The sequence below is a fragment of the Myxocyprinus asiaticus genome, chromosome 12 (genome assembly GCF_019703515.2).
Source record: "Myxocyprinus asiaticus isolate MX2 ecotype Aquarium Trade chromosome 12, UBuf_Myxa_2, whole genome shotgun sequence".
Taxonomy (NCBI): Eukaryota; Metazoa; Chordata; class Actinopteri; order Cypriniformes; family Catostomidae; genus Myxocyprinus; species Myxocyprinus asiaticus.
In genome coordinates, this window is record NC_059355.1 from 44,222,731 (window position 1) to 44,366,909 (window position 144,179).

The 144,179-nt window shown below is 37.8% G+C and overlaps 4 protein-coding genes across 6 annotated transcripts; 2 read left to right on the forward strand and 2 right to left on the reverse strand.

Annotated features, from left to right (window-relative positions):
• The first annotated feature begins 1,318 nt into the window (after positions 1 to 1,318).
• Positions 1,319 to 13,289, forward strand: LOC127449356 (mitochondrial glutamate carrier 1-like). Of its 2 annotated transcripts, XM_051712720.1 has the most exons (10): positions 1,319 to 1,426; positions 3,283 to 3,389; positions 3,835 to 3,960; positions 4,702 to 4,757; positions 6,164 to 6,254; positions 6,376 to 6,494; positions 7,705 to 7,897; positions 7,985 to 8,139; positions 8,240 to 8,315; positions 12,119 to 13,289. In XM_051712720.1, the coding sequence occupies exons 2-10, from the start codon at positions 3,373 to 3,375 to the stop codon at positions 12,276 to 12,278; spliced, it is 993 nt and encodes a 330-aa protein (XP_051568680.1). In that variant the 5' UTR covers positions 1,319 to 1,426; positions 3,283 to 3,372; the 3' UTR covers positions 12,279 to 13,289. The 2 variants fall into 2 exon arrangements, with proteins under 2 accessions (XP_051568680.1, XP_051568681.1); XM_051712721.1 differs by lacking the exons at positions 1,319 to 1,426; positions 3,283 to 3,389 and having other exon boundaries at positions 3,871 to 3,960; positions 5,435 to 6,254.
• A 3-nt stretch (positions 13,290 to 13,292) lies between these two features.
• Positions 13,293 to 49,422, reverse strand: LOC127449359 (tetraspanin-2-like). The gene is made up of 8 exons (XM_051712725.1): positions 49,195 to 49,422; positions 45,550 to 45,652; positions 19,570 to 19,667; positions 18,890 to 18,964; positions 18,704 to 18,787; positions 18,540 to 18,605; positions 17,159 to 17,242; positions 13,293 to 16,704 (listed from the first exon to the last, which is right to left on the reverse strand). Exons 1-8 carry the CDS (start codon positions 49,261 to 49,263, stop codon positions 16,639 to 16,641), a joined length of 645 nt encoding a protein of 214 aa, XP_051568685.1. The 5' UTR covers positions 49,264 to 49,422; the 3' UTR covers positions 13,293 to 16,638.
• A 5,657-nt stretch (positions 49,423 to 55,079) lies between these two features.
• LOC127449361 (nerve growth factor-like) lies at positions 55,080 to 80,718 on the reverse strand. Its single transcript, XM_051712726.1, has 3 exons — positions 80,571 to 80,718; positions 56,543 to 56,655; positions 55,080 to 56,028 (listed from the first exon to the last, which is right to left on the reverse strand). Exon 3 carries the CDS (start codon positions 56,012 to 56,014, stop codon positions 55,415 to 55,417), a length of 600 nt encoding a protein of 199 aa, XP_051568686.1. The 5' UTR covers positions 56,015 to 56,028; positions 56,543 to 56,655; positions 80,571 to 80,718; the 3' UTR covers positions 55,080 to 55,414.
• Positions 80,719 to 124,197: 43,479 nt separating this feature from the next.
• Positions 124,198 to 132,953, forward strand: LOC127449346 (potassium voltage-gated channel subfamily A member 3-like). Of its 2 annotated transcripts, none has more exons than XM_051712711.1 (3): positions 124,198 to 126,568; positions 129,658 to 129,780; positions 132,528 to 132,953. In XM_051712711.1, exon 1 carries the CDS (start codon positions 124,945 to 124,947, stop codon positions 126,490 to 126,492), a length of 1,548 nt encoding a protein of 515 aa, XP_051568671.1. In that variant the 5' UTR covers positions 124,198 to 124,944; the 3' UTR covers positions 126,493 to 126,568; positions 129,658 to 129,780; positions 132,528 to 132,953. The 2 variants fall into 2 exon arrangements, with proteins under 2 accessions (XP_051568671.1, XP_051568670.1); XM_051712710.1 differs by having other exon boundaries at positions 124,199 to 127,603.
• The last annotated feature ends 11,226 nt before the right edge of the window (positions 132,954 to 144,179 follow it).

A 144,179-nucleotide genomic window follows, 5' to 3' on the forward strand; every position in this document is an offset into this window, starting at 1 on the left:
AATTAGAATGGCACAAAAGCTCTCTTGACAACAACACACGAGTCTATGATGTGGAAATTCAATGCTCTGATATAATAATACATCAAACAATAAAGTTGTTGGAATCTGGCTGCTCAGCAGTCTTTTACACGGTTGGTGGGGCAAACATACCTAGTCCATGTGTTCAGCGCCAGTGGCATTTTTGTGCCGCATTCCTTTTGCTAAAACTGGCTGGACTTGAAACATAAAACAGTGTTGAAAAGCCAAAGGCTGAATTTCAATAGGGTTGATGTGACTGCAGACCATTGTTCGAATAAGTTAAATAGTGATCAGTGGTCTTTAGCCATCAGTCTATCACGTATTCCCAACTGGGTCTGTAAGCTTTATTATGACCTAAATAACTCGACAAGTCTCAACAAGTCTTTAACTAAAAAGAAATGTGTCAGAGTTTTAGAAAAACCAGGGGAAAAAAACAAAACAAATAAACTATAAATCTGTTCGGCAAGTTCAATAAAACTGTGCGGGAAGATCATATTGAATAGAAATATTAAAATGAACATTAGCTCTGTATGTCTAAATTTGATCTGATCAATAGCTGTGGATCACATGCTTTGAGTCAATGTGTTAATAAAGCTGTTACTGATGCGTGAGTAAAATAAATAGATTTTGACTGATTACCTCACTTGTGCTGATTGCCATTTAAGTTGTGAAAATTTTTATATTGCACACATAGCTTCATTACGTGTTATTTTCAGGGATATGAGTCAACTGTTTGCTCAGTTTAGAGTTGTATTTCAATCTCAAGCAGAGAAACAAAGATTATCAACTTTATCTGTGCACTTTCTAGAGATTAACTTTAATCTCACAGAGGACCAGCGGTATTAGATTAAAAACTTCCAGGAATGTACATGCATCATGCTCTGTATGAAGGAAGTAACAGTGTTTTAAATGTCTTAATTACAGTTAGGCTGCTTAAACCAAACATGTAATCTGCAATATTGTGCCTCAAGACACAGTCTGGAACCACAGGTGAAGAAACAGGGGTGTTTCAAATAAAAGAAGGAACTTGCTTTCTTTTCAGGCTTTAACTACAGTCAAATGTTTACCTTTTCTTATTATTTTCTCATTTCTTATTATTATAATAGCAGAAACTATTAACACGTTACTGAACTAAAATACCCTTGGCTTTTCATAAGGTCAGTGTAATTTGAAGCCGGAGGGCCCGTGGCCACACGGACCCCTCTGATTGGAGTTCATGAGAGGCGGTACTTAAAGCTGACCAGCGAATGGAATCGCCCTGAATCGCCCTGAAGGCCCCGCCTCTTGTTTTAAAGCCGAAAGGAAATTCACGCCATTCATTCAAATGTCCTGTCGCGGAAGGTTCCAGAAGACTTGAATTCATTCAAATATCTGAACGCTCCAAAAACGATTTCTGCTCATTTCTGAGGTGGGTGTTTACATAAAAGACAGGTGCTATGTTCTAGTCGTAATATAGAAGTTGAAATAATAATAATAATAATAATAATATCTGTTGTAGAAATGCTATGCAGCACGCTAGCAGTTCAAATGGTTACCAGTCAACGTTAGTTTACTTACTATCAATATCTTATTTAGATAAGGTGAAAAATGTGTGCATTAACGTATTTGATTTTTTTTTTGTTGTTGTTGTTTTTTTTTACTGGCTTTGGTAAATCGTTTATTCAGACCGTTAGGCGGTAAACGGAGGTACTTCCGCTTTTCTAGAAAGGTGACCGGCTGACTTGACTGCATTTTCGCAACCAGCTTGAGAAGTATTGCTTTTATAGTTACTAAAATTCAAAAGCGAATTACCTAAGAAACACTGTGTCTGTGAGAATTTGACCATTTGTGTGAGGATATGAGTCAAAAATGTTTAAAAAAAATATATTTGTGAGGGTATAGTTTAAAAGTATTGAAATGCCAAAGGAAGAACAAAGACTTGCATTTGTATGTGAGCAAAAACGGGCGTCTGTGCGAGGAATGTCATTATGAAACATGCCAAGTCTTGATGTTAGCTTGTTACATTCCTGAGAAGTGAAAGCCAAGAGCACTAGGCCACTAACTCTACACAACAGAAGCAGGGATGCTGTTACACGCCACAAAGCCAAACCCCCCGACTGAACATAGGCGTAGTACGCATGCGCGCGCACAGACTCGCGAGCCGGTCTTATTTTACCTTATGAGTCAGTGTTTTGATCAGGAGGTTATATTATAGCGTCACCCAAAGCGTAGGAAGAGCTTGATGAAAGTGAGGTGTACGTTATTTTTTTCCCTGTTGTAGTGTACTAGTTCGTGTCTACAGGCTTATGCTATTATTAACCCTTGTGCGACCTTCGGGAAATTTTTGTCTTTCATTTTTGTTTTTTTGATCAGTTTGGCTGTTAATGCCAACGGCATAAATTTGGCCAAAGGTGTGTGTTTTGGGGGGAATTTTGATATTTCAACCTCAGTTTCTATAATACATCTATAATACACTGTATACAAAAAAAATATTACACTCAGGACTTTAAGGACAAAAATTTCCCCACTGAAACCCATTAAAACGGCAATATTTGATCCCAGTGCCATTAAAGTATAACATTTTGAATTGTACTATATTATGCTTTCATTCCGGAGTCCTGGCTTCAACGTTTAAATTAATATTTTCCACCAGATGGCGCCATTTGTCTCATGTTTTGCCTATGGAGCAAATAAATTTTTTCCTATTTTCTGTTTGCTGTATTATAGAGCACTGCAGGCCATTTGAATCATTGATGCAGCTAAAATTGTGTGGGTGTGTTGCTATGGATGTCTGTGTGTTTTGTATGTGTGTTGAGAAATTTGTGTGTGTGTGTAAAAAAACAAAACAAAAAAACAGTGCCATTATGTAAACAAACTGGCATTTGAAGGGTTAACATCCTGAAAATGAATGAATATTTGGTAGTTATGATCAGGACTGATGTTGGTTAAAAAATCTAAGTCAGTGAAAGTGGAAAATAATATTCATATATAACATTATGGCAGTTTTTTGACATGGACATTTTTGTCCTGTAAGGTCCTGAGTGTGTGGGGATTTTTTTTTTATTTTATTTTTTATCTGACTGCACAAAAAATAAAAATGCATCAAAATCAATGTTGTTGCTAATCATTGACATATCCCAGATACCACTGACACCATTTTTTGTTTTTGTTTATTTCAAACAACAGTGGCATTATATAAACTAAACTTATATAGTTTCGGGTAACTTTTTTTTATTGTTATTGATGCACAAGGGTTAAATAGCCATTGATCTGTCTTTCCCCCAGGTCTCTGCATTAGTGTGCACATCCTTTATCACTCACTGCAAGAAGCCATTTCACCACTTTTCTCCATCTTCACATTGCAGAAGTTCCATAATGTCTCAACAGATCAGGTACTAGAGGTTTTATAGGATTTATATTCAGTAAAATAATTAATTTTGGATTTTTGAAAAGTGATCCATGTTTTGGATTCAGAAATTGAGTGTACAGTATTGGAAAGGACCCCTTGAACTATTGTTTTATTTATTTTTTTGTATTCTTAAATCAGCTATTAATTTATCATTTAAGAAATATACATTTCATAAAACATTTGTATTTTATATATGCTAAATATTGGCACATTTTTATCAGTTTGTTTCCCCCTTCATCTATCCTTTGAGTGTACAGTATTAATTAACAGAAAGAAGTCCCCTTTAATTTTAAATGAAAAAACAGTTGTTTAATACATTTATTTTAGATGTAATAAAAATGTTTTATATATTATTTTATATGTATTTTAAGTAATCATATTAATTTTAAATATAGGCATGCTTTTTATTTATTTATTTTTTTCCATAGCCTCCCTGCCAAACTGATCAATGGTGGCATTGCAGGCATCGTTGGGGTCACTTGTGTGTTTCCCATTGATTTAGCCAAGACCAGACTCCAGAACCAAAGACAAGGCCAGCAAGTCTACAAGAACATGTAAGAACCATCCTCAATTTTTTTTTCTTTTTTAGATCTTTATACTTTAAGCACAATCTTTTTGACTACAAGATCTATAAATGCATTTAAATTTGTTCATTTAGTGTCTTTTATCCAAAGTGACTTGCAAAATGAAGAAAAACACAAGCACGTTTTTGTTTGAGTTAACTAAATTAGCAATGCCGTAATACTAAATTTCAATCGTAAACCAGAACAGTGCCAAAGATAGGGCTGAAGTTAAATTACAGAACAGCAGAGAAAAGGAGATTTTTCAATTTAAAGTACTCACGGAAAATGTGTTGTCAGTCGTTCTGTTTAAAGTTTTGATGGTCTCAGCAGATCGAATGGAGGCTATATAGGTTTTATAACTAATATATATATATATATAATGAACATACATTTATAGTTCAACAAAGGGTCAATATTATAGTATCATCAGTGTCATATTAGAAACTCCTACTTTTCTATTGGCTGTGTGTCAGCCTTTGATCTGATTAGCTGCCTCGCATCACTTGCTAATTCTAGTGGAATATGTGATGCATGGTGAGACATTTAATTCCGCCTGACATATGGCTTCAATGTCAACGGTCACTGCCAAGCCTTATTAGGATTAAGGCCAGTTTATGTCTCATGTATGATGTAAACACATACTGGGCGTACCACACATAATAGGTTATTTAGAGGAAATTACTAATGTAGAGTGATTAATTGTATAATAACATGTCTTTGGTTGATCTTCAGGATTGACTGTCTCATCAAAACGGTACGATCTGAGGGATACTTTGGCATGTATAGAGGTAAGATGCACTCATTTATTTATTCACAAGTGTCTTAATGCATAGTTAGGCCTTATGTAGATTATTATATATACTAGTATAGTCCCCTATATGGCATGATGGGTACACATGAATAGACTTGAGGAATCCAGTCAATATTGCTTTGGTGAACGAACTAGAATAGATTGGCTTGTGTTGTTAAATTGAAACCAAGCTACATTTTCCTTTCTGCAGTAATGTCTAGGTGGCAGTGCTCTGTATTTAACACTATGCATTAAAGATATTTCACCCAAAAATTCAAATAGTCAAGCTCATATTGTTCCGAACCTAAATGACTTTCTTACATGGAACACAAAAGGTCACCATTCACTTTCATTACATTACATTTTTCCATACAGTGTAAGTGAATGGTGACTGTCATTATGCCTAATATCATCTTCTGACTGTAGGCTGTCAGTGCTGCCATTTACCAACTAGAGTAGTATATATATAAATCCCTTATTGTTTAATTTGGGGGAAAAAAAAAAAAAAATTATATTTGGTAGTTCTGTGTGGCCTTGGTTATTCAGTAGACCAATTCAAAGTGTCCTTGAACGGAATTATCTGTAGTTTGGAGGAGATTGGAGTTGGAGATTTGTGCCGGGTCTCCGTTTCTGTGAGGAATGCTGTTGTTTGCATCTGTGTTTTTCATGTTACAGACATGGGTCCCCGCTGGGATAGTGAAGGCTAGCCGATAAGGCGCAGCCACGCTGGAGGCAAATCATTTATCCTGGTTCTTACCCACTCTGCTCTATTACAATTAGGCACCAATTGTGTTTATTTTGTGTTACATGTAGATAATTGTTGAAACATTTGGATTTTTAAGCTTGTATCTTTGTAGTTGGTTGTTATTTTGTTTTTCCACTTTCTTCACTGTCCTTTGTCTTGTCTTATTTGGTAATAACCCATCTTGCCATGTTCTGTTAACATCAAGAATTATCTTTGTTGGATATCCATCATCACTCACTCTAATTGCTGTTCTTACCTTTTTAAGATCTGTCTGGTCATGTGTACAACTACTGTTCTTTGTCTTTAAAGACAGTGGTATCTTAATATGGTCTGAATCTTTCTGGAATGTGCCTGCATTCATTTCTTTGTCTCATTCTTCTACTGTATATTCTGACATTTCTATCCTGTTTCTTGATATACCAGTTAAAGTTCATGCTAAATCCCCCTCCATCATCAGCTCACAGTTCTCATGAGCTTTGCTTATATTGTTACAATCTGTTAGAGACATTTTATTTTAAAAATCTTTTTGAATTGTATTATTTGATAAGTTCATGCTGTAGATTTCTCTGGTTTGATGGTGGTGGGGAATGTGTGTTGTTTACTGATCTGTGATCAGTTGTGGTGTGGATTTCCTTTACCCTCTGATTTTTGGCTTTTAGGTGCTGCAGTTAATCTGACATTGGTCACTCCTGAAAAGGCCATCAAACTGGCTGCCAATGACTTCTTTCGGCATCACCTCGCCAAAGATATGTACGTTTGCCTCGTGCCACAGTTATTAAGTTGTTATTAAATAAAATATAATATTAATGCCATATATCTGTGGGGTGTCTTATTTAATATCTATATGTAATCTTTGCATTGTTTATTACAGGAGAGGGCTGTCTGTATTTAAAGAGATGTTGGCTGGATGTGGTGCTGGCATGTGCCAGGTTATCATCACCACTCCGATGGAGATGCTGAAAATTCAGCTCCAGGATGCTGGGAGACTAGGTAAGATTGTAACCATGCAATATATTACTTTTAAAAGTCAAAATACCTTTTTCTTCTGTAATGTGACATATTTCCAAGTAGAACAGTCTATTCTGTGGCAAAAAAAGAAAAGAAAAATGTAGAACTGGAGGACTTGATAGTTTAAATCCGCTGGTAATTGAGGACAGGATTTATTGTGTCAGAGGTGGAGCAAGTTATTGCAGGTAGATAAAAAAAAAATTTGTAAGACAAATTTGTTTTTGTTTTTTCTGTGGAATAATGTGTACCAAAGACCAGGATTGTGATAACTGGGAAATTATGATTTCATGTTGACTTAATTGAGTCATGTTGCGTATGAGATTACTCAGAATTATTGTTGTTACTCGCAGGGTTGGGAGGGTTACTTTTTAAATGTATTCCACTACAGATTACAGATTACATGCTGTAAAATTACTCAAGGTCAGTAATGTATTCTAAATACTTTGGATTACTTCAGCACCGGTATATTTTTTTTCACTTGTTTTGACTATAAAAACTCTGCCAGTACAGTAGACAAAATACACATGTTAAAAATACATTCTCTGGAAAACCTAAATATCTTATGCAGCGTTGCTGCTAAAACAAGATAAATCAAATTGATCTTGTTTTAAGGATTTTTAGATATTTTTACAAGAAAATAATACAATTTTCAAGAATACGATTTTTGCCCTAAGATCAAAGGTCTTACTAGAAAAAAAAGAAATTATGATCCTAACGTGAATTTTCTTGATAAAATATGATCGTGTCTGGTAACGTGCATGTAAAATGGCTAGAAATAGCATTTTAGCTTAGCGTAAAGCTGACAATTTACACAAGGTTTGTTTCTATTTCTTCTGCACCAAATTTACTTCACTGTTTCACCGCTGTTCAAATGCACTTTGGATCGCATCATTTATATGTATAAATGTTTTCCATCTGAAAGGACTAAATATTAAATGAAACAAATGACAATAAAATGCAAAGTAATCTCTTCAATAATCAAAATACTTTTTGAATGTAACTGTATTCTAATTACCAATGATTTAAACTGTAACTGTAGTGGAATACAGTTACTTATATTTTGTATTTTAAATATTTAATTCCGTTACAGGTATTCCGTTACTCCCCAACCCTGGTTACTCGACAATCAGAGCCAGGTACACTCAGTAGTGGTATATTAACTCTATAACAAACTTTCTGATTTTCTTCACAGCTGCACAGCAGAGAAAGCCAAGCATCATCGCTCCCACTAGACTGGTGGCCACAAACACAATGTTGAGTCGCTCCTATAATGTTGTGCCCAACTCCGCACCCAGGGCTGTATCTGCTACCCAGATTGCAAGAGAGCTGCTGCACACTCAAGGCATTCAAGGGCTCTATAAAGGCCTTGGTGCAACTCTACTGAGGTAATGCAAATATACTTTAAAATCCAAAATATGCAGAAAGTGTAAAACATGTTGACTGAGACTAATTTTTTGTTTCCTTCCTTTCAGAGACGTACCATTCTCAATTGTCTACTTCCCTCTCTTTGCAAATTTGAACAAAATGGGTAAGCCCTCCCCCGACGGTGCGGCGCCATTTTATTGGTCGTTCCTGTCTGGCTGTTTGGCGGGTTCCACAGCTGCTGTGGCCGTTAACCCATGTGATGGTAAAAAAGAATTCTCAGTCTCTTTGGCGCTCTTTTGGAAGGAAATGCACTAGCTCACTTTTTTTTTTTTTCTTTTTTTTTTTTCTGTTCCACTTTTCAGTGGTTAAAACCAGACTGCAGTCTCTGAACAAAGGCGCCAATGAGGACAGCTACAAAGGCATAATTGACTGTTTCAGGTAACACGCATGCATAATACTTGTCTTAAACATTACAATTTAAAGACTCCATGAAATCAAAATTGTGCCCTTTTTAGTTCATGTCTGTTAGCTTTGAAGCCATCTATAAACTAGTGTACTATTTGAATTGAGTAACAATATAAATTTTCTGATGCATCGCAATCTTCATTTGATTTTGATATCGATTCTTAAAACTCAAGATCAATCTTTTACAAACCAATGTTTGTAAAATTTTTAGATTTCACCAGTGATTGAGTGGTATATTGAAAAATTAGCACGGATGGGGTAAAGAAGCCATTCGAAGACTCTTGTTTATGTACGCTCAACCAAATCATGGAGACTCGCTGAACTTCCGCTATTCTTAAATTTTTTTTTTTTCTACAAATCATTGTAAATTCTACATACACTATATTGCCAAAAGTATTCGCTCACCCATCCAAATAATTGAATTCAGGTGTTCCAATCACTTCCATTGCCACAGGTGTATAAAATGAAGCACCTAGGCATGCAGACTGCTTCTACAAACATTTGTGAAAGAATGGGCCGCTCTCAGGAGCTCAGTGAGTTCCAGCGTGGTACTGTGATAGGATGCCACCTGTGCAACAAGTCCAGTCGTGAAATTTCCTCGCTACTAAATATTCCACAGTCAACTGTCAGTGGTATTATAACAAAGTGGAAGCGATTGGGAATGACAGCAACTCAGCCACGAAGTGGTAGGCCACGTAAAATGACAGAGCGGGTTCAGCGGATGCTGAGGCGCATAGTGCGCAGAGGTCGCCAACTTTCTGCAGAGTCAATCGCTACAGACCTCCAAAGTTCATGTGGCCTTCAGATTAGCTCAAGAACAGTGCGTAGAGAGCTTCATGGAATGGGTTTCCATGGCCGAGCAGCTGCATCCAAGCCATACATCAAGTGCAATGCAAAGCGTCGGATGCAGTAGTGTAAAGCACACCGCCACTGGACTCTAGAGCAGTGGAGACGTGTTCTCTGGAGTGACGAATCACGCTTCTCCATCTGGCAATCTGATGGATGAGTCTGGGTTTAGCGGTTGCCAGGAGAACGGTACTTGTCTGACTGCATTGTGCCAACTGTGAAGTTTGGTGGAGGGGGGATTATGGTGTGGGGTTGTTTTTCAGGAGCTGGGCTTGGCCCCTTAGTTCCAGTGAAAGGAACTCTGAATGCTTCAGCATACCAAGAGATTTTGGACAATTCCATGCTCCCAACTTTGTGGGAACAGTTTGGGGATGGCCCCTTCCTGTTCCAACATGACTGCGCACCAGTGCACAAAGCAAGGTCCATAAAGACATGGATGAGCGAGTTTGGTGTGGAAGAACTTGACTGGCCTGCACAGAGTCCTGACCTCAACCCGATAGAGCACCTTTGGGATGAATTAGAGCGAAGACTGCGAGCCAGGCCTTCTCGTCCAATATCAGTGTCTGACCTCACAAATGCGCTTCTGGAAGAATGGTCAAAAATTCCCATAAACACACTCCTAAACCTTGTGGAAAGCCTTCCCAGAAGAGTTGAAGCTGTTATAGCTGCAAAGGGTGGGCCGACGTCATATTAAACCCTATGGATTAAGAATGGGATGTCACTTAAGTTCATATGCGTCTAAAGGCAGATGAGCGAATACTTTTGGCAATGTAGTGTATTTTACTACATGCATGTAAATATTATTGTAAATAATACAAATTGTGCATGTTAACAATAAATGTTTTTTTTATATACTGTGTGTGTGTGTATGTATGTGTGTGTGTGTGTGTGTGTGTGTGTGTGTATATATATATATATATATATATATATATATATATATATATATATATATATATATATATATACAGGTGCATCTCAATAAATTAGAATGTCGTGGAAAAGTTCATTTATTTCAGTAATTCAACTCAAATTGTGAAACTCGTGTATTAAATAAATTCAATGCACACAGACTGAAGTAGTTTAAGTCTTTGGTTTTTTTAATTGTGATGATTTTGGCTCACATTTAACAAAAACCCACCAATTCACTATCTCAAAAAATTAGAATACATCATAAGACCAATAAAAAAAAACATTTTTAGTGAATTGTTGGCCTTCTGGAAAGTATGTTCATTTACTGTATATGTACTCAATACTTGGTAGGGGCTCCTTTTGCTTTAATTACTGCCTCAATTCGGCGTGGCATGGAGGTGATCAGTTTGTGGCACTGCTGAGGTGGTATGGAAGCCCAGGTTTCTTTGACAGTGGCCTTCAGCTCATCTGCATTTTTTGGTCTCTTGTTTCTCATTTTCCTCTTGACAATACCCCATAGATTCTCTATGGGGTTCAGGTCTGGTGAGTTTGCTGGCCAGTCAAGCACACCAACACCATGGTCATTTAACCAACTTTTGGTGCTTTTGGCAGTGTGGGCAGGTGCCAAATCCTGCTGGAAAATGAAATCAGCATCTTTAAAAAGCTGGTCAGCAGAAGGAAGCATGAAGTGCTCCAAAATTTCTTGGTAAATGGGTGCAGTGACTTTGCTTTTCAAAAAAACACAATGGACCAACACCAGCAGATGACATTGCACCACAAATCATCACAGACTGTGGAAACTTAACACTGGACTTCAAGCAACTTGGGCTATGAGCTTCTCCACCCTTCCTCCAGACTCTAGGACTTTGGTTTCCAAATGAAATACAAAACTTGCTCTCATCTGAAAAGAGGACTTTGGACCACTGGGCAACAGTCCAGTTCTTCTTCTCCTTAGCCCAGGTAAGACGCCTCTGATGTTGTCTGTGGTTCAGGAGTGGCTTAACAAGAGGAATACGACAACTGTAGCCAAATTCCTTGACATGTCTGTGTGTGGTGGCTCTTGATGCCTTGACCCCAGCCTCAGTCCATTCCTTGTGAAGTTCACCCAAATTCTTGAATCGATTTTGCTGGACAATCATAACGCTGTGGTTCTCTCGGTTGGTTGTGCATCTTTTTCTTCAACACTTTTTCCTTCCACTCAACTTTCTGTTAACATGCTTGGATACAGCACTCTGTGAACAGCCAGCTTCTTTGGCAATGAATGTTTGTGGCTTACCCTCCTTGTGAAGGGTGTCAATGATTGTCTTCTGGACAACTGTCAGATCAGCAGTCTTCCCCATGATTGTGTAGCCTAGTGAACCAAACTGAGAGACCATTTTGAAGGCTCAGGAAACCTTTGCAGGTGTTTTGAGTTGATTAGCTGATTGGCATGTCACCATATTCTAATTTTTTGAGATAGTGAATTGGTGGGTTTTTGTTAAATGTGAGCCAAAATCATCACAATTAAAAGAACCAAAGACTTAAACTACTTCAGTCTGTGTGCATTGAATTTATTTAATACACGAGTTTCACAATTTGAGTTGAATTACTGAAATAAATGAACTTTTCCATGACATTCTAATTTATTGAGATGCACCTGTATATATATATATATAAAATAATAATATTATTATTAAGTAATAATTATACAACTTTTTTTTTTTTTTTTTTTTGCCATTTCAAGCCATCCTATTTATGGATAGAATACATGGATTTTTAATTATGATAATTCAAAGCATTGGCTGAAAGATAATTTCTTTCATATGAGTCAAATGGAAATCTCTTTAAATATCCAGCCTAGTGTACTACTAAACATTGACAAATTTCACTTTTAGCTGATATATGCATTTAGAATTTACAGTCTCTCTCTCTCTTATCTGGGAATACAGAAAAAAAATTTTGGTGACTCGTACAGTACTCACTTTTCAAATGCTCTCTAGAATGAGAACATAACCATTATCTATTTTTCTTTGCTTCTACAGCAAAATCATGAAGCGAGAAGGGCCGTCTGCTTTCCTAAAGGGGGCGAGCTGCAGGGCTCTAGTCATCGCACCGCTGTTCGGCATTGTTCAGGTCATGTACTTTATCGGGGTTGGAGAGTTTATCATGAGCCAGTCCCCCCTAAAACTAATCTCTGACTGAACACACTCTAGTACCTCTTAAAGAGTCTACCAAGACTTTGGCAGCTACACAACCAACTGTACACTTACAACAAAGATAAACATTAATCAAGATTGTAGAGTTGCTGTGAGAAGGGCAACTTTAAACTGGTTATGAGTTTTTCCAGCCTTACCACACTTCCTCTATGGTTTACAGGCTTATTTGATGGGCTGTGTATTGCCAGAATTTGCACTTGTTGGTAAGGATATGTCTGGACAAGGGCGCTTAAGATGTGCTTGTGTTTTCTAGAAGCATATGTGAAAGTGTTCCCTCAATGAGGGAGACTGGTGTCGTTGTAATGACACTAAATTCAACAATTATAGTTTTTGTTGACTTATTTTCATCAATCCACTTTCAACAACCCTCTTTTTGTAACAATATGTGTGTTTTGTTCCCATGTACATTGTCACTGAGAAGACTTCTGATGTTTTAACAATTGGATGCTTGGAAAGCTTTTTGAAGCCTTCAGACTTGAATTGCTTAGTTTTTGGGAAATGTCATAAAGGTCATTAACTTTCATTTCACTGCATTTCATTCCACCAAACAACCTGCATCTGTTTCTGTTCTTGAGATGTATGTTTTTTTTGGGGGGGGGAATCTACAAAAAGGCTCCATGGCCTAAAATGCGGGAACCAGAATTACCTTGACGACTATCCGAAACAAATATTTGATGCATATCATTTATGCAATTATGTTACACTGACAACATGTATCTTTTTTTAGATGGACCAGCACATGTGCTATTGTTGTTCAGTTGTTTTGCTCTCTGGGATTTTTAATCCCAAAGCATAGGTCATGTTTTTTTGCCTTAAATTAACATGGTGAATAAAACTGCACAGTGGTTGGAGGGACTTAAAAGCTGGATATTTAAATGCTATATTGTTTTGACTAAACAGTATTAACATAACCACAATATGTAACTTTTCAATGGAACATAAAATGAAATACTGTGATTGAACATTGCAAAAATGAATAATAAAAAATAAATCAAAACCTTGTGTGTGCCCTTCAACATTTCAGTTTTATTGTTGTTCAGGGGATTTTATTGCCCTGTGACCATATTTCTTGTCAAAGCAATATACATGTGACACAATGGAATTTAAAAAAAACATTTTTTCCAAGTTGCAAAATCACTTTCAGAAGCTAAGAGCAACTACGAACATGATGGTGCGAATTATTGCTATTGCAAACACATTTAAAGTGGGGCTTTGTTGATTAGAAAGGCACACAATAGGTCATATTCTTGAGTTCAAGTAACTGAAAAGCAATAGTTGAAGGTAGAGCTGCACGATTAGAAGATTGCGATCTCGATTATGACACCCATGTGCCCACATTTCTAAATGACAACGATTCTGCTATGTATATTAACGCTCCATTGGCATGCATTTGTAAGATGGTCAAATGCCAATTCGAAATTCACTTAAAGACGCATTTTTAAATGTTGATAAACTATATTGCATCTACAAAAGAGCGCTCCTGCATGAGATGCTGGAAAAAAAACTAAAACGCAACCGCCAAAGACGTCTGTCCAGCACAGTAGTTTACAAACTGCAGGGTGCAGCCACGATTAGCTAGGAGTGTGACAGAATCTCTGTTCAGTTCAATATTTTAATAGCCACCGATGCTTAAAAAAAAAATTACGGCATTACCAAGATCTGACTAAATTCACTTCCCGTGCGCTGTTTGATTACAGCCGGCTGCTCTCAAACGCTCACATGCATGTGTCTGCTCGTGTGCTTGTCTTGTGATGAATGCAGCACTCCTGCATGATACTCTGCACTGTTTTTAATCAAAATACCTCTCTTTAGGCAATATTAATGTAAACACAGCTGTTAATGAATTACCAGTGTAAACAGACGGGATTAAAATCTGCGCTTTATTGATGAGATTTTAAAGCAAACACAGCCATTAAGGTATAAGCAGATGAGACAAATTCTTCAAAATGTTAGATCTGTGTGAAGTCTAAATGTATACAAGCTGCATGCTGTCTGTTATAGGCATTCTTACTGCATCAAATCAGTATTAATGTAGATCTAATAATCACACAGTAAAGAGTGTCAAATATTTAAGTAGCTTAGTTTTGCATTAACCTTTTTAATGTTTATATTATTATTATTGTTTAATTGCTACTGTTGCTGAAAAACTTAAAGCATTTTGTACTCTGTTTTCTATTTTATTACTGGCTGTTGAATAATTCCTTTATAAGCTTGAAGCAATGTTTACAAGAGAAACACTGAAGGCCTCATTGTTTTAATTTAGTTAATATTATTTTAAAAACAACTTTTGTAAAATAACAGTTTTATTGCATATTTGCTTACAAGTGCAATACCAAGTTAACATAGAACTGTTAATGAAGCTTTTTTCTGCTCGTTTTGATTTTTTACTTTGCATGTGAGAAACAGGTTAAATATATATTTTTTTAAATTATTATTATTATTATGCGGTTTTTTAACAGGAGTTTTTAAAAAAAAAATGTTTTTATTTTTTTTAGCAATAATCACAAGGTGCTGTTTGGTTTATAATGTATTCGTTGCGCCCTCTTGTGGACATTTTAAATTTATATATTTGATTTACAACTTTATTGCATTTTTGCATAGATTGAAGCAGAAAACATTTTGTCAGAATCTCTAGTAAATTACATGTTACTTTGTTTAATACCCTTTTATCCAGGTTTTGTAAATCACTGAAATAAGAATTTTTCTTGAGAATCGTGATCTTTATTCTAAGCAAAAAAAATCATGATTCTCAATTTATCCAGAATCGTGCAGCTCTAGTAGAAGGCTTGAACTTGCTACTTGGTTAGGATGGGTTTTTGTAATTTTACTTTAAAAACTTCAAATTCCTTTGACTTCACAGCTTTTAAATGAATTAGGTTTACACTAAAAGAAAACGATTAAGTGTTCAGTAGTTAAACAAGTGACACCTCACTTAAAGTCAACATGAAACCCATTTTGCTTCCATTTACTTTCAAGTGAAACAATACCAAACATAAAAATGCAGAGCATTAACGTGATTTTATCCATCATAAATTGATTGGATTATTATTATTATTATTGTAAGTTGTATTTCAACATCAACAGGCATTAAATTACCATGTTAACTATTGGCTTGCATACAACAGCAGCCTAAAACAATGTCTAAATCAATGTCTGGTGACATTAGCCTAAAAGGAAAGTCTTTTCAGAGACAGAGCAAGTTATTACATTTTGGCAAAAGATTACGAAGACATTCGAAACATTTTTACGAAACAAGATTACAAAACATTTTTGGTTTTTTTGACTAATGTGGACTGATGCATAAGGCGCAATAAGGCTAAAATGTGTATTAAAAAGTAAATAGGTTCTATTTGATTTCATGTTGATTCCAAGGGTGACGTAGGGTTTAGTCAGAGGTTTTGGTTACGCTTTAGTCAAAAAATTGTGAAATCTTGGTCGGTTTTCATCTTATGTGGAAAATTAGCAAATCAAAGCCTTCTGACAAACATTAATAACCAATATGTCATGCAAAAAGGCATTAACGTTTAATCAATATGGCCCATGATCTAAAAAACCTAGATTAGCTCAGAAAACCTGGTCTAATTCACACGATAAATAACATTAAAAGAAGTTGATCATTGAAAGGCATCAGAAAGCTTATTTACATCAGTAGATAACTGTCCACTTCACTAAGTCTTAACCTTAAAAGTATAGTTAGATGGATAGTGATAGATCACTTACTCAGCCTCATGTTGTTCCAAACCCTTTTGACTTTCTTTCGTGGAACATGAAAAGAGTTAGGAAGAGTATTAAGCTCAGTCACCATTCACTTTCATTGTACAGAGAAAAAAAAAAGATGCAATGAATGTGAATGGTGACTGAGGCTAGCATTCTGCCTTACATCTCCTTTTGTGTTCCACAGAGGTAATAAAGTCATATGGGTTTATAACAACATGAGAGTGAGTAAATGATGACAGGATTTTCTTTTTGGGTGAACTATTTTTTAAAGAGCTCGATACAAGAAGAGACCATAAGTTTTAAAGTAAAAAAAAAAAGGGATTTACACTGCCTAGAAATTACCCCTTGTAATCATATTAAGGATTTAGTAATAAATAACTGAAGACATGTTAATGTAAAGGTTAACGTGGTTATAGTAGCAGTAATGGTCCATGCAGTGGAGGTAATCTTCAAACAACACAGTGAAAATAAAACGAAAGAATCAGATACAGAATGCTGTTCACAAAATAGTATCACAAGACCCACACTGCCTTCTCCCTTTACCCAACCCTGTACGTGATGGTCTGATGAGGTTAGAGAACGTGGGCTTTGAGACAGTCCAACTGGGCAAGAAGGGAACCATGAGGGACCTAAATAACTTCTCTGCTGTTCCGAATGGCACAGCATAGGACCATGCTGAAGACCATGCCAGTTATCTGTCAACACAACAGTGAGGGAGAGCTTTACATATACAGTGACCTCAAAAAGTATGTGGACACTTTAGCCACAGTTAAACATGTATGAATGTCGTTAGATTACATAATGAAGTTTAAAACAAGTGGCATTTATTTTAAGGATAGCTCAAGCTAAATATTTCACAACAAGATGTTTATTAGATGTTGCCTTGATTTGTGAAACTTTTCCGGTTGTCAAACGTTAGTGGAACATGTCCATAGTTCATGTGCTGAACTACACCTGTAGTTACTCTGCTAGGACACTTGTGTGAACTTGATGGGAACCAATTTCACATAGACCAGCTGGATAAAATTAACTGCAAAAATGGCTCAGAAAAGTGACGTTAGTTCTGAGAAAAGGTCTTTTTGGGGCCACCGAATAAAGACAAAAAGCTCAGCACAGTAACTTTCAAAATATAACACAAGTTTGTCTTACCTTAACTCCTGCGATGCCAATGCCAACATATCCGATGATGAAGAGTTTTTCATTGAAGAAATCTTCTATAGCTTTGATACAATCCTTGACAATAAACAAAAAGAATAGTTTAGTGTGACATCCAGGTATAGTGTGTTAAATTAAAATAACAAGTATGGATATATTATTATAATGTCCATTTTTCATTCAACTATATTATAAAACCGCTGAACAATCGCTGATATACGCACACCTTTGACTGCACATCGTAAGACATGTTAATGTGGTTATTATTATTAATTCACTAATGTATTTATTGAATATTGGTGTCTTATATATCTCAGTTACCACCATTTTATAAAAGCATTGCTTTGAATCATGCATAACAAGACACCAAAACCGTGGTAAAATCATTGTTCCAAACCTTTCTTCTGTAGAACACAAACAGTGGCAGAAATTTTGCCTTAGTCACCATTCACTTCCACTGCATGGAAAAAAGTTAAATTGAGTGGTGACTGAGGCTAAATTTCTGTCAAACATCTTTTGTGTTTCACAAAGAAAAGAAAGTCTTACAAGTTTGAAACAACATAAGGGTGAGTAAATGATGACAGAATTTTTATTTCAGGGTGACTATACCTTTAATTATTCCTTTCCTTCAGTGCATTATGGAATTTACCTGTAATGAGCTACAGCCACTTTAAACAGTATATTCACATGCTATAGCTCAATGTTCTTGATCTAAAGTGGTGTACTGATTACGATCAACTGATGGTATGAACTTGACAACTCAAGCTCGATGTGACATCATCTTCCGTTGCCAATCAATGTGTCTGCACACCTGCTATAAATATAATACTGGCGCCGTTGTGCTCCAATGGGATTATCGGATCAAGTGACACATGGGACATCTTGCCACTGTCTGCTTCATTTCACTCCCTAAGCCCCTCTTACATTCTCTTCTCCACCTTTGTCTGTTCCCACCCTCCTCCACCTCTTCTTGTGCAGAGGAACAAGGCTGCTGCCTACGGGCCTGAGTTAGAATTACTCTGCATTTGAAAAAATGCATCCTAGGAGGACTATTTATGGCAATGACTTATGTAGATTAATTGACACACAATAAAATCCACCGTGAAAATGCTTCCATTTCACACTCTTTTATAATTTAACACAATAGAAAACCATTACAAACTGAAATTTTGAACAATTTTGAATAATTTAATATACCTTGACAAATAAATGAGCATCACACCATTGAAATTGTAATGAAAATATTAGTATTAATAATAAAAAAGTGCAAAATACAAGCTTTTTCACTAGCAGACATGTGCACCCCACTGCATGTGACAGATCAAGTTGAAATCATTATGCAGACACAAATAATAAATATTAGCATTTTACTTACCTTGTAAGAATGGCTCTCAGTGCACAAAAAAGCAGGGCGAGAGGACTTAGTCCCACAACACTCAAGCTGTAAAATGAAAAGAACAGAATATGGCATGAAGACACTTCCACAATGGCCTAGACAATTTACCGCAAGTATGTTTGTACAATAAATTATTGACTTACCACATTGTGATACATGGAGGTAACCGTAGAGGCGTTCTCATTTTTCATAGCAAACTCATAATAGTTTTGGACATCTTTAATGATCTAGAAAAAAACATGTAAGGGCATCCACCATATCATGTCTTTTGGTGTCAGTTACTTTAATAATTATGCTTTCTAAAATGATTGATACAGTGAGTGAGATACCTTATCTTTGTTCAGAAAGCCAAAGACTCCAGCAGCAACCTCTGCGCCAAATATCACCAGAAGACAAGCGAAGAACTAAACAATACAGAAGTGACTTCACTTTATGTGTCCAATATCTTGCTTTATAGCAATTCAACAGTATCAGGAAATTGGGTTACTTTTAAAAGTTATTACTAACACAAATCGAATTATTGTAGAACTGTAAAAAGTCTGCATATAACTCTCCAAGCGTAAATGAAATTTAAGAGATTCAATGTCATTGTTATTTAACTGCAATGGTCCAAATTATTTGACTAGCACTATTCATTTTATTACATTATTAGACAAAATGTCAAACTAAGTGGCATCTGCAAACAAATGATGATCACAAATAATGTAACTTCACTTTCTTAGCCATTTTGTCAAATTCGTATTTAAATTTTGAACAGTATATGCATTGTTTAATATTGTATTTTATTTTTCCTGCTTTGCTTGAAAAGTGTGATTTTGGCTTGAGTCTTTGATATCTAACGCAACGACATTCATACACTTTGAAATTTTAGTGGGCTGCTATATTCTTGAATAAAGTAGTATTTTAAACCAGTCACATTATTTAGTGTCTGTGTAGGCAGCAGGTGGTGTTCGTGAAACAGTGTTTGGTTATGCATTAATTTGTTTACTGTTAGATAGTTCTTACCCACCAATCCCAGAAGACACTGTGACTCCCTCACTGCCCCGAAACAGCCGAAGAACCCCACCAACATCATGATACCTCCAGCTCCAATCAATATGTACACAGCTGTCAGGAAAACACAGTATATACAATGTTTAGCCTTATCCAGTATTTAAATTCAATCAAGTCAAAGTCCTAAGTTTAACTTGCAGTTCCCTATATAACCAGATGAGGGCAGAACATGAACATTCTCACAGGAACAGGCAATTCATACTCCACCAACTCTGACAGACTCATTTAAGAGTGCATATTAGAATCAGACATGAGATATGAGATAACCAATGGCGTTTGGTGTCAATGTCAAATCTGAGTCAATGCATTTTCATGCGTCAAGTTTGAATGTGCACAAGTGTGAATGAGATTTGAAAGTGAAATGGGAAGATTTTCAGCAAGTAACGATTTGAATTTTGGCCTGTTCCTCCAAAATGATGGTGCTCATGCTGCTTTCGAAATGTTAATATACCCTGAAATTGACCCCATTCTTCTGAATTTCTGTCAAGCCGAATCCCCTATCAGGCTTTTTGTTGTTGTTGTTGTTGTTTTTGCATCAATTAAAACATATTTACCTTTCCCTAAAGCACTACTGATCAGGCGTTGCACAAGCAATCACAGAGACACAGGTTCTGGTCCCATGGAAACCAATAAGTACTTGCTTTCACATTAACAATGGTGAGCGCGATTCAGAGGTTGCATTTTCGCTCAAAGATTACATTTGTACCCCACTGATGGTTAGGTTTAGGGTTGGGGTTTGGATTAGGGGGCAGATTTAATAAAATATGCAATCATTTTGACTGTATTAATTCATTTACAACTAAAAATAAAACTAGCTTTTGGCGCCACTCTGTGGATATTTCACATAGAAACTAGAGCTCACACTTGTCCGTACATTAAACTACACTTTCAGCTTTGGCCAGTGGGGGCAGTGATTAGAATTTTGCTAAGCACAGACCGATTTTAGTCTCCGGATTCATAGTGTGATCAGTCAGGTTCCTCACACAAACATATTGTATTACTATAGAAGACTTGTAATATAGTGCACCAGTCATCTAAACTACATTTATGATACTTTTATGGTACTTTTTTGGACTTTGACAGAATAAATCGCTATCCAATTTGGTGTATGTAAAAGAGCAGCTCAGACACTATACATATTATGCAAGATTATATGAACTGTTCCATGGAGGATTGAAAATCATACGAGTTTGGAACAACATTATGGTGAGTAAATGATGACAGAATACAATTTTTGGGTGAACTATTCCTTAAGATCGCTGATTCAAAATCAGTTCTTGTTTACATCAGTATTCTCACTTCATGGCGGATTATGCATGTAAAAAAAAAAGTGTGTACGTTTAAGATGACTGAGATTGAAAGTAGCTGATTCTTATTTCATAAATCTGTCTGGGCATTTCCTGACAGATGGTGAAAATCAAAATCACCCTGACATGTTAGGTACTTTCTCACTCAATGCAAACTACATTCCCACAAAAAATGCAGAAAAACTAAATGTTTGTTGAAATTCTAGTGTTTAACATCATACAACCAGGAAGGGAGGTCAAATGAAGTTCAAAACTGTATGACATGTGCAACCTCACGCAACACCAACAACCAGAGTGTCAAAGGCCATGGCTCAGTAGAAACAATTAGTCTTTGTGTATACAACACATTTAGCCACCACAAGCTTAACCTGCGGTGCCCTGAGACCCTAATCATTTTCATCGCTAACATCCACTTGATGCTCTCAAAAAAGATGTCCAAATGGATTACATGCAACAGACTATGCAACACCCTACACAATCTAGGGCCTGGAAAACAAACAGAAAATAGCTTTTTTTGTTTTTTTGAAACACTACTTGGGTGAATCTCACGAAAACATGTCACATTTCACCCCAAAATCAAAAGAAAAAGGACTTATATTTTGCATAAATATAATGAAGCCTGTATTTAGGACCATTAACAGGGTTCCCACTTTTTTTTTTTTTACCAATGCATTCCCTTTTGAGAAAATAATTTTTATAATAAATAATTTAGACAGATTTGTGAACCTTTTTGACTAATTCACTAAAAATAACTAACTCAAAGACTTGATTCACTGACAAATCAAGCATCATTATTGCTTGCACGCAAGTTTTGCGCCATACAAGAGCAATATTTAGCCAATTCAATATTTTACAGTGGTGAAAAAAATAGAAAAATATATATTCACTATAGAAATTTCCATGACTTTCCAAAGACATTTGAGATTGCATGAATTTCCATGGTTTTTCCAGATTTGCAAAACACAATTTTTAGATTCCCTGATATTTAGTTTTCCATGATAGTTAAATTGGAGTATTGTGGTTTTTAGGAATTTATCTTTTATCTTTGAGGCCATCTATATGCGAGTGTCCTCCTAAATGTTGATCAAATAAACTTTTAGCAGATTTATGCATTTACAGTTTACAGTCTTTCTCTTCTGGGAAAATGGACCAAAAATACTCAACTTGCACTCAAGCGTGTATCCAAGTTTTTATCCAATCAAATGCTCTCTAGAATGAGAATGTCCCTCCTCCTAATACCACATGCTTTGACTAGCAATAGAATGAAGCAAATAATAGGTCATGACTGTGATGTTAACTAAAAGCTATTGACATTTTTTTTTTTTTTTTTTTTAAGTGACGAGCATACGCTATGTCCCCTCTTTGATTATTATTATTATTTATTTATTTATTTGCATTGTTACATTATTTTAATGACAATTAAGCACACTTCTCCCAAATTCAATGTGTCCATTTTTCTGTTGAGTTTGTTTGTAATTCTCATTATTCCAACCTAGTCTTATAGAATGATCTAGTGTTGTCAAAAGTACCGGTACTTTGGTACCAAGTCGATACTAAAATAAAAAAGATGCAACGATACCAGTGTTTCTGCAGTACCGGTAGGACCGAGCACCGACTCATTCCGGTACCAGCGCACAGTATGATGACTGACACACAACTGCTTTAAAATGCTCACAGGCTTATTTTGAATGCTTGCTCTGTTACTCATTTTACACTGAAATTTATCAAGTTAAAATCGTGACATGTCCTAATGTTATTTATTAAACTGCTAACAGCTGCAATCTTAGCGTGGATGAGCTGCACACTTTAAATTAATGTATAAATCCGACCGCTCATACTCCACAGACACTGAGAATCATTCACATTGTTTAACATGACAGAGCAGAGCACTTATCCATTGTGAACCACAACCACATAAATATATATTTATATAATTAAATCACAGCATTTACGCTTTAATCTCAACTCAAACTTTATTTATGTAGCATTTAAAAAACAGAGTTGACCAAAGTGCTTCACAGTAATAAAATTAAAAACATAACATTTCAAAATTACCTCAAACACAAACACCAGTAATCTAAAATCCAAACACTCCAAAACCATGTCCTACATTTCATTTGTCAGACAGTGTAAATGGATGAGATTTCAGACGTGACTTAAAAGTCTTCAATGATCACATTGGGCCATGTCTTGTTTATCCGGTAAAGTGAAGCTTCCGGCAAAAAACATTAGTCATAATAAAAGCACAATTCAAAATAAAAGCTAGATGCCTGAAATTGAAGAAATTGTGACAGAAATATATAACAACTGCATAGTAAAATGTAATATTCACTGTAATAACAATAATAATACTAATAATACTACTAATAATAATAATCAAGCAATATATCACAAGCAAGACTGCTGTTGAATAAAAAATGCAATAACATGTTGAAAAGTTACATTTTCACTTGTTAAAAGTTGTAAGAATTAATTGATTAGACACCATTTTGATGATGAAATTAAATTAAACTTTAAATCATGGAAAATAATAATAATTATTAAAGTATAACCACCACTAGTTGTAGAAGTGGATGGGCTCACGGCATGCGAACAGGGAAGGTGAAAACGAGAGTTGGCTCGTGCTGTGTTCAAAAGGGAGGGCTCACACAGCGATTCAAAGGGGAGACTGTTCTAAAGAGAGAGAGGTTTAGCTCACGGCATTCGAACAATCGAACGGGGAAAATGAGAACTCACTGCAATTAGAACGGGAGACTGCTTCTATGGAGAAACAGAGCTCACGGCATTCGAACGGGTAAGCCCAGCAAGCAATCAAACGGGGGAGAAAAAAAGAGAATGAGAGTTGGCTCACGCTGCGTTCGCAAGGGAGGACTTACACTGTGATTCGAACAGGAGACTGTTCTATGGAGAGAGAGCGCTCACGGCATTTGAACGGGTAAGCCCAGCAAGCAATCGGACGGGGAAAATAAGAGCGAGAGTTGGCTCGCACTGTGCTCGAAAGGGAGGGCTCACACTGCGATTCGAATGGGAGACTGCTTTGTAGAGAGAGAGTTACGACATTTGAACGGGTAAGCCCAGCAAGCAATCAAACGGGGAGAATGAGAACGAGAGTTGGCTCACGCTGCGTTTGAAAGGGGAGTTGGGGCAGTGGTGGCTCAGCGGTTAAAGGTCTGAGTTACTGACTAGAAGGTCAGGGGTTCAAGCCCCAACACCGCCAAGATGCCACTGTTGTGGCCATGATATCTGCTCCAGGGGCACTGTATCATGGCTGACCCTGCACTCTGACCCCAGCTTAGCTGGGATCTGTCAAAACAAAGAAATGTCACTATATATATATGAAAATGTTTAATGTGTGACAATAATAAAGGCTTTATTCTTCTTCTTCTCACACTGCAATTAGAATGGGAGACTGCTTTATAGAGAGAGAGAGCTCACGGTATTTGAACAGGTAAGCCCAGCAAGCAATCGAACGGGGAAAATGAGAACGAGAGTTGGCTCCTGCTGTGTTCGAAAGGGAGGGCTCACAGTGCGATCTGAATGGGAGACTGCTCTATAGTGAGCTTCGAACGAGTAAGCCCAGCATGCATTCGAACAGGGGCCACTCTGTGTCTGAAATGGAAAGTCCATCGATCGCCTCGGAGGGAAAAGGCCATGAAACCCGGACGTGAATGAGCTTGCGCGACATTTGATCGAGAGGGCTATGCTGCGATTCAAACGGGAGGACTTCTGATTTAAATATATATATGTAACCGTATGCACGTGTGCATGTAGGATGTATCGAGATGGCGGTGGGTGGTGACATTTGTGACGGTGACAGGTGATACTGATAAGGGGTTAGCTGATTAGTGATTGATATGCTTTCCTGATGTAGAAATGATTGGATCTGATGTAGCTGTGATATGCGTCTGACGACCAATGACTGAGAGATTGAATTTGTTGTTCTGATAAACCTTTTTGGGCAGCTGTGGTTGCTGCAACGAGATGGAATGAATGACTGGAGTAAAATTTTGCCGGGATGCCGGAATGGAGGAGGTTTGACATGAGTTTATCGCACCATAGTTCACTGTGTCTGCTGTTACTGATACTGTTCAGAATAATCAATAGTGGTGGTGATTTGTGATTCATTTTAATGACTCAATTCGTCAGAGGGGATGGTCTATAGGAATCTCATCTCCGAACAGGGAGGTACCGGGATCAGAGTCGAGTCCGCCTCTGTAGCTAATGCTCTGAATTTCTGAAAGGAAAAGCAGGAAAGTGAGTCAGCAATTTGATTCTTTGATCCTGGTATGTGTCTAACAGAGATAATGAATTGGTTACAGGCTGCAATCCAAATTAGACGTCTTAGAAACGGCATGATTTCGGGGGCATGAGAACGGCCCTTGTTGATGCAATGAACTATAGCCTGATTATCATAATGGACTATGATGCTTTTTGAAGTCCATTTGATCCCCACAGAAAGGCTGTGACCACGATAGAGTATAATTCGTGCAGGGCTGACGAAGCTGCTGATTCTGGAAGGCAGGTGAGCTCTGGGGGTCAGGTGGAGGCGAACCAGCGACCTTGGTAGAATCCCCCGAAGCCAACGGACGGGGCGGCATCGGTGAAAAGTTGGATGTATTCAGGGAATGAGAGGAAGTTCTCGTAAAAGAAGGTAAGTCCGATCCATTGTTTTAGGAATGTATCCAGAGCTGGAGGTCAGCGCAGCAGTATGGGTTTAGGGTTACTGTGTCGTTTAGCACAGCGACGGATGAGGTGAGGGTGAGGAGGTACAAGATGAAGGGGCGGCCTTGGGGAATGATGCGCGTGGCGAAACTGAGATCCCCGAGGAGGGAGAGGAGCTCTCGTTTAGAGCAGCTTTTGTTAGATAGGAGGTTGGACATGATTATGATTATCCTGTTGATTTTTCTTTTGGCAGGGAGGCTTGAAAGATGTCTGTGTCGAGAATGATACCTAGGAATTCGATGGATGAGGAGGGACCCGCTTTTTCTCATGGGAAATTGGAATTCCTAAATCAGCAAAAAGTTTCTGGACGGTACAGAGGTGGGCTGCGGGAGGGGCATCGGGGGGCGAGATAAAGAGGAAAACATCTAGTAGGTGAATTAAGTGGGGAACGGAGTAGTTATTTGACAAGATCCGGCAGATAGCTTCGGTCAATAAGTCAAAAATCTTGGGGATGCTTTTGCAGCCGAAAGTAAGGCAGACGGAAAAATAATAATTCTCTCGCCATTGAACTCCGAAAAGATGCCAGAAATCATGGATAGGCATTATTTTAAACGCTGAAGTGATGTCGACTTTAGCTAGCCAGGTTGCTTTTCCGGCATTTTTTATCATTTGGATGGCTTGGTCGATGCTGTGGTAGTGGAGAGAGAATTCTTTGAGAGGAATTAGGCTGTTAATGCTTGAGAATTGGGATTCGTTTTCATACAGAAATGCAGGAGAAATGTGCTGGGGAATACAGTACATCTTAATAAACAATGTGAAAAAAAAAAAACAGCATAAAATGATCTGAGAAATAAGAGCTTTGGCTCTGTGCTGCATACTGATATGCAGGAGAAATGGACTTGCAATCATTACTGAAGGATTCACTTGTGGTCATTCACTCCTTTGGAGTATGACTGCCCCCTGCTGTACAATATATACGTCAATAATGCTGAGAAGAAGCGAGAGGCGTTGCAGGACGATTATGAATGAGTTGGGACGTGGTGCATGATGTTAATTAACTCCATTTCATGTTGCAATTGCTTTTAGGACACTATCGGTTAGGTTTAGGTTAACTTTTTAGGTTAGGGAGGTAGGTTTTACTCATTACAAACTCTATATAACATTAACCTTAAAAACTTCTTATTAGCCTATCACACCATTTCACTCACTTCTGGCACCCCCCAATGGACATTTCACTTGGGAACTGCAGCGAAACGTGTAGTGAAGCACGTAATTTTGTTTAGCAAACATGTTGCCACGGTCACGTAATTTTCATGAGATCAAGCATTATTCTCAAATCAAATTTAATGATGATTCTCATGATTCTGTTTATTGTATTACATTGAAAAAAATACTATGATTTTACAATTATATTTGACATTTAAATCTATATAATTTGAACACATAGCATTCAATATCTTATTTTGGACATTCATGTTAAGCAAATCTTCCTGGTATTGATGTCATTCACCTCTTCTGGCCAATTAACTCACCATAGCAACAACTCAGCCACCCCAGACACAGGGCACTAACACGTCTGCTTTGCCAGAGTCACTTGAGACTGTTGTTGCTAGGATGGAGCAATCTCCCTTGTGGCCAAATATGTTCCCTTGCCACCATCTCTGTGGCACTTTAGACAAACTAGTATCATGCTAATTAATGAAAAAAGATAAATGACAATGTAACTAAATATGGTATCTGTTCCTTCTGCCTCGCAACTGGGCCTAACAAATGAAGACTTAAGGGGACAGTTCAGTCAAAAAAAAAAAACAAAAAAAACAAATGGGGGTGGGGGGGGGCCTTGTTCCATCCAATATTTTATTTTACATTTAAAGTATGGCTCTATTGACATTCCATTCTAAACTGATTCAAAAAGGCCACAATGCTTTGGTAGCAGCCAAATAGCACAGGGCTGAAGCTTTTGCTTTTCCATTAGCACTGAAAAAAGACAAGAGTCACAATATACCATAATTAATCCCCAAGGGAGAAAATAAGATGTTGTTTTCCTAAGACAGGACAAAGGAGATTTGGCATGAGTCCTCTGAGAGTCCAACATGCTGAAAACACGAAACCCCTCCACCACCACTCCTCCTGAATTCCTAATTGCCAAATGGATGGAAAACATGCCTGCGAAGCAGTCACCATCTTATATAAACAGCCCTTCTGCTCTTCTTATACTATAAGCACTCAACATCTCTAAATGGACAGAAAGCTCTCTATTAAAGCCAGGCCTTGTAATAGCCAATTCAGCTGGACAATACCCAAGAGTACGCAAAATAGTGAGACGTTGAAAATAAACAGCAACGGTGATTACCAATGACGTAAATGAGAATCTGAAAAGCAACGACATGAGCAATAGAAAACCATGGCTCATCTTCAACAATCTCAATGTTTACTGAAAAATCACCCTGTTGCCATTCCTTCCACTTTTATTATTACAAAGATAGTTTCTTCCCTGGATGCTGATTGATCCAACATGATCAACTGGGAAATCGACATGTTGCTACCAAAAGTTCATGTACCCTGAAATCAACCCCATACTGTCGAATTACAGACAAATGCAATACCCAATCAGAAATTTTTTCATCAATTTCAAGAGTGAATACGTTTCCCTCTAGCCTAGTACTACTGTTAGCATGTTGCGCGAGCAGCCTCAGAGACACTGGTTCTGGTCTTGTGGAAAGCAGGAAGTAATCGCATTCCCATAAACAATGGTGATCGTGAATCTCAAGTTGTATATTCCCTCTAAAATTAAATTTTACCCCACTGACAGTTAGGTTTAGGGTTGGGGATTGGGTTACAGAGTAGAGTCAATAAATTATGCATTCCTCTTCACTGTATTACAGCATTTACAACTAAATATACAGCTTGCTTTTGGCACCACTCGGTGGACATTTCACCCAGAAACTTGAGCTGATGCACGCCCATATGTTTAACAGCACTTCCAGCATTAGCCACTGGAGGGCAGTGATTGTAATCAATACAACATCCAGCTATGCTAACATACACAATATAAAGCGTGAAAGTATGTTTTACAGTGTTCACTAGTGTATGGGATCCTTGAATGGCAATCTGATGTTGTTTTTCCTTTTACAATTTTATAAAACAAACAAAAAATTCTGGCCACTTCCGTCGTTGTGGTAGATGTAATTTGGGTAGTGCAAATGTTTGCATTCATGTGGTATCGACATCTATGCATATAGGAAAAGATGGCTGTATTTGCTAAAGTTTTGTTTTTATTGATCATGTCTTTGGTTACATAAAACCTTTTTTTTATATATAGTTTTCAAGCAGTCTGAGCTGTTTTAGTAGATTAAATGACAGCTTCTAGCTAAATAACTTATACAACAGCGTGTTAATAAAAGGGAAAGCCTTTTCCCAGAGGGAATATTTTTTTTTTTTTTTTTGCTTAACTCTCTATCTTGTTTCCTGTTTTTGTTTCTATGCTTCTATGTCACTGCTAAATCACGTTTTGGCACATAGTTGTTTGCCAACTGATATTCTGCTGTTTCTGGGAACAGAACTTGTTTGTTCCTCTAACAAGCATTATACCAGAAAATACTTGTTATTTTATAGTGTCTCAGTGATCGCTCCACACTGCAGGGGTTCTCTCACTTCTGCTTTCTGCTCACTTTTTATTAATAGAGTCGCTATCAATTTTGTTTTATCATGTTATCACTGACCTAAATACATTTAATACAGTTCAAACTAACTAAACATTAGCAGGGAAAAGCAGAGTTAGCAGGCAAACTAGTGGCTTGTAAATTGTGAGTTTACGATAAAGCCACAAACTTTTAAAATTGTGCTATTAAATTGTTCATATTTCCTGTTATTGTTCAAAGTGACATATTTAGTTTTTCAATAATCTCAGTTTATTGTGCAGGGCAACTATAAGTAAGCCATTCGTTGGTTGACTTTTCCTATATTAAATACCAGAAACCAGCACTGCAAAAGACCAATGAGGTGTGCAGAGACACTAACTTTCCATCCTACAGCAGCTCGCCAACGGGCTTCTCTGGGGACTAAACCAGGGCTGAAGGGGAAATAACTTTTCTTTTAATTCACTGACACCAGTTCCATGTCCTCTCCTGTGAGAAATCAGCTTTAGCCATTAGTAGGAACTATCAGTGTCTCTGCTCATTCATCATGGCTAAAATCAATATCAGATACACCTATACTGAGGACATTAGGGTCCCATGATGCAGATGGAGAAATTTCAGCCTGAAATTGCTTTTGGAGCACAGTATACTTTTAATTTTAGGTGTTGATGTTGCGTCTATGTCTAAAACGGCAAAGTATGAGTTTCAATGCTTGTAACTTAACTATGCAGCCTGATCTCATGAAAATTAGATGACTGTAGCACTATTTTTGCAAGACGAAATTATGTGCTTCATTACACTTTTAGCTTCAGTTTCCCAGTGAAATGTCCAGCAGGGGGCGCCAAAAAAACCTAAACCTAATCCTAAACGATAGTGTCCTAAAAGCAAATGAGAGGTAAACAAAACAGACATCCTTACCCTAAACCAACACCTAAATCTAACCGATAATGTCCTAAAAGCAAATGTGGCATGAAAAGCACATGTTCCGAAGAAACGACATCATTTTGTGTCACTTATGCCACTTTCCTCTCACGTGTCAGCTCGTGAGCTTGGTTTGGCTCAAACCTCGGTCTTCCGAGTACAAAGTCAAACACTCTATGAGGTGAGCAACCATGCAAACTAATCACATTGGAATAAGTATGTAAATGTAGGTGGGTCTGTAATACAAGCATTAAAATGTATAATTTTTCAAATGATACGTTAAGAGTAAAAGTGTTTCGATATCATAATATAGCAGTGTGTGTGTAATAGAGCAAAAGATAAGTGTATATATAGTCACAATCAGCCGATGTACTCGTGATTTGTGTGACAGTGAATAAAACAAACCATTTTTGTAGCACCTCTAGTGTTAATTTCACCAGGAAGCTGTGGCGAAACGTAAACGCTGCACGTACATGGTACGTAAAACTCAGTTTGCAAAAATGCAGTTATATTAATGTTCATTCTATGAGACTAAGTTGGAAGAAATTATGGTATCAACTGTTGCAGATAGACCTAATGCGGACAGTTATTCCATCAATGTGCGCTACCCTGGAGGCTTTTGCTGTTGCGCACTGTCTCCATGATAATATCCACGTCTCCCACTGAACGCATTTAGATGTACTCTACAATACGGAACAGCCTTTCTGTGCCCCCACCAACCATGACTGAGGGTGGATTTTATGTCACGCTGCCCTGCAACTAACTCTTCATTATCTGTTTATCCAGAAAACTGCATATCTAGTTATACAACCAGGTTAGTGAGAACTATAAACCTAAAAGGAGAATGGTAAGTTGGATTGATCGAATTTGAATACGCTGTGTCATGGTACAAATTTAGGTGCTTTCACACTGGCAGTTTAGTTCGAAACAGAGCACGGTTCGCATGAAAAATTGGTAATGTGAAAGCTGTCATGCGGACCGGGGAGCGCACTGCGGTACCGAACCCAATACTACCTGTAGGTGGTGGTCTTGGTTCGGTTGCAATGGAACTGTAGCGCGATTCACGTGAATGTGAAAGCAACTCGGACTCGGGTGCGCACTCGTTCAGGAAGTAAAGTAACCTGCACATGCGTTTTTCATTCCTGAAAGTCCAAAAAAAGTAATGACACCACAATGACATACAAATACAGTCAACACTATAAATACTGTCTGTCTGTCTGTCTGTCTGTCTATCTATCTGTCTATCTTATAAATACTATATATAAATACTATAAAAGGTTATAAATACAGGGTATAATAGGAGATGACAATGGCGATAACTTCACCTGGCGGGCGGCTACGTGTGTTGGGCTGGATTGGAACCCTCCACCCCCCCTGAACCTTCGCAGCCTGACGATTGGCTCACGGCCACGCCCTGCCCCGATCCCTTTCTTCCCGGAGGTGCATGAGGAGCTCACGAGGTCATGGTGGGCACTTTTCACTGCCTGGACCCAGTCTCTGAGCTCCTCCACTCTCACTACCCTCGATGGTGGGGCTGCCAGGGGGTATTCGGCGATTCCCCAGGTGGATAAGGCGGTTGCGGTGCACCTGTGCCCGCAAAACACCGCCAGCTGGCGGGGCCGCCTGAGACACCCGTCCAGCACCTGTAGGGTTATGTCAACTCTGGTGACTAAGGCCTGCGGTGCCGCTGGACAGGCGCCTCCACCCTGCACACCATGGCTCTTCTGCAAGTGCATCAAGCCAAGGTGCTAAGAGAACTGCACAAGGGTAGTTCTGACCCGAGATTGATGCAGGAGCTGTGCTCGGCAACCGAACTCACTCTCCAGGTGACGAAGGTCACGGCACGGTCTCTTGGGCAGGCGATGTCCACACTGGTGGTCCAGGAGCGCCACCTATGACTCAACCTGGTCGAGATGAGAGAGGATGACAAGGCACGGTTCCTTGAGGCCCCCATTTCCCGGGTCAGCCTGTTCAGCGACACCGTCGAGGACTTCGCCCAGCAATTCTTGGCGGTGAAGAAGCAGACGGAGGCTATACAGCACATCCTGCCCCGATGTGGCTCAAGACCCCGCGCCCCGTCTGCTCGTTGCCAAGGGCGTCCTCCTGCAGCAACAGCGGCCCGGCCCTGGCATGGAGCCCACCGCAGGAAGCAGACACCATCCGTCTCACGGCCGGCCGCCAAGAACTCAAGGAAGGCTTTGAAGGGCCCCTGAGACGGGCGACCCTGGGACGAGGAGACCCGCTTCTATGGAGCTGGTGGACAGACCACTTCATCCTGCGGTGGAGGGCCGGGAGGAGAATCTTTTGTCTCAATTTTCGCCATATGCCCAAGAGGCTGCGGTACCCAAAACTTCAACAAGAGTGGTTTTCTTGTTCCCTGGGTCACATGTCAGGTGCGCACGGCCGTCGTCACGACCACCGTCCACCGTCCCATTTTGGCAGGTTTGGCCCACACCATGTTGGTTCTGACGGACTGTGGGGATGATATTCCTCCTCCCCCCTCCTCGACCAATCTTATGGTGGGTGTCAGTAGCCAGGTAAGTGCTTCGATGTCTCTGGACTCAGCACGGCCACGGGGTTTGAGCCATCTCGACGTGGCACCTCAGGCTCCGCCCCGCCACGAGGCCCCACCCACCGGTATGTCTTGGTTCCCCTCGCCCGGAGTTTGGACATGTGGCTCGCGCTATCCAACCCGTCGCGATGGCTGACCCGGACCGTCCAACTCAGCTACGTGATTCAGTTCACCAGGCGCCCGCCCAGGTTCAGCGCCGTCTGCTTCACCTCGGTGAAGGGCGAGAACGCTGCTACCTTGCGTGCGGAGATTGCTACCCTTCTACGGAAGAGTGCGATAGAGTCTGTCCCTCCAGCAGAGATGAAGAAGGGGTTTTACAGCCCCTACTTCATTGTACCGAAGAAAGGCGGTGGGTTTCGACTAATCTTGGACCTGCGAGTACTGAACCGGGCCTTGCACAGACTCCCGTTCAAGATGCTGACGCAAAAATGCATTTTAGCGAGTGTCCGGCGTCAAGATTGGTAGACCTGAAGGACGCGTACTTCCACGTCTCGGTCTTACCTCAACATAGACCCTTTCTGCGTTTTACTTTCGAGGGCCGGGCGTACCAGTACAAGGTCCTACCCTTCAGCCTGTCCTTGTCCCCTCGCGTCTTCACGAAGGTCGCAGAGGCAGCCCTTGCCACGCTAAGGGAAGTGGGTGTCCGCATCCTCAATTATCTCGACGACTGACTAATCCTAGCTCACTCTCGGGATGTGTTGTGTGCGCACAGGGACCTGGTGCTCATGCACCTCAGCCGACTGGGGCTTTGGGTCAACTGGGAAAAGAGCAAGCTCTCCTCGGTTCAGTGCATCTCTTTTCTTGGCTTGGAGTTGAACTCAGTCTCGATGACGGCGCACCTCACGAACGAGCGTGCACAGTCGGTACTGAACTGTCTGAAGGCTTTCAGACAAAGACAGCGGTTGCACTGAAATTTTTTCAGAGGCTCCTGGGGCATATGGCATCCTCAGCGGTGGCTACACCGCTTGGGTTCAAATCATATCAAATCAAATCACTTTTATTGTCACACAGCCATATACACAAGTGCAATGGTGTGTGAAATTCTTGGGTGCAGTTCCGATCAACATAGCAGTCGTGACAGTGATGAGACATATACCAATTTACAATAACATCAAATTAACACAACACAATTTAAAGTCTAATATACACATAATTACACACAACACAATATACAAATAATAACATACACACAATATAGATACACATTATTCAATAAAAAATATATATATAGTATAATAGAATGTACAGTAGGTTGTATTGTACTGTATTGACATTCAGGCTGTCGGTTGATAGTAAGTTGTTAAGAGAGAATATAATATAATAATAATATAATTTATGACAGTCCGGTGTGAGATATAAGAGTAAGAGTAATAAAATGCAGTGCTGATGTATTTTGATCGTGGGAGATCAAGAGTTCAAAAGTCTGATTGCTTGGGGGAAGAAGCTATCATGGAGTCGGCTGGTGCGGGTCCTGATGCTGCGATACCGCCTGCCTGACGGTAGCAGTGAGAACAGCCCATGGCTCGGGTGGCTGTAGTCTCTGATGATCCTCCGAGCTTTTTTTTCACACACCGCCTGGTATATATGTCCTGGAGGGAGGGAAGCTCACCTCCGATGATGTGTCTGGCAGTTCACACCACCCTTTACAGTGCTTTGCGGTTGTGGGCTGTGCTATTGCCATACCAGGCGGAGATGCAGCCAGTCAGGGTGCTCTCTACAGTGCAGGTGTAGAACCGTGTGAGGATGTGGCTGTTCATTCCAAACTTCCTCAGCCGTCTCAGGAGGAAGAGGCACTGATGAGCCTTCTTCACAATGACTTCAGTGTGGATGGACCATGTGAGTTCCTCAGTGATCTGGACACCGAGGAACTTGAAGCTGCTGACTCTCTCCACTGCTGCTCCATTGATGGTGATGGGACTGTGTTCTCTGTCTTTTCTTCTGAAAAAGTTGATGCATATGAGACCGCTTCAGCACTGGCTTCAGACTCGAGTCCCAAGATGGGCATGGCATCGCAGGACACATTGCGTGGTCGTCACACCGATCTGTCACCGCCTCTTCAGCCCTTGGACCAACTTTGCATTTCTATGGGCAGGGGTTCCGCTAGAGCAGGTCTCCAGGCGTGTCGTGGTTACGACGGATGCCTCCAAGACGGGCTAGGGCGCCGTATGCAATGGGCACACAGCCACAGGCTCCTGGACCGGCCCGCGGCTGCATTGGCACATCAACTGCCTCGAGTTGTTGGCAGTACTGCTTGGCCTGCCGTTGATCCAGGGCAAGCACGTGTTGGTCTGGACGGACAACACGGCAACGGTAGCGTACATCAACCGTCAAGGTGGTCTACGCTCCCGTTGCATGTCACAACTCACCCACCGTCTCCTCTTTTCGAGTCAGCAGTTCCTCAAGTCACCCCCCTTGAGGTGAAGACATGTGCTTTTGACTCCCAGTCGTGTTCACAAGCTGTGATCCCTGGATGACTTTCCTCCTTAGCCCTGTGGCAGACGAGTTTGTGGAGAAACTCGCTGCCGGCCCAGTACGTGTGCTAATTTGGCCCTGTACTGGGGTAGGTGCTCCACATGTGCTTGTTCCCCATTGGTTATGTTTCCACTCTGCAGAATCAGACCACCCCGTGTAGACACACTGATGAGGAAAGGACTATTTCAGGCTGCTGGGTTAGTATCAAACTGTTAAAGGCTGTGGAGAAGGGTTATGATTTAACGAAGGTGGACGAGGTGTGGCATTTCCCTCAACGATCAGAAACCTTGTTTTGTGATTATGTAAAAAAATTTTACAGTACAAACAAGAGACCAGTGGATTCCCCATGCACATTGTGACAGATGCAGACAAAGAATCTTACATCGATGATTACTTTGAGAAAGAGGGGATTAAGCTGAATCTTGACAAGATAAGTCTTAACCCTGCACGCCGGTCTATTAATAAACTTCTGCTGAACTCACTTTGGGGGCGGTTCTCTATGCGCGAAAATTTGCCTTGCACGGAAATACTTTCAGACCCTGAACAGTTGCCCAACACATTTTTGCTGATGGTTATGACATTAAACACTTCTCATTCGTGTCAGACACTGTTGCACTAATTCAGTGGTGTTACTCGGATGGGAAAGGCGGTCAGACCCGTGACATTAATGTCTTTCTTGGTGTGTTTACAACTGCACATGCGTGTCTAGAGCTCTATGAATTAATGGATAAGCTGGGGGATAGGCTGTTGTACAGTGACACAGACAGCATCATCTTTACTTCTAGAGACGGCGCCTGGGAGCCTCCATTGGGGCCTTACCTCAGTAATCTGACTGATGAGGTTAGGGATGGGGATCACACTGTAGAGTTTTGTTCAGGGGGCCCAAAAACATACGGCTACCGCACTGCAAAGGGTAAGGTATGCATGAAAGCCAAGGGTATCACTCTCAATGCTGTAAACTCAAAAGCCATTAGGTTAGACTCTCTGATTGGACTTGTTGATCACTATGTCATGGGGGAAGATAATAGTCGTCATATACTGGCATACACCGATACTATTGTGAGAAATAAAAAAACACTTCACACTACACAACAGGTCAGTCGTTAAAAAGTTTAAGGTGTTGTACAACAAACACGTGCTGCTCCCTGATTTCACCATGCTCCCATATGGATTCTGACAATCTTTTTGGACATAGGGGTGTGCGAGACACAGGTGGTTTTGATTTCAGATTACAGCATCCGTTTTCATGTGTGATATGCGGCCCTTCAAACTCGGGAAAGTCATATTTTGTAAAAATGTTGTTGCAAAATGCTGTACGGTTGATTTCTAAACAAATTGAAAATATTGTGTATATTTATGATATTAAGGTCAGGAGACTGTGATGGCCACTCCAGAACCTTCACCTTTTTCTGCTGCAACCACTGGAGGGTCAACTTGGCCTTGTGCTTAGGGTCACTGTCATGCTGGAAAGTCCAAGAGCGTCCCATACGCAGCTTTCATGCAGAAGAATGCAAATTGTCTGCCAGTATTTTCTGATAACATGCTGCATTCAACTTGCCATCAATTTTCACAAGATTCCCGTGCCTTTAGAGCTCACACATCCCCAAAACATTAGTGAGCCACCACCATGCTTCACAGTGGGGATGGTATTCTTTTCACTATAGGCCTTGTTGACCGCTCTCCAAACATAGTGCTTATGGTTGTGACCATAAAGCTCTATTTTGATCTCATCATTCCAAATGACAGTGTGCCAGAAGCTGTGAGGCGTGTCAAGGTGTTGTTGGGCATATTGTAACCGGGCTTTTTTGTGGCATTGGCACAGTAAAGGCTTCTTTCTGGCAACTCGACCATGCAGCTCATTTTTGTTCAAATATTATGGTATTGTGCTCCTTGAAACAACCACACCGTCTTTTTCCAGAGCAGCCTGTATTTCTCCTGAGGTTACCTGTGGGTTTTTCTTTGTATCCCGAACAATTCTTCTGGCAGTAGTGGCTGAAATCTTTCTTGGTCTACCTGACCTTGGCTTGGTATCAAGAGATCCCCAATTCTTAATAAGTGATTGAACAGTACTGACTGGCATTTTCAAGGCTTTGGATATCTTTTTATATCCTTTTCCATCTTTATAAAGTTCCATTACCTTGTTATGCAAGTCTTTTGACAGTTCTTTTCTGCTCCCCATGGCTCAGTATCTAGCCTGCTCAGTGCATCCATGTGAGAGCTAACAAATTCATTGACTATTTATACACAGACACTAATTGCAATTTAAAAAGCCACAGGTATGGGAAATCAAACTTTAATTGCCATTTAAACCTGTGTGTGTCACCTTGTGTGTCTGTAACAAGGCCAAACATTCAAGGGTACGTAAACTTTTGATCAGGGCCATTTGGGTGATTTCTGTTATCATTATGATTTAAAAAGGAGCCAAACAACTATGTGGTAATAAATGGCTTCATATGATCACTATCCTTAAATAAAAATAAGTCATATTTTCAAAATCAATGCCAAAATTTCACAATTTCTGCCAGCGTATGCAAACTTTTGAGCACAACTGTATATTGTACAGAATTTATTTTGCCAGGGTAAATCCAGCAGGGCTATCAGCTTAAACACAAATGATCTGATGTTGTTTAAAAATCCCAGAGACACCATTCAGGTCAATGTACTAGGAAGGCAAATGTATCCCGGGAGCACAACATTTTTTATGGAATGTTATCAAGATGCAACCAACAAACCTTTCGGATACCTGATGATTGATTATAAAACAAAAACACCCAAACACTATCGGCTCAGAACAGATTTAGTTTCACCACATCCTGTAGTATACCTCCAGAAAAGAAGGTAGTGAAAAACTGTTGGATGGTGAAAATGTCAGCTAGAATTTGTAGAAACATTACTCTTTTAAAATTATTATTGAAAGCAACACCCAAACAAAGACGGGTTATTTTACAGTCTGCCACAGACGAGCTCATTGTGCCATTGTGTGAAGTAGCTCTTAATGTAATCTACGGCAATATACCACTCACGTCACAACAATACCAGAAGCTAAGAAGGAGGAAAAGCAAGATCAAATTTGTTGCAGATAAGAAGATTGGGGTTAAAAGAAAGACGGTTGATAAACCAACAGGGTGGATTTCTTCCCCTCTTAAGTGTCACAATCCCTTTTATCTGCAGCTTGGTTGCTTCTAGATAACTTTGGGGATGGAGTATGCAGAGAAGATGTTTTTAGTTCCACAGCATCAATTACATAAACTAAAGACTGGTACCCACCGCGAGTCTATTCAACAGGTTGTGGAGAATGATTTGGACATTACTATAAGAAGTATTTGTGTACAGTTTTGCCTTTTCATAATTGTCCAAATCAGATCTGTGCAAAATACGTCTTATAGTCATGTCAAAATCACGCTGTACACGGCAAATTATCGTGCATAGAGAACCGCCCCCAAAGTGAGTTCAGCAGAAGTTTATTAATAGACCGGCGTGCAGGGTTAAAACTTATCTTGTCAAGATTCAGCTTAATCCCCTCTTTCTCAAAAGTAATCGTCGATGTAAGATTATTTGTCTGCATCTGTCACAACGTACACAGGGAATCCACTGGCCTCTTGTTTGTACTGTAAAAATGTTCTAACATAATCACAAAACAAGTTTTCTGATTTTTGAGGGAAATGCCATACCTCGTCCACCTTCGTTATATCATAACCCTTCTCCACAGCCTTTAACAGTTCGATACTAACCCAGCAGCCTGAAATAGCCCTTTCCTCATCAGTGTGTCTACACGGGGTGGTCTGATTCTGCTGTTCCGCACATGTGCGGCAGAGCGGAAACATAAGCTTACCACCAGTCCTATAGGGAAGGACGGGGTGAAGCAGTTTTCGCGGGGTTAGTACTGTGGCTTTGACAAATCCATAATAATTTTCAAGAGGTTCAAAATCCATGAAAATTATTTGGGGGTGTCCTATGTAACCTACACTATGATCTTCATGAGTTTGGTTACCAGTTTCTATAGCAACCCCTGGTTTTAAATTCTAAAATATTAGCCAACTTTCCATAAAATGTCAGTGACATCTTCGGAGGGGCTTTCAGAAACACTTTGTTTTTAACATGGTCATAACCAAGACTAACCCGTCATGGCAGGTTTGCGTTGATCCCCCTGGTCAAAAAAACTATGTCATCATAATATCCAGTCTTTAACCTGTAAGGTACATTTGACATCTTTTGATCGCTTGTGAAATCTCTATCGCTTTGCCTTCAACAGGATATTCGATGATGTGTTTCTCACTATCTGTCGCCGTTGTTTCACCATAGTTGAGAATGAACGCAGCATCTTCCTCATTAAATGTGTACCATGACACAGGATATTCAAATTCGATCAATCCAACTTACCATTCTCCTTTTAGGTTTATAGTTCTCGCTAACCTGGTTGTATAACTAGATATGCGGTTTTCTGGATAAACAGATAATGAGGAGTTAGTTGCAGGGCAGCGTGACATAAAATCCACCCTCAGTCATGGTTGGTTTTTACATGAATGTGTGCGACCTATGTAAGTCTTTTGTTTTTATGGTTTTTGTACATCAACCAATTCTTTCTGGTCGATCCATGACGCGAATTTTGCAGGCCATCCGAGCCAGCGAACCAACACTAACGTTTTCCGGCCTTGTTTCTTCTTGTCCAAAATCTTTTCCACTTTAAATGTCTCGTTTTTGATCACAAATATTTTTTGTAATTCCTCCTCATAAAAAAACGCAGTCAATGACATCGCCGTCATAATCACACAATCTGTAGACAGGTGGGTTGCGTAGGATGCACACTGTTATAGTGAAAAACTCCTGCGTATAATTTTTTAGTGATTATTACAATGTGTACAACATGTATATATTTAGCTACTGTGAAAATGATTTTGAGCTTATTATATTTGTGTTGCTATTTTACAACACTGGTTGAGTCAGGTAGCATTTTTTTCATGGGTGGGGGGACACATTGCACTTCTCACATGTGCCCAAATGGAAAACTAATACTAATAGAGATATAATGTCTTTGATTATTCACTATAACTAAGTTCTAAATGTGTTTTAATTGTTAACATTTTGAATTTAGACCTGAATTGAATAAATTACTACATTCTAGTTGTAAAAAATGACACTGAACTGGCCCTGGGCTTTGTTTATTAGTCAGAAACAGTTGGGCAGAAACAGGTTTTGGAATGATTTAGGTGATGGCTCTTGCATTGGAATGAATGATTTAGGTGATGGTTGTTGCATTGTCCTGGGACAGGTGGGAATATTCTAAATGGTTCTAAATGTTTTAGCTGATGGTTGTTGCATTGGAATTAATGCTCTGGAATGATTAAGGAGTGAATAATACAATATTTTGTGAATATTGTATGAATAGTTTTTAAATAATTACTACTTTTCCAATTTCAGAATGCCACCAGCAAGGAAAGGACCTGTGTATAGTGTGTAGGATGTCCTTGCTATCATCCAAAACGGAGAGAGTGACCTTGAGTTGGATTCAGATGACAGTGATGCAAGTGATAGAGAAACAGATGAAGATGCCGGTGAAGTGGACAAAGAAAACCAACGACCCACTGAACCCACTGACTGCCCAGATGATGACTATGAGGTCATTGAGCTACAACCAAAGAAACCGACCATGCCCTGTGACCGGTATTGCTGGCTAAATTCAGTCTAAATTCAGTTTTGTAAAAACATTTTTTCCTGTTTTCCTATATTTTTAATTAATATATAACAATTCATAAAAAATATGACTGTTGTGTGATTATTTTTCATGATATATATACAGTTATGGGGCTACATAAGCAATCAACTGTGCAAATGAACACTTAGTTGTTCTGCATATTTGTTCAGACAATGCAAGTACAAATACAGGATTTCTGCTGCCCTCCCTGACCACTGTTGAAATATTACAACGTGTCATAAAAAAATTACTAAAATGTAAAAACTTTTAAAAAACTTGTTTTTTTCTGCATCAGAGGCCTCCTACAACAACATCTGAAAGGTACATTTGTTTTTTGCTCATTTATTTAAAAATTTGGCCTTTACTGTCTGTTGCCATTGTTTCACCATAGTTGAGAATGAACGCAGCATCTTCCTCATTAAATGTGAGGAACATAAACAACTACGGAAGCCCTGAACCACAAGGTGGAAAAAAAATAAAATAACGGTAAAAAATATATAAAATAGCGTCTCAGTTCCTTTCTGAGCCTAGGTCTTAAATTTTTTTCTCTCTTCAAAAAAAAATTTTTTTTCTCTCTTCAAATTGTTTTGCAAAAGTGTCTGCATCGGGTGGTGTCCCTCCCAAGGGGAAGACACTGCGGAGACCACACCCCACCCAAAAAGAGGGGGGGAAGATATCACATGGGGTCGCCTTCGGGGAACCAGCACATGTGGAGCACCTACCTCAGTACAGGAGCTCATTAGCGCACGTAATGGGCCGGTCAACGAGTTTCTCCTCAAACTCAACTGCCAGAGGGCTAAGCAGGAAAGTCATCCAGGGATCACAGTCTGTGAACACAACTGGGAGTCAAGAGCGCACGTCTTCATCTCAAGGGAGGGGAAAGGTGCTATGCGCAAGCGGTACACCCGGCCAGTTGTCCCGGAACTTATCTGTTCGTGCCTGCCAATACACGGGACAAGATCGGCTCAACCCAGAGATTGTAGAACCTTGCAAAGGTGTTGGGTGTTGCCCAGCCTGCTGCTCTGCAGATGTCTACCAAAGAGGCACCACTGGCCAGGGCCCAGGAGGCCGCCACACTCCTAGTGGAGTGGGCTCGTAACCCACACAGGGGGTGGCTCGTCCTGAGCCTGATATGCCATCGCGGTGGCATCAATGACCCAGTGGGCGATCCTCTGTTTGGAGACAGCGCTTCCTTTCCGCTGTCCACCAAACCAAACAAAGAGCTGCTCGGAGCTTCTAAGGCACTGCGTGCGATCCACAGCAACGCCAGGGCTGGGTCTGCCTCCTCCTGGGGCAGCACTTGCAGGTTTACCACCTGATCCCTAAAAATCATTAAGTTTGCTGATGATACGACGGTGGTAGGTCTGATTACTGACAATGATGAAACAGCTTACAGAGAGGAGGTGCACACTCTGACACACTGGTGTCAGGAGCACAACCTCTCCCTCAACGTCAGTAAGACAAATGAGCTTGTGGTGGACTTCAGGAGAAGAGAAAGAGAACACAGCCCCATCACCATCAATGGAGCACCAGTGGAGAGAGTTAGCAGCTTCAAGTTCCTGGGTGTCCATATCACTGAGGAACTCACATGGTCTGTCCACACTGAGACCGTTGTGAAGAAGGCTCATCAGCGCCTCTTCTTCCTGAGATGGCTGAGGAAGTTTGGAATGAACCGCCACATCCTCACACGGTTCTACACCAGCACTGTAGAGAGCATCCTGACTGGCTGCATCTCCGCCTGGTACAGCAATAGCACCGCCCACAACTACAAATCCCTGCAAAGGGTGGTGCGAACTGCCAGACACATCATCAGAGGTGAGCTTCCCTCCCTCCAGGACATATATACCAGGCGGTGTGTGAAAAAAGCTCGGAGGATTATCAGAGACTCCAGCCACCCAAGCCATGGGCTGCTTTCACTGCTACCATAAGGCAGGCGGTATTGCAGCTGGAGCGGTCTCATATGCATCAACCCGAGTGGTGTGGCCACCACTGAGGATGCCATATGCCCCAGGAGCCTCTGAAAAATTTCAGTGGAACCGCTGTTCTCCGTCTGAACACCTTCAGACAGTTCAACACTGACTTCATGAGTCCAACTCCAAACCAAGAAAAGAGATGCTCTGAACCGGGGAGAGCTTGCTCTTTTCCCAGTTGACCCGAAGCCCCAGTCGGCTGAGGTGCCAGAGCACGAAGTCCCGGTGTGCACACAGCAACTCTCAAGAGTGAGCTAGGATTAGCCAGTCGTTGAGACAGTTGAGGATACAGACACCCACATCCCTTATGCGAGGGGACAAGGACAAGCCGAAGGGGAGGACCTTGTACTGGTGCGCATGGCCTTCGAAGGCAAACCGCAGGAAGGGTCTGTGTCGAGGTAAGACCGAGACGTGGAAGAGCACGTCCTTCAGGTCTACCACCGCGAACCAATCTTGATGCCGGACGCTCTCTAGAATGCGTTTTTGCATCAGCATCTTGAACGGGAGTCTGTGAAAAGCCCGGTTCAGTACTCGCAGGTCCAAGATTGGTCACAACCCACCGCCTTTCTTCGGTACGATGAAGTAAGGGCTGTAGAACCCTTTCTTCATCCCGGCTGGAGGGACAGAACCTGGGCGGGTGCCTGGCGAACTGAATTGTATAGCCGAGTCGGATGGCCCGGGTCAGCCATCGTGACGGGTTGGAAAGTGCGAGCCACGTGCCCAAACTCCGGGCGATGGGGACCAAGGGAATGATCACGTCGGACATACCGGTGGGTGGGGTGGAGCGGTTGGGCAGAGCTCGAGGTGCCCGTGCTGAGTCCAGGGACATCGAAGCACTTACCTGGCTCCTGCCACCCACCGTAAGATTGGCCGAGGAGGGGGAGGAGGAGTCTCGTCCCCGTAGTCCACTGGACCCAATCCCGTGTGGGCATATTTGTGCCAAAGCTGGGCGCACAGGGGCGGGGGGACCGCTGCTGGAGCGCCATACCTGTAAAGATGGAACGGTGGACGGTGGTCGTGACGACGGCCATGCGCACCGGACATGTGACCGAGGGATAAAAAAAAAAAAACGCTCTTTTGTTGAATTTTTGGGTACCGCAGCCTCTTGGACATGCAGCGAAATTAAATGAAAACTAAACAAAAGATTCTTCTCCCGACCCTCCACCGGGGGATGGAGTGGTCTGCTCACCAGCTCCAGAGAAGCGGGTCTCCTTGCCCCTGAGTCGCCCATCTCAGGGGCGCTTCGAAGCCTTCCTCGGGTTCTTAGCGGCCGGCCGTGAGAAGGGTGGCGTCTGCTTCCTGCGCTGGGCTCCACGTCGGGGCCGAGCCTGGGACATAACTCCTCTTCTTCCCGGGCTCCGAATGAGAGGTCAAACTCACCCTGAGACGAGCCAGCGATGTCGTCCGAGCACCTGACCGGGCAAGCGAGCATGCTAGGGAAAGGGAGGTCTGTGGGGGGATACCCGGCGGAGGTGGTCCCAATGAGGTCCCCACATCGCCCCCAGTGCTAACTGGCACAGCTTCATGCCCGTAGGTAGAAGTACCGAGGCGGGGAGCCACTTGGGTGGCTTGCTTTCTTATGAATGCAAGCCGTGACTGCAACGTTGCCATGGTCATGTTCCGCAATGAGGACAAGACCCATCCACGAACGATGTCTCCGCGTGGGCAGCGCCCATACACATAAGATAGCGATCGAGAACAGGGGTGTTCTCTGCACTCCATGGGTGCAGAGGGGGAGAAGCCACTGAAATGTGCCGTAGAATCCAGCAGATGAGGTGAATGAACTTCGCGGATGAATTCAGCTTCAATGAAAAGAACCACTCGGCTCCGAAGAGAAAATCTGAATGAATGGTTGCATACCAGCTCCTTTTATACCAGTATGTCCAGGGGAGTGGCATGCAATTCCACTCGGCAATTCTCACTGGCCTTTTTTAAAAAAAGCAGAGGTGTTTGGGGCTCCCAAGGGTGACCCCTAGTGTCACTACGTCGACACAACGTTGAGTGAGTGACAGATAGGGAACCATTGACATCCGACAACTGGCCAATACATCCCAGGAAGAACATGTCCAAACATGTTCTTTAACATGTCTGGACTATCTTCTACCTGTCAATCACGAGTGACGGGGGGGGGTCATAAATCACATGTCACACATACCTGTCAATCAGGGGTGACAGGAGGGTCATAAATCACATGTCATAAATCAATCAATTTGACATTTTGACACATAGTATAGGTTATAACTACTTACATGATCTGCTTCCGTATTATTTGAACTTTAATAAAGCTATGACACATTAAATATAACTGCATTTAAGATGTAATGCCGGGGTGTTCCCTTTAGAGACAAGTTTTGCTTCAGCGGATCGGCAGCTCCAGCTCCACTTATTCCAAAACGAGAATGCTTCTGTATTTACTTATTTTGTATTTTTGCATTATAATTCCCTCATACTTTGCGATCTACATCACCTGAAGCTGTTTGGAAAGTTTGGAGTGCATTTGGACTGTGAGCTGTGTAATTCTTCCTCTCCTCAGTCAGGCGTGAGCTGCAGTGCTGCTCTCGCGAGTCATCATTAGAGTTTAATGTGATCTCATGTTACGTTAAATAAGATCAAACGACTATTCAACAACGGAAATTTTTGTCGACAATTTTTTATTGTCGACGTTGTCGATAACGTTGACTAACCGTTTCAGCCCTACTCACCAATGAAAAAGTTTTCAGGGGCATCATTTTCGCCTAGGAGGGAGGTCGTGTCTGGATCAAACCTCAGCCATAATCCCACCGCCAACACCAGTGAGCCTGACAACTGGAAACAAGAGTAATACAAATAATACAAACTTTTTATTTTTCTAAAAAAAACAAACAAACAACAACAAAAAAAAAAACATACAATGAAAGTGAATGGTGTCTGAGGCTGTCATTCTGCCTAACATCTCCTTCTGTGATCCACAGAAGAAAGAAAGTCATACGATGGTCATACGAGTAATTGATGACAGAATTTTCATTTTTTTGGTGAACTATCCCTTTAACAAGAAGAGAATGCTCTTTCTGTGACTTCTGCTGCTTTACTCTGTAACTTGTCATTGATTTAACATTCTGGAACAGACCTATTTAAGTACAAACACATGAGTGTTGAGTTTCAGAACAGGATACTTTGTAATTTTCCCATCACCGTAACTCGAGGGATAACCTTGACGAAAATAGTCCATTGATTGAAATTCTATAAGATATAAAAGCTGTTGTGATGTCTAGAAACAAACTTTTTGTCCATTTGTAAGGACACCAGTGGTGAAGTCTATTTGTCTTTTTGTTGTCCTTCTGTCTTCAGTGGAACACAAAAGGAGATTAAGTTAAATTAATGTTAGGGACGGACAGCCTCAGTCACTATTTACTTTCCATACAGTGAAAGGGAATCGAAAGTCATTCTGCCTGGGTGGTTTTGTGTTCTATGGATCATAATTAAAAAATCCAGCTGAAAAGACAGGGGGAAAAAATGATACATTTTGTGTCCACATTATGATTTACCCTTTGAAATTGTCAGTGAAGAACATAAATTATAAGAAAGTTCATAATCCCATAGTACACCGTAAAAAAATTTGTTGTAAGGTAACATAAAAAAGTGATTTATGGTAAAATCCAAATAAAGAGTTTTCAGTCCGTTAATTTTTTTTATTTTAACTGATTTAATTTACCTGACAAATTAGGTTACACCATCGAAAGTCATTTCTATGGATTAGATCAAGCAGAAATAGATCTTTGGGGTAACAATCACAGGTTATTAAATTTTGTTCAGTGTAGTGTTTGTTTTCATACTTAAAGTTGGATTTTCTAATATTTTAATAATAGTTTATTATAAACTACTTTTCTAGATGTTTTATCCAGAGTGTTCAGTCTGTTTTAGATTTTTTTTTTTTTCATCTGGAAAGAACCACAATCTAATTAATCTACTAAACATATTAAAAAGATCAGATTTACAAACTTCTAAATCATAAACAAAGACATCTTATTGACATCCAAGACCTTACTGACATACATCTTATTGAGGTATTGCAGATGAGTAAACAACATAAAAAAACATGTCTTTCAGATGTAAACACACACATCAAACAGACGTCTGGGTGATGTACATGTGCTATCAGGGATACATCTCCAAGATGTCTGTTAAAATCGTTTCATCTGAAAAACATCTGCTAAACATCTTAAAAAGATCAGATTTACAACCACTCCACAACCACAAAAAAAAAAAGAAAAAAAAAAAAGAGTGTCACGTCATTGACCCAAATATTAACTTTAATTTTGGTCTTTTCATCACAATGTTACCACAAGACTGGCTTCAGAAGACTTGGAATATAGCACACCAATCATAACAGTACAGCAACTATGAAACCATGCAAAATATGAAGGATTACATTACATTTTCCATGGAAAAAAGAAAGTCGTATAGGTTTGTAACAAAATTCTTAATGGGTAAATAATGACAACTTTCGTTTTCGGGTGAAACATCCTTTTAAATATGTTATTCTCAGTTTGTGAGGGCGTACTAAAAAAACGACTATGGGAAACAAACATAAACAAATGGAGTCGCAATAAAGCTGCACATTTTTTTTAAATATCGGCTATTATGATTCTGAAATATTTTGTTCACTAGAATTTGAGACACAGCCATCTGTCATCTGTCACCAACTGTACAATTATTTTGTAAGGCAGAGAGACCCCCCAAAAGACTGTAACCTATCAACTAAAACACATTTGTGCCAATGTAGGAAAAGCATCATACAGATGTTGTCCAGAGAAACAGGTAACAGCAAATGCATATCGGGTCCCCAATATTCAAATATTAATAACTGTTCATGCATTTAATCGTAGAGCAATGCATATACACTACCGGTCAAAAGTTTTGAAACACTTGACTGAAATGTTGCTCACGATCTTAAAAATCTTTTGATCTGAAGGCGTATGCTTAAATGTTTGAAATGAGTTTTGTAGACAAAAATATAATTGTGCCAACATATTAATTTATTTCATTATAAAACTAAAATGTAATAATAATAAAAATAAAAAAAAATGTTTTTGAAATTGATGACTTGGACCAAATAATAAAGAAAAGCAGCCAATAAGTGCCCAACATAGATGGGAACTCCTTCAATACTATTTAAAAAGCATCCCAGGGTGATACTACGGAAGCTCTGAACCGCAAGGTGGAAAAAAAAAACCCCCGGTGAAATAAAAAAAAAATTGTCTCAGTTCCTTCCTGAGCCTAAGTCTTAAATGATTTTCTCTCTTCAAAAATTTTTTTTTTCTCTCTTCAAAAAAATCAGCATTTTACATCGGCGTAACTGTCTAGCTCATGTTTAGACAGACCAACAATATTTGGATATTTATTTGACATTCTTCATCTGAAACTCTTCACTTCTGCAGTAGACAGTGTGTTTCAAAAGCATAGACAACTTGTTATATTAAAATATATTATTATAATTAAATTCCACCATGAAATTCTGCACATGACATCCCTGTTCAGTCGCGAGGATTTAATTTATAAATAATCTTTTCGTTTAGAAATTAGATTACTTACAACAATATTAACATTACCAGATGTACCCCTAACACTTCTAAAGGACAGACATAATAATAATTTCCCCAAGTTTCCTGTTTTCCTCAATACATTCCTTCGCTTCCACCATGTAACACTGAGCAAACGGCATAGATGGTTTAGAAAGACCAACAATTTCAAACAAAAAAATAACTCCAGTTGTTACACGACAACGAATGCCATATCAAACATATGTAACCTGATTTTGATTAAGGTTTGCAAACCCTTAAATAAATAATAGTGGCACCTGGTGGTCAAGGTTGGTACCGCATGCATTTTTGAATTGAAGAGAGAATAACATTTTTTGAAGAGAATAAAAAATTTTGAAGAGAGAAAAAACAAATTTTTTTGAAGAGAGAAAAAAAAATTTTTTTGAAGAGAGAAAAAAAATGTAAGACTTAGGCTCAGGAAGGAACTGAGACACTAATTTTTTTTTTTGTTTGTTTTGTTTTTTTTTTCCCCACCGGTTTTTTTTTTTTTTTTTTTTTTTTTTTTTTTTACCTTGCGGTTCAGAGCTTCCGTATGATACCTCAAGAAGTTGGTTGAGAAAATGTCAAGAGTACATTCTAGGCAAAGGGTGACTATTTGAAGATGCTAAAATATAACACAGTTTTGATTTATTTTGGATTTTGGAAATAAATAATAATAAAGAATGGGTAAGTGTTTCAAAACTTTTGACCGGTAGTGTAGATGTGACATCATCAAGCATTTATTTTGCAAAGCATATCTGTTATTTTTAAATTAAGTGCAACACTTACCCAGAATATGAAGTTGAAGACAAAAAGCAGGTATTTCACGCATTTCATGCCGCCTTGCACTTTGCCCATCCTGTCTGTTGTTTCGCTCAGTGCCTTCGGCGTTTCAACTAAAATGTTTGCGCGAATCTACAGGCCTGTCTCGGAGATGTTAGTCAGTAAAAATATTTCTCGAGCACAATTCACACTCGCAGACGGACAGCCAACAGCAACGCTGTTCGCTTGAACAGTTTGTCAAGTGAGCGAGAGCACAGATCAGCACCGCCCATTGGTCCAGGAGGACACGGTGGGCGAGTTCATTGTTTTTTCCCGCGTTTTACTCTGGCTGCTGTACTGCCTCTGTTGTCGGTACTTCTTTCTCATCGTAACCGGTTACAGACCAGTGTATGTTTCCAAAAATACAGGGGACAAATATTTCACATACACCCAGACAAAAACAGACAGACAGACAGACAGATAGATAGATAGATAGATAGAAGAGTGACAGACAGACAGACAGACAGATAGATAGATAGATAGATAGATAGATAGATAGATAGATAGATAGATGGACCGACAGACATATATAGACAGACAGACAGGTAGATAGATAGACAGACAGACAGGTAGACAGACAGACAGGTAGATAGACAGATAGATAGATAGACAGACAGATAGATAGACAGACAGACAGGTAGATAGATGGATGGATGGACCGACAGACATATATAGAGAGACAGACAGACAGATAGATAGATGGATGGATGGACTGACAGACATATATAGAGAGACAGACAGGTAGATAGATAGACAGACAGACAGGTAGATAGATGGATGGATGGACCGACAGACATATAGAGAGAGACAGACAGGTAGATAGATAGACAGACAGACAGGCAGATAGATAGACAGACAGACAGGTAGATAGATAGATAGATAGATAGATAGATAGATAGATAGATAGATAGATAGATAGATAGATAGATGGACCAACAGACAGACAGACAGATAGATAGATAGACAAACAGACAGACAGACAGACAGATAGATAGATAGATAGATAGATAGATAGATAGATTTATATATAATATTAATGTTTAATAATATTAATATTTTATAAAAAATAACAAAATATATCTTATAACAGTAAAAAATATTATCAGGAAAATATTCACTCTGTATCAAGTTGCCAGCATATCTTTTTCTAGGCCATGTTAGTGATGTTAGACATATAAACCTGAAGAGAAACATTTTCAAATCAATTCAAATGTTTTGTACAGCACCATTCACAAAGAATATTTTTCCAAAGCACATTTATTGCTTTAAAGCCTCCAGTGAGCAAACAACATGTTGACAATGTTGAGGAAAAACTATTCTTGAAAGTATGTACGAGAGATAAACACTCAGAAACTACATATGTAGAGCTGTTTTTATTTCTTACAGATAAAAATGTTGGCTGTCAATAGAATAAAATAATCACTTATTTATTTATTTATTTATTTATTTATTTATTTATTTATTTGTTTGTTTATTTATTTTGCACACTTTTTTCTCTGAAATCTTTTTGTGGACTCCCTAACACCCCCTTGCAGACCCTTTATGGTCCCTGTACCCCAGTTTAAAAATACCTGGTCTAATGTATTGCTTTTAGAAAGATAAATGTTCCCCAATTTAGAAGTGTAATTTACAATGCCTTCATGATGTGGTCAGACATTGAGGGTATTCATTATTGAGTCTCTTTCATAAGGTTTGTCTCTTTACACAATACATCAGTCACAATCACTGTCATCTCATTGGTCAGAAGATGCCATTGTCCGTTGTGTTTGGGGTTAAGCTCAGGGCATGCCAGATGATTGCCATAGCTGAGATAATCTTTCTTACATCTTTAGCAGAGACTGTCAAGGAAAATAATTACATTTTATTTAAATTAGCCTACGGGTGTATTTATACTTATTTATACATCCTGTAGCAGTGCAAAAATACAAGCCAAAGGCATTAGTCATAAGTAGTTATATACTTTAAAAAAGTTGAGTCTTTATATTTTGGAATGTCCATCTTTATTGAATTGTGCTTTGGTTTTGTAGTGGACTTTTAAAAATGATCTCTCCTGTTGAAGATGTAAACTTTAAAATTCTTTCATACAATGATGCCAAAACACAAGTGTTGTCAACAAAGAACAGATTAATATTGATGTAATTGTACTACCTCTTGAAATACAACACACTGAACTGAGTTTATAAAATATTGTAAAGCTGTAAAAGCGTATAAGTTGTACTAACCTTATAGACTTGTCCATCATCTGAGTTAATGATCTCACAAAAAAAAAAAATTCTAAATATGGCATTCTTGGCAGACCTTTGAAAGGATACAGACCCACAGTCTGTTTCAAAGGATTTGGAAAGACAAATACATCAGGTTCATTGGTTAAAATATTTTTAAAAATCAAGAAGACATACATTGGATTAGAGCCATTCATTGGTGTTAAATTTAAGTATATACATATACGTTGATATTTTATACATATGTTTCAAAATTACAGTTAATTTCTGTAGGAGTAAAACATTTTTAATATGGAAAAAAGTAATGAGTGCACCTTTAATAATAATTTTGAAACTTATGTATAAAATCATGACTATTGACATGAATTATTTAGATGAAGACTCCAGTCATATCAGTAACCTTATAAAAGCTGTTTAATTCTACATGGCGGGTCTTCTCATGGGGGCTGCCATGTTGTGATCACATGACCAAACCGCCCTCTTATTGGACACTTTTACTCATGGATTAAATTAATCATTGTTGAGTGAATACGTTTTGCACACACACACACACAAACACACAAACACACACACACAAAAAAAACGTAACATCACAAGGACAGTTTGTTAAATATGAAATAACAAGTGTCCATTATTGGAATTCGAAACTTTATGAAATATCAATGTTGTTTATGTCATATTTGATCAAGTTCAGTATAAATAGTTTTTATTTTAACTGTTGTACTTTATTTAAATGTACTAAAGTACGTTTCATGAGTGACGTAATATCTTGAATCGCCTTAAATTCTCACTCTTCTGACTTCTAGAAGGGAAATGAAAACAGCTACGCTTAAGTGTAGGCACGCCAATGAAGCACTAGGGGGCGACAGTTCTTTGTTTTTGAATTGTTTGCATAATTCCATCCATAACCGTTTACTGTAGACAATTAGCGCTTCAAAATGTCAAAATACTCTCTTACGTTAGCCAGGCATGCTGAAGGAAGGCATTTCCTTGTTTGAAATCTCCACGGTATGTCAGTACAAACCACAGTTCATTAATCCCATTAATATTCTTTGTGAATTAAACAAAAGGATGGGGCTCTCTTGGATTTGTTACAGCAGACTGTCCATAGGGAACTGTCCTACAAACAATCAAGAGCGAGACATGCTTGTTTATTCTATTGACATGGAAAATTCTCTCCCATTCTTCATCAGAGCTTTGAAACTGTTGAGTATACGGAGCTGTTTGAAATTACTTATGGCCATAAAGCATCTTGAGCTAATTAGCAAGAGAAACTGTGTGAAAATGATTTTGAAAGTGACTGCTTGACCCTCACTTTTACACTATACCGACATGCTGATGAAGGATATGCAAACCTAACAATCCAATCCATGATTCCACCCTAAGTTTGACTTTTGACCCCACAGACCCAAGCCCAAGGATTGCAGGCATCCAGACATGACTTCATCATCTGGTCATGCACCTGACCTTTGGCATGTCGTCTCCCTTTGTTTACACAATCAAACCTGAGGTGGGTCTAACACACCACAATCCATCTTTTTTTTTTTTTTTTGTAAGGTTTCCATGCGCTGCCTAAACAAATGTATTCAACAGCCTGATTGGAACAAAACACCTGTTTTTGGTTGCTAGAATTGGCTTTAAAGGGTTTTCACTTGCCAGGCCATTTTTCTAAGCATCACGTTGAAACATCTAAAACATTCCAGTGTAGGGCCTTTTCCATGTGTTGTTCCTCTGGTGTGAGAGGCACACCATCTGATAAGATGTGAGATTGGTGGGGCCTGGGTAGCTCAGCAAGTAAAGACGCTGACTACCACACCTGGAGTCACAAGTTTGAATCCAGGGCGTGCTGAGTGACTCCAGTCAGGCTTCCTAAGCAACCAATTGGCCTGGTTGCTAGGGTGGGTAGAGTCAAGTTGGGTTAACCTCCTTGTGGTCGCTATAATGTGGTTTTCGCTCTCGGTAGGGCACGTGGTGAGTTGTGCATGGATGCCACAGAGAATAGCGTTAAGCCTCCACACGTGCTAGGTCTCTACAGTAATGTGCTCAACAAGCCATGTGATAAGCTGAGCGGATTGACTGTCAGACGTGGAGACAACTGAGTTCATCCTCCGCCACCCGGATTGAGGCGAGTCACTACGCCACCACGAGGACTTAGAGCGCATTTGGAATTGGGCATGCCAAATTGTGGAGAAAATGGGAGAAAAAAAATGTGAGACTGGCCTCATGAACACTTTTAACAAATTCTCTGGCTTTTTTAGAGTATCTGCCAGCTAGGCTTATCTGTTTACTTTTTTAGCCTGATGAATGGAGGTGAGGTCATGCCTGAGTTGCATCGTTTTCACATCAAAATCAGAAAAATATGAAATATTTTCTATAACTCCTGAAAGATGAGGCCATGTGTAAGAATTAAGGACTCATCCCTTATTTATCAAAAAAAGAAGCAGTAAAAATTGCGGTTACTGTAACACATTTACAGTGGAAGTGAATGGGGCCAGTCCATAAATGCTAAAAAACACACAGTTTCAAAAGTATAGCCAAAAGATGTAAACATTATATGTGTTAACATGGTTTTAGTGAGATAAAATTGCTTTCCAACCCTATCTGTGTAAAGTTATATCCTTGTTGTCATGACAACAAAACCTTGAAAACCTTTTGACATATTTTGACAAAAACCTCCCATGCCCCTTCCTGGTATTCTTGCCAAGCAAAAGTAACTGGGGTTACATTTTTATAGCTGGTTTAAAGCTTGGATCTATGACTTTGCACTAGTTATCATGAGGCTGGTGTGATATGTACAGTGTTTAAGTGTATGGTTGTACTTGTACAGTATATGATGTATTTGACTTCCATTGTAAATATACAGTATGACTGTAAATGCATTTTTTGTTATCAATAAAATTATTGTAGGAGAAGCAATATTTTTTAGTAAACAAAATTATAATTATTATTATTAATATTATTAAAGATTCACCGATACATCGGGCAAACATCGGTATTGGCCGATAAAAGCAATTATCTGCACTATCAGACATCGGCCGATTGTTTAAAATCAGGCGATAATCAGTACTTATTATTTCCTATCAAAAGGGGATGGAAAAACTCATTGGAAACATGGAAAAACACAATAACTCTACAACTCAAACCATCAAACTATCGTTATTGGCAGATGTCGTCTAAATAATCGGGTATCAGTACCGCCACACAAAATTTGTGTACAATGGCACAGTTGCTGTTGATGGAGCTTCTTTAATCATTTGCTCACCCTTTAGCCATGTTAAACAAAGATATTCTAAAGTAATTCATAAGACTCAAGTGGTTTAAATTTCTAAAAGTTTAAATTTCATTGATACATTGTCTGGACAAAAACACCTCATTCAGTACATATTTCATAATATCTTCATTTGAGTTCCACAGAAGAAAGTCATACGAGATTGAGATGACATGAGGGGGAGTAAATGATGAGAGAATTATAATTTTTGGGTGAATTTGCCCTTTAAGTTCTATTTAACCCTGAATGTTCCATTAAAATTACTGAATGTACTGTTTTCTCCAATGATGAGGCTGTAGCTTTGGCAAGCTACTATATGCTTAGTACCCCACAATAAACTGGGCAATAATGCTTTAATAAATAACATTGACAACAAACAACAATGTATACACCTGTGGTCCAATCAAGAAACCACCATAAGTTCTCATATTGCTGCAGAGTATAACAAGTATTCCAAAACAGAAAAGTCATAAAGAAAAGAGAAACATTTGCCAAGTCCATTGTAGTTTTCAATGAGAAAAAGCACATCATATACAGTATTTCCTCCTTAGATGGTCTGTTTTATGTCATGAGTTGTCAATAATAGTGTGTTGATGAGTTGTCAGTTCGGTATCACACAAATTATTTTGGATGATCAAGTGTAATATTATAAGGCCGATATTGGCATAGTTTTAGACTAAAGAAGACTATAGTTTTGTCATTGTCTCCATGATTTTCGGCTGAGCACACACACACAGGCTACATTTATCCGAATTAATCGCCAAGCCACTAGGTTCTTAAATGAAGTCAATGCCCGCACGAACGTGTGTGAATTGGTACAATATGAGTTCCAATGCCGCGCATCGATTCCCAAACACCCCGATCCACCAGCCCGGCCACTGCTGCACGTTGTCTCAAAAAAGTACTGCTTTTTATTAACGTTGTTGATGTTTACATCTGGCAAGACTGTAACCTCATTGCCTGAGATGTCCGTAGCTTTGGTCTTATTGCCAACCCAAAGGCTAACGCTCTCGCAAACGGAGTAAACTCCACGGTGTTGAGGTTGTCCCACTTTCCTCTTCGTCCTGCTCCTTGTCTCTTGCTGCCCAGCGGGTTCTGAATCAGGTGGTTGCTCACTGAAAAGAACACGGAGTGAGCGATACCTTCTCTTATTGATGAGTTTAGGATCCACAGTTGGTACAGAGTTGGGTGCTACATCCTGTTCGTTATTGGTGTTTTGTGGGCAGATGTCACCTGGGCGTTGGGCAAACATCTGGCTGCAGGACAAGAGCAGCAGGGCTAGACAGGACCACCGCATGGGCTCAATGTGACCTGAAAACAACAGAGAATAAAATTACATTTGCTGTGGGCAATAAACAAAAACGCTCTAAAATAACCAGTAATTATTTTTATGTAATGGCCAATTTTATGAAAATTTATACATAATCAAAATTAGGGCTGCATGAATTTGACAGATTAGAATTGTTGATTATTTCCCTTGATATTTTAAATGTGATTATTCATTTCGATTAATAGAATTTACATAAATAATTTTTTACATATTTTTTTAATTGACATCATAGATTTTTATTTACATTAAAAAAAAAAAATTGTGCAACTGCATGCCATATTCATTATTTTGGCTAAACATGCAAATCTATTTTCCATCCATCCATCCTTTTTCACTAAGTTATATATAAATATAACATGTTTCAAGTAAAATCAGGCATCATAACATTATAATGGAGAAATGTTAAGTTGTAGCCTGTGCTTTATTGACACCTGAAAACATAAGGACTGGTATTTTATGCATTTAATCTTGTGCTTTAGACATTAGTGTGCTTACCTGTGAAATGTGTCCAGGTGAACTATTTTCTCCTGTCTGGCTTTAGTGTAGATCTCCTCTGCTCTTCATGGTACATGTATCGACCAGCGTGGCATCTTCTGGTTCCAGCTCCTCTGGAAAGTGGTTAAACAATGTACAGTTGTGCTCAAAAGTTTGCATACCCTGGCAGAAATTGTGAAATTTTGGCATTGATTTAGAAAATATGACTGATCATGTAAAAAACTGTCTTTTATTTAAGGATAGTGATCATATGAAGCCATTTATTATCACATAGTTTTTTGGCTCCTTTTTAAATCATAATGATAACAGAAATCACCCAAATGGCCCTAATCAAAAGTTTACATACCCTTGAATGTTTGGCCTTGTTACAGACACACAAGGTGACACACATAGGTTTAAATGGCAATTAAAGTTTAATTTCCCACACCTGTGGCTTTTTAAATTGCAATTAGTGTCTGTGTATAAATAGTCAATGAGTTTGTTAGCTCTCACATGGATGCACTGAGCAGGCTAGATACTGAGCCATGGGGAGCAGGAAAGAACTGTCAAAAGACCTGCGTAACAAGGTAATGGAACTTTATAAAGATGTAAAAGGATTTAAAAAAATATCCAAAGCCTTGAAAATACCAGTCAGTACTGTTCAATCACTTATTAAGAAGTGGAAAATTCGGGGATCTCTTGATACCAAGCCACGGTCAGGTAGACCAAGAAAGATATCAGCCACAACTGCCAGAAGAATTGTTCAGGATACAAAGAAAAACCCTCAGGTAACCTCAGGAGAAATACAGGCTGCTCTGGAAAAAGATGGTGTAGTTGTATCAAGGAGCACAATATGACTATACTTGAACAAAAATGAGCTGCATGGTCAAGGCCAGAAAGAAGCCTTTACTGCCCCAATGCCACAAAAAAGCCCGGTTACAATATGCCTGACTACACCTTGACATGCCTCATAGATTCTGGCACACTGTCATTTGGAGTGATGAGATCAAAATAGAGCTTTATGGTCACAACCATAAGTGCTATGTTTGGAGAGTGGTCAACAAGGCCTATAGTGAAAAGAATACCATCCCCACTGTGAAGCATGGTGGTGGCTCACTGATGTTTTGGGGGTGTGTGAGCTCTAAAGGCACGGGGAATCTTGTTAAAATTGATGTCAAGGTGAATGCAGCATGTTATCAGAAAATACTGGCAGACAATTTGCATTCTTCTGCACAAAAGCTGCACATGGAATGCTCTTGGACTTTCCAGCATGACAATGACCCTAAGCACAATGCCAAGTTGACCCTCCAGTGGTTACAGCAGAAAAAGGTGAAGGTTCTGGAGTAGCCATCACAGTCTCCTGACCTTAATATCATCGAGCCACTCTGGGGAGATCTCAAACGTGTGGTTCATGCAAGACGACCAAAGACTTTGCATGACCTGGAGGCATTTTGCCAAGACGAATGGGCAGCTATACCACCTGCAAGAATTTGGGTCCTCATAGACAACTATTACAAAAGACTACATGCTGTCATTGATGCTAAAGGGGGCAATACACAGTATTAAGACCTAAGGGTACGCAGACTTTTGAACAGGGGTCATTTCAATTTTTTTCTTTGTTGCCATGTTTTGTTTTATGATTGTGCCATTCTGTTATAGCCTACAGTTGAATATGAATCCCATAAGAAATAAAATAAATGTGTTTTGCCTGCTCACTCATGTTTTCTTTAAAAATGGTACGTATATTACCAATTCTCCAAGGGTATGCAAACTTTTGAGCACAATTGTATAAAGAAAGCTCAATATTTTTAATATTGTTTGCATATAATTATTGATCATGGACAGCTTTGTCATTTCACCTAATCACATGCTCAGACCTTTTTTTCTGAGATGTAGAAGACTTAAAAAAATCGCACTGCTATCAAGGAGAAGCAATTGAGATAATAAAGCGATCTAATTGTCATGTTTCTTTCCTACGGGAGGATATGCTTCATCTGCCCAGTGAGATGTTGGGAGCAGTTACACAAATATGTACAGTACGTAGGGCCTCATTTGCTTCAGTAAATGTATATGAGCATTTTCAGCTTTTTAAAAAGTGACAGCAATTACTCTCTAATTGGTGTTCAAGCGTCATACACACAGACCTTACAGACACATTAACTAGACCCAAAGACCAAATTTGACACTCTTCAACTTACACCCAACACCCAAACTATCCAAATGACACAACATACTGTAAACAAACCTGAAGCAAATTCTTATTTTTTAGGGAAATTGCTTTGGATTGCATCTCTTGTCTGTGTGGCTTTGTGGAGGTGGTTTGAAACCCTCAGCCACTGACCTCAAACTCATTAGCTGTGATAGAGACAATTTAACACGTTCCGTCTGGCATAGGCAGCGTTATCATGCTGACACAGAGAGCCGAGCCAGGCGGTGCTCTCCTTTCAAAACAGTGTGCTTTCATTTGGTAACAGTTCCTGGGTGGCATGGGTTTAGGTGTGTAACGTGAGCCCTTCCAAACCACACATACACACAGCCTTATCTTCAGCCTCAACGGGGCTATGAATTCCACCGCCTGGAGGGCAGCTTTCTCTGAGCACTCATGTGTGGCGGAGCTTAGGGCTTTGTGCTGGACCTAGGCCTGTGGACTTTAGTGCGTCAACTTTAGTGCATACTGAAGACTTGCACAGGAGCTGCAGTTGTGCTAGAATGTACATACCTTTACAAGAACCTGTCACAATACATAAATATAATGACAATCATCACAGTGTGGGATGAGGTTAAACGCCGGGCATGTTTGCACCATGCTACAAAGCTCCAAGGTGCTTGCTGACTGGTCCAAGTCAAAAGAGTCTTTTTCAACCGTTGTATCATCCACCATGTGAAAATCATAAGTCACTTAGAAAAGTAATAGCACATCTCTTCTCAACAAGTTCCACTATTTCATGTCTGTAGCACAAACAGTGCAGGACTAGTTACATTCCGAAGTGGAATACTTCGGGTTACGGGGGTGGTCAAATCCCTTACCTTATGTATGAGCAATATTAAAGGCTAATGCAGAGTAAAGCGAGTCAATATACAGTTCCACAATGATTGTTGCTTCCAAAATTTCACATACCCTGAAATGAACCTCATTCAGCCAAATTGCTGATATGCGCCATCCCCCATCAGTCATTTTTGCATCATTTCAAATGTGAAACCATTTTCCTCTAGTGCTACTGATAGCACATTGTGCGAGCAACCTCAGAGACACGGTTTTGGTCCTGTGGCAACCAGGAAATAATCGTGTTCCCATGAACAATGGTGAGCGAGATACGAAGGTTGCATTTTCACTCTACATTTATACTCCACTGAGGATTAGGTGTAGGGTTTGGGTTAGGTGCGTATGGTTAATAAAATATACATAGTATTTATTCATGCTAGCGCCACCTTTGAATTTTTTATGGGAATCACAACGAGGCTGTGAGGGATAGACTTACCATCTCTTTAATGGCACGAATGGTATAAAGCTGTATAAAGCTCCTAGATCACATCGGATTTTCCACAACTCATGTTGTCTGGAGTTCTTTGTATACTGAATGCTCTTGGACAGATATTGTATCAATGTTTTGTCCACGGAATGATCCAAAAACACTTTAAACTGCAGTACAGCCCATTGAAGACAATGTATGTCTATCCCTCACAGCCTCATTGTCATTTCCATTAAAAATCAAAGATGGCGCTGCTGTAAATAAGGTCTATTCCTGTTGACTGCATTAGATTATTAAGAACTAAAATACAACTTGCTTATGGCACATCTCAGTGCTCTCATTTCTCCCAGAAACTGGAGCTCACATGTGTCCATACGTTCAACAACACTTCCATCTGTAGCCGCTGGGGGCAGTGCTTCCAATTTTGGTAAGAACAGATCGATTTCAGCAGCAAAACTTTCAACCTACTGTTGTTGAATTCACAAGTCTGACAGTTCCAAGGAATACAGTATAATGGCTTTAAGATTGGTACAGTTATAAGAGAAAATATGTTAGGGTATATTTAACTATAAAAGACTTTATAGTAGTGGTACATTGGCTCACACAAAATGATGTAGCTATTTAGACCATAACAAATCAAGTATTGAGAAGACGACTAAGAAGATATTTCATTGCCATTATTAGTTTATCAATGCTTCAAAGACAAATTTATGATTGTTAATAAAAACCAACCAGGGACATGGCACACTCACATGCACACATACAGTGAGTAAATACATTCACACATCCAGATGGTTGTGCTTGGACAAGGTCTATTATGAAATAGTGTGAAAGATCGATCACTTTTACATGATTGACAATATCCAGATGGGACAATATATTCAGCCATGGTTCTAGAATTGTAACTGAAACTGGACATTCATAAAAGACCCATTTGACTGGACCATCAAAGTAAGTTTATGTAAACTCCATTTTAGCAACTATACACAAATTATGAGATCATCTCATCTTCTCTTAACATTTGCAATCATGCTTGACTTGGCATGCATCACCAAAATGTGCCCCAACATGTTTAGGAACCAGAATTTCATAAAGACTTGTGGGTGGGTGCTTTTGAGCCAGCAAGCAACCACTCAGAACACCTTAGCAACTACATAGAAACACCCTGGCAACCATCCATAACACTCTAGCATTCTGGCAACGAGTGTTACGCAGGCAAACGCCACTCACATTTTCTTGGATGCAAATTCAAAAATCTTGTTATTGTTAAAGCATGAAATTACTGCAGTCCATTATTGCCATAAAATTCTAATATTTCAGTTATTACTGTATTTGTATGTACAGTATTCCTTTTGGACACCAGTATTCCTTAAAGTATTCCTTTGGCCCTTAGTGACGTTTCATGCAACATGATCACACAGGAAGTTGGCATTATGTTTCCGAGAGTTCCGGTACCCTAGGATTGGCCATATCATGCCGACTCAACAACAAGCACCATCTCCCATCAGGCATTTTTGCATCAGTTCATGCGTTTACCTACACTTGTGGCATAACTGGAAGTGTGCTGTGTCAGCTGTGAGGGAGACTTGGGTTCGGATCCCACGTTGAAACCAGGAAGTAATCGTATTCGCAAAGTGACAAGCGCGATCCAGAGATTGCATTTTCCCCTCTAACATTACATTTTTACACCAGTGATTGTTAGGTGTAGGTTTGGGGTTTGGGTTGGAGAGTACAGTTTAAAAATATGCATTCCTCTTCACTGTATTACATCCTGTGCTGCTGAAAAGTACTGGCTTCACTGCTCGCTTTTGGTGCCCCTCTGTGGACATTTCAGCAGAAAAATGGAGCTCACACGTGCACATACGCCCAACAACACTTATTACTTTGGCCGCTGGGGGCAGTGTTTGAAATTTCGGAAAGCACACACCAATTTTAGCTTATGAAACCTACTGTTTCCGATTATTCCACTATGAGATCAGTCTGTTTTGTGACCCATGGTGTCCAAGAGTAACATCACTGAAACAGAAACATTTATCCATGCAGGAATTTCTTTTGCATCATTAAACACCTGCACAAATTAATAACCTAAAGAGATGTATAATTAAACACCTAATTATATATTTATTATGGCTTTTGGCAGTTTTCGGCTTGAAATGAATGTTAGAGGAACCAAACCCTGCATTCCATGAGATAGAATTAAGATATTTTTATATTATTTAATGTACTGAATTATCTCAGATGTAAAGAATCTATAATGAAAAGCAATGGAACTCTGAATAACCTAAAAGCAAAACTTTTTATTCAGTTAAAAACCCCACCATTAATGTGCTAAAATACAGTATTATACACATAATTGTTCAGGGAAAAATCCCCCTGTGTAGTTGAACATAGTCAGGATAAACTACCTAGTCTTCCTGTGTGGACAAGGACACAGAATGCATTGAACGCCACTTTCTCTGTCTGACAGACTTAACCAGAGGCGTACACTCAGTTTTACTTTACATCCTGTTAGTCATCTTTTGTAATCACTTTAACTAACAAAAGCCAGTTCCTTAATCCCATCTTTCTTCACGAACTGGCATCAGTTTTGGTGGGGAAACGACAAAAAGAAGTCAATCTGATTTCTGACAGTTTGGTACCCTTTAATAGAAACATGTCCTCCTTATATATAGCATATTAATTTTTTAAATATTACAATGTTCAAAAGGGTACTGCATAAAATGAGTAACCCATTTAGTGGTCATTGCATACAAAACTATCATGTGGGTGAACAGGAAACATTTCAAATGCATCAACGGTCCCATAATGATAATTTTTTTATGTTTCCTTTCCAAAAACACATCGGAGACTCAGACTTTTCAGACTAAAGAAAATGGGTTGCATTTTCCTCTGAGAGAAGAGAATCGTGCTGAAATGTGAAGACATCAATATAAAATATTACTCACATCTCCCAACTGCAAAGCCTGAGCTCCTCCACATTTACCAGCAACCACCAGCTGCGTTATTTAACAATTTCAACAAATTCCCTCAATGAAAAACTGAAGTTACGTCATTTACCTGGACAGTGATAGAGCGATGATTTATCTCAGGAACGTGTAGTACCATACAAAACAACTAACTGTATTGTGTTTTCATTCAAAAAAATGTTTTGGTCTGGGAATGTGTGTCAGATGTCTTAAAAAGGGATGGTTCACACAATAATTAAGATTCTGTCATCATTTACTCACCCTCATGTTGTTCCAAACCTATATGATTATCTTTCTTCTGTGGAACACAAAGGGAGATTCATTAGGCTTGGGACTGATGCCTTTAATCAATAATCAGAAAATTTTCCAGATGATTATCTATCTATAATCAAATGTTTTTCAGATGAAATAGGTCTACTCTAAATTTGACCCAAATCATTATCAAAGGACATATATTATTTACTCTAGCCATCACTGGAGAATATATTGTGTATATGTTTCTTTCATATAGCCTACACAATGTATTTTGTGGTTTGACAGCTTGAATGAAACCTATTCAAGGTTACTTACAGAGAAATTTCATAATAAACATCGCCATTTCTAATCGCTCAGTTTGCGCAGTTATACCAGTTTCATACACTAACCTGCAAACTCATCAACGTCACTTTGTTTATTCTTGAAGAAGTACAGAAACCTTCGTAACTTTTGTGTGATTGGTGACGTCTTGTCCTACCTGCGACGTGGCGCTTCTCATCCGGTGTGATGTTATATCACCCCCTTGTGGTCTCCTAAAACTATTACGTCAGACTAAATTAAACAGAAGGCCAACTGACAGTGAATTGGAAAGCATTTTACTTCTAATTTAAATGTTTGCAAATGTGAAAATATATCGATGCCTCAAATCAAATCATATCCGATCAATAATCGATGTAATATTTTATGACATTCCTAAAATTTATACAATGAAAGTGAATGGTGACTGAGTCCATGTCCACACTAAAATATTTTCATTTACTACATTTACGGCTCTCATCCACACTGGAACGGCACTGAAAACTGAGACTTTCAAAAATTCTCTCCATAACCGCATACTTTGGAAAACGATGACGTGAGGACACTGAGTTTTCAAACTTAAAACGGATTAGTAAAACGGACATTTGTGGCCTGAGGCTATCATTCTACCTCTTATCTCTTTTCGTGTTCCACAGAAGAAAGAAAGTCATACAGGTTTGGAACAACATGAGGGTGAGTAAATGAATTTAAATTTTTAAGTGAACTATCCCTTTAATTCTTATAAATCACCTAGTATTCTTGTAGTAAATGTACTTGTATTCTAGTACAACTAACAGTTAGCTTAACTGACAACTATAATTGGGAAGGCTAAATACAGTACCATTCTATTCACAGTGAATTAATCAAAGGAATAAATTGATTGAATTGATGCTCTTGGCCATGTAAATACCTCTGTAGGATTGAGTGCTACCGGCTAGCTCCAGCATGCTTGGAATCCAGAGCACAAGATGTCTGTTGTTTGCCCTCTAGACGTTATTCAGCAGAAGCTAGCTAAAAAGGATAATAGCAGGCAATTTAGACCAACTGTCAAGTGTCCTATTTTCTTGACAGCCCTCCTGTTTCTATCTGTAAAGGTCTATGCACTCCAATTACTGCATTACAGTTATTGAGTAACTACTGGGAAATCGCAGACATAAAGACAAGCTGGACGCTTCTGTCAGGTTGTTTCAATCTAAAACAGATGTGTTGGATCTTCTGACCAGAATCAACAGGTCATTGTAGGGTTAGGAAAAAGTTGAAATATTTTCCCTATTGTGTAGCCAGATTTGAGACAAAACAGGGCAATGTGACCTAAATGCAATTTATTTAAAAGCATATGATCAAGAATGAGGTTATTCTTTTAAATCGGAATCGTATAGTATTTGGCCCTTTAAGCCATACTTTAAAACTGATTAATTTCATTGCATTCAAATTTTTTTTTTTTTTTAAATAGTGTCCCTAGTTTATTTTTATTTTTTTTAAAGTCACATTGACAGTAAGGTACTTACAGTGGAATTCATAAACATTACAATATAAACTGTATCAAAAGTATAGCCACAAGACAAAAATATTATTCATGTTAACAATTTTAGTGTGATAAAATAGATTACTTTATCTGTGTAAAGTTATATCTAATATTACAATTTTGTTTTTACGACGACATAATGTCAGTAAACCCTGTAATCTGGTAAATGCTGTAACGCCTATAAGTCCCTGATTTTATCAAACTGAAATCATGTTTATGGACTGGCCCCATTCACTTCAAACGTCTTTTTGTAAATGCAGTTTTTGCTTTTGTTTTAAACAAACAAAGGACAAGTTAGTTAGGCCAGTTTTTTTGTGGTAATCAACATTATGCAACAAATGTTGTTGATTGAGCTTAACTTGTATTGAACCCAAAACATGTTCCACTAAAGATTGACAACCAGATAGTGTCAAATACTTTTCGTCATTTTGCGATTTTAACATTTTTACATCTATCGTTTCAACATTTAAAAACTAATGTAAATTTAAAGCAATGGAGTTTTCTTTAGCTGAAATCGGTCTGTGCTTACTAAAATATGAAACACTGCCCCCAGTGGCCAAAGCAGTAACTGTTGTTGGGCATATGGGCACATGGGAGCTCCATTTTCTGGGTGAAATGTCCACAGAGGGGTGTAATATAGGATCTATTTTATAAACTTTATCCCCCAACCCATACCCCAAAACTAAACCTAACCATCAGTGGAGTAAAAATGTAATGTTAGAGGTAAAAATGCAACCTCCGAAACGTGCTCGTCAGTGATTATGCGAACATGATTACTTCCTGGTTTCAACACAGGATCTGAACTTGGGTCTCCCACACTGCTGATGCAACACACTTCCAGTTGCGCCACATGGGAAGTTAAACATGCTGGAGCCGTTGCAAAAATGTCTGATAGGAGATGCCGTTTGTTGGTGAGTCTGCATAATGTGGCTGATCCTAGGGTACCGGATTCGACATGCTGACTTACCATGTGATCATGTTGCTAAAGTGTCCAAACACATTTTCAGATCGTTGTATGCATGTACAGGACTTCACTTTTAATAGGAGGTGTTGTAATTATTGACTGACATCCTCATTCACCATTCATCTTTTTTCCATACAATGAAGTGAATGGGGACTGAGGCTGTCAGGTGCTAATTTTCTATCGCTTTAATAGCTTTTTTTAAAATAATAATAATAATAAAAAAACACTCCGATGCTTTATACCAATGTGTATCATTTTAGAAGCAGTGCAGAGCTTGAAGAATCCCTTGGCTAGGACAAAAGACATACTGTTTCTACACTGTTTCACAAGCAAGTCTTCATAAGGGTCCAGATACCAGTGAAAGATTGAAATGACATCAGGAACATTTAAGTGTAAATTGTTAAAGGTTCTGAAATAAACACTTGGACATTCTAATCATAGGAGACATAGCTGAAGAAAACAGGCATACTAGAGGTATTTAAAGAAACTGTTGCAGCTCATGGGATTAACCTGGACAGTTTCATCGTACACTTTAAGCCGTGTTTGGTAACTATGGTGACACGGTAAGATTACACTTGTATTCTTCAGAGTAATTATCTTGGGTGGAGAAGAGCCATTTTGGAATGCAGAGTTGATATCTTTGTCTGGCTTTGGTCTTGTTTTCGGCTACACTAACTGTTCAAAAACAGAAACAGTTACCGGTCACAGCAGCCAATTCCACTGCACGTGAACAAAACAACATCTCTGGGTTATCTCTTGTCGGTCTTTTTGTAAGAATGCATGTATTGGGACTATGCTAATGGAGCCAATAGGCACACTTTATCATTACAACAAACTCTCATCAGCCTTTCTTCTCAAGTTTGACACATTTGTAAATGACTAGTAGCTGCGGATGCACTTATATTAGATATCATTTGAAAGTGTAAAAAAAGTACGCTTTCCAGAATGTGTAATGTAATAATTAGGCTTAAAACAGTGTTGTGGCAACCAACAACTTTAGTCATAATTGCAATCAAATTATGCTGAGTATAAAAATACTTATTTTTATAAGATGACTTTTCTTTTTGTTGTTCTCATTTTCTCTCCTCACTAAGTTTACTTGCCAAGCAAGTCTCATACATGTAGAAACGTGTTACTATACAGACATTTTTGCAAAATGATTGGCTCGTGGTACCCATCGCAGATGTCCTAGTGAAACGAATGCTCGAGGCGCTACTACAACAATGAGTTTTATTCCCTTTCACACAAATCAAAAGTAAAACGGCAGATTGTCAATTCAGAAACAATTTTCGCCCTGTTCCTCACACAATGCTATTGGCTGACATCAAAGCACTTGTACTTTAGTGCATGACTTGTAAGTTATATTAAAATATAATATATTTTAACGTTTGAATGATATAACCAATTGCATGGTACAAAGGATAGGGGTACCAGTCCCAAAGAACATGCAAGATGACACATTAATTGAAATTGTCATAAAAGCACTGCAAAGTGAAGTGGTTGCTTCAGCAGTTGCATTTTTCATCTTACATTTGCTTTTCCTTGATACTATTAGTTAGGTTTAAGGTTTAGGGTAGGGAGATCGGTTTTGTTGTTTTAAAACTCAATAGAGCATTAACCTTTAAAAACCTCATCTGTTTGAGAGAACATTTAACTCGCTATTAGCACCACTCGGTGGACATTTCACCTTGGAATTGCCGCAATGCGTCTAAGCGATGCAAGTTGACGGGGTTGTTTCAGAAAATTTGCTTTTCATTTCTCATTTTGTTTTTGGACACTATCGGTTAGGTTTAAATGTTAGTTAAGAGTAAGGATGTCTGTTTTGTGTCTACCTCTCATTTGCCTTCAGGGCACTATTGGTTAGGTTTAGGTTCAAGTTTTAGGTCAGGGAGGTACGTTTTACTCATTAAAACCATCTAATATTCACCTAAAAAATCTTTCTGATTATGACACCATTTCACTCACTTTTGGCACCCCCCGCTGGACATTTCACTGGGAAACTGCAGCCAAATGTATAATATACACGTAATTTCATTTTGCAAAAAATTTGCCACGGTCACGTAATGTTCACAAGACCAGGCTACATATTTCCTATTGAAAAAGGATGAATGGTGGGACAAATTGAAGAGCTTGTTCCTTCATATTGCTATTGCTAGTCAGGCGCGGGTGGTATTAGGGGGAGGGACATGCTTATTCTACAGAGCATAACATTGGATACAAATCTGTATACACCCCTGAGTGCAAGATGAATAATCAGTATTTTACATTTTCCCGGAAGACTGAAATGCGTAATTATGCTAAAAATCCTTGCTCAAAGGATGTTGATAGGAGAGCCCTAGCCATTGTGGGACTACTCACTTCAGCCCATTGCTAAAAGTTTAAGTACTCCTTAAAGTTGTCATTTTACACAACTAGCTACTTTTTTTTTTCTCTGTAGTCAAGCACAATAAAGCTCTTTAATGATTATCTTCCAAACTCAGTATGTGTTGGAAGCATAGTGATGTTCTATCACATCTATCAACAAGCAAAAACTCACTTGGAAAAATAAGGGCAAAGGCTGTTGGGGATTTGGTGCAATGGAGATCAAACAGACTGGCTTTGCTGTGCAGTCCACAAACCCTGGGCCTGAGGCATTGTGGTTAGCGGTCATATGGAGAATCCCAGTCCTTGTTGTTTTCTTCACATCACAGTTCCTCCCAGATGTTCTGATTTACACTGCGCCTCATGGTGGCTGTATACAACTGTCTTCAGCTCCTCTAAATATTGAAATTTGTTCCAGTGTTTGGGTGGTGCGTATAAATCCTTGTCACTTTGGAAAAGATCACTCTTTCACAAGTAAAATAAACAAGGTTAAAGCCAACGTGAAATGCCATTCGCAAACCATTTTATTTCCTTAATCCTAATCTTATAGTTACAAAAAATTTAGGGCAGGATTAGATATTATCCATTGGGAAATGACTAAATTGCAAAAAAAAATGGGAATTACATAACAGAAAAAAGCCAGGAAGTTGGAAGGAAAGACTTGAAAATTAGAAGGGATTTGGGACGGCATCCGGAAGGTTAGGCAATACAGAGGATGAGCAAGTTATTACATTTTAATGAAAGATAATAAAGACCAAGAAGTACTGTACATTTTGGGGTGAACTATCTCTTTAAAAGCAGATGTTTCATATCAGGTTTACAGTAAATGAACTAATGCTGATTACAAATGGAAGCTGTTCAAGAGGGTGTGAATACTGTCTATCTTTAATAAATTACATACTTATCTTGTTAAGAGGTGGGACAATAGTTAAATCATAAGGAAGGTGAAACACTGATTTACAACCATTAACAACAGCTACCTGCCAAGTAGAGCAAGATCAAATTGCTTTAGTTCCCTTTCAAACTAAGTCTTGAACACGCTAAGCGCGAATAATTTTGTCTTGTTTAGATTCAATGGTACATTAGATTTTTTCCCTACAGGTGCATTCCACTGAAACAATAATAACCAAGCAAGAAATGACATTACAATTATAGCATCTACTGTATGAGCTTGTTATGTCAGATCTGAGAAATAAACTGCTGGGGAATTAGAAGTTCAAGTCCTTAAAAACACTACCGCCCTGCAGCCACAAAGGTTGGCTGAATTCCAAGCCCAGGATAAAGGCCTCCGCCATGTTCCGATAGTTTACAGAGCATGGATAAAAGGATGTGCCAGAGAATATTTCATGGGCAAACACCTGCATCTCTGGAAACTATTTGAGAGGAGAAATGGTAAATATTCTGGATAGTTTACATATAAAAATCCGATTTAGAACTCTATGGGGACTGACGGCATACATTCAGAGTGGTATTTATTGTAGTGCTTTTGAATTGAAACCACGTGTTAAGATACTTTAATGCGCCATGGCTGTGTTCTTCATAGGGCTGCATTGATAACTTCCAAAGAACACAGAAGTCCCATTTGGCACAAGCTTGAAATTTGTCGTACTGTTAACAAAGTATGTTGGATTTTTTTTGTCTCTCTCTTTCTCCCAATATTCACTGGGTGAAAAAAAAATCATTTTCTTAATCAGTATTTTTGTCTTGATTTCCAGCAAAAATATCCAATAAAATATCTATTTTACAAGCAAAACTACAGTTTGTAAAATAGTAAGATTGGTTTTCAGATCAAATATATTTAAAAAAAATTTTTTAACCCATTGGAAAATAATTTTTTCATTATTTAAGCAGAAATCTATTTAAATTTAGTTTAAATTAATTAGTTTTTAATTAGTTCATTTGGATGGTTCATGTAAATGAATCGGATCAAAAAGAAATTATTTACTGATCTTAGAAGCCCTGCGCAACAAGTCTCTGGCCACATTTTGCATCTTTTTAAAACACTATATAAACACTGCTGTTCATCACTATGTTTTCTACCTTTTTAAGTTGTATTGAGATTAAATGTATCTTTTGTCTTTTAAGTTTACTGTCACACTAACCAAGATTATTTAGAAACCCTCATTGTTATCAAGCAAGAAAAGTACTGCTCTGATCAAATTATTAATTATATGAATAGCACAGTATATATTTTAAAATATATTGCACCTTTAAGTAGCTTAAATGTAGTTTTTTTTTTTTTTTTTTTTTGTAGCTTGAGGTGCAGCTTAACTGTTTTTTTTTTCTTCTTCTTCAAAAGAGTAGTGTAACTATAATTAAATAAATCTTTAAATCATGAGTATCTTGTTAGTTTCAAGCGTTAGTTTCAAACCAACTTCCTCAACACTGTGGCCGCCTCTGCCCTTGGTTCAAACACCTCTTGAAACAATTTTGACAATGCAAATCCAGCTGTTAATTTCTATTTAGTCTGAGTCATGATAATCACCCCTCAGTTCTCCTCCACCTCTTAGGGTATTTTCTTTCACAGACCTGCCCCTGGGCTGCCCCATTTCTCTTGTTATTCTTCAGGTAATCCCTGGCTCAAAGAAAACCCTAGGGTCATCACCAATAACCCCCTTTAAGGCTGACATTGTAAACCCCCTGAAAAGCCTTGGATGGTTGTGGGAAAGGGGGTAGATGGACTAAAATCCCCTTGACTGGAATCTGGTGCATAGAAGATCTTGTGAGGTTCTGCGGAAAGACAGCAAATCTAGATTTTTCTCATTGTTGAGCTCTAAAATATCATGCCAAAAGGAATATGTGGGCAGATGCTGAAATGTAAAAGTTATAGCCAATTGTAAGGCACCTAAAGGGGCTCAATTAAACATTTCAAAGCAAAGATGAGTGTAGAAGTTGGGAACAAGTTTAAAATTGAGTATTAAAAAAATTCTATGGCCACGTTCACACTGTAGCTAAATATGGTTGCCACGATTCCCCTAGTGCTTGATACCTTAATAGACACACTGTTCGGTTATTTACTGGAGTGTATTCTATAACCAAATCAACTCATGTACTGACATGTAAATGAAATTAATTCCACGTAGTGTGTACAGAACTGAATTGAACAGTACCTGAAATATTCTTTAGCTAAAATTGGCCTATGCTTACCGAAATATAAACTCTGCCCCCAGTGGCCAAAGCAGTAAGTGTTGTTGGGCGTATAAGCACACGTGAGCTCCATAATGTGGCCGATTCTTGGGTACTGGAACTCTCAGAAACAACATGCCGACTTCCCGTGTGATCATGTAGAAAAAAAATCAAAGAGATGGAGGCCTGTGTCTTGACTCACAAATTCAGATACTGTCTCTTTCCAACATAGTTGCTCCTAACAGCCCTGAGGCCTTTGGACAACCCATACATTACAGTCCAGAAATCGCATGCTGTTTAAAAACAGCCGCTTAACAAGCATAAACAAACACAGCACTTTTGTCGACTGAGGTTTACAAAAAATGGCTGTATGATAATACATCACTGGTCACCTATGTTTCTTCATTAATAGCTGACAACAAGTGATTTAAACTTTTAAAGCCATGCATGTTTCTTGCTTATACCCATGAGACTCCAAACTGTCAGTCTGGTTATTTTTGCCACATTTTGTGTCAGTTCGGGAGTGATTTCTCTGTTCTGTATGCAGACGATTATTTTAAAGATTCACACCTTTATATACTCCCAAAACTTTGCCGGATGTACGTGGCCTGCAGCTGCTTTTAAAATGTCTGCTCAGTAGGCCACTAGTGGAGATCACTTGGCTGATAAAGAACCTGCTTCTCCTACCCAATCACTGTCCGTACTCAGAGAAATGGCAAAAGAACTTGGATCCATGTTAAAGGAAAAAAGACAACCTGTTGTGTTTACTGTGCGAAGATAGAAATGTGTTAAGCGTCTGGAAAACATCACAGTCCATGGTCTTGGCTTTCTATGTAGTAAAAGGCCTGCATAAACATCTGGCCAAGTAGAGTCAAATGTAAGCAAGTCTAGCACCTCTAATGCTTAAAGATGTCATATCATAAGGAATACATTTTTCCTTGATCTTTTGAGATAAAAGAGTTCATTGTATCATGAAAACGTGCTTTAACTTTCAGAACTCCAAACTAGAGGTTGACCGATAGTGGATTTTGCCGATAGCGATAACTATGGTGGTGAAATGGCAGATTACTGATTAACCAGCTGGTCCTTTTTAAAACTGGTTCACTGTAACAGGCACAGACTTGGAAGCAGCAAGAGTCCAGTTCCAGAGTAAAATTCCGGATGAGTCTTTTTTGTGCAATCAAAATCCCAATATTAACCAGCAACCCTCTACAGACACATTGGAGAAAGAATCACCATTGGCTTCTAAATTCTTTTTTTGCTTGCCAGACTTTTGACGACATACAAGCGTAATGACCTGAAAACTGAAAAAGATATTAAGTAACCGAGATGGGGGCATCTTCATATATATATATATATATATATATATATATATAGATAGTTTAAATATGTAAATGTACAATCTTGCATACTATATTGCGTGAAGTCATATATATTTCACTTTTGATTATTTTATTCACATTTTAGCTTTTTTAGAGGAAAAGTTTAACCAAAATCAGAGTTGACATTGTCAAATGCAGTGTAAGCATAATTATGGCATATCATTGCTCAACTAAATTGATGGTGACACCGTGATCCATGACACCTCAGGCAGGGTTGGGAGGGTCACTTTTGAAATGTAATCCACTACAGATTACAGAATACATGCTGTAAAATGTCATTTGTAACGTATTCCATTAGATTACTCAAGGTCAGTAATGTATTCTAAATACTTTGGATTACTTCTTCAGCATTGGTAGATTTTTTCACTTGTTTTGACTATAAAAACTCTGCCAGTACAGTAAAACAAAATACACATGTTAAAAATACATGATCTGGAAAACCTAAATATCTTTTGCAGTGTTGTTTCTAAAACAAGATAAATCAAATTGATCTTGTTTTAAGGATTTTTGATATTTTTACAGGAAAACAATACAAAAATTATTATCAAGAATATGATTTTTGCCCTAATATCAAAGGTCTTACTAGAAAAAACAAATTATGATCCTACGTGAATTTTCTTGATAAAAAAATACGATCGTACCTGGTAACATGCATGTAAAATGGCTAGAAATAGCATTTTAGCTTAACGTAAAGCTGATAAATTACACAAGGTTTATTTCTATTTCTTCTGCTCCAAACTTACTTCAAACGTACTTCTCTGTCTGCTCGTATGAATGTAACACATCATAAGAAAATGTTTCACCGCTGTTCAGATGCACTTTGGATCACATCATTTATATGTATAAATGTTTTCCATCTGAAAGGACTAAATATTAAATGAAACAAATGACAATAAAATGCAAAGTAATCTCTTCAGTAATCAAAATACTTTTTGAATGTAACTGTATTCTATTTACCAATGATTTAAATTGTAACTGTAGTGAAATACAGTTTTGTATTTTAAATATGTAATCCCGTTACATGTATTCCGTTACTCCCCAACCCTGACCTTAGGACCCACTGCAGCCAAATAAGGTCAATTTCCTTCAGAGTGCATGGTCACCAGACTCAGTCTGCAGTAAAAGGCAAGGCTGAATCCAGCTTCTTATCTGACAGCTTTTTATTCAGTAAAAGGCTTGTGGTGATTAAAATCTTCTTCGCCACTTCACAACTTAATCTCTGGCGAGTAAAATCTGAATATTTACTAGCCAGTGGCTAATAAAAACAGACATTTTAGTTGCATAGCGCAAAAATTAGTCACACATGCGAGTGATTTACTCGCAATGAAGAGGGCTGAAGAAAAAAAATCTAGATTTTGTGCATAACGCAGGACTTTTAATAATAAACAAGCCCAGAATACACTGGGGACTCTTATTTTGAAATATATGTGCTTCCAACTCACACAAACACATAAAAGAAACAAAACATGCGCTCTCACAATTATCTACAATGTATTACAATAGAATCACTATAAAGTAAATATTGTCATATGGGATAATAAATACTGTATGCGCAGTAATTAATCAACAGTAGATCATCACTGATCACTTTTCAATTTGCACATACTCTGTGTCATTTTGTATGTCTTAATGTGAACATTTCACATTAATAATTGTGAATTAGTCTATAATTCACGATTAAACTTTTAATCGATAAAAGTTAAGCTTTTTGTAGCCCATAGATTCACCCGATGAAAAGTTTTGGCCACAGTGGAACCTCAAGGAATAGTAAAAAAAAAAACTATTGCAACTATCAGTGTTGATTTTTGCTGATAACCGATGGTTACAAAAAGCAACTATGTGCACTGATTATTTGGTTAAACTGATATATCGGTCAAACTCTACTCAAAACTTCAGTGCAAAAAGCTGCAAAAAAGGCTTGCTCTGTACTTCTGCAATTTTTTGATGTCAGACAGATGAATACATTTAAACACTTAAACCATACACAATTACAGTAATAGTTTATCTCATTTCACATGCAAAGAGGGTATTTACAGTACATAATACTGTTAAAGTCACAGTAGTAAAAAATGGCCAGTTTGATTCTAAGGGCAAGTGTGTAATTTTCCGAATTCTTCTTACACAGTGTCCTAACCAGATGCGCTGTGACACGCGATAAAAGGTATCTTTTCCATGTTAAACAGAGTTTTTGTCCTAACCAGCCATGACACATGATGAGCAACAGCGACAGGGCTTTCTATTTTTTGAATGGTTTCTATTTCTGCGATGTCACGCCAGGCAGTGCAGTCAACAAATAGTTCTAAAATTATTCTTATTGCAGTATATTAAAGCCGGCATCTCATTAGCTGGTTCAGAACAACTTAAAGGGGCAATCAGTAGTTCTCTAGCTAGCGTTAGCATTGCTCTTCTTTGTGTACTTTAAGTACCGATGTGACAGTGGTGTTAGACGCTGTACAACCATCTATCGACGTGGATTATCATGATCGTCTCTGCTGCCCCTGCCAGCTCTGGAATATCATTTGCGTCTGGAAAATGTCGGAGTTTGAGGTAATATCTAAAGTTAATTATTACTCCTATAATATAATTGCTTTGCCTAAAAACAAACATCTGAAATCAAGTGAATCTGCTTCTACTGTTAAGGACAGATTATTATTGTCCCACATATCAATAATTTTTGGAGACTGTCTGCATTTCAAGTTATTTCTAAAGACAGTTATTACCTTTATTAGAAAACTGCTTAACTTAAAATTAACCTCATTACCAAGCGATACAGAATGTAAAAGTAAAGGAAAGATTAGATTTGTTTTTAATGATCAAATTTAGGATGTCCATGAATACTGTTTTTGACAAACTCGTTTTGTTTGCAAGCAACCAATGTCATGGTTTTTCCTTGTCAGTCAAACTACTTTGCACTAAACATATGAAGACGTAGATGGCTTACCGTTACGATGTTTACTCTAGTTTTTTTGCCTTTGCTCGTCTTTCTGTCTTCTTCTTGAAACAAGTTGCTTCAGACATTTTTTTGCTTCTTCGGCAGTACAGCTACTGAATCTCCCGTTGTCTCCGCTGCTAAAGCACGATAAATAAGTATGCTCCATTGTGTTCTTTTCGCTCTTTGCATCACCAAACAACACTGTTCTAAGCATAGCCAAGCGTATCTACACAGACGGCAGCCAATTAATGCGAGGATTCTCTTCTTCAACATTTAGAAAAACCGTGGGTCATTTGATTTCAACATAGTGAAACACATTGAAGGGGGTGACCCGCACCATGTAGAATAAAACACTTTTTATAGAAAACTATTATGAGTACAGTCTTCATCTCATGTGAGTGTTAACGATCAAACTTCACAAAAACAATTAATTTGCAGCCACATCTGTAGATTAGGGGCAAGTGGGGCTAAGCCCCGCCAGAGGTGGCACTGTTGTGCAAATTGTATGGCATCATCATAAATGAATTTTAAGATATAATATATTTTCCACAACTTGAATGTGTTTTATGTCCATTATAAAAAATAAAATATATTCTTTTAAGAAATTCTATTATAATTAAGGTATGTTGCCTAAAAACCATTTAATCGTTCTCATTTGCTATGTGTGTTGCTAGCCCTTCTTCCTCAATGTTAAGCAACGGAGATCTGGAGAACGTCATGCGCATGTGTAACGATTGTTCAGCGATGGCCTGAGGGGCTAGTTTGCCTTTGACCCTGAGCCAATCAGAAGCATAGATCATATTTATGTCAAGCTGTTGACATGAGCATCGGACTTTACCGGGTGCAGAGTAGACCTGCGTAGTGAAATTCATTGATAAGTTTTAAAAGCTAATTGTTTTCTAATGTGCTGCTGGTTGGATTAAAGTGCACTGTTCATCATGTCAATGAATTGTATGCCATTGCTTTGAGGTGTAGTGTTGTTGGTGCATTGGTTTGTATTAGATTACAATGACTGATAAATATTGGAAGTCTGTCATAGTTTTGATTAGTTTTGTTATGCTGTTCATTCGAGTTAGTGAGATAAAATGCACCCCCTTTGACGATTTGCCTATTTGTGGTCACTTGAGCTTTTTGACATGGATGTGCACATCTTAGTGGTGTTTTGTGCTTAGATTAAATCATTAGGAATGTTTGTGTGGCATAATGTTCAGAGGTTGCGCTAGAAAAATGTCTTTATTCATCACTTTCTGTAAAAATGATCTATTTTTATCAGTCATACTTGTTTTCCTTTTATAAGTACTAGAGCATTGAGGGATGTAGCATCCATTATAATGGCACATAAATGACAGTAGATAGGCTTTTATGATAGATAGATCCCCTTGTTTGAGTCCAGTGAAACCAATGAGCTATAGTATGAAACCTCTACCTGTCAATCAACCGTTACGCTAAAATTAGGTTTTTAAACTTTGCCGATTAAAGAGCATACACACATGCACAAATTCACAGAACTTCATAGTCCCTGATGTGAACTAGAGGTCTGCAACCCGACAACCCGAGAACCTGATGGGTTTTGGGCCAGGTTCGGGTCAGTTTTTCAAGTAGGACTTCGGGTTCGGGTCGGGTTTATAATGAATGAAAAAATAAACAGGCTTTCCAAACTTGTCTCGCACACTCGCTCTCACTCACAGACACGTGCAAATGGACAAGTTAGGGGCCATTCACACCGAACGTATTTTTGCACTTGTCTGTTCTGTTTTCCCATGGCTTTCCTATGTAAACACATGCTGGATGAATGTCTTTGACATCTGCACCGCGTCTCGCTTTTTCTTCAGCGTCTCACGCAGGACTGGCACATTTTAAACACCGTGTCAAGTTAAAAAGAACTTCAAATTTTCAAAAATGGATGTTGAGACACCTGCACTCTGTTTCATTCTTTGCACTGTTTTTAGTGCAGTTGTCACAAAGATTCAACATTCTAAACAAGTTCAGACTGCATACTGTTGCATTGTTTTATTTTATTCCAGACTGTTCTGCAACAAGTGAAGTTTCATCAAATAAATGGTAAGTCAATTCTTTTTTCCCCTTCTGCTCTAGTGTACTAAGGGGCTGTTGTGCCTTGTTAGAACTGTGTATGTTTACTGTTTCAGTACGGTTACAAATGTTGCCTATATGCTTACATAAAATACAGCCTATTGCAACAGTACTTGCTAGGAGAAGAAATTAGATAGTAAGCGATTTCGGGATCAGGTTTAAAATCTGACATTATCGTTCGGGCCGGGTAGGGTCAGGCCACACCGTCTCAGGTATAGGTCGGGTTCGGGTTTCATTTTAAGGCCCGTGCAGGGGGCCTGGGTAGCTCAGCGAGTATTGACGCTTACTACCACCACCTGGGGTGGCGAGTTCGAATCCAGGGTGTGCTGAGTGACTCTAGCCAGGTCTCCTAAGCAAACAAATTGGCCTGGTTGCTAGGGAGGGTAGAATCACATGGGGTAACCTCCTCGTGGTCAGAATTAGTGGTTCTCGCTCTCAATGGGGCGCTTGGTAAATTGTGCGTGGATCGCAGTGAGTAGCATGAGCCTCCACATGCGGAGTTTCCGCAGTGTCATGCACAATGAGCCACGTGATGAGATGCGTGGATTGATGGTCTCAGAAGCGGAGGCAGCTGAGACTTGTCCTCCACCACCCGGATTGAGGTGAGTAACTGCGCCACCACGAGGACCTACTAAGTAGCGGGAATTGGGCATTCCAAATTGGGAGAAAAGGGGATTAAAAAACAAACAAAAAAAGAAGGCCTGTACAGACCTCTAATGTGAACATAAATTGTAACATGAGAAGCACATCTGTGACAGAATTTGGAATTATTTGTGAATGTTTCAAAGATCAGTCAAATAATTGATTGTTAAGTGATGGTTTTTGCCCCACACTAAATAATGACCCTGAGATGCCACTGTTCATTCGTTAATGTGTAAACATTTTAAATTGTCTCCAAACTACTGAAAGCACCTTTAAATTTTGGCCAAGGGTGTCACACACCTACCGAATGTTGTGCTTGAGATCTCATTCTCTTCAGCCGGAGCTCTGTCACACACACACACACACACACACACACACCAGTTTAGAATGGTAGTGGGTAGGCATCCCAGCTCATTCCAACTTTCTCTCACTTCTCTGTTATGTGGAGATTGGCAAAATAACAACAGGACTACCACTTGAACATAAACAATCGTAACAGACTGAATAAGGATGCGATTCATAAAGTAACTTTGACCTGTGTATGTGTGTGATTGTGTATTTATCACCTTGCATTACGGAGCTTCAGTGAGAAAATGAGTTGCATTCAATAAACACACTGTTCTGTCAGTGACTGCTCTGATTTCTAAATTTTATTGTCAATAGTCCTCATTTTAGTGTATTAATATTGTGATGTCGCGTCGCATCTGGTGTGGACAGGCAGATAGCTTGTCGCTGGAATCTTATCGCGTCGCATCTGGTTAGGACGAGGTGTTATGGAAAACAATAGGTTTTGTTGATTAAGTGTGTTGAGTTGTGTTCATAAATGCATGAGTAGAACTTCCACTTTCCTTTCAAACAAAGTTGGCATGCCTCACAAGAATGCAACGTCAAAAGCTGCCTTTCATGCGTATAGCAAGCATATTAAGTCGTGTAATGAGTGGTACTCATGAATCAGTAATGAGTGATGTATGTACCTGAGATGACTACAGTCATCTTTGCCTTATAGCACTGAAAGAAATGATAAAAAAACAGCTGAGCACTGAAAGTTTGTGCAGACTTTCATAATATGAAAGGTATGGAAGGTATTCTGACCTGATGCTTACATCCAGCCTCTGTATGACTAGAGGTAACATGAGTCATGTGTGTATGTGCATGTGTGCTACAGCTCAAAGCACCGCTATGGCCGGTATCACAATTGTAACCTGATGATCCTGAAGTTTAAAGGGAGGGGAGACCCTTTAAGCCCTTCAAAAAAGGGACAAATGGGATTGGTGATGGCCCCTGAGGTCTGTGAACCCAGGTATATCCCCTTCAGGCATGGTCATAAACTTTACACACACAATTACGTATATAAACTGTGGCTGTAAAAATTCCAATTCTTTTTGGTATGACATGCAAAGACTAATATAAAATTGAGCAGAAAAATGTGAAATAAAAGTATGTTCTTATTCAGATAAGATTAGGTACAAGAATTTGAGAAATCAGTCAAAGATATAATTTTAGTCTAAAACTTAAAAGTGAACCAAGGTTAAACTAATCACCAAGGCTATTCAAATAAAGTTCAAGTTTTAAAGTCAAGTTTTTAAAAGAATGCAAGCATATTAGATTTATTTTTTTTAACAGGAACAAAATAAAATAAAATAAAAGTTTTGTTAGATTTCCTAAAAATGCACTGAAATATTATTACATCCCTGAATCTACCTGAATACATTAGGTTACACCAATCTACTAATTTTATGGGTTAGATCAAGTACAGATATCTCCTTAAGATAACAATTACAGGTTACCACTTTTTACAATGTGTGCTTGGTAACATCTAAATTAACTGGTTTTATTCCATTCAAAAATATGATTTATTATGGCTTAATCAACCTAACTACATTAAATTATTCTAATGAAAGTCATTTTAAGGGTTAGATCAGATAGAAATAGCTCATTAACTTAACTAAACATTTTTACACTTTTTAGAATATAATGTGTTGGATGCATCAGTAAAGTATTAGGCTACATGCATTGATGTGTTCTCAAACTCTCTTACCCCTCTCCTCTTCTTCTTGAGTTTCTATCACTTTAGAAAGTTGATCAGATGATATCTTAATAATATGTTCCAATATTCCACTTTTCTCCAATATTTAATCCTGAGTCACCAGAAATGGGGGAACATAATGCTATAGTCACCCAGTGCAAAGCAGCTCCTTTTGTTGAGAAATTGATTGCTGTAGTAGTTAGAGCTTGAAGACTGACTTAGTGCCTCTGTGAAGGGGGAAGCCACAGGTCCTAAAACCTGACAGGTTCAGGTTTTAAAAGACATGGCACGCTCACAGTGAAGTGCTCCTTCTTCGCTCAGAGCTAAAAAGAAGTTCGAAACAGTTGAGCAATGACATGCTGTTTGCAAACATTCAGACAATCGCCACGCTGCAGTGGGAGGCATGTAGAGGTACATTTAAATATGAGGACGCTGAAGACTACATGTAAAACATCAACTAATATGACATTAATATGTGTTATCAATGACTTTATGCCTCATTCTATGAGTAAGATTCATACGAGATCAATAAAAGAAGCTGTTTTAACTATATGATGATTCAAAGTAATATATACAGTAGATAATGTATAATTTGTCATGTTTACATTCTGAATTAATGGCTACACGAATTCACACGTTATACATGGCCATAAAATGTGCCGATTACACTCTGTTATTGTAATTTATGATGACATTGATAATACTGCAAAGATGAGTGTATAAAAGTGTGTTAATGAGTAGAATACAGACAAAAGAATGATGATAAGAAAGACATATCTCACTATGGGCAGATGTGTGAATGACTTTCGGCTGCAGACGGCACATGAGTGAAGCAGCATATAAAACAACAGAGTGAATGGGCACTTAAGAGTGTTTGAGCAGATTTAATTCCTTTTTTTAGACTATTTAAACAAAAAAATTGCATGACATGGTCTTGGAAAATGTCTCTACGCAAACGATCATACAGTTTGTTGGTAAATTTGCAACAGCTCGTTAATAACTCTACACGTTGGTGTGTTCATGTTGACTGATCTTAAAGGAATAGTTCACCCAAAAATGAAAATTTGCTGATAATTTACTCACCCTCAGGCCATCCAAGATGTATCTGAATTCCTTTCTTCATCAAAACAGAATTTAAGATTTTTAGGATTTCATTTCAGGCCTCCTCCTTCAAACAAATCAAGTGAATGTACTATATTTTTTTGACGGTCCAAAATGCATATTTAGGGTGCATCAAAATAATCCACATGACTCCAGTCGACAAATAAAGTTCTTCGGAATCAAAACGATTGATTATTTTTAGAAAAAAATAATAATACTTATATACTTTTTAACTACAAAGGTTCACTTCCGTACATCTCTGTGACACGCGCTCATGAGAGGGATGAAGTAAGCTTGTTGGTAAGGTCACACGTCACGTGGAGGAGGAGGCAGGAAGCGCGTCATTGTTTACAAGATGAGCAGCGCTGTACAATTGTCTTTGCTGTAGATTTGTATTTGTATAAGTGTATTGTTCAAAATTGTCATTTGCCGTGTGTATCCTGGATGCTTCAACCTTCAGAAACCCCAAAGAAAATGCACGCCGGGAAAAATATAAACTTTTCATCGATTTGATACATGATCATGAGCGATTGAAGCTCTGACTTATCGTGCTGAACCTGGATATCAGTACACCTGAAATGAAATCCTAAAAATCTTAAATTCTGTTTTGATGAAGAAAGAAACTCAGATACATCTTGGATGGCCTGAGAGTGAGTAAATTCTCACCAAATTTTCATTTTTGGGTGAACTATTCCTTTAACTGACTGAACGGGAATTTGCTGTCAGCATCAAAGTAGGTGGAGCTCCAGGTCACATATTCAGACGATGTGAACCACTGTTACAAGCCACCTAAACAAACTCAAAAACACCTTCTTTTTGGCCAGATAGTGTTCTAAATGATGTCACACCCATCCGTTCTTTGGTTTAGTAGGAAGTGTGCTGGGGCTTTTATTTTACAATGGCTAGAAAGTAATTTTCACCTCTTAAAAGGATAGTTCACCCAAAAATTATTTTTCAGAGTGTTTGCAACTCACAAAATGAGTCAAAGAAAGAAAGTCATACGGTTTTGGAACAATACGAGGTTGAGTAAATAATAACAGAATTTTCATTTCGGGGTGAACTATTCCTTTAAGAATGACTCACCTTTGATTTGTATGTTGATGAGGGATCGTAAAGAGTGCAGATGCTAACCTCTTAAAATAGTAAACTGGAGACCAAAACAACACACAGTGACAACAGCAATCACTGGCATTCCACGCATGACACCGGCAGTCACAAATCTTGCTGTAGATAGCCATATGACCTCAGAGAAGTCACCTGCACAGTTCTACAGTATATACTTGTAATGCAAGAGAAAGAGAAAGAATTCCATCAGGGTTCCCACATTTTTTGACCAATTAATTTCCATGACATTTCCATGATATTTCCTTGACATTTTCCATTTGCATGTGATTACTGGAAAAACATATTTAGAGTCATTCAGTGATTTAGTCTGAATCAGACTATTTTTAAATGAATCATTTAAACCTGTTTGTGAACTGGTTTAACCAATTCATTAAAAATAACTGACACTAGGAATGATTTGCTCACAAATTGAACATCATGACTTGTAGGTTTTACTGTACACAAGCTCTATACAAGAGCAAGATCTAGCCAATAAAATATATTTTTAGAACTTATATAGAAAATATATACTCATTACAGAAATGTAAATGACTTTTTGATTTCCATGATTTTTCCTGGCCTGGAAAAGTCATTAAAAAAATTCCATGATATTTCAAGGTTATCTATGACTGTGAGAACCCTGTTCTATTGTCTATTAAATGGATCATTCACCCAAAAATGTAAAGTCTGTTCCAAATTGGTATAATTTCTTCAATGGAACACAAAAGTTGTTTACTATAACAACTTGTTTACTATGTTTACTATAAATCAAAGAAATATAATAGTTTCAGAATAAAAATTTTTTGGCATTTCTTTCAGTCATAACAACTTCAAGTTCAAAAACAAGTTTAGTAAAATACAATACCTCTAGATTAAATATTTTTTTGAAACCATGTGCTTAAAAATGAGACCACTAAAATAATTACATTTTAAAGGTAATTGCAGATTCAAAGAGGTTCATAATTCATGATGCATTTTCTACATCCTGAGGTGATTTCTAAAATAAAACATAATAATCAGGGGTCTTCTGTGACTAATGCCGTTAAATGCATTTTAAATGCAGCAGAAATACACTAGTGCGAGTCAATCCTTGCTAGTTTTATGGCATTTTAAAATGTCCCGATTTTTTCAAGGCTCATTTATACTCTTTCTCTGCAATAAACATGAGAACATGTCACAGCAATGAAGCTGCCCAGCAACATACATGTTTGTTTACATTGTTGAGTGAGTTGGGGCCAATCAAGGCTCATAAACATGTTTCTCTGTCTGAAGACTGAATTGCACTCCCTCACTAAAGCACTCAAAACAAAACTGAGATGGAAAATTATTAGCAAGTTACTGCTAAAAATGCAAGCATTTTGTTTATCATTAAAAAAGAAATCTCTTCCTGCGTTAACAATCCCCTCAATGGCTGATGACGTTATTTGCAGCTTGAGAAGGATTTAAGGATGTACTGTATGTGACAGGAAATTGTCATAAAAGACTTCAGGCAATATCTAACTATTACTGTAATTTTAGGGTTTGCTGACAATACCAGACCGAAACATTCCAAACAGTAATATTTCTTGTTGATGTTGGCTTGTTGCTCAGGCCTCTTGTTTCTGGACTTTTATGGTGAGACAAACAACAAAAGCAGAGAAGGAAAGCAAAAGTTTGAAGGGAGCTATTGAGTGTGTTCTGCATAGTTCAAATAAGCATGTACCACATATAGTGATACAAAATGCTTGCAATGATCAATAGGTCAAAACCAACAACTGACAACTAAAATGCTAATTAATACAAAAATGAATATTTTGTCAGCATCTACTCATGTCCCTTGTTATTCAATAAATATCTTGCCTTCCACTTAAGCTGTCAAATCTTGTTCATGCTTGTGCATGTTCCAGCTGGTCCATTCTTCTTTTTCCTTTTATGTCTTGATATTTTTACTATAATGATTTTCCAAATATATCTCAATATTTATGTATTTGCTTCAAAATGGCTTAAAAGGGAGATTGCTCCAACCTGGTCACATAGAATCACGTTATCTACATTTTTGCTAAATTATTTTTTTACGTGGCTTCCTGGTGAAATGAAAACTAAAGGTGCTATAACAACGTCTTTTATTGCCTTTCACACAAGTCAGAAGTGAAATGACAGATTATCAGTTAATAAACACTTAATTTCACCCTGTTCCTCACACAATACTATCTTATTAAATAAAAAACTTTTACTATAGCGCATGACTTGTAAGGCGATATGTTTTAACGTTTGCATTACATAACTGACCAACTACATTTATAGTTCAAGCTTAGCTTATTCAAGCTTAATCAAGTTGTGCGGTAGTGCAAAGACCAGGGGAATGAGTCCTGAACAGTATGCAAGTCCACATGTGAGCCGAATGTGTCATAGAAGGACTACAAAATGACACGGTTGCTTCAGCAATTGTGTTTTATTATATTACATTTCCTTTTGATGATACTGTTGGTTAGGTTTAGGTTTAAGGTTTAGGGTAGGGAGGTAGATTTTGTTGATTTAAAACTCAATAGAGCATTAACCTTCAAAACCTCATCCGTTTGGAAGAAAATGTAACTCTCTTTTAGCATCATTCAGTGGACATTTCACTTCAGAACTGCCGCAATAAGCGCAAAAAACATATAATTTTGCATAATATTTAATATAAGATCAAGCTTTTCAGTCAGGAACCATTATTTCTACAGTCATTGTTGGAAAGTAGATTAAAAATGTTCAAAGAAAGAAGTTAAATACAAAAAAAAAAAAAAAAACTTGTTAAAATTATCAAGGCATGTTTTCCACACTTTTTCAATAAATGAACACAAGGAAGAATATTTAATCTTTTTTTTTTTTTAAATGTGCCAAAATAACAATACATGGTAATAAACAGTAGCAAACCTACATATATTTTACTAAACATTTTAAAGCATGTAAAAATACCATGCTTATATTTGTGTGAACTTTTTTGATTGATGACGCAAACAAATCGTTAAATTTGTCTTTTTTCTGATTCATTGAAACAGACAATTTGGTTACAACTTATTTTACAGAGTCCTTGTTACAGTGTAATTACACAAGTAAGTACTGAGTAATACTGATTAACAACATGTACTTACTATAGATTTAGGGTTGGGGTTTGGTTTAGGGTTAGTTGCTTTTAATTACACATAATTTACTGTTATTACTATAGTCAATACATGTAATATGTGTAATAAGGACACTGAAAAATAAAGTGTTACAGACAATTTAAAAGAACCAATTCACTGAAATGTTTCAAAAAATCCAACTCTACTGCATATTTACTACTTGGGTTTAAATCCGAGATTCTGTTAAAATATCTTCGCACTCTCATATTCGCGAGTCATGACACAAGAAGTGTGTGCGAACTTGGCCTACTGGCACAGACTTTAATAATTAGAATAATGTCTTAAATTTCAGTCTATTCCTCACACAAAGCCATTCAATTTCTTCAGACGACTCTGAATATTGCACACGTCATGTGGACTACTTTTATGGTACTTTTTCTGTCTGTTTTGAAGCTTGATTTCCTTCATGGACTGCATCCACTTTCATTGTACGGACATGAGCAGATCATCACTTTAAGCAGGGTGTTTCATGATGGTGAAACTTAGCACTGACAAAATTCCACGAAGGTAAGGATGTGTAAGGTGCATTCATCTTTTCTCATATCCTATTTGCCCAAGAATGCCTTCTTTTCTGCATAATTAAAAAAACAAAACAGGTAAATAGGACCCGAGGAACAGATCGGTGGAGGTAATGTTGTCACTCAAATGTTTTATTGACATTTAAATTAGTTGCAACCACTCGTGCCCCAACTACAATGGACCCTTCTAAAATTGAGCACCCTATTGTGTTCTACAAATTTGAAGGTCTTGTGCCAGACCTGTCAGTTGGCTCCATTTATTCAGTAGACCCTTTTGCTGTGATCTTTTCATCAGATGTCTTTGGATTTGCAGTTTGATGAAAGTAATTGGATAGGAAACAGAGTGAACATATCTCTAACAAAGACAAAATGCATCAGTAATCACATCTATTTAAAATATATATATATATATATATATATATATATATATATATATATATATATATATATATATATATATATATATATATATATATATATATATATATATATATATTTATGGTTGTTATTGTATACGTAAGAAGCAGCTACTTTCTCAGTTTTCTGGAATAAGTGCAAACAGGCCCATTGGATGGACTAAATCTGTTTGCATTTACGGGCCACCTTTGACTGCCAGTCAGATAAAAAGTATTATAAGATCATTTCCTATTCATTTTCCCCACAATTCCTGACTAAAAATACATCCAAAAAGGGTGAAACATAAATTCCTCAGTTGTTTGAATTTCCTGCATGAAAATAATCAGTAGGGTTTATGAATCTCAAGTATGAAGAGGCCATGAGCATTAATATCTTTCCTATGTGAACAGACTAGTATGAAAACAATGAGGCTGAAAGATAGATTAGAGGACCATTAAAGATTTAAATTCTTATATGCTACTTCAAGTAGCAAAACTAATACATTTACATTCTGTAGTTATTAACATACTTATTATACAAACATGTTTTCATAATTGTAGCTTTTTAAACAATTTTCCCATCAAGTAGCAATGTAGCTAAAATTAATTTGAGTGTTCACTCAAAAGTGTTCATAGAAATTCTTTTACAGTGTTTTATTTTTATTTTTTTTAGTTTTTACTGAAATAAATGTTTAAACGTATTTTATTAGTTGTATTTAGTATAAACGTAGGCCTACTGCGTGTTCTATATTTAAGCTTTTAACCTAGTAGTGATCCTGTAAATCTACACTTTCTCTTCCACATTTTGGTGTGGAAGTGACTTTCACTTTCACGTTCAGCCACCTAATGGTTGGGGCTGGTCAAAAGTGGAGATTGATATTAAAAAAGGACGTAAACATTTATCAGTTTCTCACCCACACCTATCATATCGCTTCAGAAGATATGGATTAAACCACTGGAGTCGTATGGATTAATTTTATGCCTCCTTAATTGTCATTTTTGGACCTTCTGAGCTCTGGTCACCATTCACTTGCATTGTATGGACCTACAGAGCTGAGATATTCTTCTAAAAATCTTTGTTTGTGTTCAGCAGAAATAAAAAATTCATACACATCTGGGATGACATGAGAATATGTAAATGATTAGGTAATTTTCATTTTTGGGTGAACTATCCCTTTAAGTGATAACTTGTGTGCTCTTCTGTTGAACAACTGCGCAATTTGATTGTGATCAAACAAGCATATAAATGTAGTTGGTTATGTAATGCAAACATTAAAATGAATCGCCGTACAAGCCAAGTGCTATAGTAAAAGCGTTTGGATGTCATAATATAGCACTGTGTGAGGAACAGGGTGAAAAATAAGTGTTTATAAACTGATAATCTGCTGTTTTACTCGTGATTTGTGTGAAAGGGAATAAAAGTTATTGTTATTGAAGCGTCTCTAGTGTTCATTTCAAGGGAAGCTGTGGCGATACCTACAGTGAGCCACGTAAAAATCGTTTTCAAAAATGTAGGTACAGTAACATGAAACTACTGTATGAAACCAGGTTGTAAACTGGAACATTCCACAGTACTGGGAAGCATACTGATTCTCAACAATAACATTTAAATAACTCAATCACAAACCAGTGTGAACAAATATGAACTTATGCACTCGAAAACTGAACTTATGCCCCATTTTGCACTTCAGATGAAAAGTGGCTAGGAAAAGTCATTTCCTCTGCACCCAAGTAAGAGCCAAGTGTTGTCAGCTCTGTAGATTCTCAAGACTCTGATAAACAGTCAGAATGAAGGAATTTAGACCCAGAAGTCCAATAATGTGCTGCCAATAGCCCCTCTGACCCTTTTCCTTGTGCCACTTTTTAGCCATAAGGCTGGACATCATTTTGCTCATGTCACTTGGAAAGACAGTATCTTTTCATGTGGCTATGAGAAATTCCTGAAATCCTGCCATTTTATGTTCTATGGAGCAGACAGCTGTCTCTTTGAAAATATTGACTTTGAACGAGTTCAGTTGATTGCACCGTTGAGATAACTGCCAAAAAATGGGGTTTAAGCTCTGTGATTAAAATAATAAGGGGAAATCTATGTGAACTATTTAGTAGACAGATGAAAATTCTTTACTTTGACATGTTACTAACAGACCACAAAATGCAGCATCCTGAGTTTTGTCCATGTTTTACGTCAATTTATTTTTTGCTCAGAAACTCCCGACCTTTTTACCTCAAACACTATTTATAGCCTAAAGACAGAAGCTTTAAAAAAGCATACAATCTTTTGTTCTGTAGAATGCGTGTGCATTAAATATATAAAGAATTTGTTTGCCAAAGAAACTTAATCAGTATATAAAACAATTAACGAACAGCATTTGCAACCCATTTTCACAGTGAAACAGGGTAAACAATGAGGAAAAAAATTAAGCGTGGGACTTGATTTTATCCATCAGGAATTAAAGGAATAGTTCATCCATAAATGAAAATGCTCTCATCATTTACTCACTCTCATGCCATTCCAGATGTGTATGACTTTCTTTCTTCTGCAGAACACAAATTATGATTTTTAGAAGAATATTTCAGCTCTTTTGGTCCATCCAATGCAAGTGAAAGGGTGCCAAAATTTTGACGCTCCAAAAAGCACATAAAGGCATCATAAAAATAATCCATACGACTCCAGTGTTTTAATACATATTTTCAGAAGTGAGATGATAGGTGTGGGTGAGAAACAGGTCAATATCAAAGTCCTTTTTTGCTTGAAATTCTTCCCGCTGCCCAGTAGGGGCGGTATAAATAAAGAATGTGAATCACCAAAAAAGAATGTAAAAGTGATCTGTTTCTCACCGACACCTATCATATCCCTTCTGAAGACATAGATGAAACCTCAAGGAGTCTCATGGAATACTTTTATGCTGATTTATGTGATTTTTGGAGCTTCAAAATTTTGGCACCCCTTCACTTGCATTGTATGGACCAAAAGAGCTGAGAAATTCTTCTAAAAATCTTCATTTGAGTTCAGCAGAAGAAAGAAAGTCATACACATCTGGGGTGGCATAAGGGTGAGTAAATGGTGAGAGAAATTTCATTTTTGGATGAACTATTCCTTTAAATAAGAGCTTGGGGATGTCAGACAAAAAGAAAAGTTGTTGTAGAGGCAAAGTTATTATAATTCAATTAAAAGATTGTAAAGGAAATCTTTATCTTTGGAATAACATGCATGATGAATTATTCACAATAAGACCAGGACCGTGTAATAATAAAGTAAAAAGGAATTTACATGAAAAGTCATGTTAGTTTATGTGGCTGCAATGTTTTGCTGTGTGAACTTTTTTCATATATATTATTACACATAGACTAAATGCAACATTCTATTTTTCATAGCAATTAGAGGTATGCGATTTCAAAAGCACTTTACACTTTTTCGAGCGCTCAGTGACCTTTAATATGAATAAGTGCCTCTAATGTAAACAAAATTGGCAGCTATACTCTTGCTCTATATGAAACGATGGCATAGTTTGAGGTTTGAACAAAATTAGCATTTTTATCCTGAGGGGAAATAGTATTTTTTATGCCACAATAATAGAAGTGTTAATTCGCACACTGTCTGCACATGGCGCCCCTTTGTTGGTTTTCTTCAATGTAGGCATTATTTCAGCTCTCTATTGATTTCAGTGCTTCATATGAGCAGAGACGTATTTTATTTTATTTTTCTCTTTCATATAAACTCCTTAAAATTCAAGGAGTTTTAAAAGGGGTTTTATATAAGAGTTTTTATTTCAGTTTTTGTCTTTTAGGTTTTTAAAGCCAGTAATTTTTACTTTATTTATTGTCAACTGACTATCTTAAAGACCAGTCATAAAGCTAACTACTTTTGTACTTTTTTGTACTTTTGTTTTATAACAGTTATCACATCAAAGAACATGGCAATTGTACCTATATTACTTTTAATAAGTAATATGACACCAGCTTGTGCCCTTTTTGTGGAAAGTGTCATGAAACCAATGTTTAAACTGCTTTCACACCACATGTATCATGTTATTGCCTTTATAACATGAACATGTGAGACCTATTTGTTAATAAGTGCTAGCGATGTGTTGATATGTTTTTTTATTGATTATTTTCCCCTTTTTTTAACCACGCTCCATATGTGACTGTATTCTAAACTAGGTTTATCATCACTCAACAGATTCTGAAGCTGTTGTTCCTGTTTATGTAATGGAAGGAAGGTCACATCATATGAAGTGTTGACATATGTATATACATGCAGTATATCTATATGTATGTGTGCTGGTTAGAAAGTATACAATGGTCACATGCAGTCTAACTTCATGTGAAGCAAAATATACAGATGTCCCTATTTACACTGATGTTTAACCACAAAGATGAAGGAATGATAACATGCTTTTATAATGCAATATTCCCTCCCTAAAGAAAACTATTTTGGAGATCTGGTCAATATAAAAGGGTCTTAGTATGAGCACATGTAGTTACAAGACTGACAGAGCGACAGACAGACAGACAGACAGACAGACAATACCCCCACCTGTTTTGTCAGTTGCACACTTCATGCTCTCAGAAACAGTAAGTGTATTTTTCCAGATGTTCTAGAGATTTCCGGTGACATCCATGACACAGCCCCTTTATAAACATCTGCCCACACACATCATCGGGTTCTCCAGGAAACACTTTTGAAGAGGCCTGTCTGTCCACATCAGCGGCTTATATCGCTCAGCCCTTAAGAGCTGTCAACACAATGTGATAAGTGAAACATGACTAAAGAGCATATAACAAATTTGATTTGGACAGAGAAGAACAATACCCATTGTTTTGAGCACCACCACCCAATCAGATTTACAACCTGTCTACACTGGACGCAAGCGTTGCATCGTGTTGGGTCAAAAGCAATAGAACCCATTATAATCAATGATGCTGTCTACAGTGGAAGCATCCACTGCTTTATCCTTTAGGATTTTACTACAGCCAACAACACAAATAGATGTTTTAGAACGTTCGTGTCGATGTGTCCAGAGTTGTTCAAACATAAGAATGTGTTTATCTGGAAACTAAAGTTAAAAACACAGATTTGTCTTTCACTTATTACCAAGATTTAAAGTAAAAAATAACTTGGATGACAAATGACCTGTTAGAGGGTTAGGGGGTTGCCCTAGCACTATTACCACACCATATGTGCGTGCACACAAACACTAAGCTATTCCATATCATGAAGCCCCCTCCTAACAACTAGCGGATCAAGTGACCTCTCTCACCTTTCAAATTCAAGAAGCAATCAAAATAACTAGCATCTCTTAATGAATTAACACAAAGACCCTCTCCATATAAATGTAGCATGGCTTGTAGACAGTACAATGACCCCCATACACTGCTTTTTTCTCATTTGATGCACCAAAACTGTATTGATCATGTGATGTGTTCCTGCCCAGATTTAGTAAAGGTCGTAGTTTTATGACTAAATAAGTATCTAAAATTACATTTGGCACAAAATCACAAAGTCAGCTATTGTTTGACCACTTACTTTGGGGATCCATTTGGGGACTAAGGAAATTCTAGCAGGTTATTAATGATGTTTTGGACATGTGGTGACCTGTGTCATTTCTTGAGTTTACCTCCCACTGCCATTTACACAGCTCTTCAATCTGTCCATCCAACTTCCTCTGTTCATTGTTTCCTTTCATCTTTATGGAAAAATGAGGGGAGAAATCCATTGTAATTAGCCTGTTTTTCAACCTGGGTCAGAGATTTTGGAGCACAACTAAGATTGCTTGGTAGAATAAATGGGAATGTCAACGAGGCTGTGAGGGATAGACTTACATAGAGGTCAGCACGGGCCTTAAAATGAACCCCGAACCCAACCGAGACGGGGTATTAACATGTAGTGGTATGGCATCTTACGTTTTGGTGCCACTGGCACATGCCGTTCGAAGTTGTGGCACATTCGGTGGCATATCCAGTTGTTAGTGGCATGTGCCACTGAAATTTGGCACATCCGGTGGCATATCCAGTTGTTAGTGGCATGTGCCACTGACATTTGTGGCATGCATTTAGTCATGTTTAGAGTCGAAGTGGCTGATCTCTTATCAGAGGGAAGCCAAAGAACTACTGTGGAGTATTTATTTGTGTGCACTGTGAGAAATTAAGAAAGTTATAATAAACACAGTTTACTACCTTTTGTAGTTAGAAATGTTGCTTAGCATCACATATGATTTTTACTTAAGATCAACTTATGTAGTAACGCAGCTGAAAGGCTGCAAGTTGGCCAAAGATATTATCAGATATTATCAAATATTATCAAACAGTACCACGCAACAAAATCTAATGAAAGGTGCTATACATGACGGTTATCAAATAGATTGCATTTCATTTATCTGAAATGAAACAGTTATTTGTAACAGTATCTGGAAGTTCATTAACTTTTAATATTTTACCTCACATGACTTCATGAAGAAACCGTAAAAGTAAATGGAGTGCGTCACTGGTGACTTGCATGCATGCTGTTTCTAGAAAGTGGGCCAAGGGCAGGCCTTCATTTTTAAATAAGGTAATTCACATTTAACTCTGTGTGTAACAATTACATAAATGGGTCATTGTATCTAGGGCTGCACGATAATGGTTAAAATGATCATCACGATTATTTTGCTTAAAATTTTAATCACGATTATTAATCATGATTATTCTGCCCTTTGAAGTTTTATTTATGTATTTATTTATTTATTTATTTTTATTGCAGGGCTGCACGATTTGGAAAAAAAAAAATAATAAAAAAAATACTGTTGCCACAGCTTTGATATTTTTTTCTTAAATAAAAATAAAATGACATTAAACAGCAGCTCTCATGTTGAACAAGGTGTTAAAACTACAAACAAGTAAATTATTATTTTTGACCAAAATTAAATCATGTTTTGCCCATGCTTTACTTCGAGTTTAAGGGTTTTCACACTTAAAGAGGCCCTATTATGCTTTTTGGGATTTGACCTTTCCTTTAGTGTGTAACATAGCTCTTTGTGCATGTAAATGGTCTACAAAGTTACAAAGCACAAAGTCCACGCAAAAGGGAGTTATTCTCTCCCACAGTCAACACTGCTCAAGAACTACAAAAAACGGCTGGGTTGTAGTCCAGCCTTTTCTTCCGTAAAGTATCTAAGTCACTATGTAACACATTTGCCTAATGTCCGCCTAAGGGCTACTTTGGCCCGCCCTCAAACAAACGTAGTTATAGCTAAGGCCAGGATAAGTTGAGTTAGTGTTGTCGCCATGTCGAAAAGATGCTATTTTCTTCACCGCGAAAGCAAAACTTCTTTGTTTGGACTTCCAAAGGCAGACGAATTGAAGTATCAGTGGTTAAAATGTATTTTTACCACTATTCCTCAGCAGTACAACCACAACCAATGCCGGATTTTCAAGACGGTTACTCCTGAAAGATGGTGCAGTTCACACTTTGTTGGAACAATCTGGCGCTTCAGGATCACATCCTGTAAGTATGCTTGATTATTTGTGGATTTATCTGCTACACAGAGTTCAAATGCAGAGTTTTGTGTTGTGGCTATGGTGTACACCCAGAGCACAGCTGTAGGCCTCTGCTAACCTGCTAGCTAATGTTATTGTGTTGAAATAGTTTTGCTAATCAGCTGCGGCCTACTTTTACCTACAACTGTGTAGAATTATGCAGATTGTTTGTTGGTTTTACTATCATGAACAGTGATCAAGTGTGAAGATTGATTAATTTTTACAAACGGTCATTTTACGTCTGCAGTCCACGGTAGTGCTCGGCTAACTTGCAATGTAATGTTATTGTTTTGGCAAGGGTTTACTATTCAGCTGTGGGCCGGCTTTTACTTAAAACTGTGTAACAAAATGGTCGATCTCAAGAGTCTTATATAATTACAAGCTGTAATTTTACGGCCGCTATTGGAAGTCCACAGCTAACTTGCTCACTAACTCTCTAATACACCCGGTAATGAGGGAGTAAGCCTCTGTTCTCCGTTCATATCTCAGCAAAAGATGACTAACTTAGATGCACTATGTGTCTTTTACTTGAAGCTTTGTTAGGTTCACAATAATCAACCGTGTACTTGTAAGAAAGCTACTAAATTAAAACTTACCACTGTGAAACATCCTGCTCAAGTCGTGCTTGCGAAGGTGGTTTGGGTCGATCAGCTTGTTCTTCCAAACTTTCATTATCGGACTCAAACTGGTACAAAAACCGACGCCACTGTTACCATAGTTACAATCGTGTTCACAGCTGCTCAGGAAGGCTGAAACTTGGTTATGGTGAGGGCCGTTACATTTCCGCAATACGCTCTACACGGTTGACCAATCACAACAGACTAGGCCAGCTGACCAGTAAGAGCAGACTGGGCTTTCCGTAAAGAGACATGAGCTAATTCAGAGCGTTTGAGCCAGAGGATGAAAATAGGTTTAGCAGAAATGTACATTATGTGAAATTATGTGTTTTTTGAACATTAAAGCATGTAAACCTATTTTAGTAGACCCCAAAACAAAATTAGGAACCTGTAAATGAACATAATATGGGCTCTTTACGTCCTCTTACGATTAATTGTGCAGCACTAATTGTATCCAAGTGTTGCAAAGTAATGGGTACCGTGTGATCCATGTTTGGGTTGGCTGCAGTTATTCTGCTGGGGTTACAGAGAGTAAAACCAAGCCTACACTTCTGATAGGTGGGTTTAATTTTATATTCAGGTTCAATACAAGTTAAGCTCAATCGACAGCATTTTTAACATAATGTTGATTACCACAAAGTATTTTGACTTTTTCTTTAGAAAAAAAGAAAATAAATCAAGGTTACAATAAAAGTGAAGGTGGCCAGTTTTTGGAGGGTGTAAAGGCAGAAATTAAAAGCTTATAATTTAATAAAAGCACTTACATTCATTTTTCTCTTCAAACTTTTGTATTGTTTGAGCTGTAAAGTTAAAATCATGAAACCAATAAAAAAAAAAAATCACTGTTTTTATGGTCATTTTAGTGTTTGATGATATTACATTGTCATGGCAACACAGTAGTACAACTGGATATAACTTTACACAGAAAAGGTTAGAAACCAATTTTACCACACTAAAATCATGTTAATACACATAATATTTACGTCCTGTGGCTATACTTTTGAAACAGTGAGTATGTGTATGTATTGGACCCATTCACTTCCAGTGTAACCCATATATTTAATGTTTATAAAGGAAAGAAGGGGCAAGTCAAAACTCATTTTTTGTGGTAATCAAGATTATGCCACAAATGCTGTTTATTGAGCTTAACGTGTATTGAACATGGAATATTTTTGAAGTGCAAAGCATGGGTTTAGGTCATGGTCTAGAACAGGAACCTTGACACCTGCCACTATCCAGCTAAAGTTCTAATGGCTTATGATTGATTTAAATCGGACAAAACACAAACGCATACAAAGAAGGCAGCATTGAACATAATCGAATTACTATAAACTCTCTTGACGTGTCACTAGTCAAGCTTTAAAGAAGGACTAATTAAACTTTCACACTGTATAGCTCCAAAAACTAAAAGAACAGAGAGCCTTGTGCCACTAACAACCGGACATGAAGTGCCACTGAATTTAGTGTCATGTCCGGTTGTTGGTGGCATGTCTGGTTGTTAACGGCACAAGGCTGTCTGTTCTTTTAGTTCCTGGAGCCAGCCAAGCGGACATGCCACTAAATTGAGTGGCATTTGCCACTGAAAATTGTGGCACACGCCACTGAATTTAATGGTGTGCCCATTATTAATTAGTTATTTTTGTCTCTGGATCCTTACAGTTTGAAAGTTGTATTAGTCCTTCTTTAAAGCTCAAATAGTGACAAGTCAAGAGAGTTTATAGTTAAGAGATCTTGGTCAATGCAGCATTCTTTGCATGCATTTGTGTTTCAGTTGTGTTTAAAAAGTACATATGCCAATTTTCAGTAGCTTGTGCAAATGGCAGCAGAATGAAAGGTGCCATGCCACTAAATGCTGCAGTGGTTATAACATTAAACTGTATGGCATCTTGCGTTCTGGTGCCGCTTTATCTTGTGGCTCATCCAGTGGCATTTCAGGTCACTAGTGGCATGTGGCACTGTAAGTGCCACTGTAAATGGCACTAAAAGTTGTGGCATGTCTGGTAGCGACTGACACATCGTACTGGATTTTTAGGAACTTGGGTGACATTTGAAGTTGGTAGCTTAGACGGGTTGTTTCATGATGTCACTGGGTGTTAGGTTTAGGTGTTATGAGTGAGCTGTGTGTGTTTTTGTGTATGATGCTCCTAGAGGTTCATTTAAATGGTTTATGAAATTAATTATCATCAATTGAATCTTGTGTTTTGTATGTATTTTAATAAGTTGAGCCATTTCTAATTAATATGTTTTCTAGGGTATCACGGTGATACCTCTGCTGGCATGAACAAGATAGGATATTTTTGTCGTCTTGTAGAGAACACAGTATTTAATACCGAGTTCTTGGATTAGGCAGTGCCGGGGCGGATTGGGAAGAAAATTCGGCCCAGGATTTTACATAGAAACTGGCCCAAAAGTTGGTGGGGGGGGGGGGGTGCTGTCCTTTTCTAAATATTGCGGCGCCGTTTTGTGGCGCGTTCTGCATAATGCGGCGGCCCATGCAGCCGGCCCACCAGGAAAAGTCCCGGTTCTCCCAATGGCCAGTCCATGCCTGGGCAGTGCACACTGTTAGGAATAGGAAAGGTACAGTTTTGTATTTGTGAAGGCTCCATATGCAACCAAATGCCTCCCCAAATCAATGTTCACAAGTAAACTTTATATGTGCATTGCATGTTTTTGCAACAGTATGCATAAAACTGTGTAATTAAGCACTCTTTCTCTCTAAAGCCTTTGACAAATGCATTCATATAACATCTCTGTGCAAGAAGACACATAATCTCTCTATGTGTTATCTAATGAAGATAATTAAAAGCATGTGTATGGCGTCATTTTTATATCACCAGAACTTGAATTTGAAAAAGCCTCCGAATTCATGATCTTGAAAAAAGACTGGGAGTAATTTGATGTTATCGAATAATGTTGCTGTTCATTTTGAATATTTGAAAATATTTTGTGTGAATTCACCTCCAAAAAATTCAGGTTGTGAATTCAAGTTTTTATTATTCAAGGTGTGGATGTCAGGTTGTGAAATTCAGGTCTCAATATTCAGGTTGTTGAATACGAGTTGAGAAATTCGAGGATGACATCCGGGAATGCAAGGAAGAGCAAACGAGCATCGATGTAATCCATCTCTCTCTTAGACAATCGCAAAGCGATGGAAACAGCTCAAAAAAGTAATTTTTAATGAATTAATGAATATATACAGTATATTATACATACAGTATATAGTAGTAAATATGTATAGCCTACATTTTTAATAATGTGCAAAACATCTTTTCTTTGTCCATTGGAAATTCACATTGAACGAATCTGCTGAAAAGGCCATTAAAATTATGCACGTGCATGCATACATGCCCAGATGACACAATCCACAGTTGATCCATAACACCGGCCAATCTTAGTGGTACATCACCATAAACATCTCTCATTCCGAAGTTTAAAATGTTTTTGTGTTGTTTTGTGGTCTGTTTAAAATACAAAACGTCTATGATGATCACGTCTGTATGAATGAAAGAGCTACTTTTAACTCATGAAGGACACACAGAAAGCGAAAGCAACCAAGGCATCATTTATGACTAATGTTTACACTGTAGTCTGGCGGTGTGAATAAAGTCTGTGATTCATAATCTTATGTGTTGTTTATTGACCAACATTAGTATGTACACATAAGAAATATACTGTAAATTGACATTATAGTGCTTTTTTATTATTATTATAATGTCTTACAATCATGACATATCATAGTCTGTGTGTTATGAACTTATATACTGTATTTGATATGTGCACATTTAACTGAAATGTCTAAATAAAGAAGAAACATACAAGTGTTACATCTCTGTTCTCCCCTTCATCGCTGCTTGACTTGGGTGAAATTAAGCTATGTCACCAGAAAGATAAAACTTTAATAAAAAAATAAAAATAAAATGTTGGCTCTGGTAAGTAAACAGCAGTAACACATTCAAAATGTATAAATAGAAACAAAAAATGCCCTGGATTTTGTCGCATCCCGCGCAGCACACCGTCTGAATGTAAATGGAATTTTGGTCACAAAGGCAGCGTGATCATACAGTGATGTCACATGTAACAGGTCAATATGCTCATGCATAACCGTAAATTATTATTTTTTGTTATATGCACGAATTGAGTGTATAGGAAATTAATATAACAATACCTGATTAATAAAAGCTACAGGAAATGACAAAGAATATTTTATAGGCCTCTGTATTATTATTATTATGTTTTTATGTGTGTGTGTGTGTGTGTGTGTGTGTGTGTGTGTGTGTGTGTGATTGTTAATACTTAAAAGAAAATGTGATGAAGAAAAAGGCTGACATTTAATGTTAAATGACACATGTAAAGATCACTTTTGATCTTTCACGCATGCATTACACGCAAAACGAAAGAAACTATAATGGAATACTGCTGTCTAATTTTAGTAAGGGGTACAATGCAAATGCACATATTACAGAGCACTTCTCTAAAGTATATAGATGGAGCCCAGATTTGTATTATCATGAAGGTACGTGGTCTGCCTGAAAATAAACATAATATATAAGTCACTGACAAATCATCAGTAGTCTACATATGTAATACATATAAGGTTAGACTATCCAGAATTTTGATAACAATATTATAAAGCACGATGGCTTGCTAACTCAAGCAATCCATACTGGTAGTGTAAACAATTAGGAACAGAATGTGTGTTGTACGTTCGAAGTTCACTATATTTTCATCCAGCACTAGTACAAATGTGCAAGAGAAAGTGAAATATAATTATAATAAATATAATAAATATTATCAAACAGCCAAGACATGCAACACACTCACAATACAGATAAAGACGGCTGTTGTTTCAGTCAACCATAAATCTGTATTATTTCACTTATTTACAGTAACAACAAGAGGTAGATATCTACCCGATTAATATTACCTTGGATGTAATGATTAAACACACTCTGTTGTTCTCTGAAGGCAGATAAATTAATAATAATAATAATAATAATAATAATAATATATATATATATATATATATATATATATATATATATATATATATATATATATATATATATATATATTATATTTTATATATATAATATTTTCAAATATTTAAAATAAACATAATTTTTTTTCAATAACATCAAATTACACCCAGTCTTTTTCCAAGATCACGAATTCTGAGGCTTTTTCAAATTCAAGTTCTGGTGCTATAAAAATGACGCCATACATGTGTATCCCAAACTTCGTCTCCCACTTTCTCTCTTCTCCTTGACCTCAACCTCGAGTATGAGAAAAAAATGGTACTCTATTCTTATTGACACACTACTGACACACCACAGGACCCAAATCCCTTTTACCAATAAAATATTTTACTTAGAGTTGTTAAGTCTATTTACTTTCAAGCCTGCTGGAGAGTTTTACAGTGTATTGCAATTGAAGTATTATTGGCTAAATGGGAAAGAGTCTCAATGCAGGAATGTCTTCAAGTTCATTACAAATACAGATAAATCAAAGATAATTAATAAGTAGGAAAAAATTCACATTGGTGGCTTTGATATATTTGAGTTATGTATGAGATATAACTATTTCTGTTCTGCATACATTAAATATATGCATTGATTTTAATAACTTTAGTAGACATGTGTAAACGAATGGATATTAATGTTTTTGGCATCCTGCTGTACAGTACATTCACATAATAATGGGAATCCTTTTGGTTTTAGATGGCATCTCTAGACTTATACTTACATTGAATTGTGAGGTATCAGTTCATAGATGCACAGGACACTTGTAATTTCTAATGCACAGTAGGTGCCTTTCATATGCCATTCCAGACAAAGGATGATAGGTGTCACTGTATAATCATACATGACTTTCCCACATTGCTAGATGTTAATAATGATCTAAGCCATTCCTGATTGTAAATTCTTGGTGGCACGTGACCTTTTTTACTCTTAAATTGTACACCTGCAGCCACCATTCCACATGGACTCTGAAAAACATGTTTATATATTGATCACAATGACATATTAACCATACAAATATGAGACATAAGGCCGTTAAAATAGTTAAGCTGTCAGTGCAGTGACAATGGCAATAGGTGTGTTAAACTTTTCAAAATAAAACAAAATATTTTTTAAGCAAAGTATTAAAAGACCAACATGTTGATGACAGAATGGCTTTATTAAAAGAAAATAAATACATTTCTTGCATACATGTATTACAACAGGACACGAGACACCTAAGCTACAGCGTAAAACAATCCTTTTTGGCTGTTCAATACAATTTAAGTATGGTTAGCATGATAAAAGCTAATGACTGGAAATTACCATGCTTAAAATGTCTGCGCACCATCACTACAGTTAAGTAAAGCGCTGCGTGTCACTCAAAATACAGTGGCATGTATCAGTCGACCAGACGTGCCACAAATGTCAGTGGCATATGCCACTAACAACCGGAACTAATGGAACATGTCGTTCCAGATGGCACTGATGAGAAAGGATATTTCCTAAGAGTATGCCAATTAGATAAACTTGCAATAAAAAAACATACAAATTCATTTCAAAAGGTTTGCTTTATTGTCATTATTATGACAGCAAGAATACTTTCCTCAGTCCTTGAAGGAACATGCATATTGTAGGAGTGAAATAAAGTACAGGATCAAAATGTTGGATCTCAAATTACCTTTATTAATATAGCTTTACATAATATGACAAGGTCGTAATACTATGACACTGCATGCTTTTTTACACGTTATATACGGCAGAGCCACAACGTCCTTACCGTATCAAAAAGCCTAAAAGGATGTAATATCACGCTAATATTAGGGAGCTAATATTTTTAATGTTACCACATTGCTACTACCACTACCATACCCTCAAGAACACATCAACCACAAAGGCAATATGACAAAAGATAGTGGCATGTGCCACTCGCAATCGCATATTCCACGAAATCCAGCGGCATGTGCAACAAATGTCAGTGGCACATGCCACTAACAACCGGATATGCCACCAGATGTGCTTCAAATTTCAGTGGCACATGCCACTAACAACCAGATATGCCACCGGATGTGCCACAACTTCAAATATTGAATCTTTGTGACACTGCGCTAAAAACAATCTAGACGCAGTGCAAAGAATGAAACAGAGCACAGGTGTCTCGACATACGTTTTTGAAAATGTGAAGTTCTTTTTAAATTGAAACGGTGTTTAAACAGTGCCGGTCCTGCACGAGACACTGAAGAAAAAGCAAGACATGGCGCAACAGTCAAAGACATTCGTCCAGCATGTGTTTGCATAGGAAAACAATTGGAAAACAGAACAGATGCGCGCAAAAATACGTTCGGTGTGAACGGCCCCTAACTCATCCGTTCGCATGTCTGTGAGTGAGAGAGTGTGCGCGAAACAAGTTCGGTAGGCTGTTTTTTTTTTTTATTTTTTTATTTGATTACAAACCCCCAACCCGACCCGAACCCGAAGTCCTACATGAAAAACTGGCCCGAACCTGGCCCGAAGCCCATCGGGTTCTTGGGTCCCGTCGGGCCCGGGTCGGGTTGCAGACCTCTAGCCTTACAGTCTCTTCAATGGCACGAATGGTATAAAGCTGTATAAAGCTCCTAGATCACATCTGATTTACTACAACTCATGTTGTCTGGAGTTCTTTGTATACTGAATGTTCTTGAACAGATATTTTATTTATTTTTATTTTAATGTTTTGATCCAAAAACACTTTAAACTGCAGTACAGCCCATTGAAGAGACTGCAAGTCTATCCCTCACAGCCTTGTTGTCATTCCCATTAAAAATCAAAGATGGCGTTAGCATGAATAAGGTCTGTAGGTTTAAGTCTTTTGTTACACCCTCTAAATCCAAAAATCAAATAAAGTGCTTGATTTTAAAACTTAAAGGGATAGTTCACCCAAAAATGTACATTTTCTCACATACACTCATGTTGTTCCAAACCCATATGACTTTAATTTCTTAAGTGTAACAAAAGGAGATGTTACGTAGTATGTTAGTCTCAGTCACCATTTTTTGCCCATTTTAATGTCTGACAGGTTTAAATCGTCAGTCTGATCGCTTAGAAAAGTGCTATAATAGCACATCCCTTGTCAATAAGCCACATGATTTGTATCATTCATTGTGCAAGTTACCTACTGAAGTTTAATACTTAAAGTTAGGGGTTGAGAACAAACCCCTAACCCTATAGCAATAGTGATGCTTGCCTTAGCAAACACCACTAACCAACTACAGCCAACACAGAGAGCAGAAATAGATGGCAGGCTTTACCCAGAAACATCACATTGGTTATATACATATGCTGCCTCCTTGTGGTGTCCATCAAAAAATAATAATAAAAATAAGCAAAAACTGTTCTTGTAGAAATACATTAGTGTCTAAGAGAGACCTTTTCTCTCTAAAACTCTCTAAAACTATTTCACATTAAATAACACCCGATAACAAATTGTGTACAACCTAATACTTGTATTACAGCTAAATACTTCCCAATCATTCCTCATTTATATTTATTACAGGCTCCATGTTTAACCACTAGAGGGCGATGACAAATTTTTAGGCATGTTACTGCTCCCATTTCAGCCTTTACTGGGTTAGAAATACATAAATGATCTCATGCTATGAACACAACCTGTCTGGTGCACGTTTCATTTGAACAGATGACTATATTTCCAAACATATGGTACTTTCCACATGTATCTTGTTTTTGAAGTCCTCTGGAGGGAGCAGATTTGACCCACCAATGGCTTGTTAGCAGAGAATGAGTACTTGCAACAGAAGATTCCAACAACAGATGCTGCAACTAGCAGCTGAAAGTTTAAATTAATTAGTTAATTTAGCTTGACTTCCATTTGCAGCATATGTACATGTAGATCATAGTAGTGTGATATAGTAAATATATCTCATAGTTACATGAGAAACAATCTGTCATTCTGATGTTCTCTTGGATTAAATGTATGATCCTATCCAGATCGCTTGTCACAATAAAAGCTATCTGTTCCACGTAAATCAGAGTTTTTGCAACTGGCCACGACTGGACATTTTGTCGATTGCTTGGGTTCTAGTTATACTGTGCCACGCTGGTTAGTCCCACTCACCATAAAATCTGATTGGCCAAAAGCCCTGCTCAACATAACTGTATATCAGACATTAAATATATTTTCTGAATAAAGATTGTGTTTTGTAATGCAGCTTTACTGCTTTCCATGTGGACTGAAAAATTCAGCCTGATTTCAAGAAAATTACCTGTGGTGAACATTTTTGCAAAATGATATTGCGCATTTCGAAACAGTTGAGAGGTGAAATGTCCTCTAAATGCTGCTAAGAGTGAGTTAAAATGTTTCCCAAACACATGAGGTGTGTAAGGTTGATGCTCTATAGAGTTGTAAATCAACAAGACCTACCTCCCTACCCTATACCTTTAACCTAAACCTAACCGATAGTGTCATAACAACAAATGTGAGATGAAAAACGCAATTGCTGAAGCAACAACATCATTTTGTGGTGCTTTTAAGACACTTTCGGCTCACATGCCGACTCGTGTGCTTTTCTGGACTGTCCTTTCCATTGCAAGTGCAACACTCAATCACTTGCAATGGAAAGGATGGTCTTGATCACGCTCAAATAAGCTTGTACTGTAAATGTAGTCGGTTATGTTATGCAAAATTTAAAATGTATCGTCTTACATCATGCACTATAGTAAAAGTGTTTAAATTTCATGAGATAGCATTGTGTGAGGAACAGAGCAAAAAGTAAGTGTTTATGAACTGATAGTCTGCCATTTTACTTGTGATTTAAAGTGAAAGTGATCAAAATTATGTATATTAAATATTTTATCGGAAAGTGCCTTGATACGCACAACGAGCAATTGTAAAAATTGTTTAGCAAAAATGTAGAGATAGTAATATGATTCTAAGAGGCCAGGCTGGACAAATTACTTGTTGCATTGCACCTGGTTAGAACATTGTAATGATTTCAATGCAAGAAACTTACAAAGCTTTGAAAATATTTATTGTTAATTATACTTAAATCTTCTAATAGCCTTTTGCACTGTTGCTCGACTTTGTCAGGGAATGGCACCTTTCAAATATGGCACCTTTTCAGCCATGTCCACACCAGTCTGTTATCATTTGAAAACATTTTCAGTTTCCTATCATCATTGTTTTCCATAGTATGCATGTTTCCTAACATCTTCATTTTCTGTGGAGGAAAACTACATTCCAGTGTGGATGAGAGGCATAAACGTAGCAAAATCAAATGCAATTTCAAACGAAAACATATAAGTGTGGACGTGGTCTTAGCTACAGAGTTTCTGGCTGTAGCACAACTAGTAAAACATGGAGCTAGCAATGTCAAGGCCATGGGTTCACTTTTCATGATGTGCATGGATTGATAAAATGTATAGCCCAAATGCACTGTAAATTACTTTAGATTATAGCATCTGCCAAATCCGTAAATGTATGTACATGTGAAATGAATGGGTAAGTTTACAAATAATTGAAATAGTCTGATAATTTCAGGGACAAATAATTGAAATGATAAATTATAAAACATGTTCTTTTTTTTCTCGATTTTTAGAGCATGCACTGCTCATTCATTCGTGAAATGGCGATATTACACTGTTGATACAGATGTTCTCTTCAATTAGACAAGATCAAACAGAATCACTAACAAAAGACTCAATTCGCACTACAAAAGGGCCAGCGCTGCTTTCAACTAGCGCTTTTCTATCAGAAAACAATCCCACTGTAACCCCACAATCCCTTCTAATGGTGATGAAAACAACACTCTGTATACTCTCGAGAATATGTGACACAGGTGTGATCGTGAGGGGTTTCACGTAACCCCTTATTTGTCCCAGCAACATGTGACCACACATGATCTTACAAGTTCACAGCACTAGGATATACCGCTCATCACAGTGGTAGCCTGCTTATGATAAGAATATTTATACCTCTCTTTAGCCCCTCATTCCCATCTGCACAGAGATTTTTCTCTCTTTCTAATAAATCACTGGGTTGAGGCAGTTGCACTGCACACAGGCACACTGGTATGGGATTTTACTGCAGGGAGGGGGGTTGTATAGGGGATGGAGAAGAAATGAGAATGCTCATTTGTTGCTCAAACAGTAGCATGTTAACATGCAGCAAAATTTGGATTTAGACTTGACACATTTAAAGCTCGATACACATGCATTTAAAGGGATAGTTCACCAGAATGTATCATTTCTGCCAATAACTTACCCTCATGTTGTTCCAAACTCATATTCAGTGGAACACAAAATGAGATATTCGGCTGTATTTTAGTTTCAGTCACCATTCACTTTCATTGCATCTTTTTTCCATACTATTAAAGTGTAATTGAAGATGCCATTCTGCCTAACATCTCCTTTTGTGTTTCACTAAAATAATTGGGGCTTGGTACAACATGAAGGTATGTATATGTATTGCATCTGTTGTTGATGTATCCATCAGTTTTTTGAATAACTGTATTTTATAGGATGCAGAGAGCTCATAGTGCTTCTTCCTCCTACTGATATGTAAAGAGTCATTTGTCAGGATCATTTTGTTGAGATTTGTAGACAATTTCCACCTCTCCAATCTTGGTGATGAACTCTGATGGTGTGCTGTGATGTCAGGCACTTAGATGGCGGTGTCACTTTCAATAAGGTCATTAGGATTCCCTTCAGTCCCTGACAGGGCTGTCCTCCCTTCCTCTCCTGCAATTCATCACTCAACCCCTTTAAAAGAAGAAAGCAATTCCAGACCCCAAATCAAGCAGCCAAGCAGTGTAGTTTGTAGTTTTCCTTTGCATTCAGTTTTGCTTTTAAATGTTTTTTGAAAACCTTTCATTTTTTAAACAAAGGTTTTTAACAAAGGTGTCGAATTAGAGGTAAAGTGTGTAATTTCAGCACCACTAGTGTCACTAAATGGAATTGCAAAAATTATGACTGTTTCTAAACAGGTTTCCCAGACACTCCCACTGTCTGCCATTGCGCTTATTATTTTCAAATGTTCCATTTCTAAAACAATTTAAGGTAAAAGTTTTGTTTTTTCTTAAGTTATTTATTTACAGTATTACAAATACCATTATTATTTTTTGTAATTTATTTTAAATTAATTGTATGTTTTTTATTTTTATTTGCAGGGGTGGGGGGGGGGGGGGGGTTATACCATTTGTCTGCTACTAATTATATTAACTAAGAAAAAGAAAGAAAGAAACAACAACAAAATATTATTCTAAACATCTTCATTATTTTTTCCCAAGAATTTCAGCCCTTTATTTACACCTTTTTATTTGGTACGATTTTAGGACAGTTACACCACCTTGACATTTTGGTTTTATGCCCCACAGAATATATTAAAATGTGTTTTAATTTAGAAATTGAAAATATGTTCATCATAGCAGAGATATATTCAAGTCATTATCTGTATGATATGCATTTTTAATGTTGAATGTAATTAAATAAATGTAGTCGATCTGAACACACACAAAAAGAGCATCATGCCATTGATTACTGTATGAAATACAATGAATTTTTTTGCTTTTAGAAAAACAAGAATATGCTGCACAGCTGAATTAACTTTTTTCTCCAAAGAACAAATTTTTAAAAGATCTTATGTTGCCTTCCTTGAGGGATATAATAACTATTAATAACTAATAACTATTCAAAAATTTCTGAATGGCAGATCCCTTTTGGTTACTTCCTGCCCATTTTTATGTTAATGACATTTCTGTGGCATTTAACAGACGGACCAAATTGACCTTTCAATGCCTGATGACTCTGAGGGTCAGGTGATGGCTCTTCTCTAACATTTAACAAATTTGATTCATGCGTCCTTCGCAAAGACGAATCTGCCCGATTCAAACCTTGCTGAAGCACCCCCAGATCATCCGAGCTAAGCTTCTTGAATTTTTGTGCCAGGAGTGGCATAAAATCACCCAGCAGCAATGTGAAAGACTGGTAGCAAGCATGCCAAGATGCATGAAAGATGTAATTGAAAATCAGGGTTATTCCATCAAATATTGATTTCTGAACTCTTCCAAAGTTAAAACATTAGTTTCCCTTACAATTCAGTTCACTTGACATTGCGTCACTAAGCTGACACTATGGGAGGTGTCCTTCAACACGACCTAGTTGAAACCCTTCTACAATAAAGCCAATTCTAAGATTGGCTATGGTGTTTAAGTCCTGGCCTTTTAGGCGCTGAGCTGTCCAGTATAAAAGTGGGCACGCAAACACCATTCCTCAGAATTTTCTTCCTTCAAGACAGCAATTCATCTCTTGTTTTAGAAGCCCTCTACATTCGTCGCCGTCTAAATACACTAGCCATCGGACGGAATCTTCGCAAGCTTAGAATACTCTCCGCTCCCCTGCAGTGTTCTGGCGGTCATTCTACACCTCGCTATTGACGCTTCGTTGGTGAACAGGTCCTTGCTTCAGCAACTCACCTACTCCACACAGTGCTTCAGCCTGAGTATCCTTTATTGCTATTGCTATATTATATATACCACTCTGGAAAAAATTAAGAGACCACTCCAAATATTTCTTAAATCAGCATCTCTACATGTATGGCTGCCATTCCATTCCAGTGTCTGTCCAAATACCTGCTTGAATTTTTGAGGCAGGTGTGGCATAAAATCACCCGTTTACGTTTAATAAAGAGCTGTTTACGTATTCGCGTCTTTTTAAAGATGTTGTACCGTAAGTCTTCCTTATGCAAGGGGCACATCCCACCATCAGATCAATATGAGAGCTGCATTCGCTGTCTGGGCCGCACCCACGCAGAGGCAGCTCTCATGGAGACAGACTGCCCTCAATGTGAGTGCATGAGTCTCAAGACGCTTCGCTCGCGAATTGCCCTTGTTCTGATGGATGATTCAGCCTCCCACGCGCTCCCAACTGCCTCTTCTGTGACTCCCTAGGGATCACACGAGGAGGCTTGGCGGGGCCGTAAGGTAGAGCAGGATGAAGTTGAGGTGGACCTCTTGCCGGCACATGCCCTGCGAGCCCCTCAATCTCTATGTAATGCGTCTGTGCCGATACAGTATGTGTGTGATGAGCTTCGGCTCTCTGCAGGAGCGCACAACCTCATCACGTTCGGCGGTTCTGACACTGGGGATGATGTTATGTCTCTCGCTGTATCTGGTGAGTGGTCAATGGTGGGCGTCGCCGCCCCTTCCCCCAGCGGGGGCGAGGAGTGTGCATGCACCACTGACAAGGAGATGCTTTGCATCCTTTCAAGGGCAGTCGAAGAGCTCGGTCGAAGAGTGATCTCCTCCAGAGGAATCGGAAAAATCTCACCTTGATGAGTGGTTCCTGTAGTCTGGACATCATCAAGCGGCTGCATTCTGCAGATCTGCCCCATTCTTCCCGGAGGTTCATATTGAACTGAAAAAATCTTGGCGTGCGCCCTATTCAGCTCGCTCACACAGCAATTCCACTCTCCTCACTAAAGTGGACCATGGGGAAGACTAAGGTTATGCCCAACTACCCCCTGTGGAGGAGGCAGTAGCGGAAATCATGCCCCATTCATCCTTCCAAGCCGTGTCGACAAACGTCCGCACTGGCTGGAAAATACAAGTTTTCCAAGCTAAGCTCCTCAAGCAAATGGATGAGCAAGGCTACGATTCAGAGACCTTCAAAGAGCTCCGAACTGCTACGGACTTAGTGCTGCAAGCCACTAAAGTCACTGCACAGGCCATTGGAAAGTCAATGGGCAACCTAGTGGTCTTGGATCATCACATCTGACTGACCCTCATGGAAATGTGTGACTCTGAAAAAGCCACTCTCTTTGATGCTCCAGTGTCTCCAGCCGGCCTATTTGGCAGCTTTGTGGATGGTTTTGCTGAGTGCTACGTCACGACTCAGCAACACTCGCAGGTTACTCATCAGCACTGTCAGTCGACAATTCATGTTTGGAGTTTGGTCCGGGTCTTTCAAAAGCCATTGTCAAACCAAGGAAAGGATATGTGCCTAAGGTTTTATCCATGCCTTTCAGAGCTTAGGTGGTTCACCTTCAGGCCTTTTTCCCTCATCCATTTAATTCGGATGAGGAACAGTCCTTGCATTTGTTATGCCCTGTGTGAGCGCTACACACATATTAGCAAAGTTTTACAACCTAATGTCTCTCTTTTTGCAAGTCCTCTCTGTCTAGAGTGCTTGCTATTTCATTGGCCAAACATATACTTATGCCCTTTTTTTAAGTATGGGCTCCCTGTCTTTTTACACTACCGCCTGCATTCAGACCATTGTATTTCCCAAAAGTCACAAGCACTTTCATTATAAATAAAATTTCCTTCCCGACTGGGTTCGTGAAGGGGTTAATTCATACTATATGACTATAGTTCATATATCCATTCTGAGTGTTCCCCTCCTGGCTCACCATGAGGGTACATTTACTTGCAGCATACTCATGTCGGTCGCCATCCCGCGGGACTGGGGCATCATGTTTCATCTCTGGGAGGATTATGTCGTGTAGTGCACCGTGATGGGACACTGTTCCCCATAGTTTCAGCTTAGTGACGCAATGTCAAGTGAACTGAATCGTTAGGGAACATCTCGGTTACGTACAGTATGTAACCTCGGTTCCCTGAGATGAAGGAAACAAGACATTGCGTAAGCTGGCAGCACTACAGACTCAGAGTTTTTTGAGGTGCAAGCGATGCGCTCTTTGTCCCTCAGTCAGAAAATTCTGTGGAATGGTGTTTGCGCACCCGCTTTTATACCGGACAGCTCGTGCCTAAAAGGACGGGGCTTAAACACCATAGTCAATCTTAGAATTGGTGTTATTGTAGAAGTGTTTCAACTAGGTCATGTAGAAGGACACTCCCCATAGCGTCAGCTTAGTGACGCAATGTCTCGTTCCATTCATCTCAGGGAACCGAGGTTACATACGTAACCAAGATGATTGTGTTGTTTAAAATGAATATCAACTTGTTTTCATTGCATTATTCAAGGTCTCAAAATACTGCATCTTTTTTTTTTATTATGACCAGTTGTCATTTTCTGCAAGCTCTAAATGACAATATTTTTATTTGGAATTTGGGAGAAATGTTGTCAGTACTTTATATAATAAAACAAAAAATGTCATTTTACTCAAACGCATACCTATAAATAGTAAATCCATAGAAACTGATAATTTTGCAGTGGTCTCTTAAATTTAGCTGTGTATATATATATATATATATATATATATATATACACACACTACCGGTCAAAAGTTTTGAAACACTTACTCATTCTTTATTATAATTTATTTATTTATTTATTTTTTTTTTCACATTTAGAATAATAGTAAAATCATAAAAACTATGGAATAACATAAATGGATCTATGGGAATTATGTTGTGACTAAACAAAATCCAAAATAAATCAAAACTGTGTTATATTTTAGCATCTTCAAAGTAGTCACCCTTTGCCTAGAATTTGCAGACATGAACTCCTGACATTTTCTCAACCAACTTCTTGAGGTATCACCCTGGGATGCATTTTAAACAGTATTGAAGGAGTTCCCATCTATGTTGGGCACTTATTGGCTGCTTTTCTTTATTATTTGGTCCAAGTCATCAATTTCAAAAACTTTTTTTATTTTTATTAAATTTTAGTTTTATAATGAAATAAATTAATATGGTGGCACAATTATATTTTTGTCTACAAAAATAATTTCAAACATTTAAGCCTTCAGATCAAAAGACTTTTAAGATCATGAGTAACATTTCAGTCAAGTGTTTCAAAACTTTTGACTGGTAGTGTGTACTGTATATATATATATATATATATATATATATATATATATATATATATATATATATATATATATAATTAGTATAGATAACATCGTTTAATGCTTGTTTATGCTTTCAAATAAGGAAGACAGGGCAGGTCTACTGATTCTACTTTCTATCTATATTACATTTTGATGTGACATAACACATGCATTTATAATGTATTACAAAGTCTACTGTACATAATAAATCAAAACTTAAATGCATTGTGACATGGGTTTGACATTGATGCTAATACTATCACAGTTTTATTTTCACCGAAAGATAAACATCTCGTAATACTTGCCATAAAAAGATCCATGTTGCTTCTAGAACACTGAGTTGACTCATGAGATCTAACCCACTTTTCACTCCACTTGAGAGAGATGCAGATGTGAACTGGATTAAGATAATTAAGATGTAATTTTTGGTGCTTGTATCAATTGCCTTTTCAGCAAAAAAGGAAAACATGGATTTGTGTTCCTTTTTGTGGAGGGTTAAGCATACAGTATCACTAACCATTCCATTCAAGGAAATCCTTTTTCAAGACAAGGATTTTTAGGGGTTGGACAATGCTCCACATAATCTCTTATACTGAATAAAAAATGATTGTATTTTGGCTTCATTCCCCAAGACAACTAAATGGAAAAAGGCTTCTTCATAGATATGACACTGAATTTTAAGCAGTTGTACCAGTGTCCTGTTTTCATGTCCCAGGGGTTGATTTTTATTAAAACTAACAGATTTTAACGTTTTTTTCTTTTTGTCATATGAAGGTCACATTAAAACTGACTTAGAAACTTTATACTGTACCAGGCCTTCATCATTTTCTTTCAGTATTAAACATTAAAAATCCATTTTACAAAAAAGAATACTATGTGTTTAAAATGATGATCATCTAAACAAAGAGTAAATTAAACATAAACATTTCAATATTTTGTGGGTGATAATTATTTCTATACATTTTTCAAAAATTAAGACTGTCCCACTTTAGTGGTCATTTCCACCACCCCAAATAATTTTCCACCTAATGAAGTTTTCTCAAAAGTAAGTGTATCAAGTGGACAAAAGTGTCAGTGAAGAGCATGCTTGAGACGAAATATGAGAGAAGTAGTGTTTGAAGAAAACAAAGAAAATTCAAGGTAAATATAAATTCTTTTGAGCAGAATCTTTTTGTTGGACATAATTTCCATACAAGTTGTAATTTTGCCAAATTATGCTAAAAGTGTCAAAATATTATTAGAATGTGTGATTTTAGGATTCATAAAATGAAACTAGCCTCGCCAAGACAAAGGAGTCTGACATTTTATTTTCAGAAGCATTACAAATGTCATGTCCATCACCGTCATTTCCAACTCAGAATCCTTTTAAACATAATACTGAATTTGAGATGTGGTGGAAATGACTCTGTGGTGGGAATTTTCATGACTTTCAGAAAAAAATGACAAAAAATGACATAAATCTCCTGTGGTGCATATACATACACTGTTGGACATTGCTAGTAGACAAATGAAATAAACTATAGAGAATGTGTAACATTTTTTAACAGGATTTTACTTTCTAGATATTCCCATGGCTAAAAGTGCCCGAAGTTGAAGAAACACCATAAATTCTTCTATAATTAGCTAAGCGGTTTTATGACCTCATATATCAATTTTTATTATTCAATGGCTCTCTGGAATACTCGATTCTGATAGGTCAATGGCGCCATCTAGCGGTCTGACATTTCTGAGTTACAACTGCACATCCACATATCAGACCGCTCACCCGGTTATCGCGAGTCATCTCTCCTGCTCCTCAGATCACCTAATAAAATAACTTCAACTCAAATCAATGTTTTAAGTGCATTTATGTATTTATTTGGCAAGTAGTCTTGTAATAGGCTGGATAATGAGCAGTCAGACAGTCAGTAATCACAAAATAAACACCAACAGAACACCATATTTTTTTTTGTTTTTTTTTGTTTAGTAGTCGTGTAATACGTGGGATAATTTACAGTCAGCCAATTGTTATCACAAAATAAACCCCTTAAGGCTGATACAAGACACCTCTGCTTCACGTCAGGGTCCTAATCATTCTGTTGGTTTTATTTTGCGATAACAACAGGCTGACTGTACATCATTCCTTACTTAATTTATTATAAAAGAATATTTATAGTTCTTATTTGTCGCACTGCAGGACCATTTAAAATGCAAAACCATTATTAAAAATAGAGAAAATTCAATTATAGTAAAATTTTACCTCTAATCTTGATGTTGACAAAACAAAACTTCATGGATGTTGACTACAGATAGACATTCTGTTTAACTGCACTAAATTATACTGTATGTTTCTCACATCATTCATAGCATATTTTTCTCTGTGCAGTCTCATTTCTGGCTCTGTTATGCTTTGTTTTGATGTTCAGATGGCTCCACAGCATGTAGATTACAGGTCTCGCACCGTGAGCTTTCATGCAGTAAATCAGGAAACACCCCAGCTTCAATCTTACACGTCACACACAGACACAAAAATAGAAATGGTGAACATATGTCTGTGTTTGTTGTCATCTGTGTGACCTAGTTAGGATCTGAGTGCTTGGATAAATTAAATAAAAAATTCTTACCTTCCTTTCAGAGGCAAATTGGTTCCTTCCACTCTATTAATAGGATTCACATGGACTTCTGTGCATGTATTCTGAATTAAATTGAGTAAAATCAGGCTTGTCTACTTTAACAGCAATATCAAAGATTAGTTTTTGAACATCACATTGAAATTCATATACAAGTAGAACTCTCTGTAGATGACAATGCAAATCATTTGATCAATGATGGCTGTATACACACACAACAGCTATGAATAATGTAATATATGATACAAGAATAGACAGAAACTATATTCTATATTGCCTTTTTTTAAGGCAATATCTTTCAACAGTCTACAGGAATACTTCACAATTCACATCTAGGTCAGATTTCTCCCCAAAAATCTAAAGTAAACAATGTCACAAGGCAAAAAATCTTAATGGTTCTAAAAATATTCTTCATTTTTTTATAAGCAAAATATAGTTGCCTGTTTTTGTTCTTTTGAATTTGAGGTGAAATATGATCAGGTTCTTGACATGCTTTGTGAGATTCACCCTCACCTGAAAGCTGAAGACTGATTAGAAATGGTGCTTTAGGTGCTTTAGTTCAGAAATTGTATCCAGTGGGAGTATAATTGGTTCACCTTGCCTCATTGATGCCAGCTGTGAGCTTTCATTAGTGCTGTTTACTAAGGCAAGCATCACTATTATTAATGCTCATATAGGGTTAGGGGTTTGGACAAACCTGTAACTAAGTATTACACTTCGGTACATAACTCGTCCTGCACTGTTTGTGATACAGATATGAATGATATCTCAAATCATTCGACTTGCCGAGGAGAGGTGTGTGCTATCACTTATTGAGGCAATCGGAATCAATTTTCATTTGGCAGACAATAAAACAAGTGAAAATTTATATATATATATATATATATATATATATATATATATATATATATATATATATATATATATAAACTTACTTTGGAGGAGGCTTGTAGAGACTTAGGGGTAGGCACTTTCGACTTGGAACAGTAAGCCTCAATCTATGAACAATCCAGAAAACTCTAGCAATGCCCTAGTAAACACCCAGAATACTCTGGCAACAGCATAGTAATGCCCTAGCAACCATCCAGAACACCCTAGCAACCACCTAGCAATGCCCTAGCAACAACCCACAACACCCTAGAATTGTGGTTGTGATTTTTGTACATATACATCTTTGTAAATAACCAGTTTCAGATTGCATTTTAAAGATATAGAAATTTCTCTCATCTTTTTTTGCTTTCTCATTTTCTCACTTTTTCTCTTCAGATCTCTTTAGCTCATGGCTTTGCTTTCTTTATGATAAACCTGCCCTGCTCTTTTTTGCAAAATTCACAATGATTTACCATACTTCTTGTAAAAACCATAAAGGGCATGTATTGTTTTTGTTGTTATGGCATGTCGCAGTTTCCCCTCCGTTATGTAACACACTTTTGATGTCACAATGAAAATTAAGGATTTAGAGGGTAATATATATTGGCTAAGCACACAAGGTGATAACAGAGCACACATACACATGCACACATACACATATACATACAGGGTATAAATTTGTCATGGAATGGCTTAAAGCCAGTAGGGAGAGTCCAAAGTAATCTCACTCTACATAATGAACACAGAGCATGTGATCGGGCTTTGTGAGGCGCTCAGCTGCCTGTGTTTCCTTGCTCTGAGGTATAGCCGGAGGTAACAGGAGGTGGTGGGGGGGGGGGGGTGCAAATTCTTTAATTCTGCACCAGGGGAAAACCCTTCTCAATTTCTGTGTGGGCGGACTATGGGTTATATGTGTGCAAGTGTGCGCCCATGTATAATGCAGGAGTGCACATGTGGATGTGTGTGCATGCATTTATGTTGCACGCAAATGGATGTTGGGGTACTGTATGTCAGTCAACTGCGAGAACTGGCACGAGTGTTTGTTTTTCCATTGGTTTGCGCTGTGTAAAAGCAATGCAAGTTGTCCACCTGGGTTTTTGTGTGTGTGTGTGTGTGTGTGTGTGTGTGTGTGTTTGTTTATTGGACGCCTGGTGTGATAAATGAGACACACTGTGCCCCTCTGTGCAGCAGATTGCATGGGAGCCTTTGCTTGCCTGTCTTTGACAGCTCCTGTAGAAAACATCAGGAGAATTGGGTGAGGGGGTGGGGGCGATACATTTATTTTGGAACACACTGATTAAGGTGCTTTTCTCCTGCTAAAGTGTTTTAAAGCTTTTCTGATATTGATTATTTGTTTGTTTGCTTGATTGACATATTCTGTTTTTATAGTAGTCTTATTTTGAAAGTACAGAGAACTGTTACCTACTGGCAGGAATATAAGTAATAGAAAAGAAAAGAGAGAATAATCCGATTAGATCCCCTGTTTAATTTGACATGAACAAAAATGAGGCTGTGAGAATGCTGAATTTATTATTTTATTTAATTTATTTTTTGAAGAGAAAAATAATGCAAAAATGCTACAGTAAAAAACATAATTGATTAACTAGTTGTCACCTTACCATGTACGGTAAAAATTGTAATTTTATTTATCACAAGACAATACATGTCATTTTACAGTAAAACATTGTCAAAAAAAGTATCTTTTCAGAAGTAAAAAGCTTGATTTACTGTACCTTAGTACCTTAATTTATATTATAAGACAATATTTTTAGAGTAAACTGTTTTTAGAACTCTGATTTTCAACTCAGTGAAAATAATAATCAACAATAAAACAATAATCTTGCTTTCTTCCTCTTGGAAGGGCCAATCTTGATTAAATTTAATTTGTGTTACTATGGCTGTTAACAGTACATTTTAAAGTGCAAAGCAGATTTTTTAGTTCAAGTAGGTTGGTAACATTATATAATTTAAAGATATATATGGTATATTTTAACAGGATTTGTTTTTTACAGTGTAGTGAAGTTTGTTCAATATGTAGTATTGGGATAGTTCTCCAAAAAAAATAAATAAATAAATACTGTTAACTGCTACTACAAAATGATCTATTCACACCCATGTTATGCCAATGTACTTTTTTGGAGACTGAGGCTGTTGAGCTCCAAAAAAGTACCACAAAAGTATCATAAAAGTAGTCTGTACAGTGTGACTAGTCTGCTCTATTCCAAATCTTCTGAAGCCATGCAATATTGTGTAAGGACCAGATTTAAGGGGTTATGTAAAGGATAATGTACAGTCAGTTGGTTGTTATCACAAAATAAGGTGATCAGGACCCCAATGCGAAGCGGGCCACTTATTACATGGCTACTAACCAAATAAATAAATACTGTAAATGGACATTAAATATTGATTTGCATTTAAATTATGTAATAATGTGAGATGTAATAAATAGCTGAACAGCTGAAATCCACCTCTGGTTTGCGTCAGAGTTCTGTTGGTGTTTATTTTGTGATTAATGAACATCTGACTCCTCATTATGCATCTTATTACAAGACTACTTGCCAAATAAATAAACAAATGCACATGAAACATTGATTTGAGCTGAAGTTATTTTATTAGCTCACTTGTAGAATTCGCACAGTGATCCGAGAAGCAGAAAAGATGACTTGCAACACCCAGATGAGCGGTCTGATATGTGGATGTGCAGTTGTTACTCAGAAATATCAGACCGCTAGATGGCGCCATTGACCAATCAGAATCAAGTATTCCAGAGTGCCATGTAATAACAGCTGAAAATCTCCCCCTTCAAATAGGGAGCATCAAGACGTGCCAGGTTTGACATCAATGATGATACAAGCGAGAATCGAGATGCAAGATGACGTTTGACATCGTTGATGTCAAACTGGGTAGGACGCACAATATTTACTATGGCAAAGGTGAATAATGACATAAAGATTATTTTCCTCGCACAAAACTGTCGCATAGCATCAGAATTACAGCATAGTAGTCGTATTGACCTCTTTTATGTTTTTTGGTTTTTTAATGGTAATTTTAAGAGCTTGACAGCCCCAGTACCCATTATGAGAAAAGAACACCTTGGATATTCAGCAAAATATGTTCTTTTCTTTTTTTCACAAAAGAAAGAAAGTCATACAGGTTTGGAACGACATATTGTAAGGATGAGTAAATTATGACAGAATTTTCATTTTTGGGTGAACTATTACTTTAAGGTCTTAGGTCAAATTTCGTAACCCATGATTTTTGTCCACTGGAAAAAAAATTTATAAAGTCATATTTTCAATGTTTCATTGACTGAAAGGCCGACACCCAGGAGCACAGCAATACAACATATTCATAAGATTGTACATCAGTCTGGCATGATGTGCAAGATTCATTAAAGGATCTTTTGATTGTTTGAAATGCCAAAAAACAGGTAAAACATTGCAAACAAATTGTAGAAAAAGAATAATATATTACCACTTAAGTGGCATGTTTGTCATGGAGCATTCAAAATGTTACTTATCTGTGATTGCCAAGTAAAAATATGCAGTTTATTATTGAAACTTATTTCTCCCATTGTCACTGTGAGTCATGGCAAAGCATCTGCCTGGCAAAGAGAGCTAAATGAACATTTATTTCAGCAACAGAGCATAGCAAAACTCATTCTTCTGTTTGTTTTTTATACTGATAAATGCAGAGCAGTCATCATTGGCATGTCTAATGCCAGACTTCCAAATGTATCGTCTGTCTCTCTCTCTCTCTCTGTCTCATCCACATGAGTCCATGTTCCCTGCTTGTATGTTGACTGATGTTAACTCCACGTCAGGCATTTGTCTAAGCCATCTGCAGCGGATGGATTGAACAGTTGACATCCTCTGGCAACAACAGTATGTAGATTACTCTCTCTGATTTTGTGGAAGAATGAATGAGGCACAGGCAGGCAATCTGTGGAGTGTGTCACACACAGAAGCCCCATGCCAGAATAATGTGATGGGAGGTGCATTAGTATCCATGTCTCATACACACATTGCCCCCCAAGGGCTTGTACGGATATATCCTAATAGCCAGAATGGCGCTTCACCAGTCTCAAACCATTCATTACACTGACAGAGACCTATAGGATTGGCACAGAGAAAGAAAGACAGGTGAGTTATGACCTTTAATCTTCATCTTGGATGGTAAGTTCTCCATCAGTTCTTAAAGGTGAACTGTGTAAATCTGCACCACTAGAATCACCAAACAGAAACATAAAAACAATGACAGCTTTCTAAAAGGTTTCTTGAACACTTCCCACACCTGCCATTGGTTGGACAAGCAAATAGTCCCACCCCAAAGCCATGCCATTGGTTGAGCCAATATTGCAACAGTATGTTGGGCTGTTCGGGATGCTTTAACCAGCAAACAAGCAGAGCAGTGTTTTGCTCATTGTTTAGCAATGCTTTTACATTGTAGTTTTCGTCATAGACAAGAACCATGAAATGGTATTAGGTGGACAAAAAATTGGAAATGCCCCTTAGTGCAAGATGAGACCAATATTTTGGTCCATTTTCCTGTAAGATAAAGACTTTTAAATGCGGATTTAAACTTTACACAGAAAAGGTTAGTAAGTGATTTTATCACAATAAAATCATTCTTACATGCATATTGTTTATGTCTTGTGACTATACTTTTTAAACTGTGAATATTTTCACATTTTTGGATTGGCCCCCATCACTTCCATTGTAAGTGCCTCACTGTAACCCAGATTTTTTTGGTAATAAACATCATGCCACAAATGCTGCTGATTGAGCTCAACTTGTATTAAACCCAGAATATTCTTTTAACTTCTTCAACATTCTACTGAATGCTAGGAGCGGTCGATGAGTGAATGAATTTGACACTGATTTTTTAGGTAATTGCATGCATAGGTGTGAGAAGTTTTCAAATCAACAATGGAATGATTGCGAGTTTGTGTTCATGCACGTCCTTACTGACATGTGGGTGTGTATCTGTTTGTGCATGATATTTTCCCATGGTTGAAATGGTTGGCAGGGTTGAGGAGGTGTCAACGACTATTCCCGTGGAAATAGGTGTCCATGTCATTTGTGTGTGTTTGTTTCTCTGATTTCCATGGCAGCAGCTGTGATTAGTAGCACTGCCTAATTAGTAGTGGTAAAAAAGTAGATGCCTGAGATACCATACATTCAATAATAATTTCAAAACATTTTGTGTTTATTCCCTACAAAGAGAGGATGAATGTGGAATGAATTTAAAAAGTGAAAAATTGATGCTAAGCTATTTCACTTATTAAAACACAATACAGGTTAATCTAACATAACCTGTCAAGAGCATATTTTACCTAAAAATCTAAAGAATTAAAAGATTATGGTGTTATTTTCATGATAAATAAGCCCCTATTTCTCCCTCCCCTACACCCTCACACACACAATTCTCATTTCCACAATGCACAAAAGCTTATCCTCAATAATGTAATGAAGAATAACAATAATATATTATTTAAATTTATTCTAATTCAAATGAAAAAATTAATTACAGTAATTTTTGCTGTAATATTTCATTAAGAAGAATGGGATATTAAGACAATAATATCAGGGCTGGAGCACAAAACCTTTTTCTAAACTTGGTCATATTTCCCCACAACATAAATAATTTTGAAATTATTTTCATGATAATTAAGCCCCACAGTACTCTATACCTTAATGCACAATATCTCATTCTCAACACTGTATTGCAGAAAATAAAATTATTTTTTTTAATTTTAAAGTAGACCTATTTATACATTATGAAAGTATTTGGTGTATACTATCTTTAATTTATGCTGATTTAATTAAAAAATAATTTAATTACAGTCATATGTACTGTATTATAGTATTGAGAATCTATTGAGAATCTCCATTAAAGTAATATTTCAGGTTCAGTGCTAATTAAGCTTAATCAGCCGCATTTGTGGCAAAATGTTGATTATCATAACAACAACAAAATCGAATAGTCCCTCCTTTAAAAAAAAAAAAAAAGAAAAGAAAAGAAAAACAAAAGAAGTCAAAATCGAGGTTACAGTGAGGCACTTACTATGGAAGTGAATGGGGCCAATTTTTGGAGGGTTTAAACAGAAATGTGAAGCTTATAATTTTACAAAAGCACTTACTTTAATTCTTCTGTCAAAACTTGTGTGTTATTTGAACTGTAAAGTTGTTTAAATTGTTGTTTTGGCAGGATTACAGGGTTTACGGCATTACGTAGTCATGGCAATGAAGTTGTAAAATTGGATATAACGTTGCAAAGAAAAGGTTAGTAAGTGATTTCATCACACTGAAATCATTTTAACACGCTACACGCATATTGTTTACATCTTGTGGCTTTATTTTTGAAACTGTGAGTATTTTAATGTTTACAAATTACAAATTTAATCTGTACGGAATGTTTACCCCATTGACTTTCATTGTAAGTGCCTCACTGTAATGCAGATTTTTGCTTTTTAACAAAAAGGAGGGACAAGTCTAAACTACTGTAATATTTGTGGTAATCAACATTATGCCACAAATGCTGTCGATTGAGCTTAACTTGATAATAAAACCCTTTTGAGTATCACAACTTGAATGCAGTGGTTCATTAGAGATTAAATCAGAGATTCAACAGATATCCGCACAGTTCTACTTAAGTCCTATACTTTAACCAAATAAAGACCCATTTTTTACTTTGTACAAGTTACCGTCAAATATCAATTGAAATCCTTTTCTTAGCAATAGTTCAGCCCTCTATCTGTTGGTAGTCCAGAAAATACAGTATTCCTATTCTCCTGCACTGGCTTTTGTAACATTGACCAATGTGAACCTTTAATGATCTCTAGCTTATGTGTTCACTGCTGATCAGTGACCCTAACCCCCATTGATTTCTGCTTGTACTCACCAGTGAGAACAGCAAATGACAGAGGCCTGGCATTCACCGAGCTAGTATTTGACCAACTGGGTAACACTTTATTTTGATGGTCCCCCTACAGATATTCAACTGACTATAATGACTTATCAACTGACTTGCTATAGCTAGTAAACAGTGTTTCAACAAACATTCAGTAGACTTTCAACAGCCTGTATAACAGCAAAATAACAGCTTATCAACTGACTTGCTATAGCTAGTAAACAGTGTATCAACAAACATTCAGTAGACTTTCAGTAGCCTGTATATAGATCTTTATTAATGACCTACTTACATTTCTTTGCTTAACTGCTCATTTTCTTATTTCACCTTTAGTTACCAAAAGTTTTCTGGAAATGCTCTGCTGACTGTTTGTTGCATATAAATTTCCTATCAGTACAGATTCACTTTACTTTAAGGTAGTATCAACTGTTCATCTATAGTTACCTAGGGACCATCAAATAAAGTGAGCATCTAAGGAATATGGCTACATGTCTCCTTTTTTGAAACAGACTATCAACAGATGGTAAATACCAATACTGATAATAACACACAGGAATAGCAGCACCACATTGCAACCAGCACATAGACTGTATGTAAAAGAAATATAAATGTTCAGAAGTCATTGTTTTGTCCAACAATTTTAATGAACTGATGTTCTCAACAATAATGTAAGTAGGTCATTAATAAATATCTATATACAGGCTTCTGAAAGTCTACTGAATGTTTTTTGAAACATTATTTACTAGCTATAGCAAGCCAGTTGATAAGTCACTTTTAGTCAGTTGAACATCTGTAGGGAGACCATCAAAATAAAGTGTTACCATGGATGGTCCAGACATCATATGTCAGAGTACTTTATTGTGCCTAAAATCTGTATTTTATTCTCCTTTACAGCTGTGCATGGTTTGGCACACTTCTGCTGTATGTTCAAGAATTCAGCACTAAAGCCGTCCGGCCAGTCAATTAAAGAATAGATTCCCTCAAATTAAATTCCAGTTAATAATGCAATACTCTTGACAGGCTCATACAGAGGGCATGACCAAAAATGCTCATAAATTTTTAAGTACTCAGAGCTCTTCTTCCACAAAGATGAATCACCTTAGTGGTCTCCTGTTTAATCTGTTGCTAGCCAATTCCCACTTGTGCAGTCCTTACAGAAATCAACAGATCACAGTGAAGAACAGATTTTATTATCAGAAGGGGGGTTGCTTAAAATGAACTCAGCAATTAGGACACACAAACATGAACATAATCACAGACACAAGTCTCCCTTTAAAGACCGCTACGTGCATGAATGAGAGACAGAAAAAGACAGAGATCTGGAAGCTGCTGTGGTAGGAGAGAGCTGCCAACTTAATTGCTTTAAGATGATGCTGCAAAGGCTGAATCTGAAGAAGAGTTTCTGTATTACTCTGTACAATGTTGTGCCTCTGCTGAATGTCTCAGAACGCTCCTTTATTGAAGTCAAGACTGAGTGCAAGCGAGACATTCAAGGTTCAGACATCATTCTTCTCAGATCTGAAAAGGTGCAGTTTTAGTAGCCTACTGTGAAGGATTTTTCTATGCCCTTGCAAATTATTTTTCATAACTGTCTATGCGTATTACATGTGCAGTGGTTGAGATTTTTTTTGTTGATCTCCAAAAGTATACAAGCAGAAATGTAGAGAGCTCTTCCTATCATTTGTAAGAGTTAGTTCAAAGAGATATTGTTTAATGTTCGTCAAAATCAGACTTTCATCTTTATGCTAAATAGTCTACTTAATACTAAACCATCTAATGCTGATTTTGTGGTTTCATAGGTTAGCTACTAGCTATTCTAGCACGAGCACAAATTTGAAAATCTCTTTTTGAACAGCCTTTCTTCCTAACTTTGAACAACCATTGATGCATTTAAAGAATAAAGTGATTGCCGACTGTCGCGCTTTCATTGGGTCCATTTATTATTATTTGTTTTTATTTTTTTTTTTATTTTTATTTTTTTTTATTTTTTACAAAATATCGCGGTACAAACGGCAAATTGCGAGGATGTGATTGCGTTCATCAAATACAGTCTAGTTACATGTTTTCCTCCTTCGCGCACTCTCTGAAACGCGCGCGCCACTTCAGCACCATGGAGAGCTCCAACGTCTTCATCGGAACGTTTCGCGAATTAACGCTTTCATTAGCTTAGGTCACACAAAATAATTTAAGCATTCATTAAGAAGCAATTTATAGTGTAAAAATTTAAAAACGCAATGTAAACTCGCTAATTTGTTTCTGTAAAAAAAAAAATAAAAAGCGACAATTGGGTCATCTAAACAAATAGGCTAATACAGACACCATGTGTTCTTGAAAACACTCTTCCTTCTGTCAAAAAATATGCACGTGTTATTTTATCGCTTAGAACGCGTTTCATGAGAACGCGCGTGTAGTTTAAATAGTAAATCTCAGTATCGATATATTATAGCCTAAGGTTGTGGAGGGGAAGCGCGCAACGTTGGTATTTTTGCAATTATGTCCTTTCACCTCATTCTTTTCAGTGGCGTTTGTATAGGCTGCTTTATGTGAATGGATTTGCGTCGAAAATTGCGCGCAACGAATGGCAAGGTGGCGCGCGCCGAGGATCGATCCCCATGTCTAGTTGTGTTCCGATTGGGCGAGTGGTGGAAATGTGTCGTGCATATGCTCGCCGTGGGCGGGAGTAGACATGTGTTTATAAAGCTCCATGGGGCGGAGACAGTATTTTAAAAGGTTGTCGAACGAGGTGGTCGCGTTATCGCCATCGCTTCACCCAAATGCGAGGTAGGGGAGGCGGGTCGCCCTCTGCCGTTTCGCGCTCTCACCTGTATGGATGACCACTACAACCTCATTGACTCGCCCTCAGCCAGTCACAGAGGGAACAACGCCGACAACCACGGATACTCGGAGACCGAGAAGGACATCATGACAGTTGTCGCCTGTGATAATATGCTGGAGGAGACCGCTGCGCTTCCCAGTCACCTGTCGCTGGATCGATACGAGCCGGATCACGAGTGTTGCGAGCGAGTGGTCATCAACATCTCGGGACTGCGCTTCGAGACCCAACTCAAAACTTTTAACCAGTTTCCGGACACGCTGCTGGGGGACCCGAAAAAGAGAATGCGCTACTTTGACCCGCTCAGAAACGAATATTTCTTCGACAGAAACCGACCGAGCTTCGATGCCATCCTATACTACTATCAGTCAGGCGGCCGTATTCGGAGACCAGTGAATGTTCCCATTGATATTTTCTCCGAGGAAATTCGATTCTATCAACTTGGCGAGGAGGCGATGGAGAAATTTCGCGAGGATGAGGGTTTCATCAAAGAAGAGGAGCGACCTTTGCCGAATCACGAATTTCAGAGACAGGTTTGGCTCTTGTTTGAGTACCCAGAGAGCTCAGGTCCTGCACGAGGCATCGCTATTGTGTCCGTTTTGGTCATTCTGATTTCCATTGTTATTTTCTGTCTGGAGACTTTGCCCGAGTTTAGGGACGACAGGGACCCGACCACTGTGTCGCCCATTGTGAATGGCACTGGCCCGTTTGTTTCCAGCCCTTTCACGGATCCTTTCTTTGTGATCGAGACACTTTGCATCATCTGGTTCTCCTTTGAACTGCTCGTCCGTTTTTTTGCGTGTCCCAGCAAGGCCACTTTTTCCAAAAACATCATGAACATCATTGATATCGTGGCCATTATCCCCTACTTTATCACTCTGGGCACGGAGTTGGCCGAGAGGCAAGGCAATGGACAGCAAGCCATGTCACTCGCCATCCTCCGCGTAATTCGTCTGGTGAGGGTCTTTCGCATCTTCAAGCTCTCCCGCCACTCCAAAGGCCTCCAAATTCTCGGACAGACCCTAAAAGCCAGCATGCGGGAGCTGGGACTTCTCATCTTCTTTCTCTTTATCGGCGTAATTTTGTTCTCCAGCGCCGTGTACTTTGCAGAGGCCGACGACCCGACGTCGAGTTTCAGCAGCATCCCAGATGCGTTCTGGTGGGCTGTGGTGACCATGACTACCGTGGGCTACGGAGACATGCACCCGGTAACCATCGGAGGCAAAATTGTCGGGTCTTTGTGCGCTATCGCCGGTGTATTGACAATTGCGCTGCCTGTACCGGTCATCGTTTCCAATTTCAATTACTTTTATCACCGGGAAACTGACGGGGAAGAGCACGCACAATACCTCCACGTTGGCAGCTGCCAACACATGAACTCCACGGAGGATCTCAAACGGACACAAAGCATGTCTTCCATCAGCAAATCGGAATATATGGTCATAGAGGAAGGAATAAATAGCGATTTCAAACAGCCAAACTACACAGACCAGAATAATCAAAACTGCGTGAATATTAAAAAGATCTTCACAGACGTGTAAATCATGTACAGTGACAATCAGGCCGACACATAATGTTTTACAATAACCACCACAAGCGCACCCTTTGAAATGCAAGGTAGTGCTTTGTTTTACACGTTACGGATAAGCCAGAATAGTTAGGCTCTTTTTTGGTCGAAAACGGTGCCAAACTCGCAACAATTCACATGTTGCATTTACAGAACAAATGATAAGGTTTAGGCCAGGGATTAAAATCATGCACCACAACTGCAAATATTGTGCTCCTAAATCTGCGTTTGTTATCAGTGTTAACATATAATCGTCAAAATACGTTAGTATTTTGTGACAAAGTGAAAAAACCTGTGTAAGTGAATAGCTTGCTCAGAGATTATGTGGTAATGTAATTTGTTGCATATATGGGGAACACTTTACTATAAGGTTAACATTAGTTTAACATGAACTAACAATGAACTCTACTTTTACAGAACATACTGATCTAATTTCAACATACTAATACATTTGTAAAATTAGAAGTTGTGTATGTTGACATTTGTAAATGCATTATAAACTAACCATGAACAGTTAAGTTAACAAGATTAATAAATGCTGAAAAAAGATATTATTCGTTGTTAGTTCATGATACCTAATGCATTTACTTATAGAACCTTATTGTAAAGTGTTGCCAATATAGGTGTATCTCAGTGCAAACTCCATTTGAACTCAGTGAATGTGGAAAAACCGATGCGTTGTTAATAATATAATCAAAATGTGTATGTCTACTGAATCTGAATTGCCTGTACCAATTGAAATCGGTCAATACTGAACGAAAGACAATAGAATATATCTTTACTTTGTGATCAAGTTAATCGGTGTGCACAAATGTAGTCATCTCCAGATTATGTAAAATCACGTTTAGCCTAAATATAGTAACTACGTTCCCTTAAAGTGAGACATCACAGTGGTTTTGTATTTGGAAAACAAGGAGAGATGCATATAAAAAGGTGGCTTGCATGGGGAAAACTAAGTTGGACTCATCGCCTCCATGGCATGGGAAAAACTAAGACGAGATCAGAGACTGAGAGACTGAGAGAGAGATCACGCCTTCATGTCAATGCCTTGTGATGCAGTCTCCATGGCGACCACAGTTTCCTGGGTAACCCCCGTTAATGTTACCTTGACATCCTCTCCCGTTGTCAGAGCAACGCTCCAGATGGTTCACAAAGCCTGACTGGCAAAATAGAGCGGGAGAATTGTGATTAAAAAAAAAATCTCAATTGGATTTTGCATCCTCGAACAAGTATTCCAAAAAAATATGTAAAACTGATTTTGCAAATATTTTGCATAACGCTGGGTTTGCAAACCATCAGAGCTGCAGTCCCACCCTGTTTCATATTTCCCTTTTAGTCATGCATTGGCTACAGATGACTGAATGCCTGGCATATGGAAAATTATTGATATTGACTGAACAGTTGATATTGACTATACAGTATGAATGGGATGATGCTGAATTTCAAAATTGGCATTATGCATGGCATGTGTGACTTGCACAAAGTAGGTTGTGGTGGATTGTTATTGTCGCCCATGGTTTGGCTAGCCTACTTTTCTTTTGTAACTCTCAAAGCGTGATTCTGTATAGGTCATTGGCTCAATCAAGCATTCCCTATTTGCTCTCCTGTGGTGAAGAAAACAGGACGCAAGGTGCAGCGCGAGCAGATTACCGGAGGTTTCACGCTGACACTCCCGTTGATGGGTGTGTGAGGCTGTGCGGCAGTGTGTCACATGCGTTCCAAGCTCTTAGTCAGAGAGAATGATTCTCAACCTGTAGAAGCGTGTGTTTTAGACACAGTCTTCCTCAACATGATCACACGGAAATCAACATGTTGCTTCTGATCCTGTACCCTGAAATCGACCTCAATCTGCCGAATTTCTGACAAGCGTCACAACCCATCAGACATTTTTGCATCAGATCAAACATGATCATCTTGTCATCATCGAAAGCATCTATTTCATACCACTACTTGGAATAAATTAGAGCAACCAGACAAGGCACATTTTGTATATTAACCTTTTTCGGTCCGTGCCTTTATTTTTAAGGAAAATATGTCATGTTTCTGATTTGTTCATGTTTCTGACTTTCATACCAATTCAGAGTTTTTTACATTTATTTATTTATTTATGTATTTATTTTAATGAAAATACATTTATCTTTCAATCATATCTAAATTTATCTTACTAGGTCCTAATGCCATCGATTCTACACATTTTGTATCAGTAGATTTGTAATGCTTCTATGATCTCGTGTAGCCAAATTTAAACAGGTTATTGCTGAATTGTTGCTTAGTGCTGCCATCATGTGCCCATTCAACAGAAAAAAAATATACTGCTCTGTTGACAAAATATACACAGTTTAAACCTTCAAAAACAAGTTTTAGGCCTCATCCATTTGGAAAATATATGTAAAAAAAAAAAAAAAAGTAGCTTGTTTTATATATATATATATACAGTATACTGTATGTATATATGTTGTCTGTATGTATATATATTTATATTCACATATACATTATACATACAGTGTGTGTGTGTGTGTGTGTGTGTGATATATATATATATATATATATATATATATATATATATATATATATAAATTACATAAATATATAATATACAGTATATCATTTGGCCACTGTGACAATTGCAGTATAAATTCTATTTTGTTCCAACTGTTTTATAGCCAAAAGATTGTATTTGTCTAATAAGTGTTATTGTAAATTCTGCTAGTTTAAAAATCAATTTAAATGTACTCGTGTATATATATATTTTTTTTATTTTTTTTTTAAATCAACCTTTCCTGCTAATCCACAAACATTTGGTCTCTCTAAAATATTTAGGCATCCCTGAAGGCTCAGAGGGATTAGTCTAGGATCAGCTGTGAAGGATAAGTTCTTATTAGAGTATGCGTGTCTGACTCTCATATTTTGTAGCTGTTATTTCTGTGGTGTAATCATAGAGAGCTTGCAAATCTTAGGCGTTGAGGCTTGCCTGACACCTCTCAGAACTCAAGTTGGCATCTTTATCCTTCTTGCAATCAGAGCTGTGAAACTCATAGGTCCATTCTTGTTTCAAAAGTGCTAATAACAAAGATTTATTTCTGGTGCATGGGACCATTCCTGATTTTTTTATATTGTGTTCTATTTTTCTTTCATCAAGGAGCAAGGAACTTTATCTACTGGAATTCTGGAGTTTGCTGATTGTGGATATTAGCCTATAAGACAAATCCAAACAAGCGTGTGATGTTCTCCTCCAAACTATTAAAGCAACAGGATTAAAAAGGTAAACCTCATATTATTTGCCACACATTATTGCTGTGTACAAAATTGCAACTAGGACCATGTCCAAATATGCTTACTTCCTAGTATGCCACATATAGCCTAAATAGTCAAATGTCATATGCCAAATGCAGATGAGTAGGGGAGAACAGGGCACAAACTAACGCAGGGCTAGTTGTATCACACGTTTTAAAAGTTTCCACACACACTGGTAAGACGAAACTTCATTTGTTTACTTGTTCAATACCAATACTGTGTGGAGATTAAAAATTGCTGCAAAATTAAAGCAAAAAACGTTGGAAGATATTGCAAAAAGTTAGCAAGAGTACAATTTTACATGAAAGTTAATGTTTGTTTGTTTGTTTTTGTTTTTTGTTGTTTTTTTAAACGAGGCAAACTTGGTGTAATTTTAAACTCCAATCTGTTAGTTTGCATCGCGCAGTCTTTTAATTTTTAGCTTGCCAGCAAAAGTGACGAGCCAGGTTTAAATCCCAGTTACACTTTTGGAACACGTTGTAACACTGTGTTAGTCAGAATATGTAATTGACATAATTCCCTCGTGTGTGTGTGTGTGTGTGTGGGTGTGTGGGTGGGTTTCAGTGGTTTACAAGGACATTTTTTTTAGGTTACAATCTGGTAATTACAAGGGTATCATGCTATAAATTTGGTTTATGAGGACTTTTCTAGTGTCCCCATAATTCAAATTGCTTAAAAAACATACTAAATGATTTTTCTTTTTTGAAAATGTAAAATGCAGAAAGCTTTTTGTGAGGGTTAGGTTTAGGGGTAGGGTTAGGGTATAGAATCTATAGTTCGTACAGAATAAAAATCATTATGTCTATGGAGAGTCCTCATAAGGATAGCCGCACCAACATGTGTGTTTGTGTGTGTGTTTGTGTGTGTTGTGTTGTGTCATCAATCCATGCATTATTTCTGCCAGAGCTGTCAAGCGTCAAAATTATTGCTATATTATATATGACAAAGTTAATAAATTGCTTCTGTTGAATTTTTTTTTTTTTTTTTTTTTATATATGTTTTAATTAGATCAGAGATAGTTGTTAGAGTTGTCATATGGTCATGTTACAATGTGCCCCTCACCTGTTACAACATGCCCCACCTATTGGGCACATTGTAAAATTTCACTTTCCTTCTTTCCAGGTAGATGGCGAAACTTAAAAAAAAAAAAAAAGTGTTAGTTTGTGCCCCGCTCTCCCCTAGAGCTGAAGATAACTCACTGTGTGACGCAGAAATAGAGATTAGGGACAATAACACTGAAACTCTTTTAAATTTCATTGCTTTTTACACCATTATACATAATAATAGAAAAGATAGAGTGCACAGAGATGGAAACTTCAAACTTAACTAAACCTGCATCCTCACAGGAGCAACAAATTGATTAGTTGGCATGAGATGTATTGTGATGAATGAAACATACTATGGGTCATATTGATTTTAGATAATGCAGATGAAATGCCTTTTGCTCTGTAGATCAAGGCGAAGTGTTTCCTTTTTCAGCCTTAAAGGGATAGTTCACCCAAAAATTTAAATTGTGTCATCATTTACTCACTCTCGTGATGTTCCAAACACATTTGACTTTCTTTTTGTACAGGGAACACAAAAAGCGATGTTAGGTAAAATGTTAGCCTCAGTCACCATTCACTTTAATTAAATGGAAAAAAGTGAAAAGTGACTGAGGCTAACTTTCTGCCTTATATCTCCTTTTGTGCTCCATGGTATAAAGTAAGTCATATGGGTTTGGATCAACATGAAGGTGAGTAAATGATGACAGAAGTTTCATTTTTAGAAGAACTATCCCTTTAAGGTAAATGAATATGTAAATAAGATTATTTTGCCAGCAAGAAAGATTAGCTCTGGCATGACATTAATAATATATATATATATATATATGTAGCATTTTTTATGGGAATATTTAGCAAGTTTACATTGTCATTTATGCATTTTGCAGATGCTTTTATCCATTATGACTTACATTGCATTCAAGGTTTGGGAATCGAACCCATCACCCTGGTGTTACTAGCGATATGCTCTACCAGTTGAACTGCAGGCGAACCCCGTTATGGACAACATTATGTACAGGTTATAGCATAAATTTCTTACAGAGGCATGTGAGATTGATGCTGGAACCAATTCCGGATCCAGCTTGTTCCAGCACAAATTAAGCCCTGCAAGTGCATGATTTTGCAACTTAAATTTTCTTATAATATGCACACATGTGTGAATTTCTACACTTGCTCTAAAGTTTTCAGTTTACTTTAACCCAGAGGGCCACGGTAAATAGAGTGCATTCTTTTGTGTTTGTGCTTTAATAACTTCTCTTTGATTTGGAAAGCTTTTGCCTTTGTTGGGTTAGTGGAGCAATTTACTGCAGTATTAATTCGAGCTGCGTATGTGTGTTTGTGCCCACAATGTGTTAATAATCTCCTCTTGTCATCTCATACTTACTCTGAGTGATATAACTGTTCTATGATTGTCACCAGAGGTGCTGTGTCTGCTGCACTTCATTAATTAGCCACAGACAGAGGTAGACTCAAAGAGAGAGAGAGAGACACTATAATGCAGAGCCATGATCAAGTAGGCGGTATATAGTCTAAAAGTCTTTCACCCTGAAAGATGTGTTTCCCTCTTACTTGAGTGTTTGAGTAAACTGCCTCATTTCATTTGTCATGTCGCAACTGCATAATATGTTTATGTGCATATCAGTGTGACTGAATGCATTTGTTGTCTCTGCAGGCATCGGGGGAGATCCACGCAGTGCCTAGGACTGACAACCATTCGAGATGGAGGCCATTAACATTTTTGCTACCAAAACAGAACTAGACTTACCTTCAAACGAATAGAAGATGCCTGCATATCTTTCTGTCACATCATCTTTATGTGCCCCTGAATGACAACGAACCACAACACTTAAGAAGTGGCCTTTTTTTAGTAAACTCTGCAGGAGCAAATCTAATAAGAAGAAAGCAATATGAAAAGAGCTGGACTGTTGGACATGAGCCGATCATCTGTGATCTCAACTACTGCCCTCTGCTATCTGGCAGATTTTAGTCAGACCATTTTTCTGGTGTACATCATGTGTTTACAGTTTAGCTGTTGTTGTGCCAGATGTGAAAACGAAATCTTTCTTGCTCTTTGACCATATAAAAAGTCTGAAGATTTTATTTGTCTCATTGGAGTTCTTGATGAATGTGCATGTTCATTTAATCATGATGCTACGAGTGAACTTGCCTTCTATAACAATTCCTCTAGTATCCCTCTTAAAGGAATAGTTTGCCCAGTAATGAAAATTACGTGAATTACTCACCATCATGTCATTCCAAACCCATACGACTTTCTTCTGTACATCACAAATAGAGAAATTTTGAAGAATGTTCCACACTGCTCTTTTCCATACGACACAAAAAGCGTGATAAAAGTGTCTTCTGAAGCAATATGATAGCTTTATGTGAGTGTAACGGGATCCACCTGTTACATGATAGCTGTGTGGTATGTGTAAACCTCACGCCCGTTTTACATCGCAAGCATGATCGGCACGTGAGCAGAGCATATTTTTTCCCCATCCATAATAACAGCTTAGAGCATTCACATTGGAAGCGTCAGCAGCGTGTCAGAGCGTAGCGTGAGTGTTGCGTGAGCTGCAGTGCAGCAGGGATTTCGGCTGTGAGTCAATTTTTGCAGCGCCGCTCGTGTTCAATCAAAATGACCATGCACTGTTGATGGATAAAATGAATATGATTTGACAAACAAAAAAAGTACACAATGCACAGAATTAGCCTATATTAGTAGTCTAGTGTGTATGTATGCTGTATGAATTAGAGCACATCTGAAAAACAAAGAAAAAGAAAAAAAGAATTTCCAGGAGATTTAACCATTTAAAATATTTTAATTATAGATCTTAATCAGAAATAGAGTTTATCATTTAAAACTACAGTAAACTACAATTTATAAGCCTGAAAATATGGGACAAAAAAACTGTATGTACTATTAAACATAGAACAGGTCTATAGGCTTCAGCAATACCCAATCACAGCCGAGTTTGCTTTCACTTGTAAACAAATGCATGTGACAGACCGTGACATCAGTACATTTAGAACTTACCACATTCATGTTTAACAATGGATGATACAAGATTGATTGTGGAGGTGGTGAAGCACAAAGTGTTCTATTGTTTACCTTTTAGATGCAAATGTGGTCCTCCTCCTCATGTAAATAAGATTTCACGATGATCAAGTTTGTAATACTTATCATGACCCACTCCTGATAACCATTTTATAAGTTGTGGTTTTTATTAAAATAAATACTCACCATAGTAACATAGAAATCACAGTATTTTTCTGTATAGAGCCGCTGCTGTGACGCTATAAAAACGCTTCCAGTGTGAAAGCCCTGTTGAGTCTGCAGCTGCAGTTACGCTGTAGTTAAGCTGACGCTATGCTCACGTCTCGCTCAAGTTTGCGATGTGAAACAGGCATCACTCGCCTGACCTCAAGATGCGCACTAGCGACTGATGCTAGGGGCTGAAGCCTTTAGCCTCCTCATTAGCACGCCTGCCTCCCATGCCGCAGACGCCAGTTCGAATCCTCCTCGGAGCAGGTCCAGCAGGACCGGTTACATGAGGAACACTCCAAAATATAATTTATTATTTACTAAAATCTTGCCAAAATCTTGCCCTCTGTTGTACCTCTCAAATCTCATTTGTGTTTTCACGTATTCAAAATTGGCACATCCCGTTCAGTTAGAATAGAGAATGGCATTTAGCATCATTGACAATACTAATTTTGTGGTTACTGTTGTTTTTACTACAAATATATTACCATGGTTAAAGCATAATTATTCATAATTTTTGTAAGGTAATGCCACCCTAATTACATAACATTATATCATCCGATTGTCATATTTCTAAAATTACTCTCTTCCTTTAATTGCTTCAATGTATTTGGCTACCTTGTGTTAGTAGCTTGTAGTGTAGCTAACTACTTTTTTTAAAAGAGTAGCACGACTGTAGTTTAGCTACTTTAAGTTATGAGTAGCTTATAGCTTCATGAGAAGATTTTAAAGTAGCTTCGCCAACACTGGTGAGTACTAGAATATGATTTGACAGTTAAAGCAGAGGGGAAGATTGTGAGTTATTATTATTTTCTGCGCATTCTGCCCATTCTCGCCACAGTTGGGTCCAGTGTAGAGGTCTGCATCAAAGCTCAAACCCTGCCCGTTAAGAACACAATGATCCAACATGATCCAAATGATACAGTACATTTCGGAACTAAACCCAACTGAAACCTGAAATAGCTCACTTTTTTTATTTTCTCTCTGAGCGAAGAAACCCAGTCGCACAGATAAAATTTCACACAGGCTCAGAGGAGGAGATGATGAAATGAATGTTAAAAATGTATATTTAGAATAACAACTTTTCATTAATTACAAACCAGAACACAACACAAACCCAAAGTAAAACATGAAAAACTGACTCTAACCCATCCAGAAGCCCACCAGGTCCTGTCGGATATTCCAGAGCTCAATTCCAAATTCTAGATCCACTCCATTTCATTTCTCATGCATTATTTGAATATTCATTATTTTATCTTGCACTATTTAAATATCTAAGCTCATTAATGAAGCATTGGACAACTGTTGAAGATAAATGATTTCTTATTTATCTTCTTGATAAGCAAGAGAGTGCTATTCAGTTGCAATTCGGCCCCTAAAGAGTCACTGATTGAGTCTACCAGTTTAAAATCTACAGTAGTCCCATATGGTTGGGATTTTGCCAATACAATCCACAGAGCATCAGAGTGTCATGATCTCTATATATTTCATATGACACAGAGAACATATTCTGCTTTACACACATCACTTCATGGTGCACAATGTTGTTAATAAATGCTGTACTATTGTTTGATCTAAAGGTGCAGTAATAGTATTCTCAATATTTCAAACCGATGTCTTCAACTAAATAAACGTGTTAGTGGTGCTTGCTAATCAAGCATCACAATTACTATTGCTCATATTTAGAACAACCTAGCAACCCCATAGCAATGCTCCAGCAACATTCAGGACACAATAACAACCGCATAGCATTAGCAACATGCTAATTACCACTCAGAGCATCTTAGCAAACACAGACAATGCTCTAACAACCACTCGGAACACCCTAGCATCCACATGGCAACACCCTAGCAACCACTCAGAACACCCTAACAACCGCATAGCAACATGCTTGCAATCATTCAGAGTACCTTGTCAACTACATAGCTACACCCTGGCAACCATCCACAGCACTATAGCATCGTTGCAGTGACATTTGCATGGGAAACACCACTCATATTTTCTTCAGAAAATGTAAAATCTAGATATCCTAAATATTACAAATTATAGTTTCCTCTATTTATGTGCTAAGAAAGAGTTAGCAAGATAGCAGTCCATTTGTGTAATCATTTTATGTCCAGACATAGGTTTTCTTTAACATTTTGATGAATGTACAAAGAGCTCAGCAGGTGTATTCCCAATAGTTCCCAATGTGTGTGTGTAATAAGGGAGTCCTTCGCTGCTTGAGCATAACAGCTGAGCCCCTGCGCCCGTCCAGACGTGTTATTTGTGTGTGTTTTGTGCACACATGCAGGACTGTCCTCCTAAAGCTGTACCATGAAAGCTGGGGTCTTCCCCCTCTCTCTATCTCTCCAGCTCTGCCATGCACATCCCAGAATAGTGTCATTCTAGGACTGCAGTAAATCTCCCTGACAGGCCATTAAACCACTGGAGATTGGCCTATACGATAACCACTTTAGGTATAAAGACTCTGAGACATTAATACTCCCTCTGGGCATTTAAAAGAGTCATGTTTACACCATAATTTGACTGTTATCTTATTTCAAGCCTGTTATCATTATTTTATGGTTCATAAACTAAGCAGCATATTACTGCTTAGGTGGCTATAATCTCGCTCCAACACTGTGAATGTCACACAAACTTGTCCTGGTCATATGTCACCCCAAAAAATGAATAAATAAATAATGTTTTAAATAAATAAAATGAAGCCTTGTTTTAGGATTAAGTACATTTCCATCAAAATTATCATTACTGTAATATGTCCGGACATTTTACTTTTGAGTAATTGTTCTCAATGGTGATTCTCATTAGATTGTCTTTACTCTAATACAGTATTTTTACATAAAAAATACTGTGAAATAATGCTTTTTAAATTTTAAATTAACATACATTAAATGCAGTACAATTGCTAACATGATTTATAAAAACTTGCCAGTAATTAATAGAGAATTTGTTTTATTTTTACGGTAATGAGAATAATAATTTTTTTAAATTACGGTAATGAGAAGAATTGAAAAGGGTTGAGATTATCATGAAAATAATGTCACAATGACAAAAATCTTAATGATCCAAAAAAATCCTTCATTTTCTATATGCAAAATATCAAAATAGTCTCATGACAAATTATGAGTAATACAGTAATTCATGAACATGGCGAAATTGTAAGATATTGTATGACTTGGCTTGTATGAAAAGGTATGACATTTTTCACAAGGTGACTAACCAATCAACAAACAGAATTTCAAATCAATACAATACAGGCATCACATTTTAGCTAACCACCAATCCAACAATTTATTTTAAGAAAGGAAACATAAAATTAGGTTACTCATTACATATTTAATTCTGCAGTACAAATGACTGTTTTATGTCGATAATCTTTAATACTCTTCCCTTGTCTTGTTCCAAACCCCGATGTTTTCTTTCTTCTGTTGCACACAAAAGTTATACTCCTATTAAAATCATTGTTAGGTGATTGGAGTTTGGGTTAGGGGTTAATCTTAGGAAAAATCGTAATAATGTTTTTGTGTGTGTGTGTGTGTTTGTTTGTTTTTTTTGTTTTTGTTTTTTTCACTATGGGAGAAAAAGATTTATTTTTTTGTACATGCCAACTTGATACAAATTTATTATACAAATTCATTTGTCACGAGACCGGGTTAAAAAAATACTGTTTCTAATATTTATTTATTTATTTATTTATTTATTTTTCTGACATTGAGATGAAACATGGACATGTTTTTAAAAGGGTTTCATGAGATACATCCTACTAAACTCACTCTGGTGGTTAGACCTTTGGTCTCAGGTTAATATTATCTTCCTCTACATAAAGTCCCTTATTATGGTGCTACATCAAAGAGACATTTCTTTTGTTATCGTGGAATTTCATACTCAGTGGTGTCACGAACAGTTGTATTTATGGTTGGAAATGGAGTGTGAAATTGAAGGGAGACTCCAGCAGAACATTAGAGGGAACTGCCACTGATGACACACTGAGAGAACACAGTGCAATGGCGTCATGATCTATGGGACACAAAGATAAAAGAAGAGAAAAACTTTACTGGAAATAAAAAGGTTGCAGTATTTGTGGTACCACAGGAACAAAAGGTCAGTGCTGACCAATCAGATCAATCAATGATCCAATTTTTCTCTGAAATCAGAAGTGTTCTAAGATTTGTAACGGAAGCCTGTTTTCATTTTCCAGTCTACAGTGTTTTCAGTCGCATCGGCATGTTTTTAGCCGATAACGTGATGTTTAGCGTATACATTTTTTATTAAATGGCCAAATATAGAAACATGTGGCTCTATAGTGCAGATACTTTGCAGAGTCACAAAAAATGTTTTTTGATAGTGTCTCTCATGTGAAAGTTTAGGGAGTGGGTAGATGATATGAAGCGATGGCCAAAGGTTAATGATATCAATGCAACTAACTACTTTGAGTTATGACAGCCAACAGCTGCACAAGTTGATCCTAACCCTAACCCTACCCTAACCTATGATCACAAGGGAAGTCGGCATGTTGTTTCCGAGAGTTCCAGTACCGTAGTGTGGTAGAGCTCCATCTAATTCTTCTATTTCTTTGCACAACCGTGAATTGTGAGCATGAGTTGAACTTGAGTAACATCCAGTAGTCCAGTTACTTCTTTTAAGAATGTTAAATAAAACAAAAATTAACTAGAGAGAATGTTACACAGTCAAAAAACTGTCTTGCTCCAAGCTCACATCGTCAAATTAAAGGTCTTAGGGATATGACGTCACTAACATTATGCAACATTATGGAGCTTTCATTAATGTAACAGAAATAAACAGTTCGAAATATTCAAATATTATATTAAGTCAAGTAATTTTTATTTGTATAGCACTTTTCACAACACACATCGTTTCAAAGCAGCTTTACAGGAAATCATGCATTTACAAAAAAAAATAAAAAATATGAAACTGTATTATCTATAATGTCTTACAGTGATCTTTGTGTAGTTTGATTAAATATGATTGTAAAATGTGTATAGAAATTAAATAACAAAATAATAATTGTATTTAGAACCCCTGTGAGCAAACCGAAGGTGACTGTGGCAAGAAACACAAAACTCCATAAGATGATGGTTAATGGAGAAAAATAACACTGGGAGAAACCAGGCTCACTGTGGGGGCCTGTTCCCCTCTGGCTAAACAACATGAAGGTAATGCCAATATTAATTATTTATGTGCAGTGCAAGTCATGGTTTTAAATTTGTAAATTAAGTAAGCGTTAAGGTCCAGTGTTTTAAAAATAAAATATTTTTTATGAACTTTAAGATTAATGACTAATGTCTTTGAATTCCATCCTGGATTAACTGCAGAAGTTCACATAGATGCATTGTCCTTTGTTAGTTGACTGATGAAGGCTTTTCTTGGCAATTAAATGATAGTCTATGTATTCCATTTCAAGAGTGTAGTCCATCAATAAACAAAGGTGATGCAGGCAGAGATCAATTATGAGGTGGGGTCCATCCTAAATCCAAGGTTCAGGCAGTGGTATATGAAGTATCCGATGTCTTACAGTTGGAGTTGGCATCAGTTCATCATCTGAAGTCAAAAAACTGAAGTGATGTCTGGCTAGAACCAGCTGTAGTTTGTTGTCATCTCTCAGCAACATGTAGCAGTGGAGTCCGACACCAAGCAGGAATGGAGCTGGATCTGGCAGGCTCTGGTAACCTCGGGATGTATATCGAAATAGAATAATATTAGTGTAGATGCCATTCAATTTTATGCAGAGTTATAGATCATGAAGGATGTTTCTGGTTCCGGCAGACCTAACTAAAGCAGCCTAATTGTGAGTTGATGGAAAAATTAGGTGTATGCCTGGCTAAATAGATGAGTCTTTAGTCTAGACTTAAACTGAGTTAGTGTTTCTGCATCATGAACAGTGTTAGGGAGGCTATTCCATAGTTTAGGAGCCAAATGTGAAAAGGATCTACGTCCTTTTGTGGATTTTGATATTCTTGGAATTATTAACAAGCCAGAATTTTATGATCATAATGAACGTGATGGAATATAGCATGTCAGAAGGTCGCTTAAGTACTGCAGAGCTAGACTATTAAAAGCTTTGTATGTAGTTAACAGAATTTTCAAATTAATACGAAATTTAACAGGTAGCCAATGTAACAACGATAAAATTGGGCTAATATGATCATATTTCTTGGTTCTAGTCAGCACTCTGGCAGCTGCATTTTGAACCAATTGTTTATTTATTTATTTATTTTTATTGAACTTACTGGACATCCTGCCAGTAATTACAATAAATTAGTCTTGAGGTTATGAACGCATGAATACATTTTTTGGCATCAGCAACAGAGAGCCTGTGTCATAATTTAGCAATATTTCTCAGGTGGAAGAATGCTGTTCTACAAACATTGTAAATTTGATTCTCAAAGTACATACTGGTATCAGATATAACACCTAAGTTCTTTACAGAAGAAGATGACATAACAGTACATCCATCGAGAGTCAAATTATATTTTAGCGGCTTATTTTTAGAGGTTTTTGGTCCAATCATTAGTACCTCTGTTTTGTCGGAATTGAGTAGAAGGAAATTTCTGGCTATCTAATCTTTGATTTCATTGATACACTCTGCTAATTTGGAGAATTGTGAAATTTCATTGGGTTTAGAAGAAAAATAAAGTTGGGTATCATCGGCATAACAGTGTAAACTTATTCCATGATTCTTGATAATATCTCCCTGGTGAAGCATGTATAAGAAGAAAAGCAGAGGTCCTAAAACTGATCCCTGTGCCACTCTTAAATTTTGTTTGATTTGACAATTCCTCGTTTACACATACAAAGTGGTAGTGGTCTGATAAATAGGACCTAATCCATGCTAATGCAAGTCCACTAATGCCAACATAATTCTCCAGCCTATTCAAGAGAATGTCGTGATCTATCGTGTCGAAGGCAGCACTAAGATCTAAAAGCACTAGAAGAGAAATGCAGCTGTGATCAGATGATAAGAGCAAGTAATTTGTAACTCTGATAAACGCAGTCTCTGTACAGTGATGGGGCCTAAATCCTGACTGAAATTGTTCATATATTCCATTTCTCTGTAGAAATGAACATAGTTGGGAGGACACTACATTTTTTAGTATTTTCAACATAAATGGTAGGTTTGAAATCGGTCTGTAATTAGCCAATTCTCTAGGATCAAGCTGTGGATTCTTAATAAGCGGTCTGATAACTGCCATTTTAAAGTGTGTCCTAAGGGTAGCAAGGAGTTAATAATATTAAGAAGAGGTTCTGAGATTACTGGGAATATATCTTTTAAGAACTTAGTTGGTATTGGATCCAACATACATGTTGTGGCTTTTGATTTTTTGATAAGTTTTGTTAGCTCTTTATGACCTATGACAGCGAAGGATTGAAGTTGCTAGTGAGCAAAATTATGAGACACTGTTTTCTGAGGTGCTGTGACAGTTGATTGCATTGTTCCAATTTTATTTCTGATTATTTCAATTTTATCAGTAAAGAAATTCATGAAGTCATTATTATTGCGCTGCGATGGAATATCTGGTTCAGTCGATGATTTATTCCTAACCAATTCAGCCACAGTACTGAATAAACACCTAGGATTGTTGTGGTTATTTTCTATGAGTTTGCTAAAATATGCTGACCTGGCAGCTTTTAGTGCCTGTCTGTAGCTACAGTCACTATCCTTCCATGCACCGCGAAATACCTCTAATTTTGAATTCTTTCACTTGCGCTCCATTTTCCAAGCTGCTCTCTTGAGAGCATGAGTGTGACCATTTTACCACGGTGCGAGGCTTTTTTCTTTAATTTTCTTTAATCGAAGGGGGGCAACACTATCAGGAGTGCTAGCGAAGACTGTATTTATATTTTCTGTTATTTCATCAAGTTCTTCTAGACTTTTTGGCTTACTGAATATGTGAAACAATTCTGGAAGATTATTAGTGAAGCTAATATCTAGCGTATGATTATGGCAATGAGTTGGTCCTGTCACATTTTGTCTGACTCCAAGGGAGTTGAGAATATCAATAAATGTTAATCCCAATGTGTCATTTTCATTATCTATGTGAATGTTGAAGTCACCAACAATTAAAGCTCTATTTACATTAACTACTAGATCAGATAGAAAATTTGCAAATTCATCAAGAAAACCAGAGTATGGCCCAGGTGATCTATACACTGTAGCAAGGGCAAAAGATGACAGAGATTTTTTTATTTATATCTGATGGTGTCATGTTAAGCATTATTAGTTCAAAAGACTTAAACATATATCCTGTCCTTTGAGTAACACCAAAAACTTCACTGTAAATTGTAGCAACACCTCCTCCTCGACCCTTCAGACAAGGCTCATTTTTATAACAATAACCTGAGGGAGTAGTTTCAATTAAACTAATATATTCACCAGGTTTAATCCAGGTTTCAGTCAAACAGATCGCATCCAAACTATGATCTGTGATTTCATTTACAATTAGTGCTTTGGAAGAAAGAGGTCTAATGTTTAGTAGCCCTACCTTTATATGATGTTTATCTTCAATTTTTTTGTTTTTTTCAAGTTTGACCTTACTCAAATATTTTCTGAATGACTTAGTGGGAGTTTTGTTTTTGTTAGTTCAGGGAACAGACACAGTCTCTATGTGATATCTAAGTGATACTGTCTCTATATGTTGCAGTTTATGTGAGCTGTGTGGCATCTCAAGGCAGATTGCAGACATTCGGATTAACCAGTTTGTCTGCTTCCTGACCTGGGCCCCAGTTAGTCATATACTACCATTAAGACTATGAGCCAAATTACTAGAGAGGAGAGCGGTCCATCTCTTTTTAGCAGGCCAGGTCTACCCCAAAAACTCTTCCAATTATCTATAAATCCTATACTATTCTCCAGACACCACTCAGACATCCAGCCATTCAGTGACACTAATCTACTATAAACCTCATCACCACGACAAGTAGGGAGGGGGCCAGAGCATATTACAGTGTCTGTCATAGTTTTTGCATGTTCATACTCCTCTTTAACGTTATCTCTTGTGATCTCCGACTGGCGAAGCCGGACATCGTTAGTGCTGACATAATAACAATTTTAGAAAATCTACATTTAGCATTAGCCAGCACTTGTAAATTAGATCTGATGTCAGACGCCCGAGCCCCTGGAATGCATTTAACAATAGTGGCTGGAGTCTCTGTTTCCACGTCCCTTACAATAGAATCACCAATTATTAGGGCACTTTCAACATGATTCTCTGTGGGTGCATCACTGAGTGGGGAGAATCGATTAGAAACTCTAACAGGAATGGGAGAGTGGTGTCGCTTTGCTGAGCGAGTATGCTGCCGAGACGTCACCCAAACGCCCTGGTTTGTGTTCACTTGTTTACCCAACAGCTATTGCAAACATATAATTAAATTGGAATCACAGTTTCAAGGATAGAATTCTTACAATTTTTCTAATTTAAGACAATCTAGTCTTATGAAACCACCATACAAAACCACTGTTAGAGAAAACAAGCAATTATGCAATTGAACTTTTAACATTATAGTTAATGAAATATGTGAGAACTAGCCCTGGTCTCCACTACATACGTCTTTATCATTATTTGTAATAATAGATTATTATGCATAATTACATCATTTTCTAGTATGAGGATGGCCATTCAAATGCTGAGTCATGGCTCTTTCTCTCCACTGCATTTGTGAATCACTTAGAAAAGCCTGAAGGCATGACATCACATCTGTGTCTCAGTGATCCCTCAGTCTGTGTGATGTCGTCACAGCACTCATACCCTCTGCACTGCCTGTGGAGCGGCTCAAGGTGCCTGTCGCCATAGTAACAAGAGGAGCACCATCCAATGACTGCAGAATGTAGCAGTGGAGACTGTATCTATATACCTTGGCTTTTCAAAATACAGTTCTAATCAGAAATGAGTGTTCTGAGTGACTGAAGATCATATGAATGTTATTTTAAGGTGATATCATACTAGATCAGACATATTCTATCAGATCAGCCTATTTACATAGAATTTGTTTCTCTTCTTTTTGTCCCCATAGGTAAGGTAAACCTGACAATCGATTAAT

Coding starts and splice junctions, on each gene's coding strand:
- LOC127449356 (XM_051712720.1), top strand. Junction 6,255..6,375: donor CATCACCTCGCCAAAGATAT/GTACGTTTGCCT, acceptor TGTTTATTACAG/GAGAGGGCTGTCTGTATTTA. Junction 7,898..7,984: donor CTTGGTGCAACTCTACTGAG/GTAATGCAAATA, acceptor CCTTCCTTTCAG/AGACGTACCATTCTCAATTG.
- LOC127449359 (XM_051712725.1), bottom strand. CDS start 49,263: ATGGGCAAAGTGCAAGGCGGCATGAAATGCGTGAAATACCTGCTTTTT. Junction 17,243..18,539: donor CTGAGAGCCATTCTTACAAG/GTAAGTAAAATG, acceptor TTTATTGTCAAG/GATTGTATCAAAGCTATAGA. Junction 16,705..17,158: donor TTGGCATCGCAGGAGTTAAG/GTAAGACAAACT, acceptor TTGTGTTGACAG/ATAACTGGCATGGTCTTCAG.
- LOC127449361 (XM_051712726.1), bottom strand. CDS start 56,014: ATGCGGTGGTCCTGTCTAGCCCTGCTGCTCTTGTCCTGCAGCCAGATG.
- LOC127449346 (XM_051712711.1), top strand. CDS start 124,945: ATGGATGACCACTACAACCTCATTGACTCGCCCTCAGCCAGTCACAGA.